General features: G+C 49.1%; 1 protein-coding gene and 2 long non-coding RNA genes across 11 annotated transcripts; 1 reads left to right on the top strand and 2 right to left on the bottom strand.

Annotated features, from left to right (window-relative positions):
- The first annotated feature begins 41,621 nt into the window (after positions 1-41,621).
- ATP2B4 (ATPase plasma membrane Ca2+ transporting 4) lies at positions 41,622-140,586 on the top strand. Of its 9 annotated transcripts, none has more exons than XM_077886606.1 (22): positions 41,622-42,114; positions 86,996-87,648; positions 99,663-99,860; positions 100,496-100,753; positions 101,218-101,343; positions 101,830-101,955; positions 103,058-103,093; positions 104,655-104,816; positions 107,784-107,998; positions 108,348-108,590; positions 109,151-109,392; positions 112,745-112,976; positions 113,874-114,053; positions 114,905-114,992; positions 116,494-116,600; positions 122,053-122,244; positions 122,705-122,918; positions 123,941-124,152; positions 125,155-125,262; positions 127,257-127,433; positions 130,879-130,986; positions 135,968-140,586. In XM_077886606.1, the coding sequence occupies exons 2-22, from the start codon at positions 87,456-87,458 to the stop codon at positions 136,277-136,279; spliced, it is 3,729 nt and encodes a 1,242-aa protein (XP_077742732.1). In that variant the 5' UTR covers positions 41,622-42,114; positions 86,996-87,455; the 3' UTR covers positions 136,280-140,586. The 9 variants fall into 9 exon arrangements, with proteins under 9 accessions (XP_077742732.1, XP_077742729.1, XP_077742728.1 ...); XM_077886602.1 differs by having other exon boundaries at positions 41,628-42,114; positions 130,879-131,059; positions 135,968-136,137; XM_077886598.1 differs by lacking the exon at positions 130,879-130,986 and adding an exon at positions 66,005-66,376 and having other exon boundaries at positions 41,631-42,114.
- On the bottom strand, positions 53,806-57,470 carry LOC144307053 (uncharacterized). Its single transcript, XR_013374019.1, has 2 exons — positions 56,893-57,470; positions 53,806-54,247 (listed from the first exon to the last, which is right to left on the bottom strand). It is a non-coding gene; the product is annotated as an uncharacterized LOC144307053 (long non-coding RNA).
- LOC144307052 (uncharacterized) lies at positions 82,776-87,144 on the bottom strand. Its single transcript, XR_013374018.1, has 4 exons — positions 86,922-87,144; positions 84,927-85,016; positions 83,176-83,294; positions 82,776-82,964 (listed from the first exon to the last, which is right to left on the bottom strand). It is a non-coding gene; the product is annotated as an uncharacterized LOC144307052 (long non-coding RNA).
- Positions 140,587-142,242: the final 1,656 nt, after the last annotated feature.

The following is a 142,242-nucleotide window of genomic DNA, read 5'->3' as shown; positions in this document are numbered from 1 at the left end:
AGCACCCACTCCGTGTGGGCCTCAGGCCAAGCCTGGGGATTGCCTGCCTCCTTTCTGCACCACCAGGTCTGCTCACATCCTCTGGCCTTGGTCTTCCCAGGCTCATTGTGAGAGGCGACTGTCCACCATAGGGTCCTTGCCTGTCTGACCTCCGGAGCCCACTTCTCATTCTCTGCCAGGGCTGCCAGTCACAGAAAACTCCCAGTGATGTCTCTGGCCTGGGGGAAGCAGGAAACCCACAGGTAGGAGGTTAAAGGAGGTCAAAACCAGTAAAAACTAAGATCCCAGCACTCAAAACAGGGACCTCAGAGAAGTCCCCCAAACATGGCCCATGAGGAGAAGGCACTGTGTTATCCATTATTCCCAGTTCCTCCCACAAAGATCCCTGGGAAAGATTCTTTCCTTTAAATGGGGTGTCTGTGCATGTGCAATGTTTGGGAAGAACATTCCAGAGTAGACAAAGGGCCTGATGCCGGGCCCTGTCTAACAGCAACCCACGTGATTGCACTACACCTAAGAGGAGGCAGCCCCAGCCCGCAAAGCCATTCTCTCTCCCTCTCTCATACTGTTTCTTCTTGTTGGACACTTTGCCCTCTTCAGAAGCAGTTCTCAGCCACGTGCTGCAGCATCTTACATTTTATCAGTCTCAGAGCCGCTTTGCCCCTCCTCGGAACTGTGGGGGATTGGCAGCTCCCAAGACTCCATCTTCCCTGCTCTCCTGGGTGGCCTTCCGGCTCTGTTGCCTGCCTGGGGAGCCCAAAGAGGAGGGGGGCAGCCAATCTCTCCTCCCTCAGGCCTGGGCCGAGTTGGGGAGGGGGGGACCTGGGCCCTGGTGCCTTGCTGTTGAGGTCCTGAGACTGAAGAGGCCACCGGTGGGGAAGGGCAGCAGGACTGTGCCCTGGACCCTGGAACCTTTGATGCTCTGGAGGCAGAAGGCCAAGCAATCCTGACAAACACATCCCGGGAGGGACAGCAGGCGTGGAGGGAGACGGAAAAGACCAGACCCATAAGGGATCATGGTCACGGCAGCCATCTGCTTCGTTGCAAATCTGCTTCATCGCGCTGCCCACCTCCAAGTGTTTGTCAGACTGTGCATCCTAATGCTTGGTCGGGGACCGAGGCCACCAGGCGCAGGGTGGCCTTCCTCCCACCCACAGTTGCTCAGAGTCTGTGCCAGCCTAGAACCCTGCCCTCGTCGCTCCCAGCACAGGGCCTTCCTCCACACCAGCCCCAGGCTGACCCATCCAGGGAGGCCAGGGAGGCCGTGACCGCATGGGACCCTCCCCTCCCACCCCTCGCCCTTTAGCTCTCCTCCTGCCTTCCACCTGCTGTGCATGCGCATCAGCCTCCGGACGGAAGGGCAGCTCCCAGGGAGCAGGGCAGGCCCCTCGCTTGTGTCTGGGCCAAGGGCAGGCCAGGTGGCCGCCGCTGAAGTTCAGCTGCAGAGCTAGGGCCACAGCAGCGTTGTTTGGGTTGGAAATGCGTACCAGAGTGTCTTCAGAGCTTCTACAGTTCTCAAGTGAGGGAATTCCAGCGCCCAAGCCAAGAGGCCAGGGATCAGGGCCGGGCTTCCCGAGGCCCAGAGGCCTACCCCCCTGTCAGGGAACCAGGGAACCGCGGGGCATGCGACTTACGGAGCCCAGGTTGCTGGTTCCCGGGCAGGCGCTGGGAGCACATTCACTTGGGAGGAGACCCAGCAGTAGGGGAGACAGTTTTACTAATTACTAATGAACATCTTTTGTTCTTAATGAACCGACTCAACTTGCCGCCTCCGACTTAGTTCAGTCTCCTGCTTTCTAGGAATGGAACAGTCCTGAGGCTCAGAGGGTGGGGGGCCAGACAGACTCCCCTTCCTCGCTTCCCTCGAACCTGGGAGCCTGGGGTTCTGGTTGGTTGGGAGGGAGTGCAGGTGGGGGTCCTTAAAGCTGCCAGGAAAGAAGATGAGGGAAAACAAGTGGTACCGGAGGTAAATCAACTTCCCAGGCAAGGAAGAGCAGGGGGTGCCTGACTCCTCCAGAAGGCAGGTTGGGGAGCTGGGCTCTTGCTTTCCCTTATCTGAGGGGCACTTGGGTTCCTCCCTGCTGCCTCTACTCCCTCCCCCATTCCCAGGAGGACACTGGGACCAGCTCAACATTTTATCCTGAGCTATTTTGAGGGAAGAAGGGGGGGGCTAAAGCTGGTGGTGGAGCCAAATCACTCCCTTCTCTCTGGTTCCCACCATCCCCTCTTCCACCCATGTTTCCAGGTCGTCAAGGAAACCACACAGCCTATCAGCAGCTTTGGGTTTGTTCCCCTCTAACCCAGGAAACTTTGGGAGGCTGATCTAGTGTGAGCCTGCCAGGCCCTGAGTCAGTGGGCAGGGAGAGGCCGCAGTGCCTTGAAGCTTCGGTGGTGATGCACTCCCACACAGCTGTGCACACACACAAACATGCACTCGCAGGCTCCCGTTGCCCACACACACCCAGCTCCAACCTCCAGGCACAGCGTGAATCTGGTGGGAAGAGAGATGATCAAACACAAACAGGGGGGAAAGTTCACCCTGCCTGCCCCCCAGTAGAAACACATGCGCCTCCATGCTCCTCTCTTGGGTTGCTATGGCACTGGCGGGGTTTGGGTGCCCCGGGGCAGCCCACCCACTCCTATAGCACTCTGTCCCCTCGCGCTTGGTCAGTGTAGAGAAAGCTAACCAGCCAGGCTACCTGAGGCCGTGAGTCCTGGGGGGGCAGGAAGATGCAGCAAGCAGACGAGGGGATATGCAAGAATGACCCAGAAGCTCCACAGTAGCGTCAGAGGACTGTGTATGACCTTAAGAAGGTCATTCAAATACCTGCTGAACGACCCCTTCTGTGAAGGGGACACAGGCGTCAGCCTCTTCAGTTGTTCCAAATGTGACCGGGATACCGAGGGGACAGAGACCAGCTAATAAAACATAGTAAGGGTGGCTGGTCGTTAAGGTTGACAAATGCTATAGCATTGTGTACCACTCGCATCCCAGAACCAAGGTGAAGCTCACCATAAAAGAAGGAACTTGCCAGTGATTTGAGCAGTTCAGCCAAGGCACAAGTTGCTATTCTGAGTAGTGAGTTCTCCGTTGCTGGAGGTATTGAGGTAGAGCCTGAGTGCTCACTGACAGGGCTGCTGTAAAGGAGGGAGAGCTTAGGCCACACAACCTCTGAGGCTCTGTTGGCAGGCAGAGTTCCAAGTCCAGGGCTCAGTCTTCTTGGTACATGGTGTCCTAGGGCGTGAGGGCACAGGCGTCAGCCCTTCCTCCCACAGTCCGGCATTCACTGATGCAGCCAGCCTCACACTGATGAGCCTCGTGGCCTGGCCACTGTGTTTCCTGGAGGGCTGAGTGCACACCTAAGGAAAACCCCCAATGGTTATAGGAACAGGAAGAGGAATTCCAGAGGCTACCACAACCAGTGTATGACAGGGGCCCTTCTAGAAAGCCCGTTTCTGCTTGAAAAGAAGGATTGTGTCTCTTGAGAACAAGCTAAGCAAGGGACTTTGCTTTCTCAGTTTAGGTATGAGAGAGGCGGTATTTTTGGCCAGGAAAGAAGAGGGCCAAGGTCAAGAGAAGAAAGCAAAGTAGGCAATATTGTAAACCCCTTGGGATCAGGGACACTGCTGTGTCCCACCATCCAGGCTCCTGAGAATGGTTGTGGCATCTGGGCTTTGTACAAGGGTACCCCACGGAGCAAGCAAAATGGGCTGAAATCCCGTTATACTCTGCAAGCCAAGCAGTACATCCTGCAGGATAGACCGCCTGGTGGAGGTGCCATTTTGCTAAATTTCTCCCTACTACCCTCCCAGGGTAGTTGTGTCCCTGTTCTAACCTGGCCCCGCATTGACCTTCTGGATCTTCCTAGAGTACAAGTCTCACCACGATCTTCCCTACTTAAGCTTTTCAATGGCTGTTCGAGGGGGGAAAGGACAAATTTCTTAGCATGGTGGACAAGATCAAGAACCTCTGCCCCTTCCTCCAGGTTTGGTTAACCTGTTTTCTTTATATCCTGCAGTACTCCAGCTACATCACTCCACCTGCCTTTCCCCAGACTCAACACTCTACCATTCCCAGCTTCCTCGACACTGTTCCCAGCATAGACTAGGCAGGGAACCTGGTGGTAAAGAACAGAAACCAGCTCACACTAGCTTAAGCAGATAAAGTATTCTGAAAAGCAAAATTCTGGTGGCTTAAGGATCGATGGGCAAGCTGCAGCTGCAGCTCCCATCACAGGAACCAAGGGAGGCTGGATGGCGGAGAAGCTCAGACAGGCGGCATCTGATTGGCACACTGCTGCTGGTTCTGCCCCTTCTCTGCCTATATCCCTCTGCCCCCAGACTAGATATTTGCTGCTAAGATTGCCAGACCAAGCTACCATGGCTGTGAATGAATGCCAACTGTCCCTGTCCTTCCTGTCACTCCTCAAGTTGCAAAATCCTCCTGACCCCAAGGAGGCATCAGATCAGTTGAACTTAGGTTCCTGATGCCAACCCTCCCTCCACCCTCCCTCCACCCACCCTCTGTCCATGCCTGTGCTGCAGGGAGTGCCAGGAGACCCAAAGTCTGTCTCCTCATGTGGAGTGAAAGATGGAGCCCCAGGGTGCCTGAGGGGCTCAGTTGGCTAAACATCCAACTCTTGGCTTCAGCTCAGGTAGTGTTCATAGGGTCATGGGATCGAGCCCTGTGTCAGTGCAACGTCTGCGTGAGCATCTCTCTCTGTCTCCTTCTGCCCCTCCCCCTGTTCACTTTCTCTCTAAAATAAATAAGTAAATAAAATCTTTAAGGAAAAGAAGAAGAAGATGGAGATCCACACCCCCTGAGACTCCTGTGGTGGGGGATCCCTCTGAAATAGGAAGGATGTTCGGATACGGGGCAATCACACAGCTGACAAAGCCCACTTCACTGCCCCCCTTGTCTCCTCCTCAATTCCCATTCAATCCTCAAATGTCACTTCTGTAAAACCTCCCTCCCACCTAGGCAAGCTCAGGTAGCACAGCATTTTGTTCCCGTAGAGCCCAGTACCTTCTTGTTTTATTTTATTAAAATAAAATGGCTGTTTGCAGGTGTGTCTTCCTCTCCAGGCTGTGAGTTCCTTTGGATCCTAGAACAGGATGCCCTCATCTGTGACCTCTCATCTGTGTCCTCTGTCCCCACCCCAGGGGGTGGCATTTGTAGGAACTCAGTGCGTGTCTGAACTAATGGCCGAATGGCTGTGTGTGTCCCTGAGACTCCTCTGCGGTAGAAGCTCGGCTTACAGTCACAGGTGCCCTCACCATGGAGGTGCGGTGCCGAGGAGTGCTTGGGAGCAAAGCCAGATACTTATGCTTACAGGTATTAGTGGGGGGAAAAGCCTGTCAGCAAGTGACCTACTTCCCTAGGAGGCTGTGAAGGTACATTTTCCAAAAGACCTCTCCAAAAAGGGGCCTGGTGGGACATGCATTCAACTGTAACCAAGTCTTCATTTTGCTGTAAATCTGGAATCCTGTGGGTTGAGATGAAAATGCTTTACAGTCATTAGGCCCCATTGTGAAGGTAATTATGTGAAGTCCTGTTGCAGACACCTGGGCCAGGAGTGGGCTGGAACTGCTCTGAATGGCCCCCACAGGGGAGAAGAGTGGGAGAGAAGCATCTGGAAGGGTAGTGAGAACTGCTTAAAATAGAAGAGAAGGTGAAGGAGTAAAGCAAAAGAAGAAGGAGCAAAGCTGGGGACAGGGAGAGAGTGGGGAGCAGGGGCTACAGCCGAGGGTTGGAACACACATACTGACCCGGAAGGAGGAGGTAATGTGGCACCGCTTGCAGCAGCCAGGAGGAGGCGGGATGTCAGTAGTGAATGCCTCCCTCAGGCCAGCAAGCACCGAACAGTGCATCCTCTGAGCCAGGCACTGTGCTAAGGCATAAGGATATAAAGGTGTGGAACTGAGTACAAGAATGTGCAAACCCCTTACCTCCAAGGTTTATGGAATAGTGAAGGAGGCAAGCACAAAAACTGAGGTTTTATAAAACTTGTTTGGTAGAAGTACAGGCACATGTAAGAAAAAGAATATGAGGACACATTAATGTGGCACTTCTCCTAGCCTAGGGGATGTGGGGGGGGGGCGCCCACTCAGGTCGCTGTGGAAGGGTGAGTTTGCCAAAGAAAGAAGGGAGAAAGCGGCTTCCTGCCAGGGAAACAGCTTGAGCAAACACATGGGGACATGGTTCACTGCGGCGGGCTGGGGCATGGGCTGAGCTGAAGAGATGGGGAAGGACCATGTGTTGTTCTCCACCCCCCAGAGCAGGGACCTGCAGGTGCACAAAGCCACTGGCAGGTTTTCTTGGGGCATGACATGGTATGATTTGCATTTTATAGTTGTCAATTTGACTGTAGGGTGAGAGAGGGATTTATCTGGAGGCAGATGGTCGTCCAGGAGACCCATTGATTGCGGTCATCCACATGAAAGATGGTGGAGCCATTACCTGAGGTGGAGGACAGGGAAGGAGGAAAACTGTTAGTGGGAGGGCAGGGGCGTGACTCTGTGTTTGAGCCCAGTGGCTTTAGAGTGTTTGTAGATCACCTAAGGGCATGTGTGTCCAACAAGCATTTGAATGTGGGCATCTGAAACTGAAGGAAGAGCTGCTGGCTGGAGACATGACTGGGGCCTCATGGGCACAGAGATAATACTTCTAGTCCATGAGAGTGGACGAGTTCTTGCGAGAAGAAAACATACACAGCCGAGCAGTGGCCCCAGGCTGCAACTCTGAGAGATGGCAGTGTTTAAGGAGCACTGGGAAGAGGAGCCTGAGAAACAGAACACAGAGGAGAGAAAGTCAGAGAAGTCGGAGAGGAAGCAGAAGAGAATCAGGGTCCCAGGCTGAGGGACAGAACTTTCTGGGAAAGAAGGAGACGACAGCAGGATCAAAAGCAGGAGAGAGTCCAGAAGGCAAAGACCGAAAAGCAGCCACTGGGTTTTGCAAAATGGAGCCCATGGATGATGGTTGTTTTTAAATGGGGGTGGAGAGGTGTGCATGGCAAGAAATCAGGCAGTGCTGAGCCCGGGGAAGGTTCTAGGAGAGTTCCTTTACTACACCTGCAACCTGTCTATGGGTTTGAAATTGCATCAAAATAAGAGGGTAGCAAAAAAAAAACAAAAAACAAAAAAGAAGTGTTTTGTTTTCAAAGAAAAAAGGTACGTTGTAAAGAACCAAACAATTCTGAAAGGCATAAAGTAGAAAATGAAAATTGTGCCTTCTCTCTGTCTGCATCCAAACCCCACCCACAATGGTAACCATACCGTGGTTACTGGTTGGGAGTTTCCTTCCCCATCTGGTTTATTTATTTATTTGTTGTCGTTGTCACGAAAATAGAGTCATCCTATAGACATCCTGTTTTGCAACTTAAAAATAGACTGCGGGCATTTAGTCATGACAGAGAACATAGCTTACCTGCAGCCTTCACCACTGCACAGTATTCTGTCATATAAATAGACAAAAATTCATTATTAATTCTGAAATTGAAAAACTCAAAGGAAAGCACAGAGCATAGAAAACATGCACCCATGTACCCACTGCCCTTTTAAAATAAATGTGAACCATCTGACATATATGTTTCCGATTCTTTTTGTAGAATAGAGTAGGTTTGTTCGAATGGGATATGATTGGAACACCCACAGTGCCCCAGAATGCCAGCCTGACCTCATCGTGTTGCGGCCTTAATGCTTCCAGTGGCTGCCCACTGCCTCTAGGATCAGCCCGAGCTCTATCACGTGGCATTCCAGGGTCCCTGAACTCCAGCCCCCAACTCCCCTTGGTCTCAGCTTGCATTCCCCTCCCCAACTCAGACATGGTAGGCTGTTCCAATTCTAGCACTTTCCAAACAAGCATTTCAAATGCTCTTTCCTCAGACTCCTCTCCTTGGCTACATTAACTCCCCCTCCACCCTGCTATCTACCATCCGTCCATCTGGAGAAGCTTTAGTTATCTTCTGATGCAGCTTAAGAGTCACCTGGATGCCTTTCTGGAACATCCTCACCCCCTCCAGGTAGGACTGAATTCTCCCTGCTTTGGGCTCCTATGATGCCCTCTATGCATCTCTCTCCTGGTACTTCAGCCTTTGGTTTTCTCTGTTGACCTGCCAATGGCCTGCCCTGGACTCTAAGTCCCCTTGAGGACAAGATCCATGCTTTATCCATCTTGGACTTGCCCATGCCTGGCGCACTCAGCAAATGCTCTCTAAATAGCCTTGTGGACTCCTGAATCTCACACAACACAGCAACAGGTTAGGTGGCCCTAGCCTGACGTTTCTGGAGGCCTCCAAAAATAAGGGTTCTTAGGATCACTCTGGGTTTCCAGGGCCACTGCCTGCAGCCCCACTTTCTCCTGTGTCCTAACTGAGCTGAACAGCCTCAGGCCTCTTCTGCCCATTCCCTGGCTCACCCGCCCACACTGCCAGCCAGATTCCCTCTCCACAGAGTCAGCAGGGAGCACTCAGCAAGCTCATTACTTAACGGTCAATGGCCCAGACTCCCATCTCCCCCATGAGCCCACAGAGGCTGTTTGGAGCCCATCCCTGATTCCTGTAATGGAAAGCGATTTGCACTCATTCCCAAGATGAATCATTTTGTTTTAATCGCCTGTCCTTTTGTTGGCGCTGCCACTGCCACGGCTGCTGGCTCTGCCTTTTGGCCATCTATTGGCCAGATACCCTTCCAGGTTCTGCTAATCACCAAGAAGAGAGGTGCAAGGAGGAGGAAGGAGAGGGAACCCCCGGGAGGAACAGGGTAATAGGTAACAATGAGCCAAAGCTAATGAAAATGACATGATTGTCCTTTTGGAACCCAAGCAAAGATCCCAAATGGGCAGAGAACAGCTCCCAACTTGTGGCCCCCTTAGGGAAAGCTTCCCAGCCTGGAGTGCTTCTGAGCTGGATTAGTTTCATGATCTGGGAGACTGTGGGGGAAGGGGTCTAATAACAAACAAGGAAATTCCAGGACCCAGAATCAGCTCCCTGAATTCTGGTATGAAACGGGTGCCGTGTAAGGAGAAGTAAGTTGACAGCTACCTTCCTTCTCAGGCAGCCATTCTGGAAGACCATGCAGGATAGCAGCCACGTTTTCTTTCCAGCTGTAAGAAGCCTCATTCTGGATCTGTCATGCAAAGTCCAGCCTGCCACCAGCGAGCGGGGAAAGCCCATGCCCACACTCAGGCCTCTGCCCATGGTGCTGGTACCCAGCCCCACAGGCTGTTCCATGCCGAAGCCTAGAGCCCAGACTCCAGGCATTCCCTCCAAAAAAGAAGAACCCGCAGCCACCAGAAGTCCAGGAGCCTGCTAGCTCCTCCCAGTAGAATGGACTTTTAACCTCACTCAGATCCTGACCTGGCTGGAAAGGGGAGATATGGGAGCCCGAGGGGAATTCCTTGCAAGGGAAGCATGAAGATTGAACAACCCTGGTGGACACCAACTTCCCTCCCAGCTTGCCAATCAGGAGGCACCTAGGGGGCCTGCAACAGAGGTATGACCTACATGACCTCTGGTGGACTATACCTGCCCAAGGATCCTTGGACTTCTAGAGTCTTAAAGTACTTCACAGCATGACCTGGGCAGGGGGTGGGGCAACATGGTCACTCCTCAACTATAACTTAGTCTCTAAAGAGAGGAGGTTTCCTACACCGCAGCCCAGCCATGTCCGATGCCTTTGTGGGGTTGACAGAAAACACTTGTTTGTGATAATATAAAACTCCCACTGGGAGTGCCTGGCTGACTCGGTCTGTAGAGCATGAGACTTTTGATCTTGGGGGTTGTAAGTCTGAGCCCCATGTTGGGTGTAGAGGTTACTTTTTATTTTTTTGTATATTTTTTTATTGGAGTTCGATTTGCCAACATACAGCATAACACCCAGTGCTCATCCCATCAAGTGCCCCCCTCAGGGCCCGTCACCCAGTCACCCCATCCCCCACCCACCTCCCTTCCACTACCCCTTGTTCGTTTCCCAGAGTTAGGAGTTTCTCATGTTCTGTCACCCTCTCTGACATTTTCCACTCATTTTCTGTCCTCTCCCCTTTAATCCCTTTTACTATTTTTTATATTCCCCGAATGAATGAAACCATATGATGATTGTCCTTCTCCGAGTGACTCACTTCACTCAGCATAATACCCTCCAGTTCCATCCACGTCGAAGCAAGTGGTGGGTATTTGTCATTTCTAATGGCTGAGGAATATTCCAGTGTATACATAGACCACAGCTTCTTTATCCATCATCTGTCGATGGACACCGAGGCTCCTTCCACAGTTTGGCTATTGTGGACATGGGTGTAGAGGTTACTTAAAATCTGTTTAAAAGTAAATAAATGAATTAAACTCCAACTACAGGGGGCAGACTTTCTTTGGTCCCTTTCTGCCTTCTCTCTCAAACACCCTACCCCTTCACCTCATGCCACATGATGCCTGCCCCCACCCCCACTCCCTTCCTCCTATGACCATGTACTCTGTGATGGCAAAGCCTCAAGAGAAGTGGCCACGTTTGGAGTCTGCCAAGAAGAGCTCTCTCCTCATCCTTGCTCTGCTATGCCAGAGGAAGGGACAGGCTGGTGTTTCCACAGCAGGTTACTGAGCCTTCTGGGAAGCCAGGACCCAGGGAAGCTATATGAGAACGGCTGGGACTGGCCCATCTCCATCTGCTCCCCATACTGCTGCGAGGAGCAAGTCCGGGTGGAGAGACGTGGCCTTCCTTGGAAAGGACGTCCTCCCAGGGAAGAAAGGATAGGAGACTCACTCAACAAATATTTTCTGAGTGCCTACTATGTGCCAGGCCCTATTCCAGGCACAGCTTCGTAGAAAACAAGCCAGGTCCCTGCTCTCGTGGAGCTGACATTCTACAGCTGATGGTAGAAGGTCAGGACTGAGCCAGGCCCCAGAGACAGCTCCTGGGCTCCCACCAAGGAGGAAATGGAGCCTCCAGAGGAAAAGCAATTGAAGAATAAGCTAGAACTGGGCTCCAGGCTCCCCCCCAGCCTCCCAGTCAGCACCCAGGAGAGGAAAGACACAGGCCACTACTCCAGCCCAGCATCCTTCCCAGAGGGCCTGTCAGGAGCAAGGGTTCCTGTGCCCATCTGGGAAGATGAGAAGTACACAGTACCCTAGGCTCCTCTCCTCCCTCCTTGCCCTCCCCACCCCTCCCTCCCTCCGTCCCTCCACCCCCAGCCCTCTCCCCCTCCCACCCTCCTCCTCCTAGCCTGCTCCACAAGCCTCCAGCTTGCTCTTCTGCTCCCTTCCTGAGTCTTAGAGTCTTAGTCAGTGCCGGCCAACAAGTCCTGACAACCTGTTCCCTCCAAGACAGCCCCTGGGGACAGAAAGTCATGGAGGATACCAACCTGAATTCCAAAGTCCCAGACAGAGGAAAGGTAAACAAACAAGAAGCTTCGGGAGACAAGGGGTTAAGCTCTGTCTGCAGCTGTCTGGGTTATTGCACAAGGTAATGTGTGCAGAGAGCCCAATGGCTATCACGGCTCAATAAATATTAATCTTCCTTCCTTCCTTCCTTCCTTCCTTCCTTCCTTGTCTCCACTGGACAATACCTCCAATTCAAATACCTTTTCATCATTTAAAACATCACTGATAGTAATACGATTCATAAAAATTCAAATTGTAGGAGCATCGCTCCACCCTTCCAGCTCCAGATTCAGAGAGCTACACATTTCAACCTCTGCTGGGGACGCAGGGGCAATCTCTCACCACCATTTAGACTTTGAATTCAGATTGTCCCACTCCTTGGGATGTCCTTGAGAAACACACATATCAGTGCAGGTGTCTCATCTGTCCACATGGGGTGGAGGCAGGGGACAGACGAGGCGACCATGCCCACACCCCCTTATTCTTGCTTTTTCTGGAGACAGACAGTTGGCAGTTCCAAGGGCCCACTTTGGCAGTGTCCGACAAGATGCCAAGGACCTCTTCCTGTGCCTGTTCTGGGTCCTGGCCTCTGATCTGAGGTCCCGGCCTCCCTCTGCCCTTCATTTACAGCTAATGGATCTCTCCCACGTGAACTCTTAGCACCCCCAGATGTATGCATCGGTTTGGATGAAGCCTCTAAGCCTTGCCATCAATTCTAAAGATACCAACCACAGCAAGCTTAAACTCTAATTTGATATAACAATAGCTCCAACTCACAAAACACACCAGCCTCCCAGAGGGATTCTGAGCACTTAACAAGTTCTTTTTGGTGCAGGCGACTGTTGTCCCCAGTCCTGGGGAAAGTAAGACAAAGTGATGCCTTTGATTATTTTGGGAAGAAGGGCGTCAAGGAGAAGGGGTGGGGGTGTGCTTACCTAAGGGGGTGGGAGAGAGGAGTTAACATTTTGAAGTAATCAGTAAATGCATCTTCTTGCATCTTTAGAAACCACTCTCCTGGCTCCCAGTTTGGGCCACGAGTGAAGATGGACACATACTAAGAAGTGGAAAGCAGTGACAGTTTTGGGTACACTCAGGGCTTGGCTCAGGGTTGCTGGCTCCCTCTACACCTTACAGGCTTCCGGGGATCTCCTGCCTGAGTTCATCACTTCCCCATCACCCTGCTTTTCAGCACCAACTTACTTCTCCCCTTCTGGGACCTACCCTCAAAATCTTGAGGGGTGTCACTCTCAGAAGCTGGAGACTGGGTGACCTCAGTCCCCTTCCCTACCAGCCTTCCCTGACTATTCAGCCAAGTCTTCTTCTTCTTCTTTTTTTTTTTTTTTAGAATAATTAAATTATTTGAGAGAGAGGGAGAAAGGGAGAGGGAGCAGAAGGGTAAAAGGAAAGAATTCCAAGCAGACCCTGAGATGAGCACAGAGCATGATGCAGGGCTCAAGCCCCACGGCCCATGAGATCACAACCAGGGTCAAAATCATGAGTCAGACGCCCAACTGACTGAGCCCCTCAAGTATCCCAGCCAGGTCTTCTAGTTCCCGCCTCAGAGAGGCCCCATCCCTCCCTCCACATCAGCCCTCCTGTCTGTAGCCCACCTGCCCCTCTCCAAGGGGCCAACTTGCCTGATAGCTAACTCCTGGTCTAGAAGTGTCCTGTCCACCCCTAGGCTCAGTGGCCTCCCTACTGGATGGCCCACCAACACCCTTGTGGCTCCTTCCACAACATCCTCTGCCTGCCACTCAGCCTTGCTCCCCTCCTCCTTTTATTCTATGGCTTCATCTCCTTTATAGTGTTTGCAAACCTCCTTTTAGTCAGCTCAGGGCTTCTGTTCTATATGCGTGGAGATCCTTGTCTGACCTGTCTCCCTACACAGCCAGGCTGAATTATTCATCAGCGGGAGCGAGCCAGTGAACTGGCTGCAGAAAACCACCGACAAGAGCTTGATGAGCTGTTTCGATATCTCTTATGATGCCCTGAGCTCTTTGTCTAACTTGCTCACATCCCACCCAACTTGAGGCATGGAGACCAAAGGACCATGCGTGGAGATCTGACTTTCTTACTCTCTCATTTGTGTGTCTGGCTAAAGTACTTGATTTCTCGGGGGCTCCCGACTCTGGCAGAGAAAAATGGTGATTTTGTCCTCTGGTTTCCCAAACATCATAGGAAGACATATAAATCTTCTTAAAGTGCTTTACAGGTTTCTTTGGAAGTTTTTGAAGGAAACGCTATGCTTTTATATTGGCTCCTCACCCTCCTGCTGGCCAGGGTCTCCCAGCAGGAGGCAAGCTTCCTAAGCAGTGGGACCCTGGATGGAGGACAGGATGTAGGGAAAAGGTAAGTAGCCCTCCCTCAGGGAACTCCATTCCGAAGACACATGGCCTCTGCTCTCAGGAAATTTCCAGTCTGGGAGCACCGAGAGGCACAAGAAGGATACATTCATAAAACAAAATAATAGTGACACAAAGCCCCCTAAATCATAAGTTAAAGGTAGCTACACTTCTCTGGTGGAGGATGGTGAGGACAGTGAGGGCAGCAAATGCAAGGGGTGGGGGCAGGTGTGAGCACTGCTCCTGGACACCGACCCCCCGCCTGTCGGGCTTTACCCATCGGAACCCCCAATAGCACCCCCTGGGCCACAGAGAACAGATGGAGAAACTCAGGATGACAGCCTCAGACCTCATGTCCCTGCCTTCTGAGGCTGCTGCCTGCAGAGAACCATGGGCTACCTGAGGGCAAAGGGCCAGCAGCTTGCCCAGACTCCTCTTCTCATCCAGGGCAACCAAAGCCTCCTCTGACTTCAGAGGGGAAGATCTGGGATGTCGGTGTTTGCTGGTCCAGCTCGCTGTGGAGCTGACTCACTCACTTCCAGACCAAAGTGCTTAAATGGGCCAAGGGGCCATTCTGTTCTATTCTGACCACTAACCTGTCCCATCGAGCCCAGGCTGCAGTGGTAGGAGGAGAGGCAAGGCAGAAGGGCGGAGGGAACCCTAAAGAAGAATGGGGAGCGAGGGGGAGGGTGCAAACCTGAGGGTCCCAGTCTTAGCTGCTGAGCTTCTCTAGGAAAGGAAAAAGTCCAAATTTTGGATGTAAGAACTTCTCTGCACTGGGCACAAAAGAAGCTTTTTATTTTACTTTATTATAATTTACAGGGTGGGAGGGGCAGAGGAAGAGAGAGAGAATCTCAACCAGGCTCCAGACCCAGCGCAGAACCCTATGTGGGGCTCCATCTCACAACCCTGAAATCATGAACTGAGCTGAAATCAAGAGTTGGATGCTTAATCGACTGAGCCACCCAGGTACCGCCAAAGAAGCGTTTCTTTTTAAAGATTTATTTATTTTCGAGAGAGTGAGAGAGCGTAAGTGGGAGGGGCAAAGGGAGAGGAAGAGAGCTGTCGGTCTCTCCTTGTGGAGCATGATGCCCAGTGCAGGCCTCGATTTCATGACCCTGAGATCTGACCTGAGCTGATACCAAGAGTGAGTCTCTCAACCGACGGTGCTACCCAAACACCCTCCAAAAGAAGCTTTTTAAAACGTATGTTGGATGAGCTTTGGTGAACTGATCTCTACCACACATCCTCTGTCCCTTCTTTCCTGCAGATGGGCTGTCTGTCACCAGCCTAGTCGGTGAAGACAGTAGGTCTTCTCCCCACCCAACCTGATCTGGGCCCAGTGCTCTCTGCAGCCAATTTGGCCAATTTGAGGCATTACAGAGCAGAACAATGCAATTGGGCTCAGCCAACTCCAAGGTCCCAAATCCCAGCCCCTGCTCAGAGGAAGGGCTGGATGCAGCCTCAGGCCTCGAAAGAGAAAGCCTGAGACTAACCCAGAGGGGCTGTTAATAAAAACAGCAGATGTGTGGCCCTGGGACTTACAGGTACTTGTGTATACACGCACACATGTCCTCACAGATTTGCCAAAACACCCCTTTTTCAGGTACAGATATATACACACACACACACTCATAAAGGCAGAGATGCTGACTTTCAGGTCCTGATGTACTCTCCCTTCTCCCCCCACCCCACACTAGATAGTCACATAAAGTCACACTCCTACCCTATTCCAGTTGCCACTGACTCCTTCCAGAGAGAGCACTTTCTGGGCTTCTTCCAGAAAGTCCAGGGCCCAGGGAGGGGGAGTAACTGGCACCATCATGCATTTTTCCCAGGGAGGGAGTGGCACCTGCAGCCCATGACCTATCCTTGCCATAGACTGACAGGCTGACACCCCTGGATTTCACCCAGCTGCTCTGGGGGGACGTGTCTTTCTCTGCTCCCCTCCCAACTGCTCTACTTTCCTCAGGATGGCTCTGGGCTCCAGCCTACCAAACTAGATCCTGCGTCCCTGCACACAGCACAACCCCAGGACGCTGACCTGCCCTCTGAGGGAGTCCAGCCCACTGTTCTCTCTCTGGGTGTCCTCCTAGCACCTCTTTTCCATCCCTGCCCCATACTTGCCTCCTCCAGGAAGTCTTCTCTGATTCCATCTGTTTTGTTCTAGATGTTATGACTCCCAAGACTTCTGGAAGGAAATGGCTTTTTATCCATTGCTTGTCATCTGTGCTTGTATCAGGTTGGACTCACCAAGTGCATCTCCCCCATCAGATGGGGGCTTCCTGACCCTCAAAACCATGTCTCTACCACCACCACCACCACCACCCCCCTCCGGTCCTGCAGAATCCTGTCCTGGGAGCAGACTCAGGAGCAGGAGTCCTCTGTCTGGGCAGCGCAATTTTCAAGACCTCTGTTGCTGGTTGGCAGAGGAACCTGATGGTGCCCAGGACCCCTAGGAAATAGGAACAATGATACCAGGCCAGAGCCATTTGGGTTCCAAGAGTTAAAAGCTTTTCCCAGAAATGATGATTAAGTCTCTGTGGAGAGCAGCTCCCCAGCTGGTTCCTGAGGTGGGAGATGCTTCTCACCCATTTCCTTGAATTCTCCGAGGAAAGGCATCCTGTGCCATGGACCAGGGCTGGCGAGGTGCGCGGAGCAGTCACACAGAGGTCCAGGAGGACAGGAATCAGGAAGGAGAAAGGAAAAGGGAAAGAGGGCAGGGAAAGAAAGCATGGAGTGGAAGACAGCAGAGAAATAGCACGTAGGGGAAAAGGTAAGAGGAGAAAAGAAACAGAAAAAGGAAAAAATAAAGAATGACCCAAAAAAATAAAAAATAAAAAATAAAAAATAAAAAAACCACTGTGACAGAATGAGAAACTGGATGACCCAGAAACACAAACCAAGACCAGGACAAAACTATAAGAATATCTCCATCTGGAGCTTCAAGAAGTGTTCTCAGGAAGCGAAGTGTCCCAGCTGGAGGCCGGGGATGTCAGCATCTGCTCTGGGTCAGTGGCACCCTGTTAGATACCTTGTGACACCCCTAGGTGGTCAGCACTATTGTTAGTGACTCTTTACCCATCAGGAACCCCAGATTAGGGAGGTGAAGTGACATCCCCCTGGTCACACAGCTAAGACATGTCAGGGCTAAGATTCAAGTCCCAGTCTGACTCCGAAGCTTGTGCTCTGTGCATTAGGCTTCCACACGGTTCTCCAGCTATGAAAGCACTCCCTGGGCTTTTTCCCCAGCATGTCAACAAGCATTAATTAAGTACCTGCTGGATGCCCAGCAGCATCAAAGAAGAGGTCTCTGCCCCACATAGTTTACGGTCAGGCTGGGGTTGCCAAAATTCCTCTGGCGTTCGATGGCTTGGTCTTGAATCTCCCCAGGCCGACAGGATCCCCCTAACGTGGAAATGGCTATCCCTTTGCTTCAGAGTCCTGTCCGAGTTCCTGACAGGGACAGAGGGGATTTCAACCCCTTTCTTGGTCACCAAATCTGGATCCATCACATAGGGACATTTTCTCATGGAAATTCTTAGCCTACTCTGTCCCCAGTACTCCAAGAAGTCATTTGTCTTAGGAAAATGGGAATAAAGGAAGCAGGAAGTCAGAAGGTTGTCTGGAGTCTGTGCTTCTCTCCCAAAGGCCCACTTTCCCTACAAGGCCTCAGACATCCCTTCCCTTGCTGGCTGCTCAGACTGTGGGGCCAGCGGGGCAGGAGGAGGAATAAGAATAATGGAAGCCACTGCCCAGAGCCCACGGCAGAGGTTGTCCTTCCTCGCCCAGAGAAGGCACACCTTGCCCTGACCAAGCGGGAGGAAGGGCACAGAGCAAGACGAGGCCCGGGTTGTGAATTCCTTTAGAGCTTTAAACTTAGAGCATCACCAACTTCCAATGGACTATTGGCAGGTCTTGCACAGAGGCTGGGGGAAGGATTCCCCGAGCTCTCAGGGTCACTAAACACACTGTGCCATGGACTATTCACATATACGGAAAACATAAAGAACAAGGCCATATTCGCACGCTGCAGCCGTTCTTAGCTTGCACCAATAAGTGGCCGTGAATACCCCCGGAGGCCCTGCTCGCTCTCCCTGATGATAAGCTCCTCTTCCTCCCCCAGATGACCACTCTCAGAGATTCGGGTATTCTTCACTCTAGCATCCCTGCCTCTTCTATGAGGAGCAGGCCAAAGAGGTCCTTGGGTCCATCTTTGGCATTGGGATCCCACTCACCCAGCGCTGCTGATAGGACTCCACCTCCCACCCGCTTCTCTCTCCCTTTCCAGATGGCTGAGCAGACAATCAATATTTATGTGAATCCACCAGGCCTGTTGGACAGGGAGGCCCAGCAGACAGAGGCAGAGTTCCCTTCCCCAGCATGGGCAGGTTGTAACTCAGACACAAAACAGGTGACCGACGAGCCGGCCAGTCCCCGCGATTCCAGTGGCCAGGTGTGGTGTTTGCTCCTTGTCCCATGGGGGCATCTCCTCCCACCCCTGCCAGAGGTCCTCAGTGCCTGTTTACCCTGGTGGTAGGCAGGGCACAGTCCCTGCGTGAGGCTGCAGAGACAATAATCAGCAGTTTATTCCCCTACTATGCAGACAGCAGTACAGCTGCCTGGCTGTGGGGAGTCCTGGGGCGAGAACCGCGGCACCCCCAGGGTCCAGTCCACCCACGAGCAGCACTCTTTCCTCCAGCTCATTACATGCACATCACTCTCCTGAAGGTACACCTGCTGCCCAGCATTCTGCGTGGGTCACCCCACCTCCTCTCAGCGTGCCTCCTGGTTCGTGTCCTACTGGCTGGGCCCCGTCCTCAGGAAGTTGTTCTTAGCTAAGCCTCTCTGGCTCTGGGTGCACATCCTCCACGTTCCTTAGTTCTCACACAACTGATTGGCACAATTTCCTCTTGTGAAAATACAGCCTTGTGTGCTATGAATGGTCTTCTGTAAGCTTCTGTAATGTCCCACTGTAAGCTTCTAGAGAGCAGGGACCATAGCCGATCCATCCTGGGCATCTTTCACACCATTTTCACAAGTGGCTCCGTAAGGATTTGTTGAATGACTGGATGACTTCTACCCCCCACATCTGCCTGAGGGTTTCTCAAGGATGGGGCCACCCATCTCTTATCTTTTCCCAGAATCTTCCAGTAGAAACAATCAAAGGGACACCCATTCCTGATCGTTGAGTGAGTGGAGAAAAGCCCTAGAAAAGTCTCTGCAGCCAGCCCACTCAGCCTCTTTCCCACCCACCGCTTGCCAACCCACCTATAGGTCCCTCCCAGGCAGCAGTAGCACCAATCAGTCTCATCAAGCTTCTTTGAAACCCGTGGCTGATCCTGTTTTGCTTTGATGGGCCTGACCTGAGGGTTTATCTACCCATTTCCCAGTTTCTACAAGTGTTTGTATCCAAACCACCCCAAGGCAATAGAAGCATGCTTCACATGGCTTTCCTGCTTCCCCTTATACTGCAGTTATGGTCTTTACAGCCTAACTCCATTCTACAGATGAGGAAACTGAGGCTTAGGACACAGGCCTTCTGACTTCCGTCCACCAGGTGGCCCTGACACGCCTCAGGCTCTCTCTCCCACCCATGCAGCCTCCCACAAAGCACAACCTCCAAGAAAGGCATAGAAAGCTCTCTGAGGCTAACCAAAAGCTTTTTGCAAGAAAGAATATGGAGGCAGCCTTTAAGTGCATGCACGGTGGGGGTTGCTTTCCGGGTTCCTGGCCAGCCAGAGACTTTTGGGCGGGCCCAGCAGTTGCCGATGGAAGCCAGCTCTGCCTGGGCAAGAGGGCACAGCTGCAGAGCCAGCACTAACAATGTGCTGCACAGATACACTCAGGGATAACCCGGAGGCCTTCCAGGATCCACGAGCATCCTTGCTCTTGACCAGACATGAACGGCGCTCAGAATCCTACTTTTGGTCTCTTCCAGGGCCCGTGGTGGCCACAGCTGCCACATTCTGAGCACTTAGCACAGACGGGCACTCTGATCACATGCCTGCATGACCGTGTGTCTCCCCCTTTAGAAGAACCTGTGAGGAAGGGGAACCCCTGTTTACACCTGAGTCAGCTGGGACTCAGTGACTAACGTGGGAAGACCCGTAGCTAATAAGTGTCTGCATGCAGATCCAAACGTAGGTCTTCCTAAGGTCAAACCCCACAGCTTCCTCCCTCTCCGCTTCCAGTACACTATCACCCCCACCTCCACCTTTCTGCTTATTAAGACTGCACCTCACCTAGATCAGGATTTTTTTTTTTTTTTGTATAGTTCACCCAATGTTACAGGAGTTTCAGGTGTACCACATAGTGATTCGACAGGTTTATACTAGAATATTTACTTTTAATTTTATTTATTTTTAATAGGTCATATATTCAAAAAATCCCAAACTCATACATGACAAAAGAGTATTCCATGAAGTCTTCCTCCTATTCTTGATCCCCAAACATGTAGTTATTCTTCCCCAAAATAACCACTGTTGTCTGATTCTTGTATCTCCTTCCATATATACATTATGCAAAAGAAGTAATTATGTATAAGCATTCTTTCCCCTATCCTCTTTTTTTTTTTTTTTTTGGAGGAGGGGGGTGGGGGGAGGTACAGGAAGAGACAGAATCTTTTTTTTTTTTTTTTTGAGAGAGAGAATCTTAAGCAGGCTCCATGCCCAGCACAGAGCCCAATATGGGGCTCAACCTCGTGACCCCAAGATCATGACCTGAGCCAAAATCAAGAGTTGGACGCTTAACCTGCTGAGCCACCCAAGTGCCCCTCCCCTATGCTTTTTAAATAAATCACAGGATATTATACACATTGCTCCATGCTTGCATTTTCTACTAAACATGTTCTGGGAATTATTCCATATCCATACATAAAGTGTTTTTCATTTCTCTTGATGACTGCAAAGGATTCCATCGTCTACCAATCATATTTAACCAGTCCCCTGTGATGGGCATTCGGGTTGTATCTGATCTTTTGCTGTGAAAAAGAATGTTCCGGTGAGAAAATGTGTATGTAATGTCATTGCGCCTGTGTGCACCGACATCTATCGGATAAATTCTAGGTGTGAAGTTGCTGAGTATGTAGGCTCTGGAATTAACCATTCCCAGTGGGCAGCAGAGTAGATTGGTGACGATGTCCTTATACCCTTCACCCTGGCTCTGTCACTTCCGGGCCGTGTGACCTCCAGCAAGATACGGAACCTGACCAACCCTTGGTATCCTAGTCTGTTAAAGTGTTGGCTTCCTTGCAGGGTAGCTGTGAAGATTCCAGTAAAAGAGACAATAAAAAAAAAAAAAAAAAAACAACCCAGCAGGAAATCTGGTTCATGGAGGAACAGAGCAATGATCATTTCCCCTGTCCCCAGTCCTGGGAAGCAACATCTCCCCGACTGTCCCTCCCCACCCCTCTTCTTTTCCGTGTATTTGGCTCCCAGTGACTCCTTACCCTGTCTACCTGACATCACGGTTCTCAGAGAACTTGAGGAATTCAACCCATCTCTTGCCCACTGAGTAATAAGTTTCCAGAAAACAGAGACCCTCGTAATCGTTTCTGAGGCACCCTCACTGCCTGCCGGAGGTCCTGGCACACACTGGATGCCTGGCAAAGGTCTGCTGCATTGAGATCAGCTCCGTGAGGCACCTCTCCCAGCTCCACCTCCCAGATCCTCTGTACTTTGGGAGCACAGAGGGCCAAGGGTCACCTCCAGACCTCCAGCCAGGAGGCTGAAGAGGCTCACAGAGGCTAGGTAATCACAGAGGTTTTGTGCCATATATAAAATCCCCAGCTCCCGCACCCCCCCAGCTCCCACAGCCACCCACACACCCAGAGCCTGGTAGAAAGCCTCCAGATCAGCTACCTCTGGGGAGGGGGTGAGAATACTCCCTGGCCCCTGTCCACCCCCCCCCCCCCCCCCCCCCGCACGTGTCCCCGGTTTGGACTGCGCACCACCAGGGAGATCACGGCTGGAACTGTTGCCCAGAGAGCGTTAGGGAGGTGGGAGGAAATTATTTCAATTTCTCTCTGGGAGCGTAAATGCTTTTTTAATTGCTGTCAAAGGCAGCTCCTCAGGAATGTATTATTGATGGCGATTGAAATAAGAGAGGGGGAATGCAGCAATCTCTCCTTTGCTGGCGGGGTGATCTTCCTCCCCGGCCTTCCTGCCCCCTACCCCTTTCTCCCCTGCTAGACTTGGGGACCAAGGCGCCCCCTCCACTCCCCACCTCCCACCCCCACATCTCTCTGCTCACCTGCCTTCCCTTCATGTTTCCCTGTTGTCCTCTTTCTGCTCCTCAGGCTGGCACCTTTCTGGCCCCGAGGTAGCTCTGTCCCCCTCATTTCCTGCCACTTCTAATTACAGGTCTCTCTGCTGTCCAGCCCGGCCTCTTACTTTTCCGCACTCCCTCCTCTCCCCATCCTAAACATCCACCATGTATTCCCTCTCCCTCCCTTCCCCATCCCAACCCCTCCAGCCACCACATCCCAGCTCCTTCTCAGCCCCTCGGCCCCTCCCTTTTCTGCCTGGGCTCCTTTTCTCCATGACTCTCTGTTATTCTCTCTTCAACCAAAAGAGGCTGGGTTGCCCAGGTGGCATTCCTGACCCCCCCACCAGGAAAGAGAGGTCTTTATTTCCAGCACCCCCTCCCCAGACTTCCACCCATCCCCAAATTCCCAGCCTTTAATTCTTGGTTTGTGCCAGGTGGTCAGTGAGCTTCCAGCATTAGCAGAGCCCAGAGAAGCTCCCCTGAGGACTCAGGGGGGAGAAAACCCAAGCTCCTTCCTTTACTGGAGCAGGTGGCTCCTGTCCTATGCCGTTTGCCCTCACGGGGTTTTCCCTGCCTGTAGTACCAAGTGTCCCCTCTCCTGAAACTGGAAGCTGCCAAGAACTCCAGTGGGGGCTAGCCCCCGGCCCTCCTTTAAGGAAAGCTTAAGAAAGCATAAGCCTTCTAGTACCACTGGCTCTGCCTGTACCCCTTCCCCAGCCAGGGGGAGGGGAGCCAGGAAGGATATACCCGCAGTTGCCCCCTCCAGAGAGCTCATAAATAATAGCTGATCTTCCTATGGGGAAAGGAACTGTTCCGCTCTCCTGGAGCCTGGGAGAAGGGTGACAAGGCTCGTTTATCTACCTCCTCCTGTGCTCTCACACTACTGGGAGAACACGACTCTTCCCCCCCCACCCCCACCCCATCTTGCCTTGCCATGCTCTCCTGTTCAGAATCTTCGAGAAGGGAACTCTTGCATCCCATAAGCCGGTTCCCACTCCAGTCAGGCCATCCTCGAGTCCCTAGCCACCCACCCAGAGGGCACACACCATCACCATGATGAGGAAGTGGGGCTCTGCCCCCACCCTGGCCACAGGCAGAGCAGCAGGGACCTTAGCTGCCTGAGATGCTGCCTTGGGGTAAGCTAGTGGCAGGCTTGGCTCCCAATGAGGATGAGGACGATGAGGACTCCGGGAGGAGGAAGGCAGGGGTCTAGCGAAGCAGCTGCCTGTGTTCTAATCACCTGTGGCAGATAAACAACTGCAAGAGTTTTGAGTGGGTGGCCAGACCAGGGGCCTGGCCTGGGGCTACCTGTGTGTCACCCTGTGCCCCACCCCACCAGGCTAGCACCCTTTAGCCAAGCAGGACTGTAGAGATTTCCTGTGGTTCCAGGTGCACCTGCTAGTTCTGCCTGCAATCCAGCTTGTTTCCATCCCCTTCCCTGCAACTCCCCCCTGCACCTCTTCCAATTTCCTCCCCAACTTCTTTTCTGCCTCCCCTTCCTTTCTTTATTTCTCCCTCAGTCATCGCTGCCTCCTTTCTTCTTCCTCTGCCCTTCCCCCATCCTCCACCATGTTCTCTCCCCCTCCTGAGTCCCTCTGCACCTCCCAAATCCACTCCACCTTCTCCCCTGTAACTATACTTAGCTCAGAGCTGGGGGTTTGGAAAGGCACACAGGGCTGGCGGCTAGTCTTGAAGGGTCTGTCAGTGTTTCCATAAGAGTCTTGGCTGGGATGAGTTTATAACTGAACTGTTTCTTTTCCTGACACCAGGCCCTGGGGAAGTGTGGAGGCAGGAAGGGGACCTCCAAGTACTGGGGTCCTCTCCCCAAAGGTGGGCTGGCTCTTCAAGAGAGAGAAAGGAAGTGCAGATTAATTCAGAGTGGATCCGGTCTCATACTACCACATATGTTAGGACTCTGTCCTGGGTTAGGACCTCCGGGAGACTAAGGACAGAGCCCTTCCTAACCCTAGATGAAGCCAGCAGCTGTTCTCATGTGACCCGAGGAACTCTGAAATACACCATTCCCCAAAGAATGCCACCAGCCTGCTGTGGACTCTGGCATCCCTACCACTATAGCCATTTCTTTCTGTTAAGCCAACCCCTCTAGAAGTCCTGGAAAATCATATCCACTATCAGAGGAACACTTACCCACTAACTATGTGGTTTGCATACAGCATTGCTTATTGCTTTTGATACTCACAATTATGAAATTGGGAGGGAGAACTAGTACATGAATAGCTTGCTTGAGGACACCCAGTATAGTATGCACTAAAGCTTGAACTTGAACACAGGTCTTTTTTTTTTTTTTTTTTTTTAAGATTGACGACCATTTATTCATTTGAGAGAGAACATACGAGTGAGAGGGGCAGAGGGAGAGAGACTCTCAAGTAGACACCACGCTTAGCACAGGGCCTGATGCAGGGCTTGATCTCATGATCCTGAGCCAAAACCAAGAGTCAGACACTTACCCGACTCTGCCCCCAGGTACCCCTCAAATGCAGGTCTTTCATCTCTAGCTATTGTGTTCTCTTCACTGCTGTGAGTACTCCCCTTCCCGGCCTTGGCCATCAGCCGCCAGAATCCACAGCTGGAAGGTTGGAAGCCCCCTCTGTGGGATCAGAGAACTGGCTACAATCCCGGTTCTACCATTCAATGCTGTGTTTCCTAGGCAGGTCCCTTCACTAGTGTGGGTCCCACAGAGGACTCATGTGAGAATCCAAGGAGATAATGTTCTAAATGCTTAACACATACAAGGAGTTGAAAAAGGGTACATGGTACCTCTGGTAGGTTAATGTAGAGCACAGTCACATTTCAAAGGGAAAGATAACAAAGGTCTGACCAGGTGTGGAGTATGGCAGGGTGGGTGAGCAACAGCCTGGTTAGCATACAGCAGGTGCACAGGGGCAACAGTGGGGAGGTGGCTCAAGTGTGGACTAGTATGTCATCTCTGGTGTGGCCCAGAATCTTATGATACATAAACAGCATTCACATCCATCTGCTCATTCACTCCTAAGGCCTGGAGGATGACTTGGAGGGAGGCACGGGGTCAGAATCATAACCCCCATTTTACAGATGTGGAAACTAAGATCTAGAAAGGGAAAATAATCTGCTCAAAGTCACAGATAATTATTTCATTCATTCACGCACTCCATCAGATACCTAGTGAGCACCTGAGATAATGGTGGGCTAAATGGCGAGGGGAGGCAGTTGTCAATGGGGCTCTGGGATTGGGAGGGTATTCCCTGAGGTGATGTGTAATGCCCCAGCATCCCCTCCACGCACCCATCAGAACACCCCCCACTCATCGAGCACCTAAAATACAACTGCTGACACTACTGTCATTCTTTCTCTTGCTTCTTTCCTGCACAAGATCCACAGGCAGGAGCAGGGAGACTTTCCAGAAGTCACCTCTCCTATCCCTCCGCCTGTAGGAAAAACCAGGCTCATTCCCCAGGAGGACAGCTCAGGTAGTTCATGCCTGTCTTGAACAGTCTTTGCTGCCCAGAAGATGTTATTACATTTAACCCAAAGGGCTGGTGGCACCAGCTTAAGCTGCATCCACCACCCTCCCCTGAACACTTTGTCCTCTTCACTGTTCTGTTTTTCATTTGCTTCTTTATTTTCCTGGCTCCTGGGACGAGCTGAGGACTGGGAGTCAGAAAACCTCATTCTGAATCCCAGCTCGATCACACACAATGGACTGGACACAGCCTCAAATTCTTTGAGCCTTAGTTTCTTCATCTGCACCAGGAATATAATAATACTCGCTTGCCGTCAGGATCCAATGAGCTAATGGGTGGGAAGCAGTTTCGTGAACTGTAAAATGCTGTGGTTGGGTGAAGGCTTATCATTAATTCTCCTTCCTCGGACAACAAAGAAAGAAGGGCTGGGGAAAGCAACAGGACTCCAGATCAGAGATGGGGACTACGCACATGAACGCTAGCTCTGCCCTCTGGCTCTCCAGGTGACTGTGGGAAAGCCCGGTGACCTGTGAGCCTAGGTTTCTCGTCAGTGAGGGAGGAGACATTATGCGCATTTGCCTCCTCCCCTGAGGAGAGGAGTTTGCTCATAAACAGTGATTGCTCACTCTCTCTTTTAGAGACTCTCTGAGCTCACCACCGCCAATTACAGTTTATTGAGCACACATGACACAGTCTCCTGCGCTGGATACACAGACCTTTCAAAGGCGTAGGCCTTGCCCAGGAAGAGCAGCCAACCAAGCCTCCTGCTTGGTCTAACCTTAGCTGAAAGGACAGCTGGGTCTCGCCCCTGCCCTGGCACAAGGCCACCAACACCCGCTTGCGACCCCATGTGATCAGAAAGAAGGATTTCCTCATCATGTCTGGGACTACTCTGTGTCCCTTACAACTGTCCCTCATGTTTGCTCCTGTCACTGTCAAGGTGATATTGTTGCAGTCACCGCCCCCTCCAGTCCCCACAGCTTTGGCTTGCTTCTCTCCCATCCATCCTACCCGCTGTGGTCCAAAGAATCGTCCTAAAATAGTCCTGTAACATCTCAGTCCCCTGCTTGTTACCTTCACTCATTCTCCAATACCCAGAGGATAAAGTTCAAGCTGGACCCGGTATGGCATAGGGGTAAAACAACTTCAAGTTCAAGAGGAGCCTGGCTCTGCCCCTGGTGGGCAGGTGGCTCCAACCTGAGTGTCCATATCCTCAAGTGCAAAATGAGGCCAGTGGTACTGATACCCTACTGGGATGAAGCCTGAAGGGGCATGGAAGGCACAGCGCCTGACTCACAGAAGCTATTCAGTATACGTTAGCTCTTCAGCTTTCCTCACTGTGACCTCACGACACATCTTCCTCGGCAGGGGACACTGTGTGCACCTAATTGCACACCTACCCTGGGGATTCTGGGAGACTGACACTGACAACCAAGACATCATGTTTAATAGGGCCAGGAGAGCGTGGAGAAGAAGGTAAAGGGGTTTGAGGTGATCATCAAGTTCCCCACACATCAGGCTTAAGGCTTCAGACAGAAAAGAAAGATGAAGTCTACTCCAAGCCCAGAGACTGGGAAAGTCAGAGGCTCCAGAAAGGCAGGAAATGCGCCCCCAAGATAAGAACACTTGTTCTTGATACATAAGAAAGATGCTTCAGATAACTGAGCATATCATTTCAATGGCCCTGGCGGGGCTCCTGGGGAGCCTGGTCCAAATTCTTTCAAAGAACACTATAAAACCAAAGAAACCCAGGCACCATTGACTGCAGAGCACTTGCCCCAGCAGCCAGTGAGCAAGGCACAAGCAATGTCAGGATGACTTCATGTACTGAGTCATCAAAAACCACAATGTCTGCCAAGCAAGAGTGTAAGTCACCGGGACCCACAGGAAAGAGGGCCCAGGGACAGTGTGGGGTGAGGTGGGTACTATGACATGGTGAGGAAAGCAAGTATTTTGAGGACATACCGGTTCAAATCCTGATATGGCTCTGAGACCTTAAACTCTCTGAGTTTCGCGTCTTTATCTCCAAAAACAGGAATAATCCAAACGCCAATTGCATAGCCGTGTTCGGGGATTAAACGAGTTCATCTGTGTAAACGGCTTTAGCCATAAATGTGTCTTAACTTGATAGCCAAGTTCTTGATTTATCCAAAGTTGGGGAAAAAAGGGGGGCACATTCTCTCCTCATCTTCTACTGCCCCTGGCAAGAGCCCTGGGCTTCAGTTAGACTGACCTCAACTCTGATACCTTCAGAGGAATGATCCTCACCAAGGCTCTGGCTTTCCTGTCTTGGTTCTAGCCATTCCCCGGGAAGCCAGATGACCTGATGGAAGAGTCAAAACCTGCATCACCCCCTGACATGATGGCCTTTTATAACTCTTCCTGCAGCGATGACAAACCTAAGCACATACCCGATACTAAGCTGTTTGAGTGAATGAGCCAAATTTAGTTAGAGCATTAGGTTGCTGAGATCAGGACTCAAGGACCAAGCTATGGATGGCTCTCAGAGTCCAGGTTACCCTTACTGCTCAGTACTGCTGGTCACTAAAGGATGGATGAGTGTGAATGAGCCTCCCACCACTCAGCCAGAACTAAGGCACTTGCCCTGCAGAGAAGTCCAGAGCCTTTCCTTCCTTCACCTTACTGCTTTCCATGATACTGATCTAGTTCAAAGTGACTGAAGGCTTGTAGGGAAAGAAACAACCAGATAGAGCCAGACTGAGATGACAACACAGGCATTGATGTTTGGGCTAGGCTGGGGACAACTTCAGACAGGCTAGAAACATAGTCCAAGCGAAAAAGTGTCCCCATGCTAACATGAAAGGAGTTGGTGCTGGGGATCTAATCAGCTTAATGGACATAGCAGACAGACAGCCAATTGTCTGAAGCCTATGAGAGTTGGTGGCCACTGGGAGAACGGTTCAAATCCAGAAGGACCCCAGCCAAGGTAGCATCAAGCCTTGGGGAGGCACTATGGACTGGGCCATAACCAAGCTAAAGACCAAAAGACATTGGTCCCCTATCTGATTGGAAAGGACTCTAAGAGGGGACCTAGGAGCTGGCAGATGTGGCTGCCTCATTAGTCCTAGGTTAGAACATTCTTCAGCTTGCCTCCCTCGGGCATTTGTTAGTTAGGATGTTCTTCGTCTCATCTAAGCACAGAATCTCCAGATGAAGAAGAGGAGGCCAGAGGCGAAGAATACTGTGGAGGTAATTAATACAAGTCCTGCTTTTCCCAATGGTAATTCAAAAACTGGGGTTGGCCAGAAGCCAAGATGGGTGCAGGTGCCAGGGAAGGCAGAGGAAGGGAACAACCAGGAGTGACTGACGTATCTAGCTACACTACATAAGAGAGCAGGGTCCTTTTAGTCTAATGCATTTAGCAATATCTTACCTCATAGGTAGAGAAATCCCCTCGTGGTGTAACCTGTCTAAAATGTGGCCTTGAGATTTGATACCGATACCAAAGTCCCTTTGCTCTTGTGTGTAAAATCCCCACCTGCACCCCAGCTGATTCTCTTAATGGTAGGGGCCTTGGATTGAAAAGGATGGGAGCAAGGCTTCCAGTATTCCAGGGTTTTGAGGCAAAGAAGGTAGTTACTTCAGTCTCAGGAATGAGAAGGTAAAGGGCGGACAGCTTCTCAGGAAGATATAGAATTGTCTACTGACCAACTGCTACTCCCTCCCTCACCCAACCTTAGAAACCTAACATCGTTAGGACTGTTCCTGGGATTGAATGCAAGTGGGGGTCACCCCAAAAGGAGGGCTCCTGTGGAACACTGTTTTGCTTCTGGATCTCCCCATAGCTTCGCCTGTCCTATCAGGACAATATTGCCTGGACGCTTTCCCTTCCTTCTCATCTACATACTCTAACATCTTATCCTGATGAAATCGGGTGAAACCAAAATCCAGAGACAACCTGGAAGGGGAAGGGAAGTGATAAATGGTCAATGTAGAACAGGAGATGTGAGGAGGAAGAGAAGTTCACTCCTGTTCCCTGGGACTAGTGGGAAGAGACACTATATATATTTTAATGAGTATGGGTCTCAAGTCCAAAATTAGGATTTCTTTTTTCATTGCGATGTAAAGAAACCTAACTCTCCCTGGCTTGAGCTAAATCTGTGAGTACACAGTCCTGGCTGCATACAGAGCTCTCGCCATGTGGTCAAGAATGATTTCTTTCCAACTTACAGCTAGACTTTCATCTACATTGGCCCCATTCTCTGGCAGACATCGACAAGATGGCCCAAGGAATGGCGGGTGTTAACTCTACTAGCTTCCATTCTACTGGAAGGAGTTTCGACCAAAGTCCCAGAATTGAATCTTGTTACTTGGTTTGGGTTACATGCCCGCCCCATGAGTGGAGTCATCTGCTCCCAAACTACAAGATCTGAGTATGACGGAGCAGTGATTTTTCCAAGAAAAGTCAAATGCTGTTACCAGGGGCAGAGAAAGCAATAAATGTCCACTGTAGTCCCTACTTTGAGTCAGGGAACCAAGGACATCCAGTTAACCACGAAAGTATGTGTCAGGGATGGATAACATGAGGAACTTCTGACATACTCCTGGTCCCCCAAGGGCTAGAGTCAGTTTGATCCACCTTTGTCTTCAGTCTTAAATCACAAGGTCAGGGCATTTGACTTGAACTACCTCCCAGGCATTTAGGAAAACTGAATTCAAGAAAAATGAAGAATGTTTAGCAAAAAATGTCATTTTTCCTCGGTGTCTAAAAGAGGCAGAAACTACTTGGGAAAATATAGTTTTCCTAATTCAGGGCATTTGTTTACTTTAGTTAGCTCCCTGGGGTTGAGTCTATCCACCAAGATGCCAGACCCAGTAAGAAACTATTTCGTGAACTCTAAACTAATGACTAAACGTTAAAAGAGAGCAAGTAAAGGTAGAGAATGTGGGTGGAGAGAAGGCAGAGGTCCAGGAGCCATGGACTCTAGGCTCTGGAAGAGAAAATACAGGCTCTGGAGTGAGGAAACTAGGTTTGAAACCAAGTGCTGGAAAAAAAAAAAAGAGAAAAAAAAAAGAAACCAAGTGCTGGGGCGACTGGGTGTCTCAGTTGGTTAAGCAAATGACTCTTGATTTCAGCTCAGGTCATGATCTCAGGGTTATGAGTTTGAGCCCCAAGTCTGGCTCTGTGCTAGGCGTAGAGCCTGCTTAAGATTCTCTCTCTCCCTCTGCCTCTTCCCTCTATTCCCTCTCCCTCTGTCCCTCCCCTCTACTCTCTCTCTCTCTCTCTCTCTCTCTCCCTCCCTCTGTAAAAAAACAAACAAACAAACAAACAAAACAAAACAGAAACCTAGTAGTGCAATACACTAACTGTGTGACCTTGGGTAAGTTACTAAACCTCTCTGATCTTCAGTTTCTTCTCCCATACTATGAGGATAATGATACCAACCCCTCAAATTGTCATAGGCTCGAATTCAATAGCATAACCAAAACCTTTATCACAGTATCTGGAACTTCAAAAAGTATATGATCAATGGTGAGTATAGACTCCACCCAAGACTTCCTATTTCAAAGGTTTTTTAAGATTTCAACATTTGCTATGCCATAAGGAGCCTCAGAAACAAATGAGGGGGGGAAAAGGGTGAGTTCTTAGAGGGAGAGACATTGACCCTGCTCTTCACACCCCTGCTTAGTATCTGTGGCTTCCAAAGGAGGCAGAGACCCATGGCCCTATTCCCAGGCCCGGCAAAACTCAGGATTAGCCCAGACCAGGCAGGTGGTGTGTCCCTCCTTCTTAAAGATCTCTTGGCTTCCTTGCCTCTGGAATTCTAGTAGGTAGGATGCTCTTCCTTATGACCAACTCTGAAACCTCCAGCACCAACCACAGTTTCTATCCATCCAGGCAGTCATTCAACTGGCTGATTCATTCTTGGTATAATAATTATTGGGCCCCTGTTATGCCAGCTACCATGCCAGCTGCTGGAAATACAAAAACGAATAAGATGCCCTAGCCTTCAAAGGGCCCGGGGTCTCAAGAGAAGGAATACATTGACAGTCACTGCAGGACGTGGTAGTCACCTTAACAGAGGCCAGCTCTGAACAGTTTGGGGCAATCCCAGGGGCACCTCACCTGGGTTTGAGAGAGAGAGAGCTCAGGGAAGGCTTCTTGGAGGAGGTGACCCCTGAGCTGAGTCTTAAGGGACAGCTGAGCAAGCAGTTCTGAATTATTTGGTGACTATTGCTTTTCAGCCTGTATCATACAAGAAGACAAACACTGGTTATTGTCGAGCTGATTATCACATGGAAATGATACCACATTGACTGCACCAGGGTCATTACCAAGCAGAAGTTGTAGCCCAGTGCCCGTGAATCCAGAGTAATGACAGCTCGGGCACTATGACCTCTCGTGGTGAATGATACCCTACAGTCCTGAACAGGATGCACCGTAGGGCTTGTCGCAGCCTCCGCTTTCAGCGGGAAGTTGAGGAAAGCTAGTGCAAGTGCCTGGTCCTCACAGAGATTGGGAGCAATGGCCCGCTGGGGACGAGTGTGGAATCATCCTTTTCTCTTGATCCAGAATCAGCTACTGTGTGGATGGTGAGAAGGACCATCCTGCCCAGAACGTGGAAGGAAAGAACCAGAGGACATGTAGAGACCCCCTTTTATCAGGGGAGTGGACAGATGAAGAATCTGGCTATTTCTAGCTTACCCCAAGAATCTTGGCTCAAGGGACTCCTGTTGGTCTTCCCCTCAAACTAGTTAGCCAGGCAGCCTTCACACCCCAATGGGGAGGCGTCCTGTGCTCCCTTGCCACAGATGTGGAGAACCCACCAGAAGGCTTCAGAAGGTGAGCACTTTGCAAAAGGCTGCACAGCAGACCCAAAATACAATGCTGGCCATGAGCACAAAGAAGCTGCACTCCTCCGCACAACACAATGAGGAATAGCTTTCCCTGCCCGCACCCTTTCTCCTCACCCTGAACACCAAATCCCAGAAGAAACTGAGAGGGAAAACAAAACAAAACAAAACAAAACAGAGAGGATACGTGAAGTCAGAGTGAAGGATTGCAGCAGCAGGTTGAAGAGATCTCTCTCCCCCTCCCCTTGGCCCTGGCTGGTACCCCCACCGACCGCACCTCCTGTTCCAGGAGACTAAGGTGCCTGGAAAGTAGAACCCCTGGCTACAACTGTCAGTGTGAAGTGGGGTGCCAGAGAGGACTCGGTCAAAGTCTTCCAGGGTTTCACATCCCTGTTATTGGCCTCTTTCTGTTTCTGGCAGGTGCCTGTCAGGATTTTTGATAAGAAGGGCTCAGGTTAGACCTTCTGAAGAATATGCTTGCTTCTCATCAATAAAAGCAGGAACGTGTAACCCAAGAAGTCAGCAGTCTCTTGAGGGGGATTTTTAAGAAGAGCATTCTCTACCTGTTGAGTCATATGCGAGCCTGCTTTGAGGAAAGGAGGCAGAGAGATGGAGGACCGGGTGGAGCGACTTCCCCACAGCAGAGGGTGCCAACTTCTCCTGAGCTTGGGATGGGACACCGACAGGTAGGGAGTGGAGCAGGGCGGACAGCAATTGGGTAGTGAGCAGTTTTTGTTTAAAGACTCACGGTCCCAGCTCTCCAGACCCTTTCCTTCACACTTGGGTCTGCCTTCCATTTGCCTGCTCCCCTCTCCTCACCCCTTCCTACTTCCCAGGTTAAACACAGTAAATGGTTATCACCTTCCTTCCTCCTTCTTCCTCTGCTAAGAGCCTTTGCAGGGGGCACAGATGTTTCTGCCATCCTCAGTTCCTGCCTTCTGGAATCTCTTAAACTGAGATGGACGCACAGACTAGCCAGACATTTAAAAAGATGTCTCCTCCCTGCCCCTGCCTCTGGATTGGGCCTGGATACCGCCTCCTCTCAATGTCTATTCCTTCTTTTCAAGTAGCACCAAGGGGTGGGACTGAGACTGAATAATGACAGCTGGCTCCAGCTTTGTGAGCTATTGGTCAGCAACCCTCGCTGAGCATCACACCTGTTTCTTAGGGACTGCCAGAGTGAAAGGAGATCATGCAAGAGAAGTGGCCTGCCCATTGTTTGGCATACAGTAGGGCTCAAGAAATAGTTGAATGAATGACTGAAAGGTAAGTGCCCAATCCAAGCATTTGCCCGGGCCCCAGTGGGAAGCCTTGGTTCAAGGAGTCATAGAGATGGGGCTACTTAAATCAAGGTAAAGACTGGTAAATCTTAAAGATTTAAGATTTTTTAAAAGACTTAAATCATGGTAAAGACTGAAGGTGCCAGATGCCTGAGCCTCAGCTGCAAAGCCAGTCCGACTCTGTTTCTGTAAAGGCTTGCCTCCTATGGTCCTCCCCAGCTGAGGTGAGGGAAGGGGAATTTCTGCAATTGAGGATCAAATCTTAGTTTGAGAATGAACCAGAAGGGCAAAAATCCAATTACTGGAATGGAGGCCCATTCCACTGCTGCCTCCCTTTTCCTGCAGCCCCTCCCAGCAGGGCTGCTCTCCCCTGGTCTCCCCAGCTCATCTCTCATCTATGGATCCTGAAGCCTGCAGAACCAGCCTGAGCTGTGTAGGGTGAGGGAGCCTATCAGCTCAAAGTAGGGGACAAGAGCCCTGAGCCAGCCATGAGAGGACCTTTGTTTTATTCCTGCCTGCCAAATGAATTGTGTGATCTCAAGCAGTCCAGTCAACCTGTCTGAGCTTCAGTTTCCCCGTCTGCAGCATGGGAATAATATCTCACATCCCATTCTCCCTACCATATAGGACTTCTGCAAGAATCGAATTCAATATTCCATGCAGAAAAAGCACTTCATAAGCTGTGAAGTTCTCTACAAACACAGAAGAGCCAGCAGAGAGCAGAGGACCTCAGAGACCGTAAACTCTTCCTGTCTGGCATGGGGGCCAGGATGGATCCTTGCAGTTGACTTTTCTTTGATCTGCTTTTGAAACTTAATGAGCACTTAAGACATTGCTCACACTCTAATTAGGATTAAAAATTAAATTCAAAAGCCATCACTTGCTCCCTTCTTTCCACACTCACTCCCCCGGCTCCGCAGAGCACAGCCATTAACCAAAAACTATTTTTAAAGTTGCTGTACACTAATTTGCTCTACACTGAAACAAATGAGAGACAAATATTTTGTTAGAAAAACAAATCACTAACCAAACTTGAGTTAAAAAAAAAAAAAAAGCAAACCTAGTTAATGAGTTCAAAGTGAAATTAAAATTGAACCACTACAGCCTCCAAAACAATTGAACCAGAATACAATTGGAACTGCAAAATAGGCTCCCAAGTAAATCAAACTGATTTTGCATATCATCAAAGGCCCTGGACCCAAAACCTGCTCCTGACCCTTACCTCTGCTGGTTCCGGCTTTCCCACATCAGATTCTGTACTCCTTCATTTTCCAGGACTTCCCCCAACGTCCCAGAGGTGCTAAATCACTGGGGATGCTGAGATGAGGGAGACAGTCCCTCCTGTGCATGAGCACATGGTCCAACACACAGGCTTTACCTCCTTGAACACACTCCAATGCCCCACTCCAGTCCCTTCCCCTCAATACTGCTCTGCCCAACATATCAAAGTACAATGGAGGTCTCGGCATCCCCCACTAAACCTCGTTATTGCCAGAATCAGAGCCTGAAACCCTCAATACAACAAAACACCAAGACCCCACAAACAAAAGTTGAGCCACAAGGACCTCTGTGGTGACAGAGGTTGATGATCCTGAGACCAGCTCCTCCAAGCCAGCCAAGGTGTGCTCTGATTTAATTCTGCATCGTACAGTGCAGATTCAGACCCTACGCTTTCCATAGCGGTTTCCATAAAGGCTGTCCCATCCAGGCCTCTCTGCAGGAATTGCAGGAAGTGGGAAAAATGAAATTGCTGCTTGTCAGGTGTAGATGACCACCCACACTCAGCAAGGGAGTGAGCCAGAAGCCAGGCCTCCTGCCGAGGAACCAGCAAGGCTCCTCAGGGGAGAAAGGGCCTGGCTTGCTGCTGAGACAGCTGCTGAGATTCACTCCTTGCTCACGCAAATATGGCCACAGCTGCTAATCCTTGTTGCCCTCAGACCCTCCCCACTAAAGCCACTATTGTCTTCCAGGAGCAGAGTGCTCCCTATCTGGTTCCTGAGGCAACCCTCACCACAGACTCAAGAGTGAGCTGTTTGATTATATTATCTAGAATCTTGGGGCTGAACCTTGGCCATGTTATCTAGTTGTAGCCTCCTTTTATCTCCTGCATCTTGGCCCAGGCCAATTTTATGGACTTCTGTCTTGATGTCTCTGCTTGTCCTTCTTACCTCAAATCCTCAAGCGGGCACGTTTGTCCCCAAGCCTTTGGGGCCAGCCTGTGGTTACATTAGTTTCCCAAGCTCTGTCTTCCTGGATCCAGTTTCCTCCTCTTGCCCTGGGTTATGAAGGACAAGGACTAGGAGCAGGGGGCAGATGTGGCTTAGATAAGTAGCTTGCCTTCAGCCATTGCCAGACTCTTCTACGGGGGAGTGGGAAGAGAGATGTTGGGAAGAATTTTCAAGTCCACCTAGAGCCATTCCCCAAAGGCTCCCGCCATCTTCAGCTTCCCCTTCACTAGGCTTTCTTTAGATTTTTCATCTAGATCCAAGTTTAGACATGATCTCGTACTGTTTTGTTGTTATCCTTTTTTTTTTTTAGATTTATTTATTTTTTATTTGCGAGAGCGTGTGTGCTAGTGTGCACTCACACATGCATGCAGGGGAGAGGGACAGAGGGACAAGGAGAGAGAAACCTGAGTAGTCTCCACTCTTAGCCCACTTAGCCTGGTTGCAGACTCCATCCCATGAACCTGAGATCATGACCCAAGCCAAAACCAAGAGTTCAACACTCAACTTATTGCACTACCCAGGCACCCCTGTTTTTATATATTTCATGTGAATCCATAACTAGATGGGAGGCTTCTAGAAGACAAGGACTGTGTTATATATAACTATGTTATATGTAACTGCCCAGCATTGCACTGGGCACAGATCATCCCTGCCTGCCACCTAGGTTTCCAATCTACCTCCCACACCACTGCCACAGTGAGCTTACTCAACACAGACTAGATGAGTCACTCAGTGCCCTAGGTAGTCCAGTCCCAGTCCAGGCCCCCAGCCTTCACTCCATTCTTCCTACCTCTGTACCTGTGTTTACGCCATTACCCTCATGGCTTTACCCCACCCAACGCTCCAAAACAGATTAAAGCTTACTCTTCAAGGTTTTTCAGATACCTCCAAATACCATCTCCTTTCTAGAGCCTTCTAACATTCTTGTTGGAAATAGTCACTTCCTGGAGTGTCCAGGGAAGTATGCTAGTAATTGCTGTTAATCTTTTACTGTACCTCATTTACAAATCATTTTTTAAAGTATTTATTTATTTATTTATTCATTCATTCATTCATTCATTCATGAAACACAGAGAGAAGCAGAGACACAGGCAGAGGGAGAAGCAGGCTCCCTGCGGGAAGCCTGATGTGGGACTTGATCCTGGGATCACACCCTAAGCCAAAGGCAGAGGCTCTCAATAGAGCCACCCAGGCGTCCCCTTAATTTACAAATTAAATTTGATCATAGGTATGTAGGGGGGTACATATAGAAGAAACATAGCATATCTGGTGTTCAGTACTATCTACAGTTTTGGTGTCCATTGGGGGTCTTGGAACGTATCCCCCACAGATAAAGGGAGAGACTACAGTGGGGTCCCTGGGTGGATCAGTTGGTTAAATATCTGCCATCAGAGCTCATTCAGGTAATGATCCCGGGGTCCTGGGACTGAGCCCTCTGGCTAACAGCTCTGTAGGGAGTCTGTTTTTTCCTCTCCCTCTGCCTCTCCTCCCAGCTCATGCTCTCTCTCTCTCTCTCATTCTCTCTCTCTCTCTCTCATTCTCTCTCTCTCTGTCTCTCCTCTCTCAAATAAATGGAAACTTTAAAAGTGGGGGAGGGGTAGAGAGGGAGAGGGAGACAAACCATGAGAGATTCCTAACTCTGGGAAACAAGTAAAGGGCTGTAGAAGGGGAGGAGGGTAGGGGGACAGGGTGACTGGGTGATGGGCACTGAGGAGGGCACTTGATGGGATGAGCACTGGGTTTTATACTATATGTTGGCAAATTGAATTTAAATTAAAAAAAGGTAGGGGGAACTACTCTATTTTCATTTTTCACCTTTTAACATGTACTCAATAAATATATTTCAAAAAATAATTATAACACCCTCCATTGTGGTTACTTAGGCTATGAATTTATCTTTTTCCTCCCCCAAACTATAAGCTTTATTATCTCTGTATGTTTTGTCTGGGCCCAATGGATGTTGAAGCAGCAGACATTCAAGAAATGCATCCTGAATTGAATAGCAGGTGTTCAATAATGAATAAAACGAATGAATAAAATTCACTGAAATGAGTGTACCTAAATGGTAGGTACCAGCTCAAAGGGTTTCTATATTACTTTCTATATTGCTTTACACAAGGGACCAAAAAACCCCAATTTGGTGTAGCTTATGCATGCATAATGAGTCACGTAACCAACTCATTTGCAGGAACAGCAAGGGCACAGTAGGATATGAGGTACAGTTGACTCAGATGTTGCCAGGACTCACTCTTCATCTCTCCTCCCAGCTTCTCTCCCCATGTAAGCTTTACTCTTTCCCACGGGCAGCTTTCTTCCACTTGCAGGAAACACGGCCACTGGTAATTCCAGAGCCTCACTCTTCACAGTGTCCACTGCTGGAGGGAAGCAATTCTTGTTCTCTCTGGGGTCCTAAGTTCCAGAATCCAAGGGAAGGATGTATTTGGCTCAGTTTGGGTCAAGGAGGGGTGGGATCTCTAATAAAATGACAGTTCCCATGTTAACAGTGAGTAAAAAGACCATCTTAAAGAAGTGGGTGTGGATGTGGGGAAGATGGTTGCTGTTCCAGATAGGCAACACAGTAGATACCCCCAGGAGGGAGAGATGCAGAGATTCAAGGAAGGTGAGGAGAATCGGCAAGTGTGATTTGAGCAGGAAGGAGCTCCCAAGACGCCAGAGGAGCATATTCTGTTAAACACGTAAGAGAAAGACAAGGCTGACTGCATTTTCTTCAGATGAGAGGAGGGTTCGGACAGGGTCCACAGTGATGGCTGCCCTGCCAAGACCGGTTTGCTCCAGGGAGGCCATGGCCTAGCTGAGGAAAGCCAGGTGAGAGCTAATGAAGCAGAGAACCTATAAAGTCAAGGGGGCGGTGGGGATAAGAAGAAGAAGGGGCTCCTCAGAGGCTATGGCAGCCAGCCACACACAACAGCCAAGTCAGGAACATCTCACGGTAGAGGCAGTGACCTCCCTCTTGTGATGGTGAGGGGAAGGGGCAAAACTCCACTGTCTTACATTTAGCGGTTATTTTTTACGGGTGGATTTATTTTTATCCATTCTAGACCTCAAGCCTGCTGTCACAAGAAACTAGGCACCGAGAGTTCTGGGTTTCCAGAAAATACAGGTCCCAGTGGCTGGCTCAGCTACAGAGATCAGGCTGCAGCCACCCCTGGAGTCACCTTGACCCACCTCTCACATCCTTCTCTCCAGCCTACACAGGGCTGAGGGCTGGAATGGGGTGGAGGGTTCCTCTTCTCTCATCCCACAACGCCCACTGGGCAGGGGTGGGGGCACTGGGCTCTGAGAGAAGGGAGGACCTCCCTGATGGCTACCATAGAGGCCATATTCCTGGCCTGCCCATGAATCCCAGCTAGCCAGAAGTGGGACACACATCAGAGCCTCTTTGGCAGCACCTCCCCCCACAGAACCTGTCTTTCCTGAGCCCAGAGAGCTTGAAGAGAGGATCCTGTCTTTCAAACATTAACCAGCTATGAACAGGCATCACGTCCCAAGCCCCACATGCCAGGCAGCCAAAGGAGACTTCTCCTTTAATGGGACCACACATCTGGCCTAAATTGTTACTCCCCCAAGACAGGTTTACTGAACAGTTAGGCAATGCTTCCACGCACAGCCACTGCAGACGAGCTTAAAATACACTTTAATACATTTAAAGCACCATTCTGGAGACTGGCTTTCTCATGATAAAGATGCAACTGACACTCATTGGACTCTAAAATGTCAAGTTATTGCAATCCAGCAGGGAGCCTGACAAACCATTAAATCTGAAGCTCTGTTCAGCTTATGCCTTTCCTTCCATTCCCATGTCTTCTCCAACAATTGATCTGGGCTCCTGAAGCTGACATTTCAGTAGGACCTTCCAAACTCTAACAAGATATGGTCTCTCTCCCTGCTAGCAGTTCGTCTGTGGAAAAGCCTTGGGGAGTGGGGTCAGAGGGACCAAAGCAGTGGGGAGGGGGACAGGGAGTGAGTGAGAACAAATCTCCCCCTTGGTGTCCTCTAAGTGCCAAGGAGGATAAACAAGAAGTTTATGGATGGTTACCATACAAGGTGGCTCCTGAAGTTCCCTCCACACCCCTGCAACCTTCCACCAACCAGGCAGGAGAGAAGAGGCACAGGACAGGCAGAGGCCGATTTTGGACCTGGTTCCCGAAAGAGCTGGTGGCAGGGAATCTCCAGGACCACACTGGGGAGCTCTAAATTCTGAGCCCTGAGCAACACATCTAAAAAATCTCCCTGCATTTTATCTGTTTAATTTTCCTGAGGTCAGAAATAGGATGTGGCTGGGGAGCCTGGGTGGCTCAGTCAGTTAAGCAGCTGTCTTTGGCTTACGTCAGGATCCTGAGGTCCTGGGATGGAGCCCCTTGTCTGACTCCCTACTCAGCGGGGAGTCAGCTTCTCCCTCTCCCTCTGCTCCTACTTCCCCCACCCCCACCATCTGCTCTCTCTTTCTCTCAAATAAATAAAAAGAATCTTAAAAAAAAAAAAAAAAACAGAAAGAAAGAAAGCAGATGTGGATGAGATCCTGAGAAACAATAGGATAGGAAAATAGGAGAAAAGAATTCAAATGTTAGGAAACTAGAGAGGATGCTAATAGGCAGAAGGAAAGCAGACCCTGGGAGTCTAATTCACAAGTCTGTTTCCCCGTGTGCATGTTGTTCTCCACCCTGGACAGTGAGGACAGGATGCAAAGCAGGGCAGTAATGGTGTGACGGGCTGGGTTGGGATGGACGGATCTAAGAGGCCTCTTTCCAAACCCCTGAAGTTGTAGTAGGTCACCTTCTTCACTGCACAGTTGACAACTCTGACGGGTGAAGTGTATGTTAACCTGCCTTCCAGAAGCACATGAATATGAATGAGGGGTGTGCTGAGGTAGGTGTGGGAATGTATCAGTCACCGTAGATTTGTTGTGTGAATCAGTGGATGGTGCATGTTTGTACTTGAAAGCCACAAGCAAAATCCAGGCAAAAGCTATGGGTGGCACTCTTGCACAATTGCTGGTGGGAGTGTAGCTGCGGAGGTGTGATTGACAATTTATAGGCTGTGTCTAAGTGCACACTGATGTCTGAGTGTGGGCAAATTAAAATGGAAATGTGTGTCAGAGTAGGATACAAGCACAGGAAAGCTCACAGGCTTCGGAGTCCATCTGACTTGGCTTTGCATCCCGGCACTGTCATTAACCAAGTGTGTAACCTTGGGCCAGCCACCGATTCTCAATTTCCTCAACTCTGAAATGAGGATAATAATAAGTACCTTCCAAGATTGCCATGAGCATTGGAACTAATGCCAAACACGCAAAGCTTTTCTGCTTTAGACCACACAGTAGGGCTCATGAGACGGCAGCCGGCATCATGCAGGGTGGATGGGCCTCGATGGGCCTCCGTAAGTAATGAGGCAAGAGGGCCCAAAATACGACCCGGGAAAGTGCGCGTGCGAAGCCCGGGTGAGGAGGTGTGTACTATGATTTGTGTGTAAGCAAAGCTGTGTACCTGTGTGCATCCCAAGCAATTCCTCCTCTCCAGGGAGTCCCCTATGCAGACAGGGGCAGGAGGGTGGGGGCCCCGTGACACAAGTGCTGCAGACACCTCGGGTTCCTGGGTCCCCGCGTGTGTGAGTGAGTAAGAGCTTGAGAGGCCCTTAGGAGCTGCAGGAAGCCAACCGCCAGCCCTGAAGCTTCCTTTTTTCCCTCCACCCAGCGACGGTTGAACACCGCCACCCACATCCACCTCCACCCTGCTTTCCTTCCTACAAGTGACAGCAAGGGCAGGGAGGAAAGCAGAGAAAGGATTCCTCCCCTCCAGGTCTCGTTCCCCCTTAAGACAAACCAGGGAGCCGCTGTAGCTCCAAATCGGGCCACCTTCACCGAGGAGCCAAGCCCCACCTCCGGCCCAGCGCTGCTCCTCCCCTCCGGCTCCCTCCCCTCCGGGAGAGCTGCTGAGCCCGAGTCTGGCCCGAGTTGGCTGGAGCTGTTGCCATGACAAGCATTTTCTTAAGAAAGCTCTGCTGTTAAGACAGTCCAACGCTGGCGGCCGGGGGGGGCACGAACTTCCTGGGGAACCTTCCTTCGGAGGAGACCGAGCCAGAGACAGCCGTGCGGCTCCCCTGAACCCGTTTTCTTCCAGGAACCCGAGAGGTCCTTCCCTTTGGGAGGGCCGGGGGAGGAGACCCGGCCCACTCGGGCCGTAGCTGGAAAGGCTGGAGCGCAAAGCCGGCATCTCTGGCGTGGCTGCCCCACTGGGGAGACCGGTGGGTGGTCACCCCCACCCTACCAGGTCCATGGAGACCCGGCCGCAGAGTCCCGCCTGGAGAAGCCTGGATCTTTGCTAGAAAGGCAGGTAGGCTTGCAGAGACCGAATCGGCTCGCGATTTGCAAACTTTCTTTCTTTCTTTGCTCTCATGATAGCTTCTAAAACTCCCCGAATTTCCCCTTCTAGCGTGTTTCTTGCCACCGGGTTTGCAGTGTGCGTGTGTTATGTGTGTGCGCGCCCAGATTGGTCGAACACCGTATTTCCTAGATTCCCTTCTGAGAGGCCGTATGATCAAACAAGTGATTTTTTTTTTCCTCCTTTCCCAGGTTCTTGGGTTTTGTTTTTTGTTTTGTTTGTTCTGTTTTGTTTTTTTTTTCTTTTGTCATTCCTGGGCCTTGGGGGTAGGGCGATGGAGAGTCTGTCTTTTTCACACCCAAACTGAGCTTTTGGAAAAAGCATTCATTCCACCACCCCCCATCCGCTCCTGCCCTCCCCCTCCCCCTCCCCCTCCCCCTCCCCCTCCCCCTCCCCCTTGGCTGGGGAATGAGACGCAGAATGGAAAACTGTTGCAAAAATATTTTCCGCGTCTGTTCCCTTTCTCCAAAGCCCCAAAGAGAGATGGAAAAAAAAAAAAAAAAAGAACCGAGTAAGAAATTTTCAACGGGAGGGAGGGGCTGCCTTGGAGACTGGCTGGGGGGTGGGCGGAGGTGGGAGAGGTGGAGGGGTGGGGGGGGAGCGCACAAATTAAATTTCTGTAGCTTTGTAGAGAAACCTCAGCAGTTTCTCTGCCGCTTGCAAAACGTCCCCAGGCTTTCACGTCTATAATTAGCGGTGGAAGGAGCTGGGAGTTCCCTCGCCCCGCGGCTGCCGAGTGTGGGCCGAGCGTCGAGAACCAACTGTAGGAGTGTCCCTGGGGCACCGCCCCACCATCCCCGGTCCCAAAGGGGAGCAAAGAGCAGGAGGCGACTTGGAAAGTTTGCGGTGCGGGGCCGGGCAGCGCTGGGAGGGAGGCTGGGGTCGGCCCCCGGTGTCCCGGGGAGGCTCCGCGGGGCTCTGCGCGGTCGCAGCGCTGGGAGGGAGGCCGGGGTGGCCGGTCCTGCCCGCGCACTGGGCGGGCTCCGGGCTGCGGCCGCGCGGGGAGGGGGCGCGGGGGGGGGCGCGCGGGGAGGGGGCGCGGGGGGCCGCAGGCGCCTCCCGGGCACCCCCGCCGGGCCCACGGCGACGTGCAGACGCGGAGTCGGCGCCCGCTGGCCTGCGGGGGTGGCGGATGGAGAAGTCGCGGGCGCGCAGCTGCCGCGGCGGGGGAGGGGCCGCGCCCCGGCTGCAGCGCCGTCTCCGCGGGGGGGTCTGGACCGAGGCTGCAGGACCCCGCCCGCGCTCCCGGAGCTCCTCCCCGGGGCTGCCCCTTCCTGCCCTTCCTCGTCCGCGGCCCCCTCCAGCGCCCTCGGCGCCCGCCCCCTCTCCCGGGAAGGAAGGGGAGACCCTGGGGTGCTTCTAGGCTGGGACAGGCCGTGGAGGGGGCCCAGGGGTCAGGACGCGGCGAAGGCCGCCTGGGGAAGGTGGAGGCGGAGCAGGGCCTGGGGAGGCCGTAGCCCCGGGGCTTGGCGAGCCCGGGGCCCTGTTGCCTGGGGGGTGGCCCGGGGGTCCTGGGCGCGGTCAGCCCGGCGGCGGCGCGGGGAGGAAGCACCTGCCTCCCGGCCGAGCTGGTTTGGTTGGATGGAGGGGTGCAAAGGTGGGAGTCAGCAACTGGAAAGAAGGAAGCAAAGGGCTCTTGGAGGAGAGCTTAAATGGGGGCCTGGGAAGCAACAGGAACCAGTTTTCGTTTTTTCATTTCGAGGCGTTGGACGATTGATCTGACTGCACCCCAAGGGCAGACAGCTTCTCCCTCCTTGTCTTCTGATGGAGAAGAGAATGAAGGCTTCCCCCGTGGGCGGGGGATCCAAGATAGGGTCCCTGACCTTGTTCTGTAGGAAACGGAGAGGGGAACCCATTCCCTTGCTCCTGCTGGGGAGCCCCATTCTCCCTGCCACCGTCTTGCTGAGGTTCACCCCGAAATCACCCCTCCCTCTGCGCGCCCTGCCAGCGTGAGAGCCCAGAACCCCACCATCCCAGCAGCTGGCCTTCCTATTTTCAGTGCTCTGGCCAGGGGTAGACTCTGCTCGGTTCCGGAAGGGCTTCTCCCCGAGGAGCAGGTCTCCATCTAGCTGCGCGCCAAGGCACCAGCCGCCTCCCGTGCCACGGCCACCTCCGTATCCCTGGCCAGATTCAAGGGCAAGTCTGGAGTCGAGACTGGATCGAGGGAGTCAGTCTCAGCCCTGGGACTCTAGGCACCTGGCACGGTTCCTGGCACGCACGTTCTACGGTGCTCGGTCGATGTTGGTTGAAAGAATGAAGTGACGTTTTGGAAGAAGCTGGGAATCACCTTCATCCTGCTAATGCCTCTCTTGGCCCGCGGGCTTCGGTTCCCCTCCGCACCGTGGAAAGCCTGTACCCACTGTAATGGTGGGAGGGAGTTGGCTGAGTCAGATTCATCCGATTTCTCTGGGCTTTGGTGTCAGAACAAAGTCAGAATGGGAACGCCCAGTTAGGGGCAGAAGGAGAGGGCCTGAGTGCCGGAAGAAGTAAGGCCGGGGGAGGACGGGGTGGAGGGCCCTGGGCAATGATACTGGGTAGACTCACTCTTCCCCAGCTTTGGCTGGAAGGTCTTCAGAGGTACTGTGGCCCTGGGGCTGCTGGGCCCAGCACTGACTCGCCTGCCACCTGTCAGCTACTCAACATTCCACAGGAAAATGCGTCTATTTTAAGAATTCAGCTTCTCTCACTAATCTTCATGAACTCTCTTCTCTTTTTTGTCTCCATTCTTGGACTTGCACCCAACACCCAAAGACATGGCTAAGCCCTGTTGGTGGAGGGCCTTCCAGATCCATGAAGCTTTAGAGGGAGGGAAGGAAGGTGATGGTTCTGGCTCCCCAGGACCTTAGGAATCAGGTTTGGCTTGGGTTGGCCCAAATGTTTGGTTTGACCTCAAAGGGAAATGCCCTGCCCTGGGGCCTCACGCTTTTTCTGGAGGAATTCTTCAGGCCCTCTGAGGTCTTCTCCCCAGCCTACTGCTCAGACAGCACTCCCTTCCCAGCTGCTTCCCTGCGCCTCACACTTGCAGTTGATTCCTGTTGTCCCCAGTTGGTATTTGGTCAAACTCATTTCCCCTTTCCCTTTTCTGTAGAGTGGGTCATAGACAGCAGGCCCTGGGGCTGGCGTCCCCCAGTCTTGTGTGGAATGTTTCATGCTTCCTCTCCCGACATCTCTTTGTCTCCTCTTTCCTCTTTCCCTTGGATGAGCCACTCTTGCTCCACTGACTTATTTCCTCTGCACATGGTAAAAAAGAAATGACAGGGACTTTTGAGTTCTGCCTCTACCTTAAGCCAGTCCTCTGAGTTCAGCCCATGGGAATGGGAATTGAGGAGGGAGACCAGGCAGGATCCAGGTATGACCAGTGCCAAGGGCTCCCAGTCAGCAGAGCAGCCGTTGGATGCAATTTGTAGTGGGGGTGGCAGGTGGCAGGTAGAGGGTGGGTTAGTGGAGAGACCAAAGGAGAGAAAAGGGAGGTGAGAATTTAGGCATAAAGGGACAAGGATCCCTCCTCTCTACGGCCTTCCCTTCTCTAATTCCTCTCTAGCTGAGGTCTTCGGCCCCGTCATCTCTGCTCTCCTTTCCAAAGTACAGAAAGCTCTGCGACAATTCAGGATGATGAACTAGGATGGAATTCAGTGAGACCATTTGGTCTTGCCTTCCTGACAGATCACTAAGGCAGGGGGAGTTTGAGGTAGTGTGTTTCCCAGTGAGGAGGTCAAGGACTCTCAGGTATAGGCTCAGGGAAACTCTCAGCTCAGAACACCTCTAGCAAGATCCACCTTGGTCGCCAAATCAGTGCTGAAAGTGCAAACCAGTACAACTCCTACAGAGGGCAAGCTAGCAATATCTAACAAAACAACATATGCATTTACCCAGTAGTCCTACTTCTAGGAATTTATCCAGAAAATGCACATTCACAGATACCAGAAGACATATGCACAAGGTGATTCTTTGAGGCATATTTGTAGCAGGAAAGGAAATCACTGGAAACTACCCAGGGCTCATCTTTTTCTTTTTTTTTTTTTAAGATTTTATTTATTTATTCATGAGAGACACAGAGAGAGAGAGAGAGAGAGAGGGAGAGAGAGGCAGAGACACAGGCAGAGGGAGAAGCAGGTTCTATGCAGGGACGTGGGACTCAATCCCGGGACTCCAGGATCATGCCCTGGGCCAAAGGCAGGTGCTAAACCGCTGAGCCACCCAGAGATCACCCAGGGCTCATCTTTAAGAGACTGCCTGAATGAACAACAGCACATCCACAATGGAGTACTATGCAGCCAAAAAAAGTAGGAGCCCTGTGAACTGATATCATGTGATTTCTAGGATATGTTAAGTGGAAAATGCAAGATGCAAAAGAGTCTATATAGTAAGTCACCTTTGGGTTGAGAAAGCAGGAGAAATAAGAATATTTTTTTGCAAACACACACATACACACACACACACAGCATAAACCAGAAATTAATTTAAATGGTTACTTATACCATGGGTGGGAACAAGGTAGAGGAGATAGAGATGGGAATGAAACTTTACTGATTATACCTTTTTATTTTTTTTATTTATTTTTATTTTTATTTATTTATTTATGATAGCCACAGAGAGAGAGAGAGAGGCGCAGAAACACAGGCAGAGGGAGAAGCAGGCTCCATGCACCGGGAGCCCGATGTGGGATTTGATCCCGGGTCTCCAGGATCGCGCCCTGGGCCAAAGGCAGGCGCCAAACCGCTGCGCCACCCAGGGATCCCTGATTATACCTTTTTAGACAGTTTTGGTTATTGCACCAGGTAAGTATTTTACATATTCACAAGTTAAATTAGATCCAAAAGAGAGAAAATAGCAAACCCCAAAGCATGGCAGAAACAATGAAACTTACTGAGTGTCAGTTTGATTACTCTACAAAGCAAATAATTAATTCAAATAATTTTTTAGTTTAATGCTTAGACTCCTGGTAGAGTGCTTATTCTCAGGATAAAAAGAACTACAAAAAAAAAATCTTGAACTTTATAATTGTGTCACGGTGTTGTGGTGTCATAAATTGGGCACAGTTTTGTGTTTATTGTAGGATAGATCAATTTCCAGAGCTATTGTAGGTAGCTCTGGAAATCAGGGTTTCACTGTGGAAGAAGAGAGAAATATGGGATGGGGGCAGGTGAGACAGAAGAACCCTGTGATCCTTTATCTCCTAGGTCTGTTCCCTGGAAGGGTCTAGAAGCAGTGCTACCCGGTAGCAGTGAACACACTTTGCACCCAGAGGTTTATTTCTAAGTACTGCTTCCCTGTCCCGGAAACCAGTGCTCCCTGGAGAAATGGCTGATTCTAAGTGTGGGGCTGGGCGAGGACACATGATTCATGTTATGCCAGAAAGCTAGAACATGCTCATGTCAAAAGGACACAGGAGTTGGCTTCAGGAGGCTCCCACAGGGCAATTTTGGGACACATTGAGCATTGAAAAGAAGAACAGTAATAGATTGTGAGACACTGAGTAAAAGATGCCAGAGTCCATTCCAACAGTTCAAGTGGAGCAGGGAGGGAAAACAGCACAGAGTTGCCAGCTGAGGAAAGGTGGAGGCAGTGACAGAAGTATGCACGTGCCTGTTAGCAGCCCCTCGTACAATAGCTGCTTCTGGCCAGACTTACTGGTGAATGCTGAAACCATTAGGTGAAAGGCTGATCCCAACACCTATCGCCTCATGGAAGACTTGCTCCCTGCAAAAAGGAAAACCTGCCTTTACACCAGGGAGATTCAGCACTGACTACCCTTGTCAAATACACAAACCTCAGCCATAGTGGGACCACCCAGCCTGAGTTCCTCCAGATGTGCTGTACCTGCTACCACGTCACCTCTATTCTTGTCAAAAATGTTTCTCTGGAATCTTATCATGAGGAGACAAGAGACAAATCTAGAATGTGAGCCATTCCGCATGACAGCTGAGTGAGACTTCAAAGAAGTGGATGTCATTAATAGAAACATTGAAATTGTGTGCAAAAGGAGAAGGGCCAGGAGGCAGAAGCCAGGCTAGATGTAAAAAAGCTAAGGAAACATGATAGCCAAATGAATGAATAAACTTTAAGTGGATCTCAGGTTCAAAACAAAAAAAAAAAGGACCATAAGAGACATGCTGGGACAATTGGACAAATTTTAATACAGATATGAGAAGATATGTAATTAACAATTGTTGAAGATATCATAATGGTAACGACAATGGTTTTGTAGGAGAATATCCTCGATCTTAGAGATTATGCAGAAGTATTTAGGGACAAAGGGTTTGTAAGTGATTGTCAAATAGTTCAACAAAAATAATATGTGTGTGTGGGTATGTACATGCATACAAAATGCTAACAATTGGTGATATTGAGTGAAGGGTCTAAGATTGTTTTTTGTTTGTTTGTGTTTGAAGATTTTATTTATTTATTTATTCATGAGAGACACAGAGAGAGAGGCAGAGACAGGAAGAGGGAGAAGCAGGCTCCCTGTGGGGAGCCCAATGCAGGACTCGATCCCAGGACCCTGGAATCACAGCCTGAGCCAAAGGCAGATGCTCAACAGCTGGGCCACCCAGGTGCCCCTGGGGTTGTTTATTGTACGAATTTTTTCAGAATTTCAGTTTTGGAGTTTTCCTAAGCTGGGGAGAGAAGTCAATACCAGGAAGGACCCCTAGATTCCTGGACTCCTCTCCCTCCGAGACTCCTGACCAACAGGACCATCCTTTCTCAATTTCCCCAGCCCCACACAATACACGGAGGGACCTTCTTGACAGCGTGGTTTCCCCTGGGGGCCTGCCTTCTCCCCCTCACTACTGTCAGCACCAAGCTTTCCAGACTTCAGGTGGGAGCAGCTAGGGCACAGTGGGTAGGCCAGCTGGACCAGTGACAACAGGTGGGAGCAGGCATTTCCCCACCATGCCGATGGGTCAGCTGAGAAAGCCTAGGGACTGCAGGCTTCCAGAATCATCCACCTACCTTTTGGGGAAGGGTCTCAAGCTATGAGAGGAGGAATCCACCAACAGTCCCGAGGCTGTTTTTAACTAACCTTTCCCATCCCTCTTGCATGCTATAATATGGTGATTCTGAGAGAACCTGGCTGTGCTGCCCTAAGCCTTCATGCCTGGGCTAAGCAAGGCCTTCTGGGCCCACGCCCCCCCCCCCCTGCCGCCACACACACACACACACACACACACACACCTTGGCAGGGACTGTGTACTGGCTGCACTGTCAGTGACCCAGATCATCACCGTGCTATCCGCCTCCGCCTCTCCAGCCTGGTCCCAGCCCTGGAGAAAGATCAGGTTTCCAGGACTGCCATTCTCTCTCTCTCTCTCTCTCTCTCTCTCTCTCTGTCTCTCTCTCCGGTCCTTAGAAACTCTGGCATGACTCAGGGCTCTTTTCATGCAGGAGAGGGCTATTGATCCTTCAGTTAATTCCCCTTCTGTCTTGCTAGGGAGCCTGTGAGAGCACAAGCCAGGAAGTTGAAAGGGGGCAGACAGGGTCGAGTTTGTTCTTGCATGCTGCCGGGCCTGCCAGAAGGGCGTGGGACTGGGAGTCTGCAAACTGGTGATCTGGCCCCTTCCCTGCTGTGTGACCTTGACTAAGGCAATGATGTCTCTGGACTTTTGTCTCCCCCACTGCAAAATGAAACCAGGCATGGACAAAGGCATTTCTGATTCAACACTCCTTTTCTACAAAGGGGTTAAACTCTCAATGCCCAAACCAGTCTCTTTTTATTTTAGTGTTGGGCACAATATAGCAGCCTGTAGCTAAGTTCCATCCTTCTATCCAGGATGACCAGAGGTAAGGAGGTCTAAAGGAATCTGCCCTGTAGACAGCCACTCTTGAAGTTTGGGAATAGGACAGGTCCTCAGATTCCCCACCTCACCTGCCTAGATGTTCAATTAAGAAGTACCTACTTGGTACCTTTCATTCTGTTATGTCCTAAGCCAGAAACTAAGAAAGGCTGGCTAGAGATACAGAGGTCCAGGCCTTCAAGGGGTTTACTATCTCCTAAGGAGCATGACATCCCCAGAGTTATTAGATTGAACCATGAATCATATGAAATTGCCAATATGCAATGACTTCTGACCTACAAAAGGCAATTTCATATGGTTCAGCCTCATATTAATATTAATAGAAATTGGAAACCAGTAAGTGCACTCAGTGCTATGGGATAGAGAGATGTTTTCATCGGAACTATGTGTTGGATTTGGAGAAATTTGGCCAACTGCTGGGCCAGCCTTCCTCCCTCTCAATCTAGACTTTTGGCTTTAGAGGTAAACACATTGGCCAAATCCTTGTCCAGACTCTGGCTGAGCTTCCAACATTATCCTTTCTGTTAACTGGCCAAGTCAGCTGCCCATGGGGAGAGAGAGGGTACTGTTCCTCCATAGTGCACTACTCCTGTGCCCTGAAAGCCCTGCTTCATATCTTGGGATGGGCAAAAGTCAGAAAGGAGGAAATGAGGAATATCCACTCTATTCTTGCCCCACCTCCCCCAGTCTGGTGGCAGACAAGAGCAGGATCATTCACTTGAAGCCTCATCTGGCACAGGAACACATGACCTGGTGATGCTTGGATCTGAAGGTATTTGTGGGAACGTGGAGACCCAAATTTAGCAGGGCTCACCTGGAATTATTCTTGGAGGAGGTGATTGCCAAACAGAATCTGAAGGAGGAGAAAGGATAGATTTGGTGGAGGAGAGGTTGGGGGAGGGGAAGTGGGTTGGGAGGAAGAACCGTGTTGCTGCTGCTGCTGCTGCTGCTGCTGCTGCTGCAGCAGAGGACACAGAGTGCCCTGGAGAGTCAGATGCTCTGGCAGGTGAGGGAGGCTGTCTGCTGCTCCTGCTGGAAGAGCTCCAGCCTTTGTCTGAGCCAGCACCCGTGTCTCCGGCAGGATGGCATCTGGCCTTAGCAGCAGCTTGCTGCCTGCGTGCTCTTCTGGTGCTTGTGGACTATTAGGATGATTTTTTTTTTTTTTTTGATGTTTCCTCCCTGCCTTCTGTCTGTACCACAGCTTTCTTTGTGGGTCGCACTCAGATGACATCTGTTAACATGCTAGGACAGACACAGCTGGCATCCACGCTTCCAGGGGCTTTCTGACCTCGGTACAGATGAGGTCAGTTACCACCAGGCTTTGGCCGGGGACTGGGGGTCGTTCATGTTATTGAACCAGAGCATTCGAGATGGATCGAGTTGGGAAAATGGTGCAATTGCCTTCTTTGGCAAGTGAGAAAACTGAAACCTGGAGACTTACCTGCCCAAGGACACCAGGCAAGTTGGACAGTTTGAGGCTGAGCCAGAACTGCAGCCACTTCTCCCCAGTCTGAGTGCAGCGTGTGTGACCCAGATCAGTGCCCAACCTTCTCACTACCCAATCTCTACCCGGGTAACAGGGAGGACCCACCCAGCCCTTCCAAGGAGGACGTGTAGCATGGAGAGGTCATGTGTTAGAAGCATTCGGAAAATGCCAGAAACCATAAAAGTGCTGTGCCATGATTGTTATTGTTGCTTTTCTTAATGATCAAGGTCATTAGCACTGAAGAAAATGCAAAGGAGAAGCACTCCTGGCACCGCCCTCATCACTGTGTAGCTCCTAATGGAGCTGGGTTTCCTCTCTTAGTGCTTTCCCTGGCTCCTCCCAGACAGTGGGCTTGGCACTGGGAAGAAGCAAAGTGATTGAGAGAGGAAGCAGAAGTCCTGGAAAGGGGTGGGCAGAGCATTCCTCCTGCCTGGGTATCCCTGGCCTTGCCCTTTTCACAGGGTGTGGCACCCCTGAGAGGTCAGAAGAAGCACGAAGGGGAAGCCCTCTGATCTCCACTTCTTCCTCAACCATGCTGAGTCTGCCACAGAGCTCTGATTTGGGAGCTAAGGGTTAGCAGGTCAAGGCTGCTATAATGTTATCAGCACAGGCTGCTTTTATTGCCAGAATCAATCTGTCATTCATTTGCTCGTTCATTTATTCATTTATTCACTCAACAAACATGAAGTGAGCACAAACCATATGCCAGGCACTATGTGAGGATTTGGGGAGAAGTCACATCCAGGATGCAGGGTGCCTATGAATCACCTAGTTTCAGCTCAGGGGCAGGTGTCCTAAGCCTGGGACCACAGCAAGCCCTGAATGGCACAGTGTTCCAGAGAACTGGAATTTGTTCCTAGAGAGCAGGGAAAGATAACCCCTGACCTCAGAAACATAAGGCCTAGACTCCATATGTAGTTGAGCTGAGAAGGGCTCTAGAGACAATTGCAGGGCAGCCCTGTGTCCCCAATGAACCTGTGGCCGGATGGTGAAGGATGCGCCCTTGTCCTTTGCCAGAGGAAGGCTTCTCCTGGTCCAAGGCATGTTGCTTAAGCTGGGTGTCCATCTAGCCTGGTATATCCAGTCCTTAGGCTGCCCCCATCCTCCCGTGTTGTCTGACTTTGCACTACCCTGCTTACATCCTGGAGCCTCTGAGCATAGTGGGGCTGAGCCATTGCTGGGCTGCCCAGAAAGGTTCTGAATGAAACCTTGGAATGAAAAACTGAATTTCCCAGAGAAACCCTCCAGTTTCTCCTCCAACCCTCACTTCTCATTTCAGCCCCTCTACTCTGATTTCCAGAGACAGTGTGGTATCACAGGATCACAGAGCGGATGTAGATTTGGTTGGAACATATGATGCAGATCTTTATTGAACTTCAATGCTCCCATCTATAATGTGTATATGTTATCATGGTGTGATGGAATGGTGTGATGGACGAATGAAATATGGTAAGCAAAATCATTGCATAAACACTAAAGGGCTAGGGACATATAAATGCTAAGTAAGCATAAGGCTTCTTATTCTAGGGCTGCTTCTCATTCCCCACTGCTCATTTCTTTCTTTCTTTCTTTCTTTCTTTTTTTTTTTTTTTTTTAAGATTTTATGTATTCTTTTAAAGAGAGAGAGAGAGTACATGCAGGGGGAGGGGCAGAGGGAGAGAGAGAGAATCCTAAGCAGATTCTGCGCTGAGCACAGAACCTGATACAGGGCTTGATTTCAGAACCCTGAGATCAAGAGTCAGATGCTCAACCAGCTGAGCCACCCAGGTGCCCCCGCTGCTCATTTCTGTTCCTTCTCTCTGCTGCCTAGCCCCTCAACCCCACTATGTAGCATAGCCTTCCCTGTTCTCTCACTGCTCACTCTAGATGCTGCTTTTCTTGGGCCCTCCCTCCTCATCTAGATGAAGACCCAACACAACATGTGTTGCATCTTAAATAACAGTGACAATAGTAGAAATGACAGGGATCCCTGGGTGGTGCAGCGGTTTGGCGCCTGCCTTTGGCCCAGGGCGCGATCCTGGAGACCCAGGATCGAATTCCACGTCGGGCTCCCGGTGCATGGAGCCTGCTTCTCCCTCTGCCTATGTCTCTGCCTCTCTCTCTCTCTCTCTCTCTGTGACTATCATAAATAAATAAAAATTTTAAAACAATAGTAGAACTGACGATCTGACCTACCATTCATTAATTATGTGCTAGGTACTAGGATTGTTGCATTTAATATTTGAAATAGGCAATCAAGTCTTCATTTTACAGATTAATGAAGGTACTCATATAGCATAAGGCTGAGGTCCAACCCTAGTTTAAAACACATATAGATTTCCTCTCTCCTTTGCCAGAGTGACTGACTGGTTGACAAGAACATGGAGAGATTTTACAGCATTTATTGAATGTCAACTAAATGTCAGCTGCTTTCACATTATGTCACAACAACCACCTTTTGAGACAGGTACAGGATTCATCTTCGAGATCATCTGATTACAAAACAGGAAAAAAAAAAAAAGGTGAGGGGCTTTATTAGAAGTTTACAGAGAAGTACTACAGACCTTAGTAGGGGAGAGTGCAACCGCTGGGTGGACCACGCTTTCACTCTACAGCTGTATACACTCCCTTCTCCTCTGCTCTCTTGTCCACATGCATAGCATCCATCGTGGTTAATGCAAGCAGTGGGTTCAGCCTCCAAATCCATATGACCTTCCTGCTTAGCTCTCCAAGTAGATTAACTGAGTCTCAGTCCAAAGAGATGCCAAGAGATGCTGATTCCAGCTTAGGTCCTGTGTCCAGCCCTGCTCCAATTATCTGTGGCCTGCTGGAGGGAAGTGGGAACTAAGCAAACATGGCCCCCCGGGCTCTTTTTTCAACAGGTGCTATAGGAAGGAGCAGATGTTTCTAGAGGGGGCATTCCTAAGGGGGCATTCCTTAACCTTACATAGTAGATTCAAACCCAAATACGCTCTTCAGGGATCCCTGGGTGGCGCAGTGGTTTGGCGCCTGCCTTTGGCCCAGGGCGCGATCCTGGAGACCCGGGATCGAATCCCACGTCGGGCTCCCGGTGCATGGAGCCTGCTTCTCCCTCTGCCTGTGTCTCTGCCTCTCTCTCTCTCTCTCTGTGACTATCATAAATAAATAAAGATTAAAAAAAAAAAAAAGAAAAACAAAAACAAAAAAAAAAAAAAAAAAACAAATACGCTCTTCATCACACCAAACTGTCTTCACAATAGTGTAGAGATGATGCCCTGGTTTCAGCCTCTAAATAGAGAGCATGTGAGTTGTCCCAGAATCTGTGGTTTCAGCTAGGAGGCTTGGAAAAATAAGATTAGCATTTGCGAACCCTGCTATATGCTAGACATTGCATATACATTATTTTTTTAAGGTTTTATTTTTGGGGCACCTGGGTGGCTCAGTTGGCTAAGTGTCTAACTCTTGATTTCAGCTCAGGTCTTGATCTCAGGGTTGTGAGTTCAAGCCCTGTGTTGGGCTGTCTGCTGGGAATGGAGCCTACAAAAAAAAAAAAAGAAAAAGAAAGAAAGAAAGAAGAAAGAAAGAAAGAAAGAAAGAAAGAAAGAAAGAAAGAAAGAAAAAGAAAAAAAGAAAAAGAAAAAAGAAAGAAAAGAAAAGAAAAGAAAAGAAAAGAAAAGAAAAGAAAAGAGGGATCCCTGGGTGGCGCAGTGGTTTAGCGCCTGCCTTTGGCCCAGGGCGCGATCCTGGAGACCCGGGATCAAATCCCACGTCGGGCTCCCAGTGCATGGAGCCTGCTTCTCCCTCTGCCTGTGTCTCTGCCTCTCTCTCTCTCTCTCTGTGACTATCATAAATAAATAAAAATTAAAAAAAATTAAAAAAAAAAAGAAAAGAAGAAAAGAAAAGAAAAGAAAAGAAAAGAAAAGAAAAGAAAAGAAAAAGAAAAAGAAAACCCAATGTGGGGCTTGAACTTATAACCTCAAGATCAAGAGTTGCATGCTCTACTGACTGAGCCAGTGAGGTTCTCCCTCCTCTTTTTGCATGTACATTGTTTTTAATCCTTACAGCACAACTGTAACATGTTATTGTCCTAATTTTACAGATAAGAAAGCTAACACCCAGTGAGTTAAGTAGCTTGCCCAGAGATCTTCTGGCTGGTTAAGGTTGGGCTGGTCTTTGACCCAGGCCTCTCTGACATCAGAACCCATGTCTTTCTATCATGCAACACTGCCTCACACAAAAAAGGACTGTTTTACTTTGATTCTTCTGGAATGTACACTCCATGAGGGCAAGGTTCCTTAGGTTCTTTGTTCATTGATGTATCCTAGGCAGCTAGAATAATACCTGGCACATAGTAAGTACTCAGTAGAAAGTTGTTGAATGGATTTTCCTTTGGTATCTTCTATACTCCTGGGCTTCCCATGGTCAGAGGAAAGAAGGGTAATATTCTAACCCTTGGAGAATGACCTGTTAGGTGTGCCTCTGATCCCTACTCAACTCCCACAGCCCACTTTGATGGGGAACATGGGGAACATTAGGAGCAGTCCCTCAGAGTGGAGGAGTCCAAAGGAAAGTATGGTCCTAGAACTATCTATGATGCCTGGCTGGTACACCTGACCTAAGACCCTTAGTCCTGTGAGGGGAAGAGGGGAAAGGTTGATTTCCTGAAACTGGAAAATCTATTTCCTGGAACAATGAATGCCAAGTTCCGCCATCACTAGAGAAAAGAATGCTAATTTCCATTAGGTTTCCAGCCACAGGAGTCAGAGTTTACCAAATCCTGGATCTCTTCCCATGCCTTTCTCTATAGCAATGCTCTGTGTTCTTGGTCCCCCCTCAGCATTCCTAGTCCCGGCAGCACGAGTGTAAGGATTTGGGAATGTCCGGTGGAACTGGGTTCAAGTCTGCCTGGGCAATCATGTGACCATGGACAAATTATTTGACCTTCTGGACTCAGTTTTCTTATGTTCCAGGCTGCTGGCACATAAAGATTTTTTTTTTTTAAATTCATGAGAGACACAGAGAGAGAGAGGCAGAGACATAGGCAGGGGGAGAAGTAGGCTTCCCTCAGGGAGCCCAATGTGGGACTTGATCCTGGGACCCCAGGACCATGCCCTGAGCTGAAGACAAAGGCTCAAGCACTGAGCCACCCAGGCATCCTGCTGCTGACACATCGTAGGTGTTCACCAAATTAAAATTTTTCTTCTTCCAACCCTTCGTTTCTCTTTTTTCTCCATGGATCCTGCCATGAGCCTGCCTACCTGCTCCCTGCTAATCTTTGAGCTCAGTACATATATAGAAGGGTAATAGCCCATTATCCCCCATTAGCCAAAAGGCCCAGAGGCCCCAACTTCCTGCAACCCTCTACCAAGAGGCCCATAGAAGCCAAATGGGTTCCATCATTTCCCATGACAGGTTACCCTCTGGGTGCCAGTTCCAGGGTTGTGCTTGATATTTGTGCAACCACAGTCCTGGAAAATAAGACAATCTTACCTTGTTTGCTCCTGCCCTGCATTCTTCCCCTGGAAGTAGATGCTGTAAGAGCCGATGCTGGGAAGTCTCTTGTCGATGGAGGGAGCCAGGCTGGGTCACAATGCTCTCTTTGCTTGTAGAAGCCATGACCCAAGGATGCCATTACTCCTTGCTCACCCAGGTCAGCACTCAGCTGCCACTTGGAATTGAACAGGCCACTTGAGAAACAGGCAGGAAAGTCCCAGTCTGGGAGCCCCTCATTTCTTCCCAGCACATACCCACACAGAAACTTCAGCTGGCAAGGGGTGACAGCTGGGCCAAGGTAACACATAAAGCAGAACTTGCCTTCCCTGAGTTGGAAGGGGCTTGGCACCAAGTGGCTGGGTTGGGTTCCAGTTCCTGTTTCTGCTTCCTATGGATCACTTAAGTGTTCCAGGCCCTCTGGGAGTGGGGGACATTCTCTGATTCCCTCCCAGTTTCTCAAGGATGGCATCCATTAATGGGAGATGCTTTCAGAGGAAATGAGGGTGTGAATTTTAGCTAAGAGTTCATGTGACCTATGGCAATGTGGTTGCCAGGCTGCGTCAGCTTCTGGCCGCTTCTGGCTACAGCGTCAACTGAGCCCACTCACAGCCTGTGAGCTGCTTGGAAGGAGGGGTGGTGCCTTAGTCATCTCTGAACACCCTGTGTTTAGCACAGCCCTGGGTTCATAGGATGATCATTGCTAAATGTTGGATGGGTGGATGAATAACTGAATAAACAAATAGAATTTTTTCATCAAACTAGAGTTGAGATCATAGCAAAGTTTACCTTCTCCCTTCCCAGGGTACCATCCCTGTTCAACAGTTCATCATCTGGTGCCTGCATGTGGCAGAGGCCTCCTACTGACAGGCAGGGGCCTCTAGAGGAATGAGGTCTAGATTAGAAGTTGGGACACCTGGGATTTGAACCATTCACGTTTGGTTTTTGGGAAATCACTGAAATTTGGGAAATCACTGAAAACTTTCTTTCCAGGCTTCAGTTTCTTCCTGTGTAACATGAGCAGTTTGACCTAAATGTACTTCAAGGATGTTTCAACTCTCAAATTCTCTGCCTTCTCCTAACCAAACAACCCTACTGATGAATGAGAACTAGCTACCAAATTTTTAAAATCTCAAAATTTCAAATTGAAATCCAAATTTCTTGCTTCGTCTCCAAAGTCAGAAGTGCTGACCCCACTGGCCCCACCTTTTTCTCATGGTGACGATTAGCAGGAGCTGAGGACCTGCTGCCGCATTCAGACAAATGTTTGCCCAGTTCCTTCTCCCCCCTTACCTAATACTCAGCCTGCTTTCCTTAGTTTTGTGCCTGCCTGGTCCTTCTAAGTGTGGAGGCAAGGGCACCGAGGATGGGGTGACAGCCCTTCGAAGCAGCTCATCCTTAGCTGGGCTTAGATGGCAGAGACTGGAAACAACTTCCCAGAAAGTGGGGTGATTGGTGCATGAACAGACACAATAGTCAGTGCCCCAGGAGGCTTAGCATAGGGATTTGGCACCCCAGAATTGTTGAGCCAAGCTGCATCTCCCCCTCTTTTATCTCCCTCCCTCCTCTTTACCTCCCTGCCCCTCCCAGGCCCTGGACCCATGCCGGGAGTATAACTCTGTATAACTGTGTTGGTATAACTCCATAGCCACCACTTCAAGGTGGGAGGAGGTCTGGGGCCCCATTACAGAATTTTCACAATGGTGGTAATTCCCTTTTTGCTCCTTCCTGCTGTCCAACCTCCACGAGTGTCTTTGGCACAAGGCAGGACAGGGCATTAGAAGGCCAACTGCTCAAAAAGCCACGTGAGACGATCCCGGATCATAGCTCTATTTGGATGAGTGGAGCGCACATTCTCCTGCTCACCAGCTCAGCTGGTCTCCTGCACCGTTGCTATGAACAGCCACACCCCAGAGCTCCGGGGCTGGCCCAGTCCATGGTCCCAATCCCAAAGTACCTTGTCTAACTGGGAGTTAACTTGTGCCCCAGTTTAAGGCAAAGCTGTTTCCCAGTTGGCTCCTTAGTCACCCTGCCCAAGCCCCAGGCAATGGTGCCTGTTACCTTAACTAGAGAGAGCATCCCCTACTTACCCACTCACCAAATATTTTCTTCACACTTTCTGGTCTGTATGCTTTTCTTTAGCTTGTTACTTTTAGTTTGGTCAATTATTCTGAGGTCTGGTCTAGTCTTGTGAGTGTGTGTGTGTGTGTGTGTGTGCGCGCTCGTGTGTTTTGTCCTTAAAAAAATAGCCGTCTGTATTTCCTTTCCCTAACCAGGCATTAGTCACAGTCATCATGCCTCATTCAACACCTTTCCTATGGACATGACATGTCTAAACTCCAGTTTACATGACAATTAACGCTTGTCCCAGTCATTTTCAGAGACACTGCATGTTCAGACAGGCTTTCTTTTTCCAGTGTCCTTTAGTCCAAATGGTGGATATTGAGCAAAGTGGTTCTTTATGTTTTTACAGATCCTACCCCACCCCCAAGTAAAAGGATTGCATAAAAATTGCTAACATTTACTGAGTGCTTACAATGTTTCAGGCACAACACCAAGTGTTTATTTTTTTTTAATTTTTATTATTATTTTTTAAATTTATGATGGTCACTGGTCACAGAGAGAGAGAGAGAGAGGCAGAGACATAGGCAGAGGGAGAAGCAGGCTCCATGCACTGGGAGCCTGACGTGGGATTCGATCCCGGGTCTCCAGGATCGCGCCCTGGGCCAAAGGCAGGCGCTAAACCGCTGCGCCACCCAGGGATCCCCAACACCAAATGTTTAAACTGCATGACCTCCATTCCTCCTCAGGACAATCCTGGGAGGAAGGTGTTGTTTCTATTCTCCTTTTTCCCAGAGAAAAAAACCAAGGCCCAGAGAGATAAAATATTTTATCCAAGGTCCCACAGCTACTAAGTGGGGAATGTGGAATTCAAACCATGCCTCTCAAATTCCAGAATCTGAGCTCTCTACTGCTTCCACACAAGATCATTCTAGAAAGTTTGGAAAATTCAGAAGAGCATAAAGGAAAAAATAAGATGTCCCTAAGTCCAGAGATAACTGTTAGCATTTTGGTGTACTCTCTAGTATTCTTTTTTTTTTTTTTTTTTTTTTTATAATAGTCACAGAGAGAGAGAGAGAGAGAGAGAGAGAGAGGCAGAGACCCAGGCAGAGGGAGAAGCAGGCTCCATGCACCGGGAGCCCGACATGGGATTCGATCCTGGGTCTCCAGGATCGCGCCCTGGGCCAAAGGCAGGCGCTAAACCGCTGAGCCACCCAGGGATCCCAGTATTCTTTTCTTTTTTAAAGATTTTATTTATTTATTCATGAGAGCCACAGAGAGAGAGAGGCAGAGACACAGGCAGAGGGAGAAGCAGGCTCCCCGCAGGAAGCCCCATGCGGGTCTCGATCCCAAGACCCCAGGATCATGACCTGAGCCAAAGACAGATAGATGCTCAACCGCTAAGCCACCCAGGTGCCCCCCTAGTATTCTTTTCTATCTATACATTTGTGAGTATATACATTTTGAAAAATAGGAAACGTATTAGATATTGAAGTTTTTTTAAAGATTTTTTTAAAATTTTTATTTATTTATGATAGTCACAGAGAGAGAGAGAGAGAGAGAGAGGCAGAGACACAGGCAGAGGGAGAAGCAGGCTCCACGCACCGGGAGCCCGACGTGGGATTCAATCCCGGGTCTCCAGGATCGCGCCCTGGGCCAAAGGCAGGTGCCAAACCGCTGCGCCACCCAGGAATCCCAAGATTTTATTTTTTTAAGACTTTATCTTTAAGCAATCTCTACACCCAACTCGAGAGCTTGAACCCACAACCCCAAGGTCAAGAGTCACCTGCTCCATCAACTGAGCCAGCCAGCCACCCCCAAATACTGTGGTTTGGGTTCTAATCTTTTCCTACACAATCCTATCTGTATCACGAGTATTTTCCTACACTATGAGGAATTGGCCGCAACTCAGTCTCAAATAGGGTCCAGGGAATCTACAAAGAGCAGGCAACCAGAAGCAAAGGGTTGGTGTGATTTTAGAAGAGAAATAAAGATACAGATCCCCGCAGCCTTTTCCTTGAGAGTGGACAGTCCAGAGCCAGCCTGGGTTGGGCGCAGAAGTCTGAACCTGGGCTGAAGAGATCAGAGAAGGATCAGAGAAAGCTGGCAACTCTTGAATTGCCTTTGAGAAGTTCCCTCCCTCATATGTGTCTGGATCCCTCACGAAGGTACTGGCCAACTTATGTTTGAAGTGAGAGTTACAAATGCAAAGTGGCTTCTACACAGGCCAGGAGTTCTGGAAGCAGACACAGAACACTCTAAATCAAGCCCCTATAAACCTGTGAGTGGAATTACTCACTAACGGCAGAGAGACTGGCTCTGCCTGGTGACTTTGTGCTCTCACACTGGCCTCTGGTTGGAAAGAACCATGAGGCTTTCCTGCCGTCTTCTCTTAAATGTGTATGTGTGAAAGAGGCTGGGTAGATTTTATCTGCAGCTATATTTTTAAAGAAAAGATACTTTAAAAAAATGAATCATCCAAGAATAGAGCAGGGAGGGGCAGAGGAAGAACAGGAGGCTGTCACCAGCCATAAGATAATGAGCAAATACAGGGCTGGGGGGCAGAGACCATATCTAGCTTATATAACAGGACAGAGTTGATGCTTGCAGTCGGTAACTCGACACACATTTGGAATGACAACCTGACTTGCAAGCCTCTTGAAGTTTGTACCAACTGCCTGTTATAAATTCAAGAGTGACAGACCCCTGGTGACAGATACAGTCTTATCCAAAGAATGTTGGCATGTGTTCGGCACAGGCTCCAGGGCTGAGATAGGAGGTTTTGGGTTCATCCATGAGCTCGTACCACCTCACTGTGTGACTCTAGGGAAGACTGTTACCATCTCTGCCCATGGTCTGTCTCCTGGCACACAGAGAGTTTCCATCCCTGCACCTTTCTCCTTCCTAGGCCATCTTAGGGAGATAGATGAGAAAAATGGAGAGAGATGCTTTGGGTTTCCGTTTTGAATGTAAGAAGAATCTTCATGATTTGTTGTTCTAGAACCTTCTACAGCAACACAGGAAGAAAGCAGGGTGCTATCATTGTACATGTCACTTAACTGCTAAACTGTAGCCTTTTCATTCTGTTCAAAGTATCAGTTAATAGAGTCCTAAATACCTTATAGGGTTATTACAAGAATCACAAGGGAAAATGAATATGGGAGTACTTTGTATACTGTAGAGTGCCCATAAATGTGCAGATTATTATTTATGAAGATTCTTGGATGAGGGAAACCCCTCCTCATTTGCCTGACTCCTCTGAGGTCTGGAAGGCCATTTCTCCCTCTTATATAAAATTTGAGCCCTCATTGCTTCTCAGCCTTTTGGCTAAGATCAAGTGTAAAATTTGAGCCCTCTCCCATGCATTCAGTTGATTTTCTCTAAGGCTGTAGATGAGAGTCACACCAGCCAGTGTGACCGCGTTGCTCAAGGTAGGTGGAAAATCTGGGACTCTCAAGGCATTAAAAAGAGCCCCTTGATTGAATTCTACTCTTGACCATGCCACTAGCTAACAGCATGACCTTGAGCAAACTCTTTAACCTCTGAGGTCAGTTTCCTCATTTGTTATTTGTTCCTAATCACAAAGGATCCTTACAATAACCAGGGGGAGAGTATGGAATCTGCATAGAAGTGTTTGAGAGGTTAAAAGCACTCTCCCTGTGTGGAAGTACATCTTCAGAGCTCAGAGGTGTTTGCGAGGATGCTGAGCTGAGCCAGTAATTGACTAAGACTTAGAAGTCCTAGAATCCTATCATGTCAGCGCTGGAAGGAGCCACAACTCCAGCCCCTCAATTTTACAAGAGAACTAAGGCCACGGAAAGCAAGAGGTTCCTGCTTGTGCTCTGACCAGGCCAGGCTCTATTCTAGGGCTCAGGTTTCCCCTAGGCACAGTGGGGTGCCCTCCAGTTTACCTCCCTGTCATATCAGCACCGCACAGTGAGGACTGAGACATTCACTATGTATGTAGTGTAATAGGCTGGGTCAGAGCATCTGGGATTTTACCTCGCCCTTCCCTTCCAGCGGGATATAAACAGTGCCTTTCATGCTGACATCCCTGAATCACCTCAGTTTTCGTCCCTGCCCTCGGACATCATGCGAGCATTGATCAACAGTTAGGGGGCCTGCCCTGCAGGGCAAAGTGTGGAGCCGGGCCTTTCCCAGAGGCCAGGGCTGCTCAGCACGGGGCTCTCCAGAAAACCCTGCTGAGCAGTTGGCTGAGCCACTGAAACCACAGGGCGTTGCTCTTGGGGTGTGAGGCAGGCCAGGTGAAGAGAAGGGTGGGGTGAGAACTGGCTGGCTTCCCCACGGTGTCCCCAGGGCTGAAGGGTGGGGATTCCTCCCCAGGGTGTGGCTCGAGGAAGACAGGGTCCTGGGGGAGGGAGCGGGGCACGGTGAGTCACTGCCCCTCTGTGAGCCATCGCTAGCTGGCCAGGGTGGAGCCGCCACCTTCTTGGGGGGCTTTGGTGTCCAGCCAGACTTGGAAAGGGCTGAAGCGTTAGTACCCCAGCTGCTCCCAGGCCGGCAGAGCTGGGCTGCAGCGGAGCTGGCCAACACGTCAGAACTGCCCAGCCCCGGGCAAGGGCGCACAGGGCCTAGAAGTCCTAGAATCCTATCATGTCAGCGCTGGAAGGAGCCACAGGGCTTACCGGTGTGGGGCTCTGCCTGTCTGCTCACCAGGACGAGGCCACTGCGTGGGAGGCCGAATGGGTTGTGGTGGGAGGAGGCTGGGCAGCTGGTCCCCCTCCAGAGACCTGGGCCCAGAGCACCCTGGCTGGGTGGGGTTGGCACCAGCTGTAGGACCCAAGAAGTCTCAGTGGGAAGGGGTTGGCACTCTCCCCAGACTGTTTCACTTTGCATCCAAGAGGAGAAGCCCTCATGGGCCTGGGCCCCCATTTGCTAATTCCCTGAGTCTCCCTCCTTTATGAAATGATACCTCTCTTTGACCTCTCCCAACCCAAAGCTGGTGACCAGGTCACTGTGGCCTTCTCTCTCCCACCTTCCTTCTGTGTACTCCCTTCTGGCTCTCAGCCCCTGTGCCCTGTTTCCCTTGACTCTCATCTCCACCCCACCACCCTTATCCCCACCTGCACCCCACCCCCAGAATTAGAATTTCTAAGTTGATTGTTACTTTCATATTAGGCTCATATGGTCCAATACTGACTACGTTGTTCAAGGACATTTTTAGACCTTGAAACTGACAATAGAAGTTCTCATCTAAAACAGTCTTACTAAGTTTTGGTAGATCCATGCCTATCTTTGATTGTTAAGATTAAAAAATGTTGCAGACAGATATAGTGGAAACCTATTTTTCTTCTCATCTCTAGCTTGCTTTATTTCTCAGGCATACGAAATTGAATATTTATGATAGATTTTCTTCACTGGTTTATGCATATCTCCCTTCACTACTTATTTATATAGGTTGTTTATGTATTTTAATAACCTAACGAAGATACCTGAACCCATCACCTAGGCCAAAAATGAGATCTATCATAACTTGCATCCACCTATGTGCCCTTAATATCCCATGACCCCACCTTGTCACCCATTCCGACCAATATCCTGAATTTTGTGTTTACCATTCTCTTGATAAATGTATGTATGCCTAAGCAAATATAGTACTTAGTTTTGCTTTATATTCTTTATTAAAAGTATATGTTGTATACAGTCTTCTGGGGCTTGTTTATTTTCATTCAGTATTGTTATACTAAGACTTATCCCTGTTGAATGTGACTGAAGTTCATTCATTTTCACTGCTATATAATATTCTATGGGTGAGGGTATCACCCTGTTTCACTGTTATAAACAGTACTGCAGCAACATTCCTATTTATATCTTCTGGTACATGTGTGCAAGTCTCTCCTGAGTATAGATCTCAGAAGGGAATTGCTAGGTCTTGGTATATGAATATTCAACCTTACAAGATAATAGCAGGTTGTTTCCTGATATGTTTGTAATAGTTCTGCCCCTACCAGTGAAGTATAAGAGCTACTATTATTCCATGTCCTCTCAAGTACTTGGTATCATCAGATTTTTAAATTTTTGCCAAATGAGTGGTGTAAATAATGTCTCTTAGTGGTCTTGATATGCAGTTCTTTGATTACCAATGAAGCTGAGCAACATAAATAACACTGCATAGATCAGACCCACAGAAATCGCAGATATTGGAGTTATTAGGTATAGAAAATAGGAGCACCTTGCTGCCTCAGTTGGTGAAGTGTGTGACTCTTGATCTTGGGGTTGTGAGTTGGAGCCCCACATTGGGAGTAGAGACTACTTAAAAATAAAATCTTTAAAAACATAAAGTGAAAAAAAATATTTTTAAAATATGTTATCAGAGGGGCTCCTGAGTGGCTCAGCCAGTTGAGTGTCTGACTCTTGGTTTTGGCTCAGGCCTGAGATCAAGCCGCATTTTGGGCTTTGCACTGATCTCTGCTTGGATTCTCGGTCTCCCTCTTCCCCTCCCCCCATGCTCATGCACGCACTGTCTCTCTCTCTCTAATATAAATAAATAAATCTTTAAAAATATGTTATAAGAAATAAGAGGGTACTGAAAGAATGATGGACAAGAAACTCAACTGACCAGGCAGATATCCAAGGGAGCTAATAGAAATGAAAAAATAGTAGAAGTAGAAGAAACTTAAATTCAATGAATAGTTTAAAAAATAATATATTACAGCTGATGGTAAAGCTAGTGAATTGGAAGATATTGCTGAAGGAATTATATAGATGATGGAAAAGAAGATGGAATATGTGGAAGAGGTATAAAGGCAGGAAAATAGAGTACATGTTGACAAACTTTTTCTGTAAAGATCCAAGGAGTAAATATTTTAGGCTTTGAAGCCCGTATGGTCTCTGTAATAACTACTCAGCTCTGCTGTTGTAGTGTGGAAGCAGCCCATAGTCAATATGTAAATGAATGGGTATGGCTAGATGCTAATTAAACTTCCTTTACAAAAACAGGCAGCAGGTCAGATTTGGACCCTGTGTTATAGTTTGCCTATGCTTGGAACAGAATAAAAAGATCTCAGTACACCTTTAATTAATGTTCCAGGAGGAAATAATGGAGAAAATAGGAATATGACAAGATTTGAAGAAGCAGTGGTCAAGAATCATTGAAGTACAATCATATACCTAATGAATCCCAAGAAGAATAAATAAAATTCACCCCTAGACACATCAAAATGAAACTACAGAACACCAAGGATAAATTATTTTAAGAGTAAACCCAGAAGGTAAATTGCTTTCCAGGGAATGACATTTAGACTGACAACTAATTTCTCAACCTCAACTATTAAGAGCCAGAAGACAATTGGAATAATATCTGCAAAGCACTGAGAAGATAACTGCTAATGCAGGATTCTACCATCAATGACAGTCTTCCAAGAATGAGGGCAAATAAAGGCCTTGGTGTATAAATTGAAAGGTGAGTAATTGGAGTTCAGGTGATCTAAGGTCCATGTGTTGTTTGGAAAGAGGTTAAAGATATTGGTTATTGAGAATTTTTAAGTTAAATATACATGTTAAAAAAAATAAATATATATATATATACATGTTAGTATTTCTAGGCTAACACTAAAAAACTAGGAATAATGTAACTTCAAACTAAGAAAATGGGAAAAAAGAAAAGGAAACATGAATGAAGACCATAGAAAATGTGGCCATTAAAAAATATTTAAGATTGTGATCTAGAAAAAATAATAACTATTGCCACTTATTGAGTAGCTACCATGGAGTCATTTTGATTCGTTAACATTCATAATTTCATGTGATATACATACGAGTACCATGCAAAAAGAAGGCATAAAAATTATAGTTTCCATTATCACTGCATCTTTGTACTCAAAACAAAGTCTGGAACTCAGTAGAAACTCATTTGTTAAAAAAAAAAAAAAAAAAGAAACTCATTTGTTAAAGAATGAATGAAAAAGAAGTGAGTGTGGATACTATATAAAGATGAGCAAACTGTGGGATCCCTGGGTGGCTCAGCGGTTTAGCACCTGTCTTCGGCCCAGGGCATGATCCTGGAGTCCGAGGATCGAGTCCCACGTTGGGCTCCCTGCATGGAGCCTGCTTCTCCCTCTGCCTGTGTCTCTGCCTCTCTCTGTGTGTGTCTCTCATGAAGAAATAAGTAAAATCTTTAAAAAAAAGAAAAAAGATGAGCAAACTATTTCCTGAGAAACAGCATGGTGAAAGGAAAGACATCAACGTGAATATGAAACTCACCTTCCCTAACTTAGGAACTTTGTGGTATTGAACATAAAAATGCCCCTCAGTCTTTTTTTTTAAAAGATGTATTTATTTATTTTGGAGAAAGAGAGAGCAAATGTGCATGTACACACACAGTGGGAGAGCTCCACTGAGTGTGGAGCCCGACATGGGGCTCTTTGTGGGGCTCCATCCGGGGCTTCATGCTGGGCTCAATCACAACTCTGAGATTGTGACCTGAGCCGAAATCAAGAGACCGACACTTAACCGACTGAGCCACCCAGGCGCCCTGCCCCTCAGTCTTCTTATCTGTAAAAATGGTCATAGAATACTTGACACCAAATAATGCTCATTAAATGCTAGATGCTTGCTAAATGGTAGATTTGGAATTCAACCATAGCTACTTTCCCCTCTACTATGTAGTAGATTTTTCCTCTCTTCTCTAATGCTGCAGTATCATGTGATAGCTGAGAATATGAGCTTCGGAATCCGGCAGACCCAAGTTCATGGCCCAGCTTGACTGCTAGTTAACTGTAGGATTTTAGGCCTCAGTTTCTTCAACTGTTGAGAGGAGATAATAGAAGCTATCACAAAAGAGGTTATAAGACTCGAAGAATGCACACCAATCCCTGGGGTGCTGGAGATCACAAATTAGGCCCCAATTTAATATAAGGGAAAGTAGGAGCTAATGAGTAGGCTCATAGGGAGCAGTAAGAGGAGAATGGTTTCTTTTTCTAAATTTAAGATTTTATTTACTTATTCATGAACAACAGAGAGAGAGGCAGAGACCCAGGCAGAGGGAGAAGCAGTTTCCCTCTCGAGGAGCCCAACATGGCACTTGATCCCAGGACCCCAGGATCACAACCTGAGCCAAAGGCAGACACTCAACCTCTGAGCCACCCAGGCGCCCCAAGGAGAATGGTTTCTAACACTGGACAAGAGATTACTCTAAATGACTTTAAGTCCCTTCCAACCATAATGTTCCCAATGCCAGGGAAATACTGTGTTATTTCCACACTCACTTTTTAGACTGGTGATCAGGCCCCTCATGGCTCTACACCCACGAGGTGAAATGGGCTGATTGATAGCATTCCATAATAACCACAAGAATTATGTTTGAGTGCTTGCTATGGGGCAGCACTGTGTGCCTTTTATGTGGATTATTTAATTATCTCAAAATCTTGCAAAACATTTTAAATGGGGTCAGTATGATGATCCCTAGTTTATCACTACCCAAACATAAACAGAGACAATAACTAACTTTCTCAAGGTCAAACAGGTAATGACAGTGGAACTGGGTTTTGGGTCTGTCTGCTTGCAGAGCCTGTGCTCTTGATCCCTGGACCCTAAGAGACAAAGAGAAAATGAGCCCTCGTATCCGGAAAGCAAGGCGATATTGTGGCAGAATACTATGTGGCCCTAGACAAGGTGCTTAGTCAGTTTTCCTCTCTGTAAAATGGGGGCAGCATTATCCATTTCCCAAGTTTGTGGGGAGGATCAAACAAAATCATATACAAGGGCCTCAAAAAGAGGAAGACCCTGTGTTTCTCTTGTGAATCAGGAAGGCCTTAGATATACCCGCTCTCCACAGATGCCTCTGTGCTCTGAGCCAGTGATAGTGTGGTTTCGGGAGAGTAGGTGAAAGCCAGCGTATTCTCTTCTGTTTGAAAAGAGAACGGTCCATCACCCTCAGTGCCCTTCCACCACAGCCTGTACTGCCCTCCTACACACACACACACACACACAGAGCATGGTGTCCAGAGAGCCCAGTCTATTACCCTCCCTTTGGCCTTACCAGTTGGCCTTGCCAGGTCACCTGTTGTGTTGGGCCAGGCCATCCGTGGGCTCCTGGCTCTGGATGTGTCAGAGGCCACTGTCTGGGATAACTGACCTCTGTGCCACTGGGGCTCCACCTCCATTACCAAGATGGGCCTGAGCTCTGGGTGGCAGCCGCAACCAGACTCCACAGTACTGAACTTCATTCTGCTCCTCCCTTCTGCCTTTCGCACCTGCCTACACCAGCACTGTTCCATTTGCTTTCCTATCTTTGTGTGTGTGTGTGTGTGTAATTTTACTGTGGTAAAATAGAACATAAAATTTAACCTTTTAACCATTTTTAGGTGAACAATTAAGTGGTATTAATTACATTCACACTGTTGTGCAGCCATCACCACCATCCATTCCCAGAACTTTGTCATCATCCCAAACAGAAATTCTGCACCTGTTGAATGTAGCATCCCGGGGTGCCTGGGTGGCTCAGTCAGTTAAGTGTCCGACTTGATTTAGGCTCAGGTCATGATCTCAGGGTCATGAGATTGGGCTGAGACTAAGTGTGGAGCCTGCTTAAGATTCTCTCTCTCTCTCTCCATCTCCCCTTGCCCCTCCCTACTCTCCTTCTTAAAAAAAAAAAAAAAAAATAGCACCCCACCTTCTTTCCCCAGCCTCTGGCAACCCTCTACTCTACTTCCTACTTCTGAATTTGGGCCTAGAGTAGGCACTTCATCTAATGGAATCCTACAATATTTGTCCTTTAGGGTCTAGCTTCTTTCTCTGAACATAATATCCTCAAGATTCATCCATGCTGTGGCAGGTGTCAGAATTTCCTTCCCTTTTAAGGCTGAATAATATTTCACTGTCTGGATAGACCACATTCGGTGTATCCATCCATCTGTTGACGGACGCTGTCTTGAATCAAACCTCCTCATGTATATCATAGTTTGCAGTAATATGGAGAGAACAGTCTCCTGGAAGCAGGAAACTGAGGAGGTGGTGGTGAGTGGGGGGAGGGTGCAGTGCAGTGTGCTGTTTGTAAGCTCTGGTCTGGAGCCTCTTCTGGGGCTTCACCCTTCCCAAGGTCTGTCTTCTCAACAGATAATGTGAGTGACATCCCCTGAACCTGGATGTGCTAGCTGGAGAGGAGAGCGGGGATTAATTGGGGCTAAGACTTTGCTTTGGCCTGCTTTCCTGGGGACAGAAACTGCTGTTACCTCAGGCGTGCTCTGCTCTCGGGATTGTAGGCAAAAGGTCTGTTTGTAGAGCAGTTTTTGTGTGTTCTACGCTTATATTTTTGAGTATATGTGTATTTCTTCCCCTCATCAATCTGTCGTTTCTGGTGTCCTGCTTGGCTTGAAGCACTTCAGGATTTCTGTAGGCCCTGAAATATAACTCTGGGGCTTCCTCTGCTTATTTGTTTGTTTTAAGACTGTATTTGAGAGATAGAGAGAGAAAGCGTAAGTGGAGGGAGAGGGAGAAGCAGACCCCCCGCCCCACCTGCTGAGCGGCTCCATCCCAGGACCCTGAGATCATGACCTGAGCTGAAGGCAGGTACTTAACTGACTGAGCCACCTGGGTGCCGCTGGGGGCTTCTTAACACAGGCATGTCCTGTCTTATTTAGTGAGACTTCGAGGTCTGCTAGTTCCCTTTAGGAAGGCCCCCTTCCTTCCTTTCCCTGAAGCTTCCTCACCCTCTTCTGTTCCCCTTTCTGTTGTCCCCCTTTTCTACTCCTTTGGTGCCCCACCAGCTGTGCTGCCTCTGTCTGGACCGCAGTCTATACCCCCAAGGTGTCCACAGGCTAAGAGGATGACACACACTGGCATCATGCATACCTTCAGTGTGTCTCACAGGTACCTCCGGGAGGAAGTAGAAGAACCTATATTAAGCCTCTGAGTTCATCAGGACAGGAATCCCCCAGCTCCAGTGTCCTGGGTGGGGCCTCACATTACCTGATGGTTGACTAGAGGCTGCTTTCCGGTTCTGATTCCTCTACCTTTGCCTGTTGTATAGGACTGTGCAGCATGTAGTATGTCTTAGCTTCTTTCTGGCTCTTCCTGTGGTTGCATGGCCCTCACTGAGTCACATCCCCTTTAAGACCATGTGTTATAAAATTGGTAGAAAGTATAATATCATCAGTCCTGTCTACCTTAAAAGGCTGTCCCAAAGATCACACAGAGTGCTTTGAAACAGTGAGGCGTTACCCGGATGTGAGTTCTTACCATGAGCTTCTTTGACTGTCATGAACTTTTCTGCCTTTCTGCTCAGTCTTGCTGACGCCACGTAACAAGGAACCTCAGGCAGACCATTCCCCAGAAGGAGCTGCAAAAGTTGGAGATTCTGGAGAAGTCCATGAGTGGGGAGGACCAATGTATTCCTGGTACATAGAGCCCAAGACCCAGACCCAGGACTGGGAAGCATAGGAATGAGGGAGCCGGAGGCACTGGGAGACTCTGAGCGAGAAGCAAGCCTCCTGGGTTGGCTTCCGTGGCTCAATAGCTTCTTAATGCAAAGTCCGTGAGCCTTTGTACATAAAAGTAGTGGCAATCCTCTTAGCTTTCATCAGAGTTGGGCTATTCTCATTATCCTTGGCTTTCAGCTGAGAATTCTAAGGCCCAGGAAAAATGGATTTGGAGGAGGGGCCTTGGAGGGAAAGGCTGCTTGGGAAGAGCTGTTACGGGAGAGCCCATGAGCTGAGAGGGCAGCTCTGGCCTGCAGGCAGAGCTCCGGGAGGGACTGGGGCCATGGGGCTGGCAACTCTGGTACCTCAGCAACTCTGGTGCATCCCCTGGTCAAACTGGATTCACTTCTGGTTTTCTTCCTTAGATATTTCTTAGGGCCTGGGGATCCAAGCCATGTTCCAGGTTGACAGCTAAGTGCAGCTACTAGCCTAAGGCACATTTATAAAGATGTTCAAAAGATGCCCCCTTCAGATGGGTACAGCCTCTAGGTGTATGACCTACCCGGCAAAACTTACACTGTTTCACTCCCAGCCATCTCCTTACCTGGTATCCATGTTCAGAGTGCACTCTGCACAGCTGGAACGCCCTAAGAAAGCTCCCCTTTGCTCCTGGTGTGGGCCTGAGCCACCAGGGAAAGTCCATACTGTGAGTGAACTCTTCCTGGAAGCAGCTTGATGGCTGCAAGACAGCCTGCGGGGCAGAGCCTGGGGGAGTTGGACACACGCAGGGGAACAGGTAAGGGAGAGATCTCCACCCTTCATTTGACATCTGATAACAGATTTCTTGGCCTCCTTGGCCTCTGCCTGTATCCTACTTTTCTATTGTCGATTGCAGAGCCTTTTTGTCCCAATGCCCAGCACCGTGCTTGACTCATCTGTGCTTTGCTATCAAGTGAGGGGGTTTGTATTCTATTTTCCTTAAAGTTCCCTTCATGACTGTGATTCTGGAATTCTATGAGATGTCTGATACAGTTGGTAGGAAAAGCAGAGGGTCTGCTCCCCGAAAAGGCCAGGAACTTACTGGCAAGTGCAACTGCCAGTGATGACATTGGGATTAGGTCTAGCCTGCCTCCTAGTTTGTAGTCGGTCAACCCCCGGCCTCACTCTGCTTTGAGAAGGTGGCAGAGCACACGTGGTACTTAACCTACAGAGGTGCCATGATCACTGCTTCTGGGTGTGGCAGAGTCACCAAGCAGCTCCTTACCATGTCCCCAGGAGGAGCCAAGCAGGCACCAGCTCTGGAGGAGGCATCCAAGGGGTTCTCGCGCAATGCAGATCGCTTCCGGAAGTTTGCAAGGAAATTCCTTGGCCAGGTGGCCCTGCTTCACGGGCAGCCCCTGCTAGGAGGACATGGTAGCATTTTGGCGCTTGACCATGTGCTGCCCCATCTGGCTCCTTTGGAAAAAGAGTGAAAGAGTCCTGCCTGGGGGGCCCGGGAAGGTAGGGTGCTATTGTTGGCATTAAGGATGGCTGATAGGATGGGCTTCAGTTCTGGGGATCAGCACCTCCATACGTCACTTCTGGGGATGGTTGGCTCCCGGCCCTCCTTGCGAGCAAAACTCAGAATCTTTGGAGGTCCTTGCCTTTCCCAAAGCAGCTCAACTTCTGCTCCATTCTTCGAGGTTGGCTGGGCACGTTAGAGAGAGAAGTTGCTTGTCTTCCTATACTTCCTAGTTTTATCTCAGCCCCTGAGAATTGCCTTAATATCCTGTTAAGGGGGCCTTCCACCCCAGCCTCCCCAGAAAGAACGGGAATTGTCAAGACTGTCCAGTTTCTTTCTCCTAGAATTTTCTGTGACCTCCTCAGCAGTTTACCATATCCCCCTCTTGTCTTGGCTCTTGAAACTATTCCCATAGGAAGAAAAGGCAGTTCACCCTCCTACCCCTCTTCAGAGCCAAACCTCTGTTTGTTCTCTCGGAAACCATGGAAACCTGGCCTAAGAGGCCACTTCTACCATCTTGGAAGTTAATGTCCCAAAGCCTCACACTAACAGCTGTGAGCTCTCTGGGCTCTTTCTTCCAAAAGGGGACAAGAGCCTCTGATCTTTCAGATGTGCTAAGAGGAGAACGTTTCAGACAACCCAACCCCTTCTCACAAGGAGGTTAGCAATGGGAGTGAGGTGTTCTGTAGAGTCTGGAGTATAAAGACAGGCAACACTATCCGGGAACCCTGAAGAGCATTCTGAAACGTGGTCTATACTTATTTTGCTCCTGCACGTTTCTTCTCCCCCTCCTCACGCTTCCTCAGCTGCTCAGAAGACTGGTGTTGGAGGTGGTTATCTGTTAGCTTCTACCAACTGGTTTTTTTTTTCTTTTTCTTTTTCTTTTTCATCTCCTCAACATGTTTGTCCTTCTTGCTCTGGTGCTACCTTTTAAAGCCCAAATCGGGAATCCAGGGAGCCACAGTGATTAACTGCAGGAGCCCAGTAGAAGGATTCCACAGCCTTAGACGGCAAAGTTTCCAGGCCTCGCTGCCCCGGGACTTCCCCCTCGGAGGAGTCCTCTTTCTCCGCTGCCTACAGGAGGAGGGGGCAGGGAGAGCCGCTGATGTGTCCTCAGCTTCTCCTGGGACTTGGCCGCTCGCACAGGGAGGGTTCAGGGCTGAGATCCTGAAGGGAGAGCACTCCCCCACTTCCCCCAGCTGGCCTGCCGAGAAGGATTGTTCTCTGGTGATGGAGAGCTTACTGATTTGGAGCAGCTGGCCAGAGTGTGTGAGCCTGGGGGGGGGGGGGGGTACTCCTGTAAGCTTTTACAGAAGCAAACGTTGGGCAGATACTGTAAGATGCCAGCAGAGGTCTGGCTCTGGTGGGTCACGGTCCCTCTGGGAGTCCTCGAATCCTCACAAAGTGGTTGGGCAGAAGGCAGCCGTGTCGCCAGGGAGCTGGATCCAGCCTCCAGAAGTCTGTTCCCTACGCATGTGTGCTACACTCCAAATGAAAGTGAAGTGGGAGAATGGAGCTATCTGGTAGCTTGTGGTTGGATAGCACTAGCTGATTGTGTTGGGTTCTTGACTTTTCCACTTCTGTGGGTGCTTTGAGAGGAGCCAGAGTCAGATTGTGGACTTAGGTGCCTTTCCATCTGTCCAGCTCCCAGCCCCTTCCTCCATCAGGCTGTCTTCTTATTTATGCCAGACTGGGAATGCGGCTGAGCATGCTAAACCTAACTTTAGCTTTTAATCCACTGAATAGTCGTACCCTTTCTTTTCTCCCATCTCGTTAGGGCTCCTCACTTCTGGGGCCTCCATGTTGGCCATTTGCCTATATTTCAAGCACAGTTGGATGCTACATATTTCGTTTAGCCAGGCAAGCTGCAGAGGCTGTGGGAGGATGCAGACAGACTCAGAGAGTTCATTCTGTGTGCCCTTGGTCCATTGCCCATGACCCCAGAGGCATGGATTGGCTCTGTGTTGGTGCTCACTGTGACAGCCCCACAAGTGCCCAACTGCTTCTCAGCATGCCACTGCTTGAGCCAATGTGCACTGGACCGGGTTGATCGGTTCCAGAAACTACCACATAAGGAGAATGGAATTCCATCCAATCATGCTGTTGCAGAAGATGTGGAAAAGAGAATGAGAGATTTTGAGACCGAGATAGATGGGGTCGGGGGAGCTGGGAGGGAGGGAGAGAAGAAAGGAAGGAGTCTGGTAGACCAGGAGAGAGGGAGAGATGGGAAAAGTGATATACACACATATAAAAAAATAAAGTGAGAAGCTTGGAAATGAGGTATAGGGAGGAAAAGATGAGATCCAAAGAGTTTGGTGCTGGGTATTTTTTTCTATGATTTCTGGCAGCACAGTGCTTCAGAAATAATCGCGAAAGAATCCTTTTTTGCCACTTCCTACAGGCGTCCCCACTACCATCACCATCACCATAGTTCTCCCAGGCTTTTCTTTGGAGGTACTGCAGTGGTGTTTAAAATACTGTGTGTGGGAGTTTAGAATTGAATGGGTGTTGGGAGAGCTTAAATTCTTTACCTTTGCCTCTCCCTAGTGAGCGAGCAATTTCTGCAATGATAGCTGGTCTCCCTCTGCCTGCACCAGAAGAGCCCTGGGACTGTGACCAGGGGAACAAGAGAGATGCACCAATCCAGTCGGTCTTCCAGGACCCCAAGAGAGAGGAGGGGGATATGGAGCAAGTGGTGAAGAAGTGTTTCTTAGGACTTCCAGGTCACTGATTCTCTCTGGAGATTGAGTCTCCTTCTGGGACATCCATGTTTCTTCTTTCCTTGGAAGGAAATGGAAGCATACTGGAGCAGAGTAGCCTGGTTCATTTATTAAGTCCATGTTAGGTGAGGCACTGGCCCAGGGGCTGGGATAGAGAGGTAAGACAAGCTTTCCGCTCACCTGGAAGAAGAGGACGCAGCACTCTCCACTTTTCTCTCCTCTTCCATCAACAATGGCCAGCTGAGGCTGGGTTACTTCTTTGCCTGCCATTTGTGTCTTCAACAATGGGCTCTGTGTCTGTCACCATGGATCTGGGCATGTGTGAATAGATGTTCTTTCTAGCCCCCCATGATTTTTGGAAGCTTCATCTACCTTGGAGGTCCTGAGACATGTCTGCTTCTCTTTGTCTTTTTATGTCTCTCTCAATAATGGCCACTTAGTTTGAGTTAATATCCTGAGACTTAGGAATAGAAACACCAGTGCCTGGGACACCAGCCTTGTCATCAGCCTACTCACTCTCAGCTGTCCAGGACAGTGCCCCATACCGGACTTTTTCCTCTTCTCCCCCGTCCTCCCTTCTTGTCCTACAGGCACAGTGGGATGCTGATGACAGTTGGTTTGACAGGCTTAGAAACCACAACCACTCTGCTCTTTTGACCCCAAGGTACTGCCAAGACAGATTTCTGTCCCAAGTTTTGACTTTCCCAGCGGGCCTTTGTCAGCTAACCAGGGCTGTCCTGGGGCAGCCAGGGGTGCTTTCCTGATGGAAAAGCAGCAGCTTCCCCCTTCTCCTGCCCTCTTCCCGTCTCATTGGGTGGTTTCCCTTAGTATCTTTCCACAGTTACGGCGGCATCGGAAAACATTCAGTTAGAATCTGAGATGGAAGGAACTGGAACAGTTCGTTGGATTTGCTCTTTTTAATACTCCCCTATTTTATCTGATTAACATACCCATCAGCAGTGGGGTCTTTCTGATCCCTCCTCCTAAGGATATACCAAATCCAAAAGAATCTGGAATAAGGTGGAAAAAGAGGGAGATAAAATCCTGGAGCATCTTTTGTATTCCCTCCAGCTGTTTCTGGAAGGTGACTCTCTCTTACTTGGATGTCATTTAGTGATGCGCAGCCTGTAGCATGTTTGTCAAAGTTGGTACACATATTTGGCTTAGGGGTGTGTGTGTGTGTGTGTGTGTGTGTGTGTGTGTGTGTGTGTTTACTACATGGGCTAATTCCTTCCTCTCTCTGGCCCTTCTTGAGCTGCCCTATCACCCACTGCCCATTTCTTTTTTCTTATTTTTCACTTCATTTTGGGTTGGACGAGTGGAGGAAGCAGAAGGCCACAGTGACCCCAGCCAGTGGCTACTCTCTGATCACTCCCCACCTCCTCTCCCAGAAACCTTTCCCATGTGCTGGTGCCTTGAAGACGTGTGTGTCCGAGGAGGAATCAACCTCACTTCTGATTATCTTTCAGCATCTGAGCTTTGAGTGCCAACTCCTTGGTACCAGCTAGGGGTCCTTGGTATCCTGACTACGACTTCCTGTCTTGTGCAGGGTACCCATTCACCCCAGAGCTCCCTGAGAGCTGAGAATTGGATGAAAGTTCTCTGTATAAGTGGGGAAACACGGGTCCCCACAAAGGCACCTCTAGAGTCATTCCCTGCAGACCTCCAGCCAGGGGGATGTTTGGGGGCTCCTTTTCCATGACTTCTGGTGGGATCCTTGGTGTCTTCACCCTGATGACACTGGCAGCCAGTGGGGGCTGTTGGCAAGAGGGTAGGAATGCTGCTGGCGGGCGCCCACCTTTAACAAAAAGACAGGAGACAAAGTGGCTTTGTCTCCTTTTAATATTGTATGTGGTGCAGAGGTGAGAGGACACGAGTTTGGCCTTGCTCCTTGAGGAGCCAAGGCACAGGCCTGTATAAGCGAGAAGCCACACCGCCCCTGCTCGAGATGAACGTATCATACTCTTCACTTCAGCTTTCCCATTCCTGGCTCAAGTCCTAAGCTCTGTTTCCCAGCTATACTCTTTTTGTTCCTGAGGAAGTTGCGGTGGCTTTTTTTTTTTTTTTTTTTTTTTTTTTAAGCTGTATTAGGGGGTTGGGGAAGGAAAGCTTTATAAGTAAAATAATAAAAAACAGACCACTCTGCCATTACAGGCACATAAATAGCTCCACTGTAGCCCGGCTACACACTTGCTTTGCCATAGCAACCTGGAGCGGGTGTTTATAGCAGCCTGTCACCCCGACAGGAAAACAGCTGCTTCTCCCCCAGCTGCACTGGCCATGGCCTGGGCCTGGAGCAGCAGGCAGGACCCCCCAAGGGGGTGCGAGGGTGGGGGGTTGGCGGGGGAGGCTGCCAGAGGTCCAGATGGGCCAGGGCAGGAACACTGGGAGAGCCCAAAGCGGGTGGTGAGTGTCTTGGGTTTGCACATTTCCCATCACGTGCGTCAGGAGCCCTCTGTCTCCTATCTCCTGCTGTGGGCTGCAGGAAACGGGTGCAGAGGGTGCTCAGCTTCCCCTGAACCTAGGAGAGGTTGTTCTGAAGCTCAGGGGTAGCTTGTTTCAACTTTCCAATTAAAACTTGGCTCCCGTTTGCAAGTTCCGGGAGGTCCTCTTAAGTCCATTTTCTCGAGGACTCACAGGAGAGAAGCTTTCCTAGGGAGGATTGTGGGTGCCTCCAGGAAGAGGGGGTGCCCTGAGATGAATGGTGAATGGGAGCAGAGGTCAGCATCCTGGGAGAAGGAAAAGCAGGAGGAGATTTGTGACAAGATCCTCCCGTGCCCCTCTGCTATCAGCCTAGATCCAAGAACACTGCCCGAACTGGGCCCCTGTTCAACGCCCACACAGTACCTTAAGCTGGTGTTGCGGGAGGTGCTCGGGATGTGGTTGTGGAGACGCTTCCTAACCTCTGTGGGGTCCTCAAGGTGTGGGTCCCAGACCAGCCATGGCAGCACCCTTGTTAGAAACATATTCCCAGGCCTGCCCTCACACCCCCAAATCAGAAACTCTGGGGGCAGCAGCAGGGCCCAGCCATAGGTGGTACCCACCCCCGCAGGGATGCTGATGCTTACCTGAGCTTGTAAACCACTGCTCCGAGAAGGGCTGCAAATGCAGGGGACAATGGCTTGTCCACTTTCTAAAGCCCAGGGCTGGCATAGTGGCTGCCGTCGGTACAGTTAGTGAACAGGAAGGGCAAAACTGGGCTGATGGGGTGACATGTTATCAGGGAGTGCCCCCAGTCCCCTTTCCTAATGCACGCCATCCTCTCAGGGGTGGAGCCCTTGCTTATCTGCCTGGAACTTGCAGGGGATGGGTGGGTTGAGGGAAGGGCTGGGGAGGCATGGGGGGTTCTCTGTGCTCTGTATAGGGGAGACTGCCATGAAGTAGAGGGGGGTGATGGGACTGTCATTCAGGCCTGACGTCCATGTGTGGTACCCTGGCTGCTGTCTGGGTCATACAGGAATATTACTCCCTCCTGCTCAGCTCTGGTGGCAGAACAGCTGCCGGCAACACTTCCTTCTGGTGGATGAGCTGTGGCCTCCTTAGTCCGAGGTCAGGGGTCTCCCCACTCCCCTCCGAGGGCTCCACCAGAACCTGACACCTAGGAGCTACCAGATCCTGCTCCAGTACCCAAGGGAGATTGACCCTCCTCTCCCTCTCCACCGGCCTGGCATGACTCCGCGGAAATTTGTTTCTAAAAATAACACAAGATCCAATCCAGCTGCTAAAAAGCCCCTTTGTTCTCTTGGAACCAAAATGTGGCAAAACCACAGAAAGCAGCCCCAAGAAAGGCAATGTATGTTGTCCAAGAAAGTATATGTACTGGACATATGCGTGTTACTACCCAAGGTCTGTGTCCTGTCCCGGTTCTGGGGAGCTGCTCCCTACTTGGGTGTGAGAAGCAGAGGCCCTTGCAAACCCATATCCTGAGCATTCACCATGAGCAGGTGGGAGGCTGCCAGCACCCCTTTCATTAAACAACAGACCTTCTGCATGGCCCTGTCACTCCCACCTGAAATTGGCTCCTGGCCTCTTTAACCAACTGAAGGAAGTGGTCAGTGTTATGGTTCCATCCTCCACATTTTTTAAATCTACAGCTTGCTGGGAATGCTCCCCCACACCCAGTGGGTCACAGGAGGCCACAGAGGTGACCAGGCCAGTATGATTCAGATTATGTGGAAGAGGGTACATTCCCCATGTCTCTGAGTCTGAGGGACTGCCCTTTCTCTTCTTGATGTATTGATGCTATTTTAGAATAGAGCCAGAGGGGTGACACTGCACTCTCAGGCGCATTCGGCTTTAGCATCCCAACCCATGCCCTGAAGCTTCCTGTCTTCATCTCGATGGTTCCTGGGGCCTTTGACATGAGCTGAATCTCAGCAAGCCAGATGATTAGGAACAGGCTACCAACCTTGGATCGATTCTTGGTATCACTGTGTAGAGAAAGTTTGTGCTCTCGATGGGTCCTACATTCCCCTGCCCCCGAAGGCATCAGGCCCAAACAGATAAGTTTGGTCATCATTACCATAGCATATTTTAGACAATACAACCCCTATAGGACTGCAAGTTTCCAGGATCATGGTATGTTTTGCTTTTCTTTGTGTGGATCTCAGGTACAGAGCAAGGAGCCTACCATACCATTAGTTCATGGCCCATTTTATCACTGGCCCATGCAAACCAATTTGTGTGCCCACTGTTACCCCCTATCCCATATCTATCCCCTTCTCTGCCCAGGAGCAACATTCTAATGGGCTCACATATATCTCTTTGTTTAAATACATCCCTTAAAATGTCTAGCATCACTTTAGATCATGTGTTTTTGTGTAAGAGCTATTAAAGCACTCCGCTCCACCCCAGTAATATTTCTAAGATCACTAGTGTTGTTGTGTGTACATCTGATCTGGGTTTCTAACTCTTGCATAATATCCCCTATTATCTAGTGCATATATTCTGCCTCTCACTGGACGAAAATCCCAGGTTGCCTTCACCACCAGTAACGTCCCAGTGAACGTCCTTACATGTGCCCCCTTCTGAACTTGCATGATCATTTTTTGGGGGGGGGGCACCCAAGAGTAGGTGATGAGTCCAGGGTGTGCATAGACTTAGTTTTAACTTAGAAGTACAAAGTGACTCTGGAGAAGAAGGGAGAATTCTGGATCCCTGAGGCTCAGGGTTGGAGGGTGACACATTTTCTCCAGAAAGATGCTTTGATTCTGGCACTACATTTCTGCTGTGGAATTGAAGAATCACTCAGCATGGCAGATGGGGAGGAGAAGAGTAAGCCAGAGAATCTCATGTATACTACCTCCTAACTGGGAAGTGATGTTCTCTCTTCAGGAAGGGAGTATCCTCTGGAACCCAGGTCCTAGGAGCTGGCTGCAAATTAGCACCAGGCTCCAGGACCTAGAGCAGGATCACAGGTCACATCATGCCATCCTGTGGTCAACGTGGAGGCCTGGTTTTGGTGCCCTAGCCCCCACTTGGCTTCCTGTCATGGGCATGGCTTTGGGGGATGATGATGGGTGATGCCCACCACATAAACTTTAGCCAACGTACTCTGTCTCCAAATTTCTTCCCACATGCCTCCAAAGGGCCTCAATAGACCGAGAACTCAGTAGACTCAGTAGATACATAGTAGACTGTGTGTGCTCAGGCCTGCTTCTGCAAGCCAGTGGGCATTGGAGGAGCAACCAGGCAGGGCAGGCACGGGGAGGAAAGGAAGAGCCCAGCACCGTGATGAGGATGGTGGCTGCCAGACCTGAGTGGCAAGAACTGGCAAGAGTGGGCTAGGATCTGGGTCATGGAAATAAGAGGCCTGTAATGAGGAGGGAGCAGATAAACCTCTGTGTGGGGTTTAGACCTCCAGAGAGTAGGGCCAGCCAGGGATGTTTCACTCCAGGCAGCCATATTTTTCATGCCATATTCAAGTGCTTACTAGATTTTTTGACAGGGCATGGCCCTCTCAGAAGCATGGGAGTGCCTGAAAGGAGAAGTAAAGCTTCGGAAACTGTAGGTGATGGAACAAGAAATGCCACTTCTGGAGACAGGAGAGAGAGAGAGAATCTGGAGCAGGCTCTGTCTCAAATCACCACTGAGGAGGTGTTTCCCTGACCTGTTTCAGAGCCTTTAGGGCTGGCTCTTGGACAAGGGACAGAAAAGTTTACGTGGACCTTCTCATCAGGCTTTAGGAGATAAAGCCTTTTTCCTTTTTGTCACAGGATTGTCCTTGTCCTTGAAACAGGGTGGCTTGGATTCAGACTAGGGCACGAATCCTGGCTCTCTGAAGCTCTGTTTCCCTGCCATCAAATGGCGGTGCCCTCCCTACTGGGCTGGTGGTAAGGATTCAGTGAAACAATGCATGTAATGATGGTAAGAGCCACTGCGTGTGGAGCAACCACTACGTATCAGCCGCGTGCTAGGCACTGTATAGCACACACGCATGTGCCTTAGTGTGATTTCTCTCTCATTTCCACACAAAGTGCCTACGATGGTATCTGGCTCATTGTGTGCGCTCAACTAACATTTTTTCCTTCCCTTCCAACCCCCCACCTCGTCCCTTCCCTGTTGCTGCAAGTAGGGACGAAAACAGAGCCTCACTTGGGGGAGGGAGCCTTGGGATCAGAGGAGAGAAAGCAGCCCCCTCCCCTCCACTGTAGGTTTCGTTTTTCAGTTTGGTGCCTTCTGTGGTGCAACTGGCCTGCTCCCCCAGCCCCTTCACAGTCTTCCTTCCTCCACCTCTCAGTCCTGCATGACAGTGACCCATGGTGTTGGCATTCCAACCAAAGCATCTCTGAGTGTTCCAAGTCACCTCTGAGCGGAGGCTCTTGCCTGATAAAGAGGACAAGCCAGGGGCACCAGACTCTGCTCTACTGAGCGGCAGCCCTGCTTGCAGCCTGGAGGCCGGAGCTGAGTATAGCCCTTATTATTCCAGGCAGGTCTGGCTGCAGTGCTGAGCCAGCCTGGTTCCCTAACCCCTGGCCCCTCCTGCTTCCTTTCTCCCGTTTCCATTCATACTTCATTTCCCATGCATCGTGCCAGATTCAATAGCAGCCTTTGGCAGGGGCGATTCAGAGGGTGGGTTCCTCTCGGATTATCAAAAGACCCTCCTCTGTCCCCTACACAGGAGCTACCCTTTCTCCTCGTAGTCTGGGGATGGATCTCTTCCTTAGCACTCGGGAAAGTTTCCAAGAGTAAGGGATTCCTTGGACAAAATTGGAGGAAACAGAGTGTCTCACTATTGTTTATGGTTTGGTGGCTTAGGGCATGAGGTTCTTGTCTCTGGCAGCTGTGTCAGAACTTGCTAGCAAGCCTCACTGCGGACTGAGTTACTGTGAAGTGTGGGGTGGTTTGCTTCTCAGGTGTGTATTGGATCCGGAGAGGGTGTGTTTCGGCCCCTGTGATGTACTATAGTTGATTCTGAAAGAGAAAGAGCAAGAGGAAGAGTCAGCATTTTCTCTAAGTGGAAAGGGGTATTTTCTGTACTCCAGAGATGCTGCATTTTAACGGATCTCTTAGATGTTTGTCAAAAAATGAGGAGGTCCAGGCTCCAGGGGAAGAGTAAGGGGGAACAAAAAGAACGCCAGACAGCCAAGGGCGCTGACTTGCCAAAGACTAGATCATTTCTTGCCTCGTCAGACTGCGGTGTCTTCATCTGTGAGGTGGGGGGTTCCCAGCAGTCCTACCTAGAACTGATATGTGACAGTGTTTTCACAGGTCATTCCACATTGCAGAACAGATGTTGCAGGACTTTAGGAAGAAAAACATTGCAATGATTCAGTGATCATGTAAAGTAATACAACTCCTTGCCCCTGAAGGAAGCAGTGGGAGGGTTTGCTCTTCTGTCCTATCATCCTTTATGCTGACAAAATGCTAGGAACTGGGAGTGAGAACATACCTTACCCAGAATGCCCCGAGCTGAATGACTAATCCTGACCTGACAAGAGGTGGTACCTCCCAGGCGTCTTGAGCAGTTGTGTCTGAGGCTGAGGCTGAGGCTGTGTGAGCTCCTCCAGATTACTGTTGCCAGTTGCCTAATAAGGATAGGGGCCAGGCAGCCTCCGCAGTCGCAGAGAGCTCACATGAGAGCTCCGAGAGAAGTATGGGTGCTGCAATGCCTGCGAATTCCAGAAGAACTTCCACAGGGATCCCACCTGAAGCCAGGGCCCCAGCTAACACTGCCCACTTTGACTCTGTGCCGGCAGCTGGGCGCTTGACCTTCTCTGTCTCTAAAGCAACCTGAAGCAGACAAATCTCATTCTTGTCCACATGCCCCATCAGTTTTAATCCTAAGTGTCCCTTTCTCATTGGTTGCCTACGTGAGTGAAAAAGATCACTCTTCTTTGGTATCTTGAGGGGAGGGGTTCAAAGTAAGGAATTCTGACTCAGACTGTCCTTTTCTAGAAATGTAAGGCCGCCTCGCCTAGTGGCATTGCCAATGGTGATAACCCAGCGGGTGGTTATTGCTAATGAAGCTGCCTTGGGATTTTCCTTTTGTGTGTGTGTGGGGGTGGGGGGTGGGGGGAGGTGGGAGTTCCCTCTGGCAAGGAAGGATGGAGGGGCACAGGGAGCTTGCCCTGCTTAAAGGGCTCGATCCCAAAAGTTCATTAAGATCAAAGTAAGGGGAACCCTGGGTGGCGCAGCGGTTTGGCGCCTGCCTTTGGCCCAGGGCGCGATCCGGGTCTCCGGGATCAAATCCCACGTCGGGCTCCCGGTGCATGGAGCCTGCTTCTCCCTCTGCCTATGCCTCTGCCCCTCTCTCTGTGTGTGAGACTATCACAAATAAATAAAAAAAAAATTTTTTTTAAAATTTAAGATCAAAGTAAGCCTTCTCCCATCACTCAAGACTTACTGGACGCTGGGCATCCTTCATCCCAGATTTCCAAGCACTATTTCTATCTCTCATTCTGGTCCTTTAGCACTTTCTTAGGATGGTGTGAAGAGGTAGGGCTGATTTCTCCCCCAGGTGAAGGTGGGAGGAACTGAGCCCTAAGGAAGGCATGTGACTTGCCCGAAGGGTGCCTGGAAAGATGGTAAACCTGGTTCTGCATCTGCTACCAGGTATTCAACAACAACAACAACAAAGTAGCCTGATGCCCGCTGTGTGCAGGCTACCCTCAGACACTCGGGGATACAACAATGAACAAGATGAGGGCAGACCTTTGCCTTCAAGGGGCATATATTACAGTGGATGGGAAGAGAAAAAAAGTCAAATCTGATTTCTACTTTAGCACTCTATCAGCATAGTTTTCAACATCCTCTTAAAAGGTTAAGGAGTTTCTACTTAAGGGTCAAGATGGGGCTTCTGACTGCTCTGGCCTTTCCCAATGCTTCCAGGCTCAGGCAGGAAGCTGAACTGGTGGGGATAGTCTGCGGTACCACCTCTGCCCCTGTGCCAGTCAGGATGAAAGGACTTTAATGCACTCCTCATATTCCTGCTGGACCTCTGCTCCCCAGGCTACGAGGTGACATCTAAAACAGAAAGGCAGATAAAAAGGGAAAAGAAAGAAAGGCAGTATGATATTTAAAAAACAATAGCAACAACCCTGGTTGCTTAACCCCCTGTAAGTCAGAGTCGCTCTAAAAACCTCTGGTAAGGGACACCTGGGTGGCTTAATGGTTGACCATCTGCCTTTGGCTCAGGGTGTGATCCTGCGGTCCTGGGATCGAGTCTTGCATCAGGCTCCCTGCAGGGAGCCTGCTTCTCCCTCTGCCTGTGTCTCTGCCCTTCTCTGTGTCTCTCATGGATAAATAAAACCTTTAAAAACCAATCACTCGATCAGTAAATCTCTGGTAAAAGGAGGAGGCAGAGGGTGCCACTATGGGAGAGAGGAGTGTAACCAACTCTGTCCCCTGGAACCTGCCAGGAATAGGATTGATGGGAGTCAGCAGGAATTTTGACCACATGGGATTTTTGGAAAAGTAACTAGTAAAAGAGGCAAGCCCTTATCTGAGGGTTCTTGTGCTTCTTTGTTCACCTTCTAGAAGGGCGGGTGTCATCGATGTATTGGAGAAGGACTATCCAGAGCTTCTTGCCACCTCCTGGTAACTGAACTCAAGTCACTGGGGACTGTTTAACCAAGGCTGGACCCCATGTTTGTTCTGGTGCTACAGTCAGAAAGCGCCCCTTCACAGTTTATTTTTAGTCCCTTCACATTGAAATGATGTGGGGACATCTGGGTGGCTCGGTCGGTTAGGCGTCTGACTCTTGATTTTGGCTCCGGGCACGGTCTCAGGGTCATGGGGTCAAGGCCCCATGAGGCTGCGCATGGAGAGTGGAGTCCGCTTGGGATTCTCTCTCCTGCCCATCCCCCGCTCTCTCTGTCTCAAATAAATAAGCAAACAAATAAAATAAGTGGCTGATGCGTGGCAGTGGGTCCCACATGACTCATAGGAGCTGCTCTCTGAAGCCCAGGACAGGGCCCAGGTGAGCCTGGCCACCTCCAGCCCTCTATCTCCTCAGCTGTGCATGGCTATGTCACTCGCCCTAGTCAGAGGGGGAGCACAGGCCTCTGTGAGGGGAGAACTGCTGATCTGAGACCATCTGGTGCCCACTCACACACCAGCTGACACTACTGTCCGCTGACCTTGCCAGGACCCTGGGCTCGACCCGAACCAATAACCATCTTACCCCTGCCACCCCAAAGAACTTGAAGAGTCATATGCTTCAAACTCTCTTCCTTCTCCTCAGAGGCCCTTCTGTCCCCTTTATGTAAAAAGGCTCCACCCTGTATCTCCAATTGCCAGAGCACTTTATTCTCCCTTCTTGGACAGAATGAAACTTTTCAGAGGGGTGGGGCTTAGCTCGGAGATCTGAATGCAGTACCTGGCCTGCTGGCCACCACAGCAGGCTGCAGGATTCCCCTACGGCCGGCGACTGAGTATTCTCAGGGGTCCCAGAAGATTTGGACATCATCTACCGGGCTTTCCTCCTGGTCTGTAATGTGTGTGTCAGGTACGGGGTGCTGGGTATGGGTGCAGGGTTCCGGGACATGGGTGGCAGACTGACAGGCCGGCCTCCAGATCCCTCTGGTCCAGCCTCCTCTTCTGACCTCTTCACCCCAGTTAGAGGCAAAGGTCATGCTAAAGGATTTCATAGTGAGGCCCTCAAGTGAACAGACAGGGAGAGCAAGAAACTCTTGGAAACTTATTTCCAAGTTTCTGAACCTGCCGGATTCATGTCACCTGGCTCAAGAGCAGCACGATGGGGGGATTGGGGCGTATGTGACGTCACTTCTCTACATGGCAGTTTACAGCTGCTGGGGCCTCCTGGGGAGGAAAGGGCCCCTCTGGAGTCCTTTCACTTAGCTCAGGCCTCAGGTATCAGCTCAGCTCGGGCATCAACTGTCACCTAAACCCTCGTGCTAGAAGGAGTACCTCTTGCCCTCACAGATGCTGGATCCTCACGGCCTCTCTAATCGTTTTTGTCTGTCTTTGAATCTTTATTCCAGAGACCTAGTTGCCGGTGGTATCCAGGGAGCCCTCCTCTTCCTCCTCCTCCTCCTGCCGCCTCTCTACCACTGCAGTTGCTGGTTGTTGCTAAGGTGACCTCCATGGTAACATGCACATCCTGTTTACACCTCCATCTGGGCGAGCTGGTCTAAGCTAGGAACCTACCTACCCTGGACAACCACTTCCATCACGGCCCGGGGACCCCAATCCTCGTGTCGCGTGGTCCGGCTTCCACTCAGTTCCCCCGTCCTCTTCCTCCTCCCGCTGCCGAGCTCCCCACCCAAGAAAGGATCGGGGCAGGAGGCCCCTCACGCAGGATAGAGTCCCATCGCTCTCCTCACTGGGTTCCCAGAGAAGCCAGAAGTAAGAAGAAGTGAGGCAGGAAGGCGGGAGTTCCCGGTCAGTTGAAGGGAAGCCCCACGTCTTCTCTGGTCGAGGAGCCGGGTAACGGGAGGCAAGATGACGAACCCAACAGAACATGCTCTGCCGGCCAACTCGACGGTTGAGAGCCGTGAAGGGGACTTTGGCTGCACCGTCATGGACCTGAGGAAGCTCATGGAGCTGCGTTCCACTGATGGAGTCGACCAGATCAATGTGCACTACGGAGGCGTCATGAACCTCTGCAGTAGACTGAAGACCAACCCCGTGGAAGGTAAAGGCCGTGTCGGGGGCGGGGACCAGGGCAAGATGACCCGTGTCCGAAACGATTGCTTTCCCAGCTCCTGGAGGAGGCACTGGGAGACCCCACTGGTGTGTATCTGTGTCTTTTGAGAGAAATGCAGTATTGGAAGCACTGAAGGGTGAGGCCGTGGAGAGCCATGTCCTTCCTAGAGGTGGTGCTCTCTGAAGATCGTCCATTCTTCCTTTTTCTCTATCAAGGTACAGAAAGGAGACTATGTATTTCGATTTTATTATTTTTTTTAAGATTTTATTTGTGTATTCATGAGAGACACAGAGAGAGAGAGAGAGAGAGAGGCAGACACACAGGCAGAGGGAGACGCAGGCTCCATGCAGGGGGCCCGACGTGGGATTCGATCCCGGGTCTCCAGGATCACACCCTGGGCCGAAGGCGGATGCTCAACCGCTGAGCCACCCAGGGATCCCCTGTATTTCGATTTTACCAATTGAAATACCATTTTAGAGATGCTTTCATTAGTAAACAATCGGGCCTCTTATTCAGTATCTGTCTCTGATTACAAAAGAATTTAAGATACAATTCTACTCCTCACTGATCTTACCATGTAACTGGGGAGAAGGGGCACAAAAGAAGTGAATACGTCCATCTACCCGATGTGACACTTCTCTGTCATGGACAGTTAGAAACAGGATGGGCAGTTTTAGGGTACACAGTTGTACCTACCCTGTCTTTCGATTATTCACTTTGTCTCATGTCTGGAAATTATCGATGGCTTTTTCAACCCCAGCTGGTGCCCTTTTAATATAGTTCTCAATCTCTTCTTAAAAGAGAATGGGAAACCTGGCTTCACGCTTGCCCGGCTCAGTTCAGGGGCCTGATAAGCCGTGGTAATATAAAATTTTGCCTCATTAAAATAGAGACGGGGGATCCCTGGGTGGCGCAGCGGTTTGGCGCCTGCCTTTGGCCCAGGGCGCGATCCTGGAGACCCAGGATCGAATCCCACGTCGGGCTCCCGGTGCGTGGAGCCTGCTTCTCCCTCTGCCTGTGTCTCTGCCTCTCTCTTCTCTCTCTCTGTGTGTGACTATGATAAATAAATAAATAAATAAATAAATAAATAAATAAATAAATAAGAAAATGATGTTAATACCTAGCCATCCAGTTATAGGAACTAATCCATTGGGATTATATATACATATGATGTGCGTACCGTGCTCAGGCTTATCATGGGTGTTCAAAAAATGGGTTGTCTCAGATTAAAACAGAGCCTGTGTGTGTGATACCAGATGTGCCAAAGCGTGAGTGCCCATGGAGTGTAATGTATTATTTCCTCTAGAAAAGCTACCATAGCTCCTGGGCATTTCTTCCTTTCACTTCTTGATGTCAAAGACATCTGGTTAGGATGGCAGTGCTTAGCCGCTTTTGCAAGGCTTGCTCTTTGCCTTCTGGCTAGAATCTAATGACTACCTTTTGGATTACTTTGTAGCTAGATTTCTTTATTCTGACACTTTTAGAGTAGTATCAGCCTTAAATAAAGGCTATCCATATTATATGTTCGATGAGAAATACAGGAGCTCAGGAACACCTGTCAGAATTTAGGCAGGACCTTTCTTTTCCCTTCTTACCCCATTCTTGATCACTGTGGTCAGTTGTTTCTCTCACAAAATGAAATTCAGGAGTCCAAATCAGCTGGAACCTGGGAAGCTCCTAACAGCAGGATCCAGACTTTCCTCCCAATTTTCCAACTCCTTTCTTGTAGCTGCTACAGCTCTTCCTGATTCCCAAAGAGCTTCCATTCCCAAAGGCCATCCTATATTCCACTCTAATCTCAACTTCAGATAGCAGATGTTATATATGTAGTTAATGCCCTTCGATTCTTTCCCAGTCCTAGTTTCTGACTGAAAGTTGAAAGCCACACCTTCTGATGGCAGGTGCCTCTGCTGCTGCAGACCCTGGCTGTGCCTGAACCCCAGCACCCCTACCCCTACCCCTACCATTGGTGCTATTGTCTGCTGCCATCCCCCTGCTTCCTTAGATCACAAATCTGTATCCTGACTTGTTTCAGTATAAGGCCTATCACAGGGCTGCTCCTGGAGCTAGGGAGGCAGGGTGTCTGAAAACAGCTTTTCCATGGATAATATTTATTCCCCAGTGCCAACAGTTACCTCCTCGTGTGTAAGAGGAATAAAGGCATAGAAAAGGACACACAGAGGAGCTATGACACGGAAGTCTCTCCCCAGGCAGAGGTGATGCTGAGCTGTTTAGTGGGGCAGGCTGAGAAAAGAGCATCACTATCCCGGTCCCTCGTTGAGCAGATGCTATAAAAAGCCAGCCCGTTCACTGAAGACCACACTGAGGTGCCTGACAGCCTAGCATAGTTTTGTCACCCGTGGGAGGCCCCTGCAGACTTGAACACCACGGTATTTAGAAGAAGAAAGAAAGAAATTCACCTGGTGCTTGAATTCTGTCGATTGGAAACCTGGTAAAGTAAGACTGGGGAGATGGGTTCCTAGAATATGACCCTTCCCTTTTATTCTCTGCTGGGTTGACAGCATCTTTTGTGTAGATTTGGTAGACTGTTTTAAACCATAGCTACTAAGGGGCCTATGGAACTTGGAGTTTATAATATTTATGACCCTAATGTGGTTTTATTATTCTAGATTTACACAATTGTAGAGGCAGGTGAGATTTAATTCTACTCATCCCCCAAGCCCCCTTCCAGACCCAAAGTCTTGAATGACCCATTTAACTTCTTAGGTGAAGTAAACATGATGGAATAGATCTATCTATCTATCTTTCTTTCTTTCTTTCTTTCTTTCTTTCTTTCTTTCTTTCTTTCTTGCGATTTTATTTATTTATTTATTCATGAGAGACACAGAGAGAGAGGCAGAGACACAGGCAGAGGGAGAAGCAGGCTCCCTGCAGGAAACCCGATGCAGGACTAGATCCCAGGACCCCAGGACCCCAGGATCATGGCCTGAGCCAAAGGCAGATGCTCAACCACTGAGCCACCGAGACACCCCTAGATCATGTTTTCTGACTGAGTCTGTGAATGCTCTCCTGCCTCTTACCCTAGAGCAGCAACACAGAGAATCTCAGAAGGAGAGATGATTTTAAAAGTTTGTTTTATATTTCAGTGCCTGATAAAATGTCTAATTGTGACCCAGTGCTAATATTAATGTAATGATGGCTTATGTTCCCTGAGTACACGCGGCTGGTTGGAGCAAGAGCAGTCGCCCCAGTGGCCGAGAGCTGACTAGATGCAAGGCTACTGGGAGGTGTTCAGCTTCCACAGCATCCATTCACAACCAGACACAAGGCTGAGTGTGTGTGTAAAAAAACGGAAGGAAAGTTAGGGAAACTAGATGGGATGGGAGAGCCGTGAAAGAGGATACAAGTTTACATCTCAGCAGCTAAAGGCCTCAGGCTTCATGGCTCTGTCAAACAAAAGCAGAGAGGCAGGGCTGAGGCTATAGCTCCGTGAGTGAGCTCCGTGGCTTGGGTTTTAGGTAGGGAAAATCTGAGCATTTCACATCAATGGAAGCTTCTTAGTTGGCTTGCTTCTTTCTTCATTCCAATTTCTTCATCCACTTCCTTCTATTATCTATTCTGTCTCCTCTCCATCACCCCCCAGCCCCCAACAACCTATCTCTCCAACCCCCAGAGAGAAGAGTGTTTGGATGATACCCCCTGGAGGATAGGCTTTTACCTTTCCAGTGGCTTTCTGTGGTGGTTCGGTGAACAGGAGAAAGCTTTGTGACTCTGGAATGGGAATCACTGTGGCTTAGGGGGAAGAGAAGATATTTTCCCGAGTCTCAGTCTTTGTGTGTGGTAAGAAGAGACAATCCCAATGAGATTCTTTGGTCTAGGGAGAAGGTTGTATGAATTCTTTCCCCGTAGAACTTTTTCCACATTGGTCCTCAGCTCTGCTTCCCTTTTTAGGAGGAAGAATGATGTCTTCTGAGGAGGAGCTAGGCCAGCAATTTGGAGGAAGGTCTGGGCCCAGGCCAGAAAGGGCAGACAAGGAGAGCCCTGACTTGACAATAAATCATTGCCTGTGGGCTTCTCTCAGAAAGCTGTAGACAATTTCCATGGATTTGGATCAAGAAGAATGGTGGTGGGAATTTCTATTTCACTTCTCTCTGTACCCTGTGACTTCTTTTCTCCTCTGCAGAGCTGAGGGCCTCACAAGTATACAGAGGGCTTCCAGTTCCTTTGCAGCCACATTTCAACACACATTTAACATCCATCAGGTACTGGGGACACCACGGTATTTACAACAGGCACAGTTCCTCCTTCCTTAGAGTTGACAAGAGGATACAGTAACTAAGGCAGTTTCAGAAATACTGTCACAGTGCTGTGGTGGGGAAGAGCTGAGTGTGATGGAAGCATACAAAATGGGCTCTTGAGCCAAAGGGACTGCAGGGAACAGGAAGGGACTTAGAAGGCGAATATGGACTCCTGTACATCTGCTTGCCTGGGGAAGCTCTGGCCTGGCCGTGCTCTGTGGTGATTGCTACCACTCACTGAATGTCCCAGACGTAAGGTGCAAGCATCTTTGCCTTGCACAATTACTGAGCAGCCCCTAAGTTTGGGGAGCTGAGATTCTTTTTACAAACAGGAGGTGAAAGAATCTGCTTTAAGACAATCCAGCCCAAATTACAATCCTGGTTCATTAATTGTAGGATTTAGGGTAATAGTTCCTGCCACCTGAAGATCTCTTGCATTCCTGTTCCCAAGCCTTTTGAGGTCAGTGGCATGTTCTACCAAGCATTGTCCATTTTTCTACAAGCTGGGACATACAGGGATGGGCCCTTCCTCCATGTGGCAGACTGAAATTTCCAGCAACATTTTCAATCTGCAAAAAAATTGAACACATAGCCCCAGTAATGAATAATAAATGTTTACCCACAACACTACAGCATTGCTATTAGTGCTTCCAACACTAGTATTGTTTACACAGTAATATAGGCAAGAAATTAAAGTGGATGACATAAGGCACCTGGGTGGCTCAGTCAGTTAAGTATCTGCCTGCAGTTCAGGTCAGGATCCCAGAGTCCTGGGATGGAGCCCTGCATTGGGTTCCCGTCTCAGTGGGGAGCCTACTTCTTCCTCTCCCTCTGCCCCTCCTCCTGCTTGTGCTCTCTCTCACTGTCTCTCTCTCAAATAAATAAATCTTCTTAAAAAGTATTTTAGGGGCACCTGGGTGGCTCAGTTGGTTAGGCGTCTGCTTTTGGCTTCAGGTCATGATCCCAGGGTCCTGGGATCAAGCCACACGTCGGGCTCTCTGCTCAGTGAGGAACCTGCTTCTCCCTCTCCCTCTGCTGCTCCCCCTGCTTGTGCTTGCTTTCTCTGTCAAATAAATAAGTAAAATCTTTTTTAAAAAGTATTTTAAAAAATAAAATAAAGTGGATGAAGTAATATAAAAAGTTCTGGTATTTCTCCCACACTCCAGCAGATGGATGCATGCGCTCTACTTAGAGACCATAGCTTTAGAGAATGTTAGTGTTGGGGGGGTAGTAAAAAACCAGGCAAGTGAATATGGGATGGGAGGGATGTGAGAGGAAGAAGGCAACTGGATTCTTTGACATTTTCTTCTATCTTTAGAGCATGTAGTGTGTTTTAGAATATCTGTATTGAAGAGCTTGTCAATTAGAGAACCCACGTGAAATCCTTCTCTTTCCTCCAGCCCTCTGCCCTGTAACCATCACCTTGAACTCTTGCCCCAACTCCCTAAAAGCAGTGTATGTGGGCATGGCTGCAGAGATCAACAGTCTGGGGCACTCTGCCCATCATGCTTTGGGCAGATCTATTAGCACTACTCTAAGATGTGAGAGAGAATCAAGCCAGAAGAATATCTTGGAGGGAAGTGAAAGGGTACAGGTGGGCAGACCAGCTCAAACAGCCAGGAGGCAGCTACGCTGCGATGTGAATATTTGAGGCAAGTCCAGTCGCTTCATAAAAGAAATACTTGGTACTTTATAGAGGGGCGGGAAAGGCCTCCACCAAACCCACCGGAAGCAGCATCAACAGCTGGAAGGAGGAGGGTCAGTGATGGAGAAAGAGGAGAGTGAAAGTGCCCCCCTCCATTCCTCCTCCCCCTGCAGGGAATTCCATGCTGCATCCTGGGAGTTCCCTGTCTGACTTGAGTTCTGTGCCCAGGGCTGAATGAGGCCAACAGTGTGTGACAGCTCTGGGTCTTCTCTTCCCAGCCCAACCCCAGGCTCTGCGAATTCTATTCCAGCCTCCTTGCCCAGAGCTGGGCTCCTGGGCAAGCTGGCATAATGCTGCCAGGCAGTACACAGAGAAGGCTTGATGGGGAGAGGGAAGAAGTCTTCCTGGGCCTGAGGCCCCTCCCTGGTCTGCTCTCTCCCCTTGCACCAGGCCAGGAATCCTTTGTGCCGCATCCCTTTGGGAGCTCAGCAGAAACTCTTGCAAGTTCCCTTGTGTTTTTGAACTTTCTTGTTGCCTTGCATCGAACATCAGCTAGGGGTGGGGAGGAAGATAGCACTCCCTCCTTGGCTGAGGCAGATGTTTCGTCTACCCTTGGAAGTAGGGCTTTTGCTCTTTTTATTTAGCTCCAAGGTGTGAGCACCAGGGAGCATGACACTGGAGGGAAGCACACGCACAGTGTAGGAGCAAGTGGCCAAGCAGAGGGCTGCGGAGGGCAGATGAGGGAGCTTGCTTTCTCTGTGCCAGCTTTGGAGTGGTCAGAAAAGGCATAGAGCAGAGGGCCAGACAGGGAGAGACATCCCCTGCCGGAGCTGCTGGATTTTCTGAACCGAGAATGACGAAAAGACCATTCTTCCCTCAGTCAGGCATCCTCTTGCCGTGACTCTGGGGAGATGGCTTTATCTCCAGGGGCTGGAAGTCCAGCAGAGGGAGAGCACATCTCCCAGCTGTTAGTGGTGTTAAGCTGGAGAGGGGGACATAGGGAAGGTGCTCTGCCTCCTCAAGAGGTGGCATTTGGTTAAAGCCTGTGGTCCCTGCATTGTTTTTAAGCTCCTCTCCCCCTTAGCCCCCAACCCAAGGCTTTTACGGTAGGACCTGACAAGTATTCTTTTTTTGGATCTGAAACATGTTCTGATGTCTGTTCTCATATACCAAGGAGGACTGCCTTCGAAATAACCCAGAGAAACCTCTCCCTTGTGCTCTCTGTATGGGAGAAGATTCTGCTGTCTCTTTGGCAAAGCACCATAACTCAGACAGCTGGGAAGTCCCTCGTGATGTCTAACCTAGCCCCACCCTTTCTGGGGCTGAGCTGGTTCTCATAAGGGGTCCTCTGCCGACAGTCCTTGGCGTCCTAGGGAGGCTGGCCCTGGCCCTTCCCTGCTGGAGCCAGACCACTGAGGGCTGTGCTGCAGCCTCTCCTCCCAAGCCCTGGTTCCCTGTACAGGCTCCCAGCAGACACAGATTTTCCACTGCTGCTTTTCCATCTCCTGCCAGCCTGGGCAGGGGCCGTGTAACTCCCCAGCATGGGGTGGGGGCAATGACTTCACAGCCTGACGTTCTCGCCGCCTCTCCCAGCTCATGTGTTCGGTCTGGTTCTTAGGGCCAAAAGTACTCCTGATTTGGGTGGGGCTTTTTCTCTCATGTTCTTGGGGACAAAGATTCCTCTCATTTTTTAAAAAAATGTATTTCTAAGGGAAATCCTTTTCCTGTGTTTCCAGCATTCTCTCCCTGCCAAGTATTCCTTTCCCTCTCCAGGAAGTTGTGTATTTGAGAAGCAAGTGCAGAGATCAGGGACTAATACTCTCTCTTTGGCTAGACAAGTATTTATGTGAAATTACTGCTACAGAGAGCAGGGTCTGGGAGCCTCTGAGGGCAGGAAGAATGGAATGAAAAGCCCAAAATTGGGGATTGGCTGAGCTCCCAGTCTGGCATGGCTTTCCTGTGTCCGGCCACATGTCAGAGGAGGATTCCCAAGGCTACTATGCTGACAGCCACTGCAGGCCCTCCCTGCCCCCAGGTACCCTGCTGGGAACTGGGACAGCCACCTGCCAGTCCTAAGGTAGCCACCATGAGAGCTTAGGGTCACTTAAGGTGGAACAGACAGATAAGAGAAAGTGGCAAAAACACAGTAAGTGTGTGACTCTGAGAGCAGGTTCGCGTCTAGGCAAGAGCAAGGCCTGAGCTTCTTTGTTTTCCTTAACGGGTCTTGCTTGGTTTGCTTGGGTCCAAAAAAAGGCCATCATGGACCTTTCCTCGAGTATAAGATCCATAGGCTGGACTCTGAGGGACCTGGCGTCACCATCTCTAAGCACTGGAAAAAAGACAGGACTAATTCACTTCAGCCCAGTTGTGAACAGTGGGAACAGGGCTAACTTGCTCAGAGGCGCAGAAGAAAGCAGCATATGGGTCGCTCTGTCACGAAGGAAGCAGGGTGATCAGCCATCCTGTTTGCCTGGCACATGGGGGGTTACGGTTTCCAGGAGGCAGGAGCTTCAGTGCCCAAACCCAGGAAGTCCCAGGCAAACCCCAGGCAAACCCCAGGCAAACAGGGACCAGTTAGTCCCCTGGAATGAAGCCTCAGCGGAGTGTAGCTGCTTCCACACCCCAGCCCTCTCCACGTGTAGGTTGGCATCCAGCTGCTTCCTGGGGAGTGGTGTAGACTCTGCTGCATACTAACCAAGTGGTTACATAACCTCTCAGGGCCTTAGTCTGCTTGTATGTAAAATGGGGTTAACAGTAGCTGCCACATAGGGTTTTACAGTGTCTGAATGAGAAGACACGAATGTGCCTGCTAAAGCATCTGGCACATAGTTATCACTTAAATGTTAGCAACCTGATTTATTACTCATTCATTCAGTTCATTCAACAGATTTGTATGCGTACTATGTGCCAGGCACTGCTGTACACCTAAAGAACAGAGACAAAAATCCTGCCCTTGTGGAGAAGGATAGACAGACACAATAAGTGAATGCGTCATACAACGTATTAGGGAGAAGACGTCTGGAGAGGACTAGTTACACAGGATAAGGGGATTGAGAATCCTGGAGCAGAGAAACCATGATATTAAATAGGATGGCCAGGGTCGGCCTCAGTGAGAAGGTGACATGTGTTCAGAGACCCCAAGATGATAAGAGAATAAGCCCTAGCTAGTGAAACAAGCTGAGCAAGCAAAGAGCCCGTGCGGGGCCCTGGAATAGAAGCTTGTCTCATGCATTCAAGGAAACGGCAGGAAGGCTCACTGGGCACAGGGAACAAGAGCACACAGTAGGAGTTACAGGACAGGAGGCGGGGGGCTCTCAAGGGGCTTTACGGGTCATCACGAAGGCTTTGGTGCCCAGTTTTTTTTTGTTTTGTTTTTTATTTTTAAGATTTTATTTATTTATTCATGAGAGACACAGAGAGAGAGGCAGAGACACAGGCAGAGGGAGAAGCAGGCTCCACGCAGGGAGCTCAATGCAGGACTCGATCCCAGGACCCCAGGATCACACCCTGAGCCAAAGGCAGACACTAAACCGCTGAGCCACCCCGGTGTCCCTTGGTGCCTGGTTTCACTGCAAGTAAAAGCCACCAGAGGATCCCGAGCTGATGACTGGCAGGGGTTAACTGAGTTTGAAAAAGATCATTCCAGTGACTGTGTTGGGAGGAGACTGGGCACAGGATAGCAAGGGTAGGAGCAAGGTCACCAGTTAGAGGACAGTTGTCATTACCCAGGCAAGAGATAGTGCCAGCTCAGCCCAGGATGGTGGCAGTGGAAAGTGAGAAGCAAGTGGACCTTGGGTATACTTTGAAGATAAAGCTGCCAGGATGTGAGGGCTGAATGGATAGAGCGGGAGAGAGAGAGAGATCACAGGGTATTAATCTGAGACCAGAGAGGGCAGGATGACCTCAGATGGGGGCTCTTAGCCTGACCTTCACTGTTGCTGCTCTTGTTTTGGCCTCCGTTGGGCTCTCAGGAGGTCCCTTACAGATGATCTCTAATAGCTGTTATCTGCTTTGCCCTCGTAGTCACTTACTCACCTTATTGGGGGGGGGGGGGGGGGGATGGCATCTCCTCACTGCTTCCTTGAGAAATGTCCCAGGGAGATGAACAAATGATGGGAGCTCCTATTTCCCTGCAGCCAACCTGGCTGTCCAGTACAGCGGTCCCAAACTGGCACAGCCTCGCTCCCTCAGGTCCTCGGGGAGAAAGAACCAGCCAGGATCCCCTGGCTGCTCTGCCTCTGCCTGCCTGAGGGTCAAGATGCCCTGCCCAGAAACACTCCTTTCCCAGGCCCTAGCTTGCCCTTCCCACTGGGAACCTGACTACCCAGAGTGGTGGAAGCAGAGAGCCTCTGAGAAGCAGCCCAGTTTGCTTCTAGTGCTTTGGCCAAACCCACTCCCCCACAGAGCTTGGCTGTGCCACTCAGCCAGAGGCCAGGGTGGTGCACCTGGGCACCAGGAGGCAGAAGGCCCTGGATAAGAACATGGGCACCACTCCCCTGACTATCTTCCCTGGTTTCCCTCTTCTAAGCACTGGCAGGTGAAAGTGGTCTCCAGTCCCCAACTCCACGGGTGCAAGTGCCAGGTCACCCCACACATACTTTCCCTCCATGCAGGACCCTGTGTCTACCCTCCCAGACAGGCGAGTGTCTGGAGTACCTCCCCTAATGGTTTTGGTTTTTGGGTGGAGAAATGGAGGCCATCTCAACCCTGCAAGCAGTACCCCTTTCGGGTACGTATTTTCCCATTTTCAAAGTCTTTTTCCGTCCAGATGCCTTCCTTAGGTCTGACCGAAATCTTTCCTCTTGCCGTGTAAGATACACTCTCAGATCCTGCGGAGTGGAGATGGGGAGGAGAGGCTTGTACCCCGATCCCCGCCAGTGGAATGGCTCCCCATGTGGCCCCAAGTGCGCAGACAGCCTCTGGCCTCAGTACCTCCCTGTCCTCCTGGCTGCTGCCTGGGCATCCCCTTTCCCTCATGCTCTGTGTGAAGCTCTGTGGCGTGTCCCCATCCCCTGATTCTCACTCTGCTCTGCTATGACCTTTTTCCAAGACAGAGGTTGTACCGCCCCACCTATGGGTGGGAACCTATTGAACAGCGCAGCCAGCAGCCTCAAGTGCCAAAACCAGGGCTCATTTGCCTCTGTGTGTAAGTGCCAACTGGCGTTGGGTGAAGTTTTAGGCTCTCCCTCCTCGTACAGCGCGGCAGAGGGGCGCAGATGGAAGGCCCCAGGACTAAGTCTGCCTGGTTCTCGCCTCTCCAAGGATGCACCTGGAATGTGTGCGCCCACCCACGCAGTACCTATGTTCACGGGGGGCAGGCTGGTCACCAAGGCCTGCGTACTGACTTAGTGGCTTCACCTCTTTGTCCTCTGTCTCCTCCACACAAATAAGAGTGCTTCTCTTAGTCCCTGACTTAGTCTAAGTAGTACTTCTCTAAGTACACAGTACATCTCTGGGGTGAGCTTCTGTGTCTGTGTGCGGGCAGGTGAGCAAAACGGAGGGAATGCGTGCTTTGAGTGGCCACACAGGGTTAGAGTCTGAGAGCCCCCACTGTTGATCTCCTGAAGCCCCTGGAACTTAGAATCAGGACACCTGCCTGGGCTCTGTCTCTGAGCCTCCGAACCTGATCTTGAGCAGAGAGCTTTCTTCTCGCCGGCCTTTGTGGGTAAGCCAGTGGATGGCACTAACTGTGCTTTGAAATCATCACCAGCAGATACATGTTGATAAGAGAGAAAAGCTCAGTCGGCCCTAGGAACCACTGGGATGTTTATGTCCTTAGAGCTGGAGCCTGCAGGGTCCTCGCGAGGAGGAGGTGATGTGTTTTTAGATCCAGGGTAACTGACCCTGGAGACTAAGAGCAGTGAGTGGCCACTTTGTGATCACGTTGTCCCAGTTTGCCCATTTTGAGGCCAAACATTTTGCAGCCTCTGAGCCCTGGGCAAACTGGGGGGATCGGTCACCCTACATGGATCCTGGGCTTGAACAGAACAGGAAGCAGGCAGTCTTTGTTTAAAGGAGTCTTTGACCACCTTCTCCCATCATTCATTTCTTCCCCTGGTTTTTCTTACCTGCTCATCCCGCTCGTATTTCCCTTTCAGGTCTATCTGGGAACCCTGCGGACCTGGAGAAACGTAAGCAAGCGTTTGGACAAAACTTGATCCCCCCAAAAAAGCCCAAGACCTTCTTAGAACTAGTGTGGGAAGCCCTCCAAGATGTCACACTCATCATCCTGGAGATCGCAGCCATCATCTCCCTCGTCCTGTCCTTCTACCGCCCCCCAGGGGAAGAAAATAAACGTGAGTGTCTGGAACAGCCCGGCGTGACTCTGATCTGTGTCCTTTCCACCACCATCAGAAAGCACTAGTATTCACGGTTGACAGGTTGTAGCTGAAAGGTTTACCCCACTCTCCAGGGTGGGTTCTCCAAAGAAAACCAACAAGTAGCTAAGAAGCCATACTTCCAGCGCATCCTGACTCCAGGGTCTTCTTCCCCTTCTCCCACCAAATCCTTATGTAGAATATCAGAAGTCCTCTACCCTCCCCCAACCAACAAAACCTGCTCCTCAAAGTGCCCCCCACCAATCATCTGGCATTATGGGGAAATGGCAGTGACCTAGAGCCCAGTGGAGCAGGGGGCCTGGCTGTGTTGGGAATCCTATGCTCTGTATGTGTGACTGGCCAGTCATGTGCACTGACATGCTCTGTGCTACTTAGTCATGAACTTCTTTCGGGCTAACATAAATACTTGTATTGGTGATGACATGATGCCCGACTCTGCTGGCCTCGAGTATCCTCAGAGGAGAGTTCCTCTGCCCAAGAGTTGTATTTTCTAGTATTCTCTTTCCCTCACTTCTCTAGAAGCACTACTCTCATATTTAGTATTCACCAAAGCCCCCAGGTGACCCTTACATTCTGTCCTTTCCCTGGGCTAGAGTGTGGTCTACCCGTAAGTAGCCCAGAAGATGAAGGAGAGGCGGAAGCTGGCTGGATTGAGGGGGCAGCCATCCTGTTCTCCGTGATCATTGTGGTGCTGGTGACTGCCTTCAATGACTGGAGCAAGGAGAAGCAGTTCCGTGGGCTGCAGAACCGCATTGAAAAGGAACAGAAGTTCGCCGTGATCCGAAACGGTCATATCATCCAGCTGCCTGTGGCTGAGATCGTGGTGGGTGACATTGCCCAAATCAAATACGGTGAGAGCTCATGCTTCTTGTACCTATGTCACCTTCTGTATTTGAGTGCTAGGTCCTTTGGCGTGGGGGTGCTGGGAGTCGCTGAGGACCCAGAAAGATAAGACTTCAAATTGTGTTAGCTTCTAGGTTAGTTGAAGAAGTTGTTGAGAAGGATTCAAAGAAAGAAGCAACTCTCCCCAAAGAAGGTCACACTTGTACCCTGTGTGTCAGAGGGTGAAAGATACATAATGTTGAGGCCACGGGGAGGTGCTTAGGGATCAGTCATTGTTTGAATTTATCAGGAGTCTTGTCCCAGGTTGTCAGAGATGAAGGTGTCTTTCAGGCTCCCCAGGTACCCCCTGGTCCATTGCCCTGTAGGTAGGGCCTGTGGGAGCAGCCCTGAGACGAAGCTGGATGGTTCCTACCTTCTGCCAGGCACTCACCTACCCTCCTTCCCTGTTGCCCCTTCCCCTCTTGCACACTAGGTGACCTGCTGCCTGCAGATGGGATCCTGATCCAGGGGAATGATCTCAAGATTGATGAGAGCTCTCTGACGGGGGAATCAGATCATGTCAAGAAGTCCTTGGAAAGGGACCCGATGCTGCTCTCAGGTATGGCCTCTGGCTGCTGCGGCTCCCATTCTGCCTCCCCCAGACAGCAGGCTACAGAGACCCGCTGCAGGCCTTGCACTCCACTGTGGCCCTGCCCCATCTCCTTCCCCTAAGTTCATCTGGGGCAGTAGCATGTGAGTGGGTTGAATACAAGGTTATCAGGCAACCTAAAAGAGGTGCTCTACAAAGCACGTGCTGTATGGGCCTTGACAGGGCTCTGCTGGTTAGGGGTGCAGGTGGGGGACAGAGCCTTATCCTAAAGCAGTTAGACACATTTTTCTCCTCCCCCCCCCCCCCCCCGTTTGCTTTGTCTATTTTAAATGGGCCCAGCTCTCTTCCTTTCCCTGCTATTTGCTGGGTATATCATTATCCATGGGGAAGGAAGGAAGAGGGACCGGTTTTTTTTTTCCTAAGTTTGTATTCCACACCAAAGCATGGCTATGTATAAAACACAACGCTCCTTCCATCTTCTCCTTTCTCATATAGGGACCCATGTCATGGAAGGTTCTGGCCGGATGGTAGTGACCGCTGTGGGTATCAACTCCCAGACTGGAATCATCTTTACCCTTTTGGGAGCCAATGAGGGAGAAGAGGAGGAGAAGAAGAAGAAAGGTAAAGGGTATTTGGGATGGGATTCTGTCCCCTGCCATCCCCATGAGGAGTCTAGGAAGCAAGGGAACGGACCTGGATGGAAGACCTGGTAGGAAGAATCTACCACATGAAGACTGCAGATACCCAAACTTCTGGCAGAGCTAAAGATGTCACACCTGGCTCCCCAGGGTGCTGTGATGAAAACTAAATCCGGTCGACTCCTGTGTCTGTCAGTGGGTTGTGAAGGCATGAGATGGAAAACTTGTCCCAAATGAGCTGGCCCTGGCAGCCTTCTGGGCAGTCTCCCCACCCTTGCCCCTTCCTTCCTCAAACGTGGGGGACAAAGCAAACCATTGAGGCTGAGGAAAACTGCTGAAAGCGTGGGTGGTCAGTAGAAGAGAGACACAGCTAGGAAGGTGGGAGCACAGAGGCAATATCTAGCCCCACAGTTAGTCCTGTCTTGGCCACTCACTTGCCCCTGAAGGAAGGAAAGACAAGGAAGGAAGGTGAACAAGAAAAAGATCCTAAAGAGAGATCTGCATATACCTTTCCCTCAACATTCCTTCTTTCCCTGGAGAAGGATTTCTTTCACTTGGCTGGAGAACCATCTCAGGCTGTATTGTGGAGGGCAGTTTATCAAAAGGAAACCAGACACATTCCCTTGGGAACTAGACTATAGGTTTTTCTGGCTACCTGCAGATGAGTAAAGAGGAAGCTGGCCTGGTGCTGGAGAAGTGACACAAAGATGCCTTTCAGGGCCTTTGCCATCAGGTAGAACCAGTTCCAACCTCTCACTCTCTAACCCCTACCCCATTTCTCCAAGTGATGTGACTCAAGCCAGGAGCAGCCTCCCAGCAGCGGCTGGGCCCTGGGAGAGAGTAGTCCAGGTGCGGGTGTGCACTCACCCGCATAAATTGGTCTGGTCCACATCGCAGAGTCCAAGAGCCCCTAGAAAGCATGGACATGAGCGGAGACGTGAACTTCCTTTACATGGCCTTCCCTGCCCCTCCACCCCTTTGCTGTGGCCCTTCTGGGCTCTGAGCAGGACCAACAGATTGGAAACCTGATCTCTTAATAGTCACCTTGGGTCTCCACCCCACTTTTTTCTTTCTTGTTCAAACAGGTAAAAAACAAGGAGTCCCTGAAAATCGCAACAAAGGTAACCTTTCCACCCACTCATTTACCATCTCTACCTGCCTACACTCAAACCAGACCTTTCCAGGCCATCTGCCTTCTCCCTTTTCCTCTCCATAAATCTGTTATCTGCTGCTGGGGCCCAGATGCCTCATCCTGAGGAAGGTGCAGAGATTTTAGGGGTGGTCTCCAGATCCTGATCCCCATCGAAGACAGCACAACAGCACCCCCTGCTGTTGTCTCACAGACCCTCCCATCAAGATTTCTCTTGGGGAGTGCGTGGGATTGATCTGCTCTTCCCCAGGGGGCACTGAACTCCCTGCTTCACTGCCCTAGGCCGGATTTAAACACCCACGGTACCGGTACCCCCGTTTCAGGCCTAGAAGATGTCAGGGTCCTGACGGTAGAGGGAGTTGGGGTGGGCAGTCCCTGCACCCTCCTCTTGCTACCTTCCTCATCGGTGTCCTCTTCTGGTCTGGATTCCTTCTCTGCTAGTCTTCTTGGGGTGCTCGGACAGAGCCCGTCCTCTGTACCTCTCCTCACCCCTCTTTGTTTTCACCGTCTGTCTTCTTCCTCCCGATCTGGTGTGTGTTTCTTTTTTTGGTGGCTGTGTCTACATCCCGTCTCTGTCTTGTTTGTGAGTCTGACAACAGAGACAGTATCTCAGGAAGTGCCCTTCCCGAGCCAGAGGGGCCGAGCTCCGCAGGGGTGAGGCTGGAAGGGGGCTGGGAACCAGGGAGAACTGCTCTCTTGAGACAGCTACTGGAGATTTTTTTCTTTGTACCCATGTCATAGGAGTCTTTAGGAATAAAGTCATCACATTGGAGAACCAGGGCTCCACAGAAAGAAGTCTTTAATTTTAGGTCTCTTTAACTCTTCTTTTGAAAACCAAGTGGATTTATATGTCTGTCTTTATCCCTCTTATTCCAGACGGCCCCTCCTACCAGCTTCTTCCCTCTCCCCCAAAAGACAACCCTCTACCTCCCCACTCTGTACCTCCCCAACCTTCATCAGACAGGGGAGAGAGGGCATTTCTTTCCCCAGTCGTTGAACTGATATAAAAGGAGGAACTGAAAAATACTGTTTGGGGGACTGTTTCTTCCCTGACAGTCTATAGGGAGAGAGAGATGAACTTTTTAACAGCAGACTAGGATGCTTATGCTCTGGAAACATCTACCAGCCTTCCCCATCAGCCCCTTTCTGCAGCAAAGATTCACTATTTTAAGCACTGAATTCCAGGAAGGATGGCTGTTGGTAATAGCACTTAGTGGCATGACTAATCCTCTTGCTGGAATAAACCTGGCTTGGGGCTCTGAGGTGGTGCCAGGAAGCTGCCACCGAAGAGGAAATCCATAACCTAAAAGTACTCCCGTTTCATCCCTAGTTGTCAGAATATCATTGTAAAGGCCCTAGTAGAGGGTGGAAGGCATGCTCCTTGCCTGGCAGGGGTGAGAGTGGTTGGAGCTGATGCTGGGGGTCCCAGGTGGATTCCAGGAAGGAGACAGAAGAGTTTGGGTCCTCACATGCCTGCTACTCAGTGATACCCCCTTGCCCACTCACCTGTCCTATTTGTGTGCACACCCTAGCAAAGACTCAGGATGGAGTGGCCCTGGAAATCCAGCCACTCAACAGCCAGGAGGGGATCGACAATGAGGAAAAGGAGAAAAAGGCGGCCAAGCTGCCCAAAAAGGAGAAGTCGGTGCTGCAGGGCAAGCTGACACGCTTGGCCGTTCAGATTGGGAAAGCCGGTGAGTAGGGCAGTGCCTCTTGCTATCCATGCTACTCTGCTGGGTCCTCGCCGCTTTGGCTGCCTGCCTTCTGTCCCAGCTGGGCTGGCGAAAAGAGCTGAACCTTCCCAGGGGGCTGGTGCAGCCGAGGTGACCATGCCCCTCTCTCTGCCACCCTCTGGCCACTCCCTGGGTCTTTTCAGAGAGAAGTGTGCCCCTGTGTGCCAGGGTTAAAGACCCCACGGCCCCTTCCCTCCAAACAGAAGGGTAATAAAGAACTGTCACCCAGGGGAGATTCACCTTAGCAAGAAGGAAGACTTGGACGACCGCTCACCTGTTTCCTGTATTGGCTCGTAAGCTCCATAAGGGTAGAGAAGGCTCCCGTTTGCCAGCAGTAATTCCCTAGCATGGTGCTAGCACCTAGCTGGCACAGCACAGTACATTCAAAATAAGGACTAGAAGAAACAGGAAGATCATGCTTTAGAGAGGCTTTTTCCAGAGGAGGGGTTGCTAACGGCACTCTTGTGTATGGTGAGGGGAAGTGGCTTCTCCGGCCCCTGCCTCTACATTCTCCTCTCTTGGGGGTGCTAGGAACAGGGGTTGGAGGAAGAAACAAAAGGAAGATTGCTCCTTCCCTGGACATTTCTTCCAAGGGGCCACCTGGTACCACTGTTTAATTTTCTTCTGGGCCAGCCCCTCCGCTGACTGCCATCAGTCTAGTCTGGTACATTCTGTGCAGACAGTTCACCTGGGATCTTGTTAAAGTACAGATTCTGATTGAGGAGGTCCAGGGTGGGGCCCAAGGTGCTGCATTTCTAACTAGCCTCCAAGCGATGCCAGTGCCACTGATCCATGAACCACACACCGGGTGACAAGGATCTGTAAAAAGGCATTACGGTAGCCACTAACCATGTGTGGCTGTTTCCCCTTAAATGAATTACGATTAAATACAAGGAAACATTCAGCTCCCCAGTGACATCAGCCTTGTTTGAGCTGGTCCATAACCACGCGTAGCTAGCAGCTTCCTTATTGGACAGAGCAAACTGAGGATGTTTGAAGCATCACAGAGAGTTCCGATGGACAGCATTAGTCTAGCATGTTCATTCAGTTCTAGTACCTCGCTTACGGTGACCACCATGAAATCTCTGGCATATCAAGGGTACACGGGGGACATGAACTGCAGGTGTGGAATCAAGTGGCTAAGCCTGGCACACAGGTGTGAAACATTGAATAGACCCCACCCACCCCCCTCCTGTCGTCCTCCAATCCCTGCTTTAGGGAGTACAAGCTACCTGATGGCTGGCCCCTGGTCTCCTCTCTTGTTTTGGTTTACGTTTCAAGCTAGGCCAGTTGGGGGTGAGGCAAGTAGGGTGCGTTGTACCACCCTCGGGGGGGAGTGCTTCTTTAAATTTCGGACACTAGGCACTTTGTTTGCCTGACCTCAGCCCTGACCCTGATGAAGCAAAATTCAGAAGAATATGCTTTTACTGATATAATCACCTCTGGCCTTGCTCTGATTCTTTTGAATCATTAGGCCCTCAGGAAAAGCAAAGACCCAAACCAGACTATGGTTTGAAGCAAAGCTCTTCCCAGATATTATGCCCCAGATAATCTGGTACAGTTGCCCAGACATTGATCCCCTCAGCCTTCAGGGTGGCCAGGCAGCACCCAGGGCAGTTGGAACCCCTAAGCCAGTTGCTTTCTGACCTTGAAAAACTTCTTCCATTTGCATCAGTGTGTAGGACGACCAACTTGTCCCAGCTCGCTTGGGGCGCTCTTGATTTTACCCCTGAGAGTCCCAAGAAGCTGCTCAGTCTCAGGCAAACCAGAATAGTTGGTACCCTGGTTTTCCAAAAATCCCTCTGTGGGGGGAGGTGGGTATAGGGATGGGTGAAATAGGTGATGGAGATTAAAGAATACACTTATTAGGGTGCCTGGGTGGCTCAGTCAGTTAGGTGTCTGCCTTCAGCCCAGGTCATGATCCCAGGGTCCTGGGATCAAGCCCGCATCAGGCTCTCTGCTCAGGGGGAGCCTGCTTCTCCCACTCCCTCTGCCTGCTGCTTCCCCCCACTCTCTGGCTGTCTCTGGCTCTCTGTCAAATAAATAATTAAATAAATAAATTTTTTTAAAAAAGAATACACTTACCATGATGAAAAGAAAGAAGATTAAAAAATTTTTAAATCCTAATTGTGTTTTGATCTTCTTTAAAAAACTCTCTGTGCCTCAATCTACTCATGAAAGGGGATGATAATACTAACTTATCTCACAGGGTTTTTGTGAGAATTAAATCAGTTATTATATGTGAAGTGCTTGCCTGGCCTATATAGTAACTATAGACATCTTTGCTTATTGTAAACATGTAAATTATTGTCATTCTCTGCCTATGCCATGTAAAGAGAAAGGTCAGGAAGCACCGTGCTAAAGGTTAGCCATGTAGGTGATGGGCTGACACCATAGCGGTATCACTGTAAACAAGTCGTAAATTGGGAACCCAACAGTTCCCGTCTGCTAGGGGAGAAGCCCAAATTGATAAACTACTAGGAAATAGGCAAATACAGTCACTACATTCTGAATTGTGACAAGAAGGTAGGTCTGAGAATCACAAAATTTCTATTTTAGAAAACTAGACCAACTCCTTATTTATGAATGAGGAAACAGGTCCAGAGAGAAACCAAGACTAGTCCAAAGCCACGAGTCAAGTTAGTGCAGTACAGAAACTGGAACCTGTGTCCATAGAAGATGAAGCCAGCATTTTTTTTCCCTTACATGATAATGTACAAGCAAGAGAGAATGGGTGGGGGATTTGGGGGTGACTAGAGATGGTGGTTTTAAACATTGGTAGCAAAAATAATAATAAAATAAATAAAAATAAAATAAATAAAGAAATAAACATTGGTAGCAAAGGCTACACTTTATGCCAGCCCCCTTCTGGCCAGGGCCCCAGGGAGGCCTTTGAGCCTGGGCTCATGTGATGTGTTTCCTGGACAGGTCTCATCATGTCTGCCATCACAGTTCTCATCCTGATCCTGTACTTTGTGATTGACAACTTTGTGATACACCGCAGACCGTGGCTATCGGAGTGCACCCCCATCTACATCCAGTACTTTGTCAAGTTCTTCATCATTGGCATCACTGTGCTAGTGGTGGCTGTGCCAGAGGGGCTGCCACTGGCTGTCACCATCTCACTGGCCTACTCTGTGAAGGTGAGACTGGAATAGTGCTGTCTCTTCTTTTAGGACTGAGATGGGAGGGGAGGGTGCCACATAGCCTTCAGTGAAAGGATAGGCCATACGATCTGCACAGATTGAGTGGCGCCTCACAAGAGCAGAAGCCATTGGCATCCTTGGAGATGAAAAGGACCATCTTGATCCGTTGCATCAAGGTTTAGGTAACCCAGTAGAATCTGAGGACGATTCACAAAAATAGTACCCTGCATTTTTGTGCAGACAAGAGGATGAGATGCGGAGACATGTTGGCAAAAAATGGCCTTTGACATATATTTGGCAGAGCTCAGTCGGTCCCCCCTCAAGTCTATCCTCATCTCCTTTGTAGAAAATGATGAAAGACAATAACTTGGTGCGGCACCTGGATGCTTGTGAGACAATGGGCAATGCCACAGCCATCTGCTCTGATAAGACCGGCACGTTGACCATGAACCGCATGACTGTGGTACAGGCATATATTGGAGACACTCATTACCATCAACTCCCAAGCCCTGATGTCCTTGTGCCCAAGGTCCTGGACCTTATTGTCAATGGTATTTCTATCAACAGTGCCTATACCTCCAAGATTCTGGTAAGCTCCTCCTTTGCCTAGACACTTAGAATGGGTGGTTGGAGGGGACAATTCCTTTTCTCTGGACAGAGAAATGTTCTCTTGTTTATCCTGCCTGAATTGCCACTGCACATCCCATGTCCTACTCCTCGGTGAACATGTTTGGGATGACTGGGGATTGATTCATGGGAGCAGAGTGGGGGATAGGGAGGCAGGTAGAAATCCAGATCTATGAAATGCCCACCAATCACCATATGATGGCAGTATCCCTAGGAGAGATGGGTTTATCAGGAATAAATTCCATACTTTCTAGAAACTAAGGGACGGTATTCAAATGAGACCCACATGGGGTGAGATACCAGCACCATCCCCAGGGCAAACTAGAACATCCCTAAGCCCTGGATGGCTTAGGAACCACAGTCACCACTGACCACTATCTGCTTACCCTTGGGAAAGAGATAAATGCTATCCCCACATGGGCGCCGGGGACATATGTGAACATTTTGTAGGGGTGTTCTTTCCTCCCAAGTTCTCCCTAGTAGAAGCATGGTACTCAACAGCACATACAATTTTTCTCTCAGCCTCCAGAGAAGGAGGGAGGTCTCCCGCGGCAGGTGGGCAACAAGACCGAGTGTGCTCTCCTGGGCTTCGTCACTGACCTGAAGCAGGATTACCATGCCGTGCGCAACGAGGTGCCCGAGGAGAAGCTCTACAAGGTGTACACTTTCAACTCTGTGCGCAAGTCAATGAGCACAGTCATCGAGAAGCCCAGCGGGGGCTACCGCATGTACAGCAAGGGCGCCTCTGAGATCATCTTGCGCAAGTGAGCCTCCCTTCCCCCACTTCTCTTCCCTTCCCGGTCCTCCCCGTGGGAAGGTCTCGGTGACATGCACCGTGCTAAACCCATCCAAAGGGTCAGTGAGCCCCCTTTCCAGTGGGTGACATCATCACTAATATCTGAGCATTGAATCAGGCTGAGGCTTGCTTTTGAGTGCCTCGGGGGGCCCATTCTACTTAATCTGCACAACCCAGTGCAGTAGATGCTATTAGCACACCTGTTCTACAGATGAGAAAACAGACGTACAAGAAGTGAAGTACTTGCTCAAGGTGATACAGCTCATAGTGGCGCAGCCAGGATTCAGAACTTGACAATCCAAGCTTCCATCTTCTAATCTGAAACCCAAGGAATACCCTCGGGGTTACTATGATTAGGTGATTCGTCGCACGTTGGTGCACCTCAGGGCTGTTGTGAGTTCAGTTCTAGACTGCCCCAATGAAGTGGAGCAGATGAGTCTTTTTTTGTTCCGCAGTGCATATAAACCTCATAGCTATACTAGGCTGTAGTCTATTAAGTGTACAACAGCATTTTGTATAAAAATACAATGTACATACCTTACTTTAGAAATATTTTATTGCCAAGAAAATAGTCACCATCACCTGAGCTTTAACGATCATCAGACCTTTTTGCTGGTAGAGGGTCTGCCTTGATGTAAGTGGCTGCTGGTTGATTGGGGCAGTGGGTGCTGAAGGATGAGGCAGTTATGGCAGTTTCTTAAAACAGGACAATGAAGTATGCCGCATCGTTTGACTCTTTCCGTGAATGATTTCTCCGTAGCATGAGATGCCGTTTGATAGCATTTTACCCACAGTGAAACTTCTTTCAAAATTGGAGTCATTTCCCCTCAAACCCTGCTGCTGCTTTATCAACTAAGTTTATGTACTATTCTAAATCCTCTCTTGTCATTTCAACAGTCTTCACAGCATCTTCATCGAGTAGTTTCCATCTCAAGAAATCATTTTCTTTGCTCATCTGCAAGAAGCAACACCTCATCTGTTCAAGTTTTATCATGAGATCGCAGCCATTCAGTCCCATCTTCAGGCTACGCTGCTAACTGTAGTTCTCTCACTGCTTCCACCCTCCCTGCACTTACTGCCTCACCTGAAGTCCTGAACGGTGAGGGTCAGAGTCATCCATGAGGGTTGGAATCAACTTCTTCCAAACTGCTATTAGTGTTGCTATTTTGGCCCCTTCCCATAAATCATGAACGTTCTTTATGGCATTTAGGCTGGTGAGTCCTTTCCAGAAGGTTTCCAATTGACTTTGCCCAGATCCATCGGAGGAATCTCTATCTCTGGCAGCTATAGCCTTACCAAAATGTATTTCTTAAATAAGAAGTCTTAACGCCCTGATTCATATGCTGCAGAATGAGTGCTGTGTTAGCAGGCATGAAAACAATGTGAATCTCATTGGACAGCTCCATCAAAGCTCTTGGGTGATCAGGTGCATTGTCAGCGAGCAGTCACATTTTGAAAGGAATCTTTTTTCTGAGCAGTAGCTCTCAGTGGTGGGCTTAAAATATTCAGTAAATCATATTATAAACAGATGTGCTGTCATCCAGACTTTCTTGTTCCATTTATAGAGCACAGACAGAGTAGATTCAACATGATTCTAAAGGGCCCTGGGATTTTCAGAATGATAAATGAGCATTGGCTTCCATTTAAAGTCACCAGCTACATGAGCCCCTAACAAGCAAGTCAGCCTTTCCTGTGGAACTCTGAAGCCGGGCACTGACTTCTCTCCAGCTGTCAAAGTCCTGGATGCCATCTTCTTCCAGTATGAGGCTGTTTGATCTACACTGAAAATCTGTTATTTAGTGTAGCCACGTTCATTAATGATCCCAGCCAGACCTTCTGAATCACTTGCTATAGCTTCTACATCAGCACCTGCTGCTCCACCTTACACTCTGATGTCATAGAGACAGCTTCTTTCCTTAAACCTCACGACCCAGTCTCTGCTGTTTCAAACTTTTTCTGCAGAGTCTTCATCTCCCCCAGCCTTCCTAGGATTGTGGAGAGTTAGGGACCTGCTCTGGATTAGGCTTTGGCTGAAGGGAATGTTGTGGCTGGTTTCATCTTCTATCCAGAGCACTCGAACTTGCTCCATTCAGCAATAAGGCTGTTTGGTTTTATGGGAGAAATGCTTTTCATTTCCTTCAAGAACGTTTCCTTTGCATTCAGAGCTTGGCTATTGGGAGCAAAGAGGCCTAGCTTTCAGCCTCTCTTGGCTTTTGACTCACCTTCATCACCAAGCTTAATCATTACTAGCTTTTGGTTTAAAGTGAGACATGTGAGACTCTTCCTTTCACTTGAGCACTTAGAGGCTATTGCAGGGGTATTAATGGCATAACTCCAGTAGTGTTGTCTCTCAGGGGAGGGGAGGCCTGGGGAGAGGAGGAGAGAACGGGAAAGAGCCAGGCAGTGGAGCAGTCAGAACACATACGACATTATCAATTAAGTTTGCCATCTTATATGCATGTGACTCGCAATGTCCCCAGACAATTACAATAGTAGCATCACAGATCACCGTAACAAATACAATAATAATGAAAAAGTTTAAAATATTGCAAAACTTACCAAAAGGTGGCACAGAGACATGAAGTGAGCAAATGCTTTTAGAAAATTGGTGTCATTAGCATTCGATTCAGGGTCGCCACAAACCTTCAATTTGTTAATAAATAAATAAATAAACAAACAATGCCTGCAAAGTGCAATAAAGCAAAGTGTCATTAAACAAGGTTTGCCTGTATGTTAAATGCCAGGCACATAGCAAGTACTAACAAATATTAGTTCTATGTTCCTTTTTCCTTCTCATGCTCAACTCCACTTATAGGAAGTTGAGTAACTTCATCAAGTAGCTAGACTGTTCATGGGTCATTATAGGCTGACCGACATAGGTACAGGGCCAGTAGCTATAGAATTAACCAGGCCTTTATTTGGCTTTAGCCACCGTCTTTCAACCAACCCATTCCTGTGGAGCACACCCTATGCACTGAGCACCATTCTAGTACTATTCACGTACCTGGAATTTAAAATGTCTCTCCACCTTTGAGAAGTTCAAAAGAGGGGGTAATCCACAAATGACTCTTGGCATCACATTCACATATGAGTAGGAACAGACAACATGGGAGAATCATACCTTTGGCTTCCCTAGACCTGATCCATCTACAAATCACCCCACCTTGGGAAAAGGGACTCGGCTGGATGATGAACAGAGATTTCTTACCCAAGAATGCTGTCTTTACGAGTAATGCAGGATTGCCAGAATGTCTGCAAATGAGTGTAGAGACATCTGGGGTGGGAAAGGGTTGCTGCTTCCTGACTGTGTGCCTCCCCAGGTGTAATCGAATCCTGGACAAGAGAGGGGAAGTGGTTCCATTCAAGAATAAGGACCGCGATGAGATGGTCCGCACTGTCATCGAGCCCATGGCCTCTCAGGGACTCCGAACTCTCTGCATCGCTTACCGGGATTTCAATGATGGCGAGCCCCCATGGGACAATGAGAGTGAAATCCTCACTGAACTGACGTGTATCGCAGTGGTGGGCATTGAGGACCCTGTGCGCCCAGAGGTGAGGCTTTGGCTTGGCAAAAGGGTAGGAGAACATGAATGGAAGTCTTCCAACAGCCTCTGGCCCACATGCCAGCCGAGCATGATGTAGGGGGTAGTCCCCCCATAGAAGGGAACGGAGGTACTAGTTCCACGTTTAGCTGTGACCCCAGGCACGTTACCCAACAGCTTCTCACGTACAGGGATAGATGTTTCTGTGCCTTCTGCTTCCCAAACCACTGTGGAGTGCTGAGCTGATAGAAGCTGGCATTCTGACAGTGAATGCTGTCTGAGGGGTGAGAAACATAGGTTGTATTGAGCTTATTATTGGGTACCTAAGAACAGTCAGAGTTAACTGGGACACCAACTTTGCCTCTAGCCACCTTCTTTCAATCAACATATTCTTATTGACTGCCCCTAGAATAGCTGAACAGTAATCTAGAAACTAAGGCGTTGAAAAGGTCTCTGCTTATAGTAAGTTCAGACTAGTGGACTTTTAGTTGTCAAGGCCCAAGGGCATAGGAGACTATAAAGAATGGATTGGTTGGAGTATGGGCCAGGGAAGTGGAGAATGCTAAAAAGGGAGATGGTGGCCAGATCCCAATGAGGTATGGATGTGCCCTGCTAAGAAGTCTAGATTGTAGGGAGAGTACACTTCCACACCTGGCTCCTCAAGCAGATTTTCTCTTCAACTCATGCTACAGTAAGGCAAATTCAAATGTAGTATTATGAATAGGGCAGAAGTCGGGTGGCACCAAACAATATAAAAATGACCAGACCAAAAAAAAAAAAAAAAAAAAAATGACCAGACCTAGCCTCTGCCACGTGGCACTGCTCCTAAGTGCCTCTCTCCTGTCCACAATGAAGGGACCCTTCACCACCCCCACCTCCTCCTTTCCTCTCACCTTACTCTCCACAGGTACCTGAAGCTATTGCCAAATGCAAACGAGCTGGCATTACTGTCAGAATGGTGACAGGTGACAACATCAATACAGCCCGGGCCATTGCCACCAAATGTGGCATTGTGACACCTGGGGATGACTTCCTGTGCTTAGAAGGCAAAGAATTCAACCGACTTATCCGCAACGAGAAAGGAGAGGTGGGTCCTGGCTAGGAAGACCTCATCTCGCAACGGGGTGGGGAGCAGCTCTCCTGTAACGGATCCAGGACACAGGAAAGAAAGCGACTGGGTTTTGTTTTTCTTGTTTGTTTGCTTTTGGGTTCTGTTTTGTGTGTGTGTGTTTTGAAGATCGAATTGGCTTTATTGAATGATTTCATGAATCAGGCAGCAACCCATATAACCAGTAGGGGCAGCTGTGAGGAGTTGGACCCCAAGTGGGTGGTTTTTAAACTGAAATCTATTCGTAGTGAACTATTCCTTCTACCGCAGCTGCTCAGGTGGCAAAACTGAGAGGTTTCTTTATTCTCATTATCTTCGCTCATAAGCTGTCTTTTGAGACAGCATCACTGACTTTTTATGTCTTCCTTATTTTTCAGTCGTGGGATGATTTCATCCTGATTTCCCTCCACCTCACCCCCCTGTGTCACTGCCCCATGGCACAGGTTTGCAAGAGGATGTGGTCTGGGTGTGGAGCAGACCAGAGCCTCCTGGTCTGCATAGAAACCAAACCTAAGACCTTAGGAGCACTTTAGCCACCTGACGCAACAGCCAACCCTGGCCCACCTCCTGCCAAGGGTCTAAGAAACAGGAGACAGACTCCCCAGTAGGAAATTGGGAGGGAAATGAAGACACACAGGGTCTGAATGGTCACCATCAATGAATCTGCCCTTGGAGACTGAGCTGTTTCATCTCCCTTGGAGGCCATGGTAACACCCCCCAGGGGCTGTGGAATGTGAGCTCTTCCAGAATCTCGGAGTATGGGGAGAAGTAAACTCCCCCTGGATGGCTGTTCTGAGCTTGACTGACCTGGTGTGCTCTGGTGTTGGCAGGTGGAGCAAGAGAAGCTGGACAAGATCTGGCCTAAGCTTCGAGTCCTGGCACGATCATCCCCCACTGACAAGCACACACTGGTAAAAGGTGAGCTCAGCTCCTGACCAGATGCCTGGAGCAGATGAGAGCAGACTGGGGCAGACAGCCAAGAACCAAAGGCCAAAGCAACTCTCTCATCTTGAATAGGGAGGTCCCAGGAGAGCTCTCCAGCTCATGGTGGGGAGCAGACAGTTTAGCAAACACCTGTACATAAGACATATAATGAAGTTGTTCTAAAACATCATGTCTTATTTGCCAGTAGTACTATGTACTAGTCAGAGCAGGTTAAATTATTCTCATTTTGCCAATAAGAAGGTTTGAGGCTGAGAAGACAAAGGACTTACCCAGACTGCCCAGCTTCAACCCCCAGGACCCTGTCTTCGGATCAACCGGTGCTTTCTCCAGCACACCCTAGCTGCCTTAGGGCACCAGCCAGGCTACCTGCTGAGGACAGACTCACAGCTCAGAGCACCCTGCGGGGAAACAATTTATAACCTTTGGGTGATACTACAGAGCCTCCAGCAGAAGGAAGAAAAAAGGGAAGAATGAAGTAGAAAGAGAGGTGGTACACATACACATACACTCACACTTCGATGGCCCAGCTTGGACTCCAGAGAAAGGGCATCCAGACATCAAGTATGTGTGTAGATGTGTGCACACATGCATTTGTGTATATGCTGGTGTCCAGCTCTGACATCCCGATCTTCTGTCCTCTCCTCGCTAGAAGAAGCCAGCCTCCTGGGAAGTCTAATTTCTGGCTTTAACACACACACACACACACACACACACACACACACACACACACCAGCTGTTTTGCTTCCTTTCCTGCTTAGGGAGCACGTGGCCCTCTTTGGCTGAGATGGGATGGAATGATGGTTGGGCTTCACAGCTGGCTTTGGGACCTTGCAAGGACTTTCCCCTCTCTTGGTTTCAGTTTTCTCATCTGTAAGGTGGTGGGAGTTGCTTAAATCATGGATCTCTCTGGGTGCTCTGCCGCCCTCCGGCTGTTCCTGTTCCCTTGGCTTCTCTCCCCATTCAAGCTGCTTTGCTTCCTGGCCCTGGAGGCTGAGACACTGCTCCCCCAGCCACCAGGGGGAAGGAGCTCTAGTTGCCAGAATGGCCGCCAAGTGACCAGTCAGCCCACTCACAGCCCTGGGGCCTGGTCTTCACTCCTTCCTGTGGTTGTTTTCAGCTGGTAGCTGGACTTCTATTTATAAATTACCTGTGTTTCTGTGCCTGCTGCCAGGGTGAAGGCCGGATAAGGTGCTCCTCTAGCCCTTCTTTACCTCAGAACAGAATGAGGCAGACCAGTAGCAGCTTCTCAGAAGCTGACAGATCTGTCGCGCTCAGACAGGTGGTTATACTTTCAACATGTTATAAAGTGAGCTTGTTACCCACAAAAGAAAAAGGGAAGAAAGGAAAGAAAAAAGGAAGGTGGTAGCAGGGACCAGAGAGGAAGACACAAAAAGCACCATGGTGGGGAACAGAGGGCTTGCCACATGCCTGGGATGGCGCATGTGGATTCGTTGGGGCACATCTCTCTTCCCAGGCATCATCGACAGCACTGTTGGGGAACAGCGGCAGGTGGTGGCTGTTACTGGTGATGGCACAAACGATGGGCCGGCCCTGAAGAAAGCCGATGTTGGCTTTGCCATGGTAAGCAGCTCGGCACACTGTCTCTGCCTGCAAGCCACCTTCTCCGAGAAGCCAGGATGAGCTTCTTGTAGCCTGGTGCCTCCTGTACCATCACACCCCACCCTGTGCTCTTTTCTCTGACACTCTCTCTTCTGCTGACCTGGTTGATAAAAGTCTGTGTAATGGGAGACCCATCAAGTGTGATGATCCAGGCAGGGAAATCATGACACCTCATTACCCAGGAGAGCGAGACCAACTTAAATTTGCCCGTGAAGGTGGGCGTATTGTCTGTGTAGGCACACCATAGAAAATTCATATTCTATATGAAGCATGGCCAGAACTGTTCATCGCTCTGCTTTTCACTTGTGAGGTCAGGAGCATCAGAATCACTTGGAAAGTTTATTCAAAATCCCATATTCCAAGGTCCCCCACGTGGCTGTCTTGATTCAGCAGCATCTGGGTAGGTCCCAGAAGTGCTTGGCTCTTCCTAACAGGCACACTTGTTGCTTCTGATGTTGCAGCCAATGCAGAAGCCCCCAGATTGCCAAGGACATCCTTACACTCAAGTGGCTTGTGACTGTAAGCCTCCCATATGTATTGAACTATTGGTGATTTTTAAGAGTGGAAGGAGATGCAAGAAGTAATCTGTCTGTAGGGTGTGCCATTTAATACCAACAACAAAAGCTTTGATTCTAGGAAATTTCAAGAACACACAAAAGTAGAGAGAATAGTCTAATGAATCCCCACGATACCTGTCACCCAGCATGAATTATCAGTACCTGGTCCATCTTGTTCCACAGAACGTTTCCCCCAGTCCTTACTTCTCCCGTCTCAGGCTGAACTGTCTGAAGCAAATAAAGGACATCACGTCATTTCATTTGAAAGAATGTTAGTATATACACCTCTGATAAGTGTGCATCGAAGACTTCTGTCTAGAAGAATCATAACACCATTGTCTCACCACAATTTGGGCCCTTACTATTGTTAGTCATCTAGTCCATGTGCCAAGGGCTTCATAAATCCTGTCTTTATTGTTTCTTTGTCCAAATCAGCTCTAAATAAGATCCATATGCTGCAGTCGTTTCTGTATCTCTTAGACCTCTTAATCTATAGCAATAGTTTTTGAAGCAAGCTCCTCCTGGAAATCTAAAGGAATACAGATTCTCAGGCCCCACCCTAGCTCTACTGGATCAGAAAGCTCAAAGTTGGGGCCCAGTTGGTTGAGCATCCGACTCTTGGTTTCCACTCGGGTCATGATTTCAGGATGATAAGATCGAGCCCCACATCAGACTCCAAGCTTAATGGGGAGTCTACTTGAGATTTTTCCCTCTCCCTCTGCCCCTCCCCATGCTCATGCACATGCTTGCGCTCTCTCTCTCTCTCTCTAAAATAGATAATTAAATCTTGAGCACCTGGGTGGCTCATTTGGTTAAGCATCTGCCTTGGGCTCAGGTCATGATCTCAGGGTCCTGGAATCGAGCCCTGAGTCCAGCTCCTTGCTTAGCAGGGAGTCTCCTTCCCCCCCCACCACCTTGTGAGCACACACAGTCTCTCTCTCTCCCAAATTAATAAATGGAATCTTTAAAAGTAAATAAAATAAATAATTAAATCTTAAAAAAAAATATTCCAGACTCTGAGAAGGAAAGCTGGTGGTTCAAGAGAACACATATTATTCAGGCACAGTCTAGGCACAATGAACCACTAATTAATTTTCAGTTAATTGTTGACTGGGAGCATTCTGAGAGTCAAGGTTCCAGATGCCACCCAGGACCAACCTCACAAATAGCCATTTCTTTTTTTTTTTTTTTTAATTTTTATTTATTTATGATAGTCACAGAGAGAGAGAGAGAGAGAGACAGAAACACAGGCAGAGGGAGAAGCAGGCTCCATGCACCGGGAGCCCGACATGGGATTTGATCCCGGGTCTCCAGGATCGCGCCCTGGGCCAAAGGCAGGCGCCAAACCGCTGCACCACCCAGGGATCCCCATTTCTGAGTATAATAGACACTGTGTTAGCTTTCCAGCCCACCCCATCTTTTTTTCCTAGCTATTTAGTTTTGAAGGAACCAGGCTGGTTGTCTACATAGAATAATGCATAGTGTGGATTTTGTTGATTGTATTCTTGTCACACACAATCAGATTCTAGATCCCATCTTTCATAAGGGGCTACAAAATAATGTCCAGATTTTCTCTATTTTTTAACTTCAAGACTTCTATAGAACCTTGCCCTCGTGGACTATTTAGTTACTCTAAGGTTCAGGTTCCTATATGAAAGGTAGCTTTTTCTTTATTTACTAGTTTCAAAATGAGTTGACTTTTTAGGATCCTCCAAAGATGGCAAAGGAATTACATATATATTTTTAAATTTTACTTACTTAGTAAATAGGCTCCATGCTCAACAGGGGGCTTGAACTCATGACCCCAAGATCAAGAATCACACACACGGGGCTCCTGAGTGGCTCAGTTGGTGAAGCATCTGCCTTCAGCTCAGGTCATGATCTCAGGGTCCTGAGATCAAGCCCCACACAGTCCCTGCTCAATGGGGAATCTGCTACTCCCTCTGTCTCTGTATGCTCTCTCTCTCTCAAAAAAAAAAATAAATAAAATCTTTAAAAGAAAAAAAAAGTCACTCTACTGACTGAGCCAGCCGCATACCCCATGAGTTGTATTTTTTAAATTAACTCTACTAAGTTACTCTACTAAAAACAGTTGTTTATTTTTTAATATCGTTATGAACTCATGGATTTAAGTATACTTGATGTGTTTAATCCATTGCTCTTGTTATTATTATGACGTTCATATTGATACATCATTAGTCTCATGAATACTGCTGGGTCCTCTAGATACAGCCCCAGTTATCTTTAATACCTTACTTCGCTTCTGAAGTGATAAGATGTTCCAGAATCATGCATATTTCTCATCCTAGATCTGGAATCATCCATTTCTCAAAGGAATCCTGCTTTTTAGTGAGAAATGGTACTTAGAGAACACAATCTGAATGTCAGGGTGTTCCTTACTACCAAGTAAATCATTGTTTCTAGATCTTTTCAATGGGCTAAGCTAGGAAATATATCTTATAAAAGATACATATATTTCTTTTGTGTGTGTGTGTGTTTCTTTGTTTTAAAGATAAAATATTTCAAGAACCCATATTGGTGTTTTCAATTCACTTTTAGAATTATAGAACTTGAAAAAAACTTGAAAAAAAAAAAAAGAATTATAGAACTTGGGGCATCCCCGGTGGCTCAGCGGTTTAGCGCCATCTTCAGTCCAGGGCGTGATCCTGGAGACCCAGGATCCAGTCCCACATCAAGCTCCCTGCATGGAGCCCGCTCCTCCCTCTGCCTGTGTCTCTGCCTCTCTCTCAATCTGTGTCTCTCATGAATAAATAAATAAAATCTTGGGGAAAAAAAGAATTATAGAACTCTAACTTACTAATTTTATTTAACTTCCTTTATTTTATATTTATATCTCTTAAGATGAAAATTTTGATTCTTGATGGTATTCACATAATCCTTACTTTGTTTTACCCTAAATATAGGTAATAGTCTCAAAAAAGCAAAAACAATACAATTACTTTTCAAAAAGGAGTTCAAGATTTTTCTCTTAGTTCCTGTTATCCAAAAGGTATATCCTGCTAGGTTCTACCATCAAGTTACTATGGTTTTTTAAGTCATTTGGGACATTTTTCCTTTGTGTGGTTGTGCTACCAACTGGTTTTACCAGTTCATTTATACCATGTTGCTTTCCATTTTAGAGATTGCTTCTTTTTTTTTTTTTTTTTAAGTAAGTTCCACAATTGTGAAATCCAACAAAGGACTCAAACTCATGACCATGAGATCAATACCTGTGCCAAGATCAAGAGTTATACACTTAACCAACTAAGCTACCCAGGCGCCCCTAGAGATTGCTTTTTAAACTTAATTTTGTTTTATACTCAATAAAATAGTGATATAGTTCTAAAGTCAAATATACAAAAGAAAGTCTATTCCTAGAAATCCAGCTTCTATCCCTATCACCTCCACCCTGTTGCCTCCCCTCTTAACTCCAAGTAACATTTCTTTGTTTTTGGTATATCCTTCTGTTTGCTCCTTTAAAATATAATCAAATGTATAATATATTTGTATCCTATCCTCTTAGATAAGTGATACTTATTTATACTACTACGTATACTTATCTACACACATACCATATACTCTTTTTTTACATTGCTATTTTTCACTTAACCTGAAAATTATTCCGTAGTAGTAAGTATATATAGTTCTTTTTTCTTTTCTTTTTTTTTTTTTTTTTACTTGTATCTTTCTTTTTGCAGCGCATGTAACAGCATTTGTGTGGATGTGTTAGAGAACTCTTTGATGGGGAAACTGAGTTGTATAGTCTACAATAGATATTTGTTTATTGCAGTCTGGATAGGAAAATATTACTACCAGGTAAAGAGAACAAATATCTACTATTGCAAGCCAAATTAATGAATAAGCTCCTCTGTGGATTATAGGATTTACAAGACATGGAATAGAAGTATGGGCTGGAGGTGTTAGGGATGGTTTTGCATCACATGGACTATTAAAGATAGAGAGGGTTTAAATAGACAAGGAGGAAGGATGTTCCAGATTTAGGGAAATGGTGTAAGTAGAAGTCTAGACCCTAGAAGTGAATGAGAGGTTCAGAGAATTGTGAATAAACCACCAGGTTTTAAGCAGAAAGATTATATAGGAGCAGGCTGGAAAATGAATCCAAGTTCACCTATTGGCTACCAGTCTAGAAAATTTACTGTTTCTAAAAGCTCAACTTTCAACCATTGATATGTCTATTGAGAAACCTTTAGTGGTTCCCCAGGAACAGGAATTTGTACAAGGATAGGACATCTGAACTGTGCTGCCAGACCACTCCTCCCAGAAAAAAATGTAAGGTGACTTAGAGGTGTGGGGGAGACAAGGACTTAAGTGGGACATTGACAGTGGCAAAAGAAATACAAGAATTTAGGGGTGCCTAGCTGGCTCTGTTACTGGAGCATGCAGCTCTTGATCTTGGGGTTGTAAGTCCAGACTCTGTATTGGATGTAGAGATTACTTAAAAATAAAATCTTTAAAAAGAAAAAAGATAGAAGTGTAAGGATTTGGACGTAGAATAAAACATATTCCCTTATCCTTCCCTTCATTTCTCAGGTGAAGGAGTAGCAGAGAAGGGAGAAAGGAATTTCAGAGATAACTGTCATTTCCAGTCTAGCATCAGGTCCCAGCCCTGCTTTCTGTGGACTGACAATGACACATTTTCCCTTCCTTTTCTTTGGAAGAGATGAGAACACAAAATACCCTGGCTTGGTCATTAGCATTTGCATGGCAAGTGTGCCCTCTTGTGTTTATGGCTGGTTCAGAAGCTTGGTGGAGGTCTGGAAATACAGTCTAGGTTCAGAACGTAGATGACCTGCTTTATCTAGGTCCTCGCTGTTCTTCTTCCCTTTCTCACTTAGGGTATTGCAGGCACAGATGTGGCCAAAGAGGCATCAGACATTATCCTAACAGATGACAACTTCACCAGCATTGTGAAGGCAGTGATGTGGGGGCGAAACGTGTATGACAGCATCTCCAAGTTTCTGCAGTTCCAGCTCACTGTCAACGTGGTGGCCGTGATTGTGGCCTTCACTGGAGCCTGTATCACTCAGGTGAAAGGAGCGTGGGGTGGGCCGAGAGGAGAGGGATGAGGGGGGAGGCTAGGGAACATGGCAGGTGGGGTCTTGGCTACTGAGGATTAAGGACATGTGCCCCCAGTGGTGTTGGGGCAGGAGTTAGCTCTACTAGATCCCCATCTGCCCATGTAGGAGGATGATAAGTTATTTACCACTAATGTAGCACATTGCATGGCAGCCGCCATGATGAGTACTTATATGGTCTCCACAAACAACCTTGCAAAGTGCACATTCTCCCCCATTTTACAGGTGAGGAACCCAAGGCTCAAAGAATTTAAGTAACTTTCTCAAGGTCACTCAGCTCATAAATGGCCGGATCCAAAGGCTAGGTGGCTAGTGGGAGCTAGGCCATTGCAAGGGCAAAGCTGAGGCTGATGAGTGAGGTGAGGGCTGTTTTCTAAGGAAAGCTAAAAGGACCGGTACTTCTTCCCACCAGGATTCCCCCCTGAAAGCTGTGCAGATGCTATGGGTTAACCTAATCATGGACACTTTTGCCTCATTGGCCTTGGCCACAGAGCCTCCTACAGAGTCTCTGTTGAAGCGTCGCCCATATGGCCGAAATAAGCCTCTGATCTCACGTACCATGATGAAGAACATCCTGGGCCACGCAGTCTATCAGCTCACCGTCATCTTCTTCCTCGTCTTTGCTGGTGAGCCAAGGCTGGGGTTGGGGCTAGAAACAGGGGTCGCAGTGCTAAGTGGAGATGGGGGTCAGAGAATGGCACGGAAAAGGAGGGGAAAAAGGCACGAAAGAAAGATGGAAAGAAGGAGGAAAGAAGATAGCACGGGAGGTCGCTGAGCAGGCTGAGCACAGCAGTAGAGATGATGACAACTCCCCTCACTGGGTGTGTCCTCTTGTCCTGTGTGGCGCATCGTGCTAGTTGACGTATTCCTCCTAAGAATTTCGCAGGGTAGCTTTCTGTACTTTTTTTTTTTTTTTTTAAAGATTTTATTTATTTATTCATGATAGTCACACAGAGAGAGAGAGAGAGGCAGAGACATAGGCAGAGGGAGAAGCAGGCTCCACGCAGGGAGCCCGACGTGGGATTCGATCCCGGGTCTCCAGGATCGCGCCCTGGGCCAAAGGCAGGCGCTAAACCGCTGCGCCACCCAGGGATCCCTGTACTTTTTTTTTTATGATTTTATTTATCCACTTGAGAAAGAGAGAGAAAGCACAAGTGGGCATGGGAAGGACAGAGGGAGAAAGAGAAGCAGACTCCCCACTGAGCAGGAGCCCGATGGGGGCTCAGTCCCAGAACCCTAGGATCATGACCTAAGCTAAAGGTAGATGCTTAACCAACTGAGCCACCCAGTACCCCTATAATAGTTGGGGGTTTTTTGCAGATTATAAAACTGAAGCTCAGGTCACATGGTGAGTAAACGGTGACACTAAGCTCAAATCTGTGTCTTCCTGACCCTAGTAGTTTTCTCACCACACTGCACTCTAAGAAGTCAAAGTCAGTGGAGCAAACGTGGGGAGAGAGGGTCAGATATGTTGAGACCACAGCTAACACTTAAAGTATTTGATACAGTAGCTCAGATACTGAACCATCAGAATGGACACCAGCTGTAAGCCACCAGCTTGGCCACACCAACGTGTGTTGTTCTGACTCAACCTGAGCCCTTGCTGAGACCACACTTAACCCACTGATGCTTCCTTTGCCCCCACTAGGTGAGAAATTCTTTGACATTGATAGTGGGAGGAAGGCGCCTCTGCATTCACCACCCAGCCAGCACTACACCATTATTTTCAACACCTTTGTGCTGATGCAGCTCTTCAACGAGATCAATTCCCGCAAGATCCATGGAGAGAGGAACGTCTTCGCAGGCATCTTCCGCAACCTCATCTTCTGCTCCGTGGTCCTGGGCACCTTCATCAGCCAGGTGAGCCTCTAGCTGGAGTTGGGGTAGGAGGGCTGGGATGGCAGAGGTTGGATGCTGGGAACAGGGTTCCCTAGGTACCCAGGAGAAGGAGGGAGAGAATGCTGGGGTCTCTGGCTGTGGACTGAACGCCTTTGGATTCCCAGTTGGCTTCCATTTGCACATTACTCAAAACTGGAGCCTGCTGGGCCAGGTGCTACAGTGCAAGCCAACTCGTTGATAGCAAATAAAATAAGATAGATGGGATCCTTCCCTTGTCTTTCAAAAGCTCAGAAATTTCACAGAGTGGCCAAGAAGAGGGTCACTCTTCTAGGTCATTCCATGCCTCCTGCCAACACACATGAAATGTGCAGATACATACCGAATGGGCTCTCCTTGTCCCTGCCCCTTCATTCATGGGGGGTTCCTGGTTGAAAACACTGCACAGTTCACAGAGGGAGAGAAGTGGTGGGATGGTGAACAGGCAGCTGACAGATAAGCATGGCCTGGGTTCCTCTTGTAGACCTGGGGTCAAGGACATGGCTGCCCTGGTGGTACGAAGATTGGGTTCCTTCCTCCTTGCCCTCATCAGAGGAACACTAAAACCTGCAGATACAAGAAAGAGACTATGAGCTCACTGGTAACAAAGGGCTCCTGCCCCTCCCTGGCCAGTGTCTCCCTCATCTGCTCCTCTCTTCAGTTCCTCCTCTCCCATCTCTGTGCCTTCTGCTGGTCATCCACTGGCTTTAGTCACCAGAAGCCACCAGTCCCCCTGGATCCACCAGCTCTTACCTTAACAATATTCATGGTAACTAGATCTGTCTCCGCATCAGGGTCTCTATAAAGACTGCCTTCCCTTCTCCCCTTCTGGATTTCTTCTTTTTCCTTCTCCAATGAGCAGATCAGGGTTTGCCCCACAGGGATCATGGGGCAGGGGGCTGACATAGCTTTGGTGGCCTTGGCTGGAGGGCTTAGCTGCCTCTTACTCGCCTCCCCAATGGTGGGCTGCCTCTTTCTCTGTTCTAGATTATCATCGTGGAATTTGGGGGTAAACCCTTCAGTTGTACGAAGCTCACCCTGTCTCAGTGGTTTTGGTGTCTCTTCATTGGCATTGGAGAACTGCTGTGGGGCCAGGTGAGTACCAACAGGCTCGCCCTGCATGTGCGCACAGCTGGCACACTCTCTCCTCTGGAGGAGATGGGGCATGCACCTGCGGGACCTCCTAGCTCCTTACCTTCATCTTCCTCTTCCCTCCCCTACCTACCCCGAGTTTTCAAAGTCTTTCCATCTTGCAGGATCCCAGAGTAGAATGGTCAGTGTCCAGCAGCACTTCAGAGGCTTCAGATCTCTCCTCTAACCATGCCTAGAAGCATGGCGGGTCCCTTAGCGTCTCTGAGACAGGAGTGGAAATTTTCAATGAAATTTTGCTGAAAGGGAAAAAACAAAACTAAGGGTCTTAGAAGTAGAAGAGTTTATAAAGCAGAAGTCTTTGTTCAGGTGAAGCAGCAGTCTGGCTGTGAGCTACTGGGCTAAAGTAGTTTACGGCTCCCCTGCCCCCCTCGTGTTCACCATGACCTTATCTGGATTGAATGGCTGACTCTCACTTGAGATAAATCCAGACCCACACGGTTTCTAGAGAAGCAGCAGGGCACACAGATGGGGAGAAGGGAAGACAGTTGCTCTGGGACCAACTCCCCAGGTTTGAATCCCACATCTCCTTTCTAGGAGTTGAATCTCCTTGAGCAAATGTCTTAACCACTCTGTACCTCAGTTTCCTCAAATTAGGACAGGATCATCATTAATCATTGTTAATCAGCCAATCAGTTATGACACAGAAATGACTTAGAACAATGTCTAGTACACTGTAAGTACACAGTAAAAGTTAGTCATTAATATCATAATAATACGATCAGGTCTGGTAAGTTTTATTCCTTCCCTGATACCACTTTGCACATCGCCCTCATCCTCGACTCTGACCCAGTCTAAGCTCTGCTTTGCAGACCTCCAAGCTCTCTTGATGGGCGCCTCGCCACCTGGATAATGGCTCTGCTCTAAGTGGCCCCAGAGATCCCTCCCTGGGACTGCAGGCCTTACCCTAGACCTGCAGTTATCTCTTTCCTACTCCTAGATGCCATCCTGACTCATCACTATCCCAGTTCCTACCATGAGTCCCTCCACCCTATTCTGTCTGGTGCTGTTTCTTTACCAGTGGGCCCTTTTACACCTGGGTGAAGCTTGGTTGTTTCACCAACTACCTGAAACCCCCATCTGGGTCTAGTCTTACCTGTAGCCATGCAGCCTTGATGCCAGATAACAGCCCCTCCTTCCAGGCATCTAACAGCAGACATCCTTCCCATTTCAATATGCCTGACTCCATGTTGAACTCCCTCTCTCATCCCAGCCCCGTCTACTCATCGGTTTGTTGAGGAGAACTGACTGACTGAGCTTCCTGAGTGATTTGTTTTGAATTGCAAGCCCAATTGCCTGCCCCGTGTCTTCTGATGATACTCATATGTCCCTTCTTCCCTGGCCTGTCCCACCCACTTCCTCACTCCAAGCCCAAGAAAAACTCGAGTATCCTTTCACCCTCATTTTCTAACACAGAAATTACTTTGTACGTGGTGACAAAAAGAGGGTCATTCTCTTCCAACACTTCTCTTCCCTTTTGCCCACACACATGCGACATGACCATCCTCTCCCCATCCTCTCTGATCCCGATTTGTTTGCCCCTAGCCCTGGTCTCTGTCCCTCACTACTATGTACCATGCATTATAGTTCTACTTCCCTTAAAAGACACATCGCAAAATGGAAAAGAAGAAGTGAGGCAGAAGGAGAATCCAGCGTATAAGCAAGTAGGCAGATGGCCGGCCAAATACTTGAATATAAATTCTCCTTTGTATGTCCACAAATACAGAAAACCTTCCTGAGGGCCTGCCATTCGGTAGGAACTGAGGAGTGCTTGCCTGGGTGGGTTGGCGTCTCTCCCACTGCTTCCCCCACTGCTCCCCCCACAGCACCGATGGTGATGGGGCAGAAAGTGACCTATGCAAGGGCCTGACCGCACAAGCCAAGTGACAGCTCTCTCATCCTGATTCGGATGTCTCCCCTTTCACTGCTCCTGTTCTCAGATAATCTCCACAATACCCACCCAATCCCTGAAGTTCCTGAAGGAGGCTGGGCATGGCACCACCAAAGAGGAGATCACCAAGGACGCAGAGGGGCTGGATGAGATTGACCATGCGGAGATGGAACTGCGCCGAGGCCAGATCCTCTGGTTCCGGGGCCTGAACCGTATCCAGACTCAGGTACTCTGACAGTGGCCTGTCCTCCCCCAGGAGAAGAAATCTTTCTGTGGTGGGAGGTGTGGGGAGGGTGACAGTTCTCAGTGGCCAACATCTCTTCCCTCCCTGGGGCTTACTCCTGGTGGGCAGCCCAAGCTCCCTCACCTCAGGACAGATGGGCGGCAGCCACTGCCTGGGCTTATCTGCAAGGAAGGTAATCACAGGGTCCAGAGCACTGGACCCAGACTGGTAGCATCGTCCTTTAGCTTCAGGTTGGTTCTAAAGCCCATTTTGCCACCTCCATTGGGCCGGCAAGCTTCCCGTGGAAGGTCTCTTGCAAGCAGCAGCCCTGACCTCGGGGTGGGAGGTGTTCAGAGTCTCTCCCTCCCCACCAGGAAGAAGGAGTTAGACAGCATCTCTAAGCCAGTATCTCCAACGTACACCTACCTCGTGTGCATCCTCAAGCTGCTGTGAGGATAACGTAGCCGTTATCTGCAGGGATCTTTTTTTTTAAGATTTTATTTATTTATTCATGAGAGACACAGAGAGAGAGAGACAGAGACACAGGCAGAGGGAGAAGCAGGCTCCATGCAGGGGGCCCAATGTGGGACTCGATCCCAGGACCCCAGGATAAGGCGCTGGGTTGAAGACGGCGCTAAACTGCTGAGCCACCCGGGCTGCCCTGGAGGATCTTTGTAAAAGAAACTCACCCTCTCGAATCTTCCCCACTCCAGCTTTAAGGCCATGGTGGGGGATCTGATGGCTATGTGTGTAAAAATGACAGAAGTCATTCTCAATGCCTGAGTATCTTTTGCAGGATTCAGACTTGCTTCCCCAAAAGGAAGAAGCTATAATTTCCTCAAACCTTTTCCCTTCACGTAATTTCTGAAATGGCAGAGATGCTGTTCTCAGCCCCCTGCCTGTGTAGCCCGACAGTAACTTTTTCTTCCCACTTTGCACGCAGCACCTATAACCACCTGCTCCTGGGTGGGAGGGCTGGTCTAGGCACAATGGTCAACCTACCACTCTCCCTGTTCTTGCCCTGTCTACCTCTGTTGGATAAGTCCTGAAGTTTCCCATCTCCAGAGAACAAGCCTATCCCTCTCTGCTGGTTGACTGGAGATTCCAGAAACAAGTTCCACTCAATAAAATGAGCCTTGCAGATGGTTTAGGAAGTTCCCTAGTCAAGCCCACACCTCCTTCGGGTGTAGGGAAGAGAAATCAAATGGATCCTCACCACTGGATACCTGCTGGGGGCTTATCTCCCACAGGCCAGACGGTGATGGTGATGGCGGTGGGAAGGGAGGGCTAGCTCAGGAGCACTGGGGCTCCCTGGCTCTCCTTCGGGTTCCTCCCCTAGAAAGGGAAACTCCCTCAGGACCTGCAAACACTACCCTACCCTCCAGGCTACCAGCTCCTGTCTCTAAAGCCCCAGTGCTTTCCTTCAGGTATGCTCCTTTCAAAATAACCTGTCTGCTTTTCTCCCCTTTAGGGTCACTGCCTCCTCTTCTCCTATGTGATTTTTTTTTCCTAGACAGGATTCCCTCGTTCCAGCATCTCTTGGCCCCTCGCCGGTCTTCTGTCCCCGGGCGGGAGGTGGGGGGACACTGAGATTCATGGATCTTCCTTCCCCTCCACTGCTGATTCCCATCCCCTTGACTCTATACCTCTGGGCTCGGTTGCACTGCCCGCATGGCTTTAGGTATACTGACTTTCCCTGTGGGAGCCGGACGCAGCTAGGCGAGAGTGACATTCCAACTTGAGCTCAGGCAGCAGATGCGACCCTAGAAGATGCCACAGTCACCAAATCCCTGCCTGCGGTGTGCACCTAACCCCATAAGCAAACAAGTCTGACTGTGCTCATCTGAAACCCAGACCTGAACCCTCTCCTGACATCAGGTTGTCAGCCTCAGCAGGGCTCTAACGAAACCCCCAGCCAGCGGGTCGTTGATCCTCCTTGTCATTCTCATTGAAACACTTGGGGGTGGCAGGTGTTGCCCAGCAATTGTCCCATCCTGGTCCCTTTAGTTTAGAGATCCCTGAAAGCATTAGAGGGTAAAAGCTTGGGAAGGTAATCCTGGGATCCGTTCTCACGGTGGACGTGGGGGCCTCATGACACTAACGAGCACTAAGGAACGTATCTTCACCCCAGCTGTCCCCTCCCCACGTGCAGCCCCTTTGCTCCCATAGGACCAGGCTCCTCGGTCCCCCAGGACTAAAGACTTTGATGAGGGGATGGTAGTTTCTCACACTTTGGTCTGAATCCAGAAACCACCCCTAAACATTTCATCGCTTCTCAGGCAGCTTTATAAATAAGAACACCTGACTCATCAGGTGCCTACTTTCCCACCTTCTTACCCTGGGGAAATGAAGTCGAATGAATGGAATCAGCACTTGGTATTAAACCTGTGGGCCAAGAAAAAAAAAAAAAAAAGTGGGCGTTTTTAAGATGATTCAAAAACTCCGGAAGGATAGGCCTTATTTTGATTTGTTCTGTGTCACTTAGGGGGTCAAGGATAAGGATAGTAGGTTGGCCCCGGGCCCCAGACCAAGGCTGTCATTGGTAACCAAATGGTATGAATCATCTGTCTCTGAGAAGTAGGACACAGAAAACCAGAGACCACTTGCTAGACTCCTAGCCACCATGCCCACCAACAAGCAGCAAGCCTTGCTGCCCTGCCCTCAGTCTAGCAACTGAGGTATTGTCAGACGTCACCAGACATTTCAGGATCTCCAGCGCTGGTGGCATTCTTGCTAAAGAGCTTGGCTGATGGTTCCTGAGCTCCTTTTCCAGGGGCCTCTCCATTTCAGCCCAAGGAGAGGGTATTTCAGAGAAGAAACCCCGAAGCAAGTGAGCCCAGCAGTCGTGGTCTAGGAGCCTTTCCACCCTGGCCACCTGTGTGTGGCCTACTCCATGGCTCTGTTTTTTTGTTTTTGTTTTTCGTTAACCATGAGTTATTTTCCTGCAAAATCTGCAAAAATTAGTAGTCAGTTTATTGGTTCAGAGGTTCTTGAGCTTCAAAATTCAATCAATATATACTTTGCCTTCTATCTTAAGGGAGACACCTTATTTTTTGAAAGTCCACATAATGAATAAGCTACCGCTGTCTATTAGGAGTCACGGGGTGGAGAAGTCCCTTTAGATCGTAGGTGCTTTGGGACACCTGCGCACCTAAAATGTCCTTCATAGGCTGAAAGGGAAGAGCAGACCAGATCCTGGCTGGGTATTTGGACTCCATGGCAAATTGTTCTTTCAGCGAAGTGTGCTGAGCAATTACCGGTGTCCCCCCTTTTACTCACCATTCCTTAGTGTATGAGGGAACCTTCTCTCTTGCTCTAGCTCCTGTCAACTTCCTTTTCCCAGCACTTTCCACCACCACCCCCTTCCCTAAAGCCCTCCAGGACACCCCCGTTTTCCTACCCCCTCGGACTGTGGAGCAAAGCTGTCTCACTCTCTGATTCTTTGCAGATCGACGTAATTAACACATTCCAGACGGGAGCCTCTTTTAAGGGAGTCCTAAAGCGACAGACCATGGGGCAGCATCTTGATGTAAAACATGTTCCTAGCTCATCCTATGTAACAGTTGCGCCAGTTACATCTCCCCCCACCACTTCTGTTCCTGCTGCTGTCTCATCTCCTACTCTGGGCAGTGAGTGATAGTCTATTATGATGCATGATTTGCTAAAATGACCACAAGAGAGCACGTGGCATCCACTTTAACCAACCATGGTTATCTTTTCCTTTTGGTTTATTCCCTTTGACCTTTGGCTTAAGGGATGAAAAATGGGACAGAAATCCCACTCCCCACCCAGGCTGTGGGCCCTTTTATTTTATTTTTTTAATGTGGGAAAACAATTAAACCATAACCATTTTAAAGACAACAGTCCTGTTTTCTGATTGTTCCTCTGCATTGCTTGTTTCTTCCTGGAGTTTTTTGTTTGTTTGTTTTGCTCTATTTTGGTTTTTTGTTTGTTTGTCTGTTTGCTTGTTTTGCTTTGTTTGGATATTTTGTTCCTCTCCTCCAGCTCCTTTGAGTCTGAACTTGATCCCCTGAGGTTAGATGTGAGGTTAGGCCAATGAAAACCCAGCAGTCTCTTCATAGGTGGGAGGGGGCAAGTTTCAGATCTCCAGAAAGAGTAGGAAGAGAGCTACCAACCTTCCCCTGGGTTTTTCTCCCAGGAGATCCATCATAATTGAGCCAACGTTGAACTTGGCCAATAATAATGGTCCTCCTGGGCTACCACTCTGTCATGAGCTGGCAATATTGTTGTAGACACCATAGCTGAGCATGAAGGAAAGGTGTGTTCAGTTCCCATGCACAGGGCTTAGTGTCACTGAGCTTTCGCTTTTCAGGGATGTCAAACCAAGCTCTGGTTTAAGAATCAAGGTGTTCACATCTGGCCAGGAGAAATGTACGTGCAAAGATTCAAATAACGTATTTCTCTTCATTCCAATTTTTTTCTTTTTAGGAATTTCTGAAGAGCAACTTCTGTTTTGTTTTGTTGCTTCTCCTTTCCTCTGGTTTGATTGTCTCCCCCATAGCCAGCCCTTCCCACCTTATTTTGCATGTAAAGTTTTAGGAGCCTCTTTCTCAGCCAGCCCGTCAGCTGGGATGCTGTCAGTGATTAACCTAGGATCTGGTGTTCCCATCAGTAAATCGTTCAATTCTTGCTAATGCTTATGCCTTCCTATTCCTGGTCATTTTACCTTCCCCAGATGAGACACAGGAGAGAGCAGGCACTCTGCTGATAGTACTGTTCAGGTATTTGGTGGGGAAGCAGTCTCTGTGTATTAAGTCTATTGTGAGCTTCAGATATTTGACTATTTTATTTATCTCTTCCTCCCCCACTTCCAACCTCCCCCCACACACCAGAACCCCGGAAGGGGATGGGGGTGGGGTAAAGAAAGAATGGTTGCATTGTCTGTGGTTCACATGATTGTGAGCTCTGCAGGTTGACCAGACTTAGATTATTTGTTGTCTTTGTGGCCAAATGAAAGTGTTCTGGTGTGAGATATGGCGGGTGGGGTTTTCTATAGACACAAATTTCTTTAGGCTCAAACACAGTCAAAGAACTAAATAAGTCTTACCCTGCAAGTATCTGAGCCCTTCTCCCTCTAGTCCTTCCATATTCTTCTCTTATTTCCTTGTTTCTTCTAGTTTTTCCCGTCCTTCCAACTAGTGTCTCTTCTTTTTTAATCATGCCTTTCTGTTAGAAAGGGTTAACATCAAATGTCCCAGTGATTCGAAGGCAGAAAGAGACTAAGCAGAAGACAGAGCCCATTGATTGGGCTCTTATGGAGTTGCCAGTAGAGGGTGTGCCGCAAACCTTCAAAGGCAGAAAATCAGTCAAGAGACACAGGCACACCTGCTCTCTCTCCAGCTGCGCCTTCTTAGTCGGACATCCTACCAGAAACAGTCGTGCATTTCAAGACTCTCTTCCCCATCCCAGATCTCCTAGCAAATTCAGTTCTTTATCTAACCTTCGGGAGATAAATCTTTAACATTTCCCTCTACAGGAGAACCCTTTAGTCCCTTCTCTTCCCCTAGTTTCTGAAAAGAGAACAGAAAACTGTAGACTTTAGCTGAGGAGATGGAGCCTTCATCTGTCCATTCACTGAGCTCCAGAGAGTGGCCCTTAGCCCTCATACCTGACCGAAGGTCCAGCCTGGTTGAGACTTCTGAGACATGAGAAAGAGTCACCCTTCAATCAACTACCTCTACCTGTAGGACAGGGGCCACGGAAGAGCCATTTCCCAGAGGTTTTGAGGGATAACTGAGGAAGGGCTGATTGCCTGAGTGGAGACTGCCTACAGCTTTCACATCACCCACTGCACTAGCTGTATCTTGTTCCCCGTACACTGCTCACGCACCAGATATCAGGAAAGGAGGATTGCCACCTTTGCTTGCGGTGGACTGGTGGTGATGTATCTGTGTGATCGTACCTCAGCATGTGTTACATATTCTCGGAGGCCAATGTTGGAGTTGAGGAGCATTCTGGCGCAGCCCTAAGCCCTCCACACCTCACCCTTCTCTCCGCCACCAGGCCACTAGATGGTGCTGCCTAGCTCCCTGACTCCTCTTCCTTTGAGCTTCCCTTGCAGGATGCTGGTTTCCCTTTAGATTCTAGAAGCCCTGCAGTCTAGCCGGATGACTGTTCCTTGCTCTCCCAAAGAAGAAATTTTCCCTACACTTTCCATCTACCCATTCCAATTCACTTTTATCTTACTGTTTACCTGTAACAGTGTTATTGATCACCCCAACAGGTGAAAGGAAAAGCCAGAAAATGGGGCTCCAGACCCTGACTCTAAAACCAATTTTTAAAAATATGTTTTCTCTATTGGACTTCACATATAATTATTTTAAGTATTCAGTTGCTTCAAAAACAAAATAGAAGCAAGAAGTTTGAAAATCACTGATATTGAAATAACCAACCTGTGGTATAAAGGTACCTGTTCTTCTGCAGTACTTGTTAAAAACTCGGAAATCTCACAAGCAGGTGAAAAGTGGGAGCTGTTATCACTCCTACGGGGTGGTATGACTTGGAACCCATCTCTTGGCCTGGGAAAAGGCACTGGGTTTGGGCTCATTCACCCAAGGCGCCTTGCTCTAAGATTTGATGGAGGTCAGTTAAAGCTTGGGGCCTCTGGAAGACCAAAGGGAGCCTCTGTTCCATCTGATCTCACCGAGATCTGGAGCAAAGACAACATGACAGGTAAAATGCACCCAACAGATGGTCAATAGAAATCACAGAAGGATGGAAAAGTAGGTCCTTCCTTTCTGTTCAGCATAGTGAATATGTGCCCAGGTTCCTTGATTCTTCTTGGCTGAAGTATCAAGTTCTACTGAGTGGCAGAGAGTCCAGTGCTTTCTAAGTTCCGGGCACCTCAGTCCTGGGTGGGTCTGCCAGGCTATTGTGGAGTGAGACAACATAAGGAGAGCCTTAGCCAGCAAAGACAACTTCAGTGAATCCTCCGTGTATTAGTCTTGAAGGGTCTATACAGTGATAGGAAGCATTGCCTGACTCTGTGTCTCTGCTGTCTGCACATTCTTGCCTCTTCTCCAGGGGCACATTCTTTTCTGAAACACCAGAGGAATGGAAGAGGTGCCTTATGCCAACATTTATCATTCCTCCCTTTGTCTCTCCCACTACAGCAGTTTCTCCTGCATCAGCCCCATTTCTCTCCTGGGGGAAGAATTTTTTGACAAGACTAGGATCGGCCACCTCCCCACAACTAAAACTATCCTCCAGCCGCTTTCTTTTCCCATGGCCTGTCTCTCTCCAACCTCTCGGAATCCATCCTACTGCCCCTACCCCAATTCTACCAACCCGGGATTTAAATCATACTTCAGAGAGACCTACAGATCAGAAAAGCAGGCTTCCCGGAAGAGTTGGAGCCCATGGATGAGGCAAAGGGTGGCCATAGGGAGCAATTATTTTTTTCCTTTTCTCCCAATTGACTGAATCCCTTCCTTTTTTGTGCGGTAGAAAGAGACTTTGACACCTAGAGGGCAATGCATTTCCCTCTGCCCATTAAAACCACTTATTATTTCCATTCCTCCATTCTCTTCATCCACCTCATCAGAAAAGGCACTTGTCTGGAGCACAGCCTCCGAGTGGGTGGTTTCTCTCCTGGTCCCAGCCCTTCCCTTCCCCACATAAGATCATGCTCTCTTCACAATTAGAAATAGCTGGAGAAAGCTGCAAGACCAGGCACAGGTGCCATGCACCAAAGACATGGACATGCATTTGAACTCTGAGAGCCAGCTCTTCTCTCCAAAGTTAGGATGAAGGCATCTTCTGATACCCGTGTTTCAGCCCCATCTGCCAGGGGAGGGGCAGAAGGGTGGAGTTTTGCTTTCTTTGAAGGAAGGGAACATGGCAGAGGTCGTGGGATAGAAATATCTACGTGTTTCCTGACTGAAAGAGCAATTATTAAACTGGAGAGTATAAGAGTTTTAATTTCTTGCATGCTGCTGACACAAATGACAAGTGTTTTGTCTGCCTTGCTGCACGGTATCCATGGCCACTTATCACTCAAAAGTATATTATGTACAAATGAGTATGCGTTTGGCTCTTTACGGGTTTGAAACAGATAACTAAACTTCAATGTGTAATTTTTCCATTCCACGTTCACAAAATGTTTGGCCTCGACACAGAAAGCCACATGTCTGAATCATCTTTTAAGTTCGGCTATTAATTTGCACCTGGTTCCAATGTCCTTGCCCTCCATCCAAAAGAACTAATGAACCCTTGTTTTCTGTTTCATTTTAAGAATGGTTTGGGAATGCTAACTTTGCTTTGGGTTTTCTACTTTTTTTTTAATGCAGCTTTGAAATATTCAGTTGTTTGCCATTACTCACCCCACGCCACCCATGCTTGAAATCTGGTGTTTCTAGCATTCCATAATCTCTTCTTATGTGTTTGGTTTGGGTTGTTGAGCAGTAGTATTTCATAGTTGGGGTTTTGTTTCTCTCCTCAAACTGCCAGTTCTTTGTTCTACTGGCCAATTCCCACCTTCATGTTTTCTCATCCTCCTTTTCCTTCCCCTGGTATAGATCAAAGTGGTGAAAGCGTTCCATAGTTCCCTCCATGAAAGCATTCAGAAACCCAAGAACCAAAACTCCATCCACAACTTCATGACCCACCCTGAATTCGCCATAGATGAGGAGGTGCCACGAACACCACTCCTGGATGAGCATGAGGAGGAAAATCTTGAAGTTCCTAAGGCTGGGACTAGGGTGCTCCTGTTGGATGGTGAGGTCACTCCGTATGCCAACAAAAACAACAATGCGGTGGACTGCAGCCAAGTGCAAATCATTGCCTCCCACTCAGACAGCCCTCTACACAGCCTGGAGACATCCGTTTGAACTTCATTCTCTGACTCCCATCCCCACTCTCCCCGTGTCCTTTTTCATCTGCCCCATCTATAAGGTAACGATGGGACTTTTCACTGTCATGTCAGCTGCTCCCAAGTATGTGTGAACCCCCACCTGACCATGAAGAGGCAAGAGCACAGACCTACGAGGATTTCGACTTAAACTTGAGTTGGGGTTTGTAGCAGGACCCAGTCAAACCCCAGGCAGGTAATGAATGGTAGGATCTACTCCTTGGGTGTATCAGTTGTCATTTTTAAAGAAATGATGACAGTCCTCTTGGCATCTACCCCAACCCAGACTCTCCCCAGTATACATACGTATGTCGGCATCTCCTGACTTCTGGATTTTACCCTATGAGTCTGTGCCATGTTTAAGCTAAATAGAGGATTCCAAGAGACGAATGTTCCCAAATGAAATATGTTGAGGTAGGAATGGAATGTATAGAATCAGCCTCTAGAGTGATTGTTTTTTAAATGACTTTCCCATTTTCAAAACTTACACCTAGAGCCCTCTGGCTCTTTCTGCCCTTCTAGTCAAATCTCCCTAAGATTCTTTGGTCTTTTACGACCACTGTCTTCCCTACCTTCACTCTTTCTTTTTCTTTTTCTTTTTCTTTTTTCTTTCTTAAGTGGTGATGATTAAGAAAGTGGAAAGGACATGGCTGAATTGAATCAACTTTGGCCATTCTCCCGTCTGGCCCTAATGGAACCCTTGGTTTAGTCCTAGAGGCAGATAGATTTCTTTGCTACTGGGATCCTCTTGAAGCAATTGAGAGCTGGTAAGAATGTGTTTCTGTTGTTGCCAGGTTACCCTCCACTTCTGAACTGCCATCTTGTCAGGTGTGTGTCCTTTCTAAGTGCCAGGGAGGTCAGCCTTGACTGTGAAGCTTGCATATGTTCGCTATATAGTTTTTACCATAAGCCTGAGCTTTCTCCTATTCCTAAAGTGGTGGCAAAAGAATGGATCGAGAATGGCCCTGCCTCCCAACTGGACTTGGATACTGAGGACCAGCAGCTGGCAGGTCTAGGACAAGACATACCATCAGAGCCAACTCTTATGCGATTCTCCCTAGGTTGACCACTACTGCTTTCAAAGCCTTCCTCCACCAAGGCTTTTCTAGGACAGGACCTGATTGTTGGGGGAGTGAGTACTGAGAAGCCTTGGGGGAGGCCAAAGGGCCATAACAGCAGGTTCTGAGAAACCAGACACCTTGAGCCTAGGTGCCCAAGTACCAGCTTTGATGTACTCCTCAGCTTTCTCATTCTGCTCTCTCATGGCCCCTAACTCGTCCTGTCTCTAAACACACCCCAACCCTTCTTGGATATTCTGCTTTTGAAAATATGCATCCCATGTGGACTCCACTGACATTTTGCTGACTTAAAGGAGCAAAATACCCACCCTGAAAAGTTCTCCTTCCTCTCTTCCCTTCTTCCACATGTCCCACTCAAGGTCCTCCCCCGAATGTGGTTGACTGCTGCCCAGTCAAGCCCTGTGCCTTCTTTCCCTGAACACTGCCCAAAGCAGCCCCTTCCCACCTGCCTCTCAGGAGTTGGGGACTTCACTAGGAGATTTTTTTTAAGTGTTCCTTGATGGGACAAGGTGGAGCCACATTTGCAGGAGCTCCATGTTTATGCCCTGCTGATGTTGACATAAGCTCTTCTGTGCAGGGTGAGTTAGCTCATGTCTACCAATTCCCGTGAAAAAAACGAAGCCTGTCTCCCTCTTTCAAGAGAGATGGGGGTGGGGCTCCAGGCTCTTATGAACTGCCAAATTTCCACTTGTGAGAGTAAGGTGGCCTAAAGCTCTCTGCTCTCTGGCCTTCTCTTCTGGACCCCTCCTCCCTCACCCCTTCCACCTGAGCTGTCCGAGGTAGGAAGAGCAAAGGAACAATACCCCCCACGTATCCCCATCACTACACAATCTGCCACATTTGACTTGGGTTTTATAAAGGTCACGTGCTTCAGCAATCTTTTCTCTGTCTTAAATAGATAAGGGGATAAACGGCTCTACTCATGTGGGAATAAACAGCTCACCTGAGTGAGGTATTAGGTGTGCACATAGATATTTATTAAGTACATTGGAAGATTTAGTTCTGTCGAGTCTTTTATTACCTCAGATCAGTTTTTAAAACAAGCCAATAACAAACTTCGGAGGCAAGTGTACCATTCCTGCTCCCAAAAGACTCTCATGGTGCCTGACAGGCTACTCTTGAGGGCTTGTGTCTACTTGTTTAAAGTCAATGGCTTCTATGTGTCTTCTAGTTTCCATGGTAGGAGAGAAAATAGAAAATATTATGCAAAAATATATAGTTTTCTTTAGCTCAGAAACGGATATTTTTGAGTCAGCCATATGTATTTTGTTTAAAGGATTTGAAATAAAGTGCTGTTGTGTTACCCTGTGGAAGGAGCACATAACCAGCTGTTTGACATGACAGGCGACTTAGTATATTTGTGATTGGTTTTAAAACCAATACACCATACTTCCTTTCACCAAACAGCCATCTTTATACTTAGGGGGAAAAAATGTGTTGGGTTCTAGACTTTTTTAATATAAATTTTGTTGATATGGAACTGATAAGTTTGTTTATGTGCATATGTTTTTTATATGTTTTTTTTCTATTCAGTTTTAGTGATCCAACTGGCAGTGAGTAAATATGGCATAAGTTAATAAAGCTTTCCCCCAATATGGTGCTTTAGATCTGGAAAGGGTCTGATGGGGAGAAGGGGAAATAATTCTCCTAGATAAACCTAGGAAAACAGGCAGTGGACTGTGGATAGGAAGGAAAGCATCCTACAGAAAGGACACCCAGCAAGAAATGAGTGTGCATCCCACATGGAGTTGGGTGCCAGGCTTTTTCAGTAACTAGTGATCAGGAACAGGGGCCTTGGCCGAATGTTGTTTCTTGAGTAGCTGGCAGAGTGGTACCCAAGATGTGAATCTCTCTTGGGCTGCAAGGATGTGCTGATTGGGGGTTTGCATTTTTTATTGTTCTTTCACCCATTTTTATGGGTTCTTGGCCCCAGGAGTCCTCCATTAGTGAGTTTTTATTCGAGGATCTGATTTGGGATTTCCTCTCCCTTAGAAAGGTTGTGTGCAATATAGGAGATGAGGGAGATAGTTCTAAGTGGAAGTAACCAAGGCCAGTTCTGGCCTAGGGCAACCGTCTTGGGGAGGCCCTTACCAGAGGTGCCCTCTGCCCTCTGAAATGACTCCCCGCATCCCTCAAGGTATGAGAGAAACCATCAAGCAATCCTTCTGACACTTGTGGGTTCCTTAGTGTCTGAATTTCTTCTTCCACCTGAGCTTCAGAGGGGAAAGTTTGCACAGTTCTATCTGAGCGATTACCTCACTGCCAAAAACCAGGGCGGGGGGAGGGGGCTGTGTGTGGCAAGTTCGCACGTCCTGCAACCTCGAAATGCCTCACCTCCTTTCTCTCCTGCTTTCGTTGCCTAACAATCAATTGAAGCAGCCCGTGATACCATCACAAAGTGCACACTTCCTCACCTTCCATATTTAGGGAGCACCCACTGCAGTGGTGGGATGAGGCCTTGTAAAGCCTGCTATTCTGAAGCCATTCCAACCTTTCCCTCAGAATAGACCAGACACCCTTCTTTTTAGCTCACTGCCTAGTGCTTTGCCTTCCCGGCTCTGCTGTCAGGCCTGCTGTCCCCTTTCCTCTTGATGAGGAGAGATGGAGGGAAGTGAACTCCCTGTGACCAAATTGGCCTTTGGTTCACGTTTGCTCCCCATATGTATATATGCCATATGTGAATATGCCATATATATGTGCCAACAAATCTATCTTATGTTGTTCTTTTCAAATTGGCACGCAGATAGGAATTTTGAGTTTCTTCCTTTTTTTTTTTTTTCAGTAACTAGTATAACAAGCACTGGTATTTTTGTATAAAAAGGAAAAACAAACAAAACAAAAGATTGACTATTGTGGTCTGCATGACATAAACAAACGTGGCGATATCCAAGCATTGTGGATGCCAGTGTGTTGCCATAACTTATAGTTCGGCTTACTGGTGCACCCAATCTGTATTTGCATTCTGATATTATTTAAGCTCTCTGTACAATGTTTTTGCATGTATTTATATGGTTCTTAGGGGAAAAAATACGCTGTAAACTGGCAAATCTGAAATTCAAATATGTTGTCCACTGAGACGGGAAGAAGAGGAGTCTGAAAAGATGGGAAAAAAGGGGATAATTTTTTTTTGAACCAATAAAGCTTGTTGCTGATGAGCAGAAACCAGTACTGCCGTGCACTGAGAATAAAAACCCATGCCCACTTGTAACTGTGCTGTCCTCAATGTGTCTCCACCTGTGGGGAATGTCACAGGGTGATCTGTTGGAGTTTGAGAAGGGACGCGCCGCAGCCACCTGGAGACCCCCATCCATGCCAGCCCAGAGCTCAGCTTGTCACTGGCCCTGCCACATGCCTCTCCGCCAACATGTCCCTCTGGCAACTTGTGGCCCTGCCGGCCAGGCCCATGTGCTGGCGGGACAGACTTCACTCAGCTCGCTTCAGGCAGAATCCACGGTCAGGGCCCTGCGACACTGGAGCCTTTGAGAAAAGATGGACTTGGAAAGATGGGAGTCAGAATGGCAGTCCTTTCTTAATCTCTCTGCGTTTTGTTTTGTTTTGTTTGTTTTGTTTTGTTTTGTTTTTTAATGAAACACAATCTGGGAAAATTCATTCCCCTGATACTTTTTTCCTGCCTTGCCTCTGGGTCTCTCCAGTCCCTCCTTTCCCCAAGGTTTTTTGTTCAGTTCTGTTCTGTTAATTGTCCCATGCACCGAGTCTCTGGCATGACACATTAGGCCCCAGGTTCAGGCCAAAATGGCTTCCTGGCAGGTCATTTGGGTTCTGAGCTTCCATGTCTCAGGACTCAACTCCCTGCATCTTTCATCCAGGCCCTCGACCAAGTTCATTCTCTCTCTGAACACATCAAAGGGAGGGCTCCCCACGGTCTGTTAGGAAAAGTATGATGGGGAAGGACAGCCCCAACTCTCCTGGCTGTTTGAACAGGCTGCTTCTGAAGGAGGAGCCAGCCCTAGAGGAAAAAGCTTCTATAGTATGAAGTCTTGTCCCCGCTTCTCCTGCCTGCCCCAGCCTGCTCTCCACAGACACAGGCACACTGCCTACTTTGTTTCTTTCAACAGGGCTTGGGGAGAAAGAAACGAATAATACCTAACAGGGGGCAAGATCTTGTTTGAAGAACAGAAATCATTCGCAAAACAAAACTTATCTCTCTTTTTTCTCTTTATAGGTTAGGGAACCAATCACCCCTGCTAGAAAGGGTGGCGAAGCACACAGGCAGGCACGCGCACACACACACACACACACACACACACACACACACATCTAGAGTCCTTTCTAAAGCTGGGCCCTGTATTTCCCCTTACTCTTACCTTCTCTTGGTTGGACCTGAGATCTGTGCCTCTCTACGATGCCAGACTGAATCGTAAGCATCTACACCCCCTAACCCCAGTGTGCAGTAAGGCATGGAGAAGAATGACCTTCAAAGTAGCTCTCTGGCATAGACCAGTGGATCCCCAAGTATTATTTTGATGGAGTCTAAAGCCAGCTCAGCTCCTTGGCCTGAGTTACAATACAAAAAAGTGCATGCTCTTTTCTTCCATCTTTTCCCCTACCCCCAGTTCTAAAAAAGCATAATTGTGCCGCCCTCCATCTTTAATAATAGTTCACCAGCCTTTCTCAGCCACCATATCCTCTTCCTGTGGTCACTGTCACTGGTTTGTTTGAAGTTCTCCATCAAGACTATTGGTTCCCTCCCAAGTACACACAACCAGGCAACTCCCTGCTGACTTACTCTGTGGCAAATCCAAAGATTAGTCATTGGCTACCAGTGAACTGATTGCCAGGCCCTGACCTGGGTCTTTTAGGGCATGGCCTTCATGTCACTGCAAGCATGAAGGTAGAAACGGCA

The sequence above is a fragment of the Canis aureus genome, chromosome 38 (genome assembly GCF_053574225.1).
Source record: "Canis aureus isolate CA01 chromosome 38, VMU_Caureus_v.1.0, whole genome shotgun sequence".
Classification (NCBI taxonomy): Eukaryota; Metazoa; Chordata; class Mammalia; order Carnivora; family Canidae; genus Canis; species Canis aureus.
Note: the sequence above shows the minus strand (reverse complement) of the source record. Positions and strands in the feature narration are given on the sequence as shown.

Bases quoted from the DNA above. Each gene is read 5' to 3' on its own strand.
- ATP2B4 (XM_077886606.1), top strand. From the start codon at position 87,456: ATGACGAACCCAACAGAACATGCTCTGCCGGCCAACTCGACGGTTGAG. The intron at 99,861-100,495 runs GTGAGTGTCTGG...TCCCTGGGCTAG, and splicing joins CCCAGGGGAAGAAAATAAAC to AGTGTGGTCTACCCGTAAGT. The intron at 116,601-122,052 runs GTAAGCAGCTCG...TTTCTCACTTAG, and splicing joins CCGATGTTGGCTTTGCCATG to GGTATTGCAGGCACAGATGT.